Source organism: Pan paniscus, chromosome 14 (assembly GCF_029289425.2).
Source record: "Pan paniscus chromosome 14, NHGRI_mPanPan1-v2.0_pri, whole genome shotgun sequence".
In the NCBI taxonomy this organism is placed as follows: Eukaryota; Metazoa; Chordata; class Mammalia; order Primates; family Hominidae; genus Pan; species Pan paniscus.
In genome coordinates, this window is record NC_073263.2 from 18595418 (window position 1) to 18717313 (window position 121896).

A 121896-nucleotide genomic window follows, 5' to 3' on the forward strand; every position below is an offset into this window, starting at 1 on the left:
TACATTTAGAAAGTAATTTTGGAGATACTCTTAACATGAAGAGTGTTCAAAAGGGCTTCAACGATCATTTTGCAATCAGACAAGCTGCAGTGGGAAGATTTGACTGGAAGGACCTTAACGACAGTTCAAATGCCAGTGAGAGCTTTAAAACTGCCTTCAGATAGCGTTTTTTGACTCCTTATCTAACTCCCATCCTAATCTCTACACCCAGTGACTGCAAACTTATTTCCCTGAAATTTAATTCAATCTCACATATTTATTGAGCATATTTTATTTATGAGAAATAGTTCTAGGAACTTGGTATAAATCAGTGAGCAAACAGATAAAGCTGCCTTCCATTTTTGCCACTTAGATCCTTTGCTTGAATTCTCTCGCAAATGTATCCTATATTGTCTTGTGTATATTATTGATAATTTCATGAGATTTCTGTGCTCAACAGAATCTTACATCTAGACAAATTATTTTCTAGTTTATGTAAAGATTTAAATCTGTTTTGTGTGTGTGGACAGGTTAAACAAGATAATGTATGGGGTGCCTTGGATGATGACTAACATGTAGTAAGCATCATGCCTGTAATCCCAGCACTTTGGCAGGCTGAGGTGGGAAGATTGCTTGAGGCCAAGTGAGACCAGTGGCCAACATAGTGAGACTGCCTTTCTACATTAAAAAAAAGAAAAATTTTCCTTACCATGACTAGCATTGGTATTTTAGAGATTGCGGTAAAAGTACTGCATTTAAAATTATAAGTGCTCAGCCAGGCATGGTGGCTCACGGCTGTAATCCCAGCACTTTGGGAGGCCAAGGCGGGCAGATCACAAGGTCAGGGGTTCAAGCACAACATGGTGAAGCCTCATCTCTACTAAAAATGCAAAAATTAGCCAGGCGTGGTGATGTGTGTCTGTAATTCCTGCTACTCAGGAGGCTGAGGAGGATAATCGCTTGAACCTGGGAGGTGGAGGTTGCAGTGAGCCGAGATCGTGCCACTGCACTCCAGCCTGAGTGACAAAGTGAGACTCTGTCTCAAAAAAAAAAAAAAAAAAATTATAAGTGCTCAATGAAGTGTAAATATTTGTTTTACAATACTTTTGCATGGTACTTCCCTACTGAAAAGCTCCCTGGAGTCAAGGATTGTCTCTCTCATCCAATCTCTGTTTAATTTGTGTGATTTCCTATGTTGATGACACATCATTGACATTCAAAGTGTTATTTGCTATATTAAATTTAGTTAAAACACTATAATTTCATCTTAATTAATTTCTAGGTTTTTCTTTATTCTCAAAGTTTTCCAAAATATTTTTTAACACCTACCATTTTCGGTATAAAGAAAAAACCCCAAAGAACTAAATTATAAGATATTGTGAATCTAAATATTACTAGGTTTAGAAAATTGTCAAATTTCACTCTTCTATTAAGAAAGTTGCATTTGATTTTCTAATTATAATTGAGATTTACTTGGAGGATAGACAAATTATGATACATATTAAAGTTTTAGCTCTGCTTATTGAAATGAAATGTGGAGCATCTTATTGTCTAATCCTGGATTTTAATTGAAGGAGAGGCAAATCTGAGAAATGTACACATAAGAGGCCATGATGAGTAGGTTTTTTACAAACAATCTAGTTTGAGGACAGTGAAATTTAGCTTCCAACATTTCCATAGCCCAGATTTTTTATATTTGGTATGCTAATGAATAATCAGATCACAATCGGTATGCATTTTAAGCCACAATACAAGTACTGAACTTAATTTGGTGATGTAAATACATGATAATAATTACGGAAATTTTCTTGGGTGAAGGGTAGCAAATGTTAGTACAACTAATGTGGTCCTTATTTGTGAGGTTCTAACTGCCTCAATCTGTCAAAAGCTGCTAAGGAAGCTGCCATGCTGTCTTTATTTTTTCATTTTCATTGCTAAAAAACTGGAAAAGAACACTCTTTGTAAATGAGCTAACCTACTTTTACAAAGTCTTTTGCAGTCCTTTGCTATGTTTTTCTAGATAACTTTATGATAACTTTATAACTGTGGGCTCAGTCTGTCTTGCATCAGTACTTCTAGGACATCAATATGAATATTTAGAAGTGTCTTACATATGAATCATAAATCATTTTAATAAACAAAGAATCTGATGGCCACTGTTGCATATGACTATTCTTTAGGTTTGCTGCAACATGGTAATTGAGCTTTTCTTTTGAAAGTGTGAGATTAGTTTTTCAACACTAACTGATGACAATAGCCTGTCTCTGAAGGAGTTAAACCTAGCTGCTAAGGAAGGCAGTGTTTTATCTCTGTAAGAGCCATTTACTGCACTGTCTTCCACCTTGAATTAGAGGTGGGCAAGGTAATCTTATCAACAGTTCAAAGCAAATCCATTTTTGGATTTCGAATTATGAGATGGCACTATATATTGCAGAGTGGTCTCTTGCATTATTTCAAGTTATTTCCACAATTCTATAAAGTAGATTAGATGTTTGTTAGATGAGAATTGTTAGATGAGAAAACTGAGACATATATAGTTAAATCGCCTTAGTCATTTGCCTTAATAGACAAGCTCTCAAATTATTTTCATTTTTAGTCAGAAGGTTACATTATTTCCAAAGGATAATATTAACATGTACTCTAATATATAATGTATTACAAAGTTTAAGCATTAGAGTAACTACATAATACAGGAAGAGAAAGACCCACATAATCACCTTCCCCTTCCAATAACTGTTTTCAGTTCCCTTTCTTCCTTTTTCTACACATAATATCTATATATATTTTCATTTTTTACTATTTACAAAAATGCAATAATGGATTCTATTCTCTACATACTATCAAAAATTTGTTAGAATTTTTTTCTCCGCTTAGTAATAAGGGGAAAAATAATATTATTTCTCTGTGATTATATGTTTTTGTACATTTGGATTATTTTAAGTTTTTACTACTAATAAAAGTGTTGTAATAAGAATTCTTATAGTTTTTTGCTCTCAGGTAAACTTTTAATTTACAAAATGTAGTATGTATCAATAAGTAACATGTAGTTGAATAATTACATATGTATTTCATTCAATGCACTATGTGAAATAAATATATTATTTCATTCAATTCCTGACAATACACAGGAATTATTGACTAAATGTCAGAAGATGATTTAAAAAATTAAGGTAACATTTTTCTAAATTTAATCTGTGAAAATACCTTTACAACTTTTTTGAAGGAAATTGGTCAATCTGTGTGTATTTAACTGTTTAGTAAACCAAGTAAAAACATATTTATCAGGTATTCACAATGGAAAACATGTAAACTACTCACTTGTGGAGGAAGGGAAGACAAGGAGAAATGAGTTATTTAATCTCTGTTATGCTCCAATCATTGTGTGAGACTTTTTTTTACTGCCATTCTGTAATCTACAAACCATTATGTACATTATGAATTACTATTAATTTTGTTATATAATCTGATGCTTCAAATGGTAAAATAAATGAATAAACACATAAATAAAACCCAAGTTTACAAAGTTTGTAAGTGGTAAAGTTGAGATTTGAACCGAATATTTGATCCTAAGGTTAAAACTATTCTTATTTCACCATATTGCATGTGATATGATGCAAAGATATGAAATGTTTTCTGAGTAAACAGTCTATTATCCACTTTGCTTATAAAGGGCATATCTATACAGAGAGATATAGATATGATATATTGTTCCTTATAATAGTGGGGTTTCATGAATTTAATTATACATTTTTTTCCTGTAAAAATAAATCTAATTCAGCTGATTGATTTTTTTCCATGGGTAACATTGAGATAAAATTGTCAATGTTGCAAACTTGGACAGAGACATCATTTTAGAACCCAAAAATTAAGTTTCTGTAAAAATGTAAAAGTAAAAATGTAATCTCTTTAATAAGTCTAGGTTCTAAGTCATTACTACTAACGTTGTGGAGAATGTCAACATGAACATTAATAAAACACTTTGCGGAGCAAAACAATTGAGGATTTGCCAAGAATTAGAGCAACATGATGAAGCATAACTTTAATTTTTGAAGACAAAAATTACTCGAGTTTATTTATTACAAATAGCTCAGAGTGGTTAAAGAGGACTCCTATCATATTCTGATAAATTTTAAATCATCAGTTCAGCTCCTCCATATTCAGTACAATCCCCTCTTTATTGTAAGTGCATCTGCCCTTACACAGTGGCTGCTTTTTCTACCACACTTTGAAATAGCCAGTAAATATCGAGAATTTATATTTACACAGAGAGATCTTCTGTGAAATCTTACATGTATTTATTTCATCTTAAGAAATAGTATAACAGTTGATCAAATGTTGCATAAACTCCTCCAGGACAGTAAACTGCACATTCCTATTAAGTGAAATAAACTATCCCAGATGCCAGAATCCCACTGGGGGAAGTTTTCTGTGAAAGCATGCATTCGTTGCAAAGACATGGACAACTTATTCCCCAGGAAATATTCATTTACTATGACATCAGGATTTTTATCATACACCTGAAAATTTATTAGAATAAAACAGTGTATTTAAAGAAACTTACCCTAGCAATCATAACGCAGAAGCAGTTAATGACAGGTATCTTTTTTAAAAAGGCATTGAATGTCATTCAACTAAAGCAAGTCACATGACTGTGATTGTGACTAAATTGTGTAGCCATCAGTAATCCTTTTCTTTCACAGTTTTAGGGACGTGCTATTATACATTGAAAGCAAAGGGGTCATTGCCTTGTAAAGTCTGCCTGAATCATCGTTTCTTAGGGGTTGCCGGAAAGGCATTGGCCTCTGCGGGAGAACCCCAGCCTCCTCCTGGGGCCTCGCCGCTTTTTTCCCCAGATGCCCCAACGTCCCCCTGCAAGCCTGGCGTCCTGTCCCTGTCCCATGGGGAACTTCTTGCCGCTTTGGGGTGCCGCCCGTGGGGGAGACACGCACCCTGGGTGCAAGTCAGGGACTCCACAACCCTCCTGGCCCTGCGCAGGGGCTTCCGGGAAGGCACTACCATCTGTGGGACAACGACAGCCGCCTCCTCGGCCTCGCTGTTGTTTTCCCTGGGCTGCCTCAACATACCCCGTGACCCGGGGGACTTCTTGCCGCTTTGGAGGGCCCCCGGTGGGGGGAGACACACACTCTGGGTGAAGCCGGGGACTCCACGACCCCCGGGGCCCCACGCAGGGGCTGCAGGGAAGGCACTGGCCTCTGAGGAATGATCCCAGCCTCCTCGGCCTCACCGCTTTTTCCCCCGGCTACCTCAACCTCCCCCTGCAAGCCTGGCGTCCTGTACCCGTGACCCAGGGGACTTCTTGCCACTTTGGGGTGCCGCCCATGTGGGAGACACGCACCCTGGGTGCTAGCCAGCCACTCCAGGACACGCCGGGCCGGGCGCAGGAGCTGCCGGAAAGGCAATGGCGTCCGCGGGATGACCCCTTCCTCCTCCTCGGCCTCGCCGCTTTTTTCCACCTGCTGCATCAACATCCACCTGCAAGCCTGGCATCCTATTCCCCTGCCCCGGGGGACTTCTTGCCGCTTTGCGGTGCCCACCGTGGTGTAGACACGCACCCTTGGTGCAAGCCAGGGACTCCACGACCCCCCGGGCCCGGCGCAGGGGCAGCCGGGAAGGCACTGGCCTCCGCCGGAAGATGCCAGCCTCCTCCTCAGCCTCCCCGCTTTTTTCCCTGGCCTGCCTCAACGTCCCCATGCAAGCCTTGTTTCCTGTCCCAGTGCCCCGGGGAACTTCTTGCTACTTTGGGGTGCCCCCCGTGGGGGAGACACGCACCCTGGGTGCAAGCCACGGACTCCACGACCCCCGCGTGCAGGTGCTGCCGGGAGGCACTGGCCTCAGAGGACCCCAGCCTCCTCCTCATCCTTACCCCTTTTGTCCCCGGGCTGTCTCAACGTCACTCTGCAAGCTCGGTGTTTGTTCCCATGCCCCGGGGGACTTCTTGCCCCATTGGGGTGCCCTCCGTGTCGGAGACCCCACCCTGGGTGCAAGCTGGGGACTCCACGATGCCTCTCCGGTGGCACAGGGGCTCCCGCGATGGCACTGGCCAACTCGTGATGACCACAGCCTCCTCCTAGGCCTTGCCGCTTGTTTCCCCAGCGTGCCTCAATGTCTCCCTGCAAGCCTGGCGTCCTGTCCCTGAGCCCCGGGGGGACTTTTTGCTGCTTTCAGGTGCCCCCCATGGGGAAGACAGGCACTCTGGGTGCAAGCCAGGGACTCCACGACCATCCCCCACCCAGCCAGGGCCAGTGCAGGAGTGGCCAGGAGGGCACTGGCCTATTCGGGATGACCACAGCCTCCCCCTCGGCCTCGCACTTGTTTCGCCGGGCTGCCTCGACGTCCCCCTGCAAGCCTGGCATCCTGTTCCCGTGCCCCGGGGCACTTTTTGCCACTTTCAGGTGCCCCCCCCCACCGTGTTGGAGACACACACCCTGGGTGCAAGCCAGGGACTCCACAACCCCCCTGGGCCCGTGGGAGGATCATTTGAGCCTGGGAGATCGAGGCTGCAGTGAGGTATGATCATGCCACTGAACTCCAGCCTAGGCAAGACAGCGAGACCTTACCTAAAAAAAAAAAAAAAAAAAAGGAAGAAAGATTGGTCATTTGTGATGGATATCTGTAGCTTTGCTTTCCCAAAATCTATTTTCCTTTCTTTGGGTCCCTGATTTGCCTGCAGGCACCACAACTGCAGCATTGTCTGTAACTCAGGAAGAACTGTCCTTACCATTGGCTACAGTAGTAAAGATAGCTGATCAGTATTTTGTTTTTGTTTTTTTTTTTAATCAGCCACTCTGGCCACAGTAACTATTAGAGAAAGTATGTGATCAAGCCTGACCAATTAAAGCCAAAAAGACTGAGGGGATTTTAATCGGGAGCTCGCAGGATAGAGATAACCTCATCACTAGGATCACTAAGAAGAGAGAATTGAACCTGAAGCTGCTGGGAAACACCTTCCTAAGAATGGTGCCCAACCTGGGAAAACAGCTCCTGCATTCTGCTTTGTCTAAGGCCAGCTCTAAAACACGTTATCCCAATCACTTCTCAGCCTTTTGGCTAAGATTAAGAGTAAAACACATCCCTAGGGCTTTCATTGTATTAATAAAACAAGTGAATAAATTGCCTTTTCCTTTATGAGTTTGTTTTCTTTCCTGTTCAATGTAAAAACCATGCTTTATACCCCATGTTGATTTTTTTTTTAATAATAAGAGTTGAGGCCCCCATTCGGTAAAGGGATTTGCCTAGGGTCTCAAATATACCCAACTGGATCCCATGGATTCTGACTCTTGCCTCGTGCTTCATCCACTAGTCTTTTAACAGAGTTTGTGTCTTTAAGACTTGGCTAAATATCTAAAATCAAATTCTTATATTCACTAGAAGAAAATATAATCTAAAGGAAGCTGGTGGTGGTTCCTTTCATGGTGTTTGTGATCCAGACTGTTGGCAACTCTTAGATATGCTCTACTGGAAACATGCATATATATCACATAGAAATGTGAATAACCCCTAAGGAAAAGAACTGGAGAATAACTTAGTAACGGCATTATTATTATGCTCAGAGGCTCAGTAAAATACATATACATAGAACTATAACTCAAATTTAAAGTTTACATGTATAAATGTATTACTGTAAATATACATCCACTGATACATGAAACAATCACAACAGTCTGATTATATTTTATAAGATCGTTACATACGTAACTACAGGATTTCTGCTTTATATTTATACTTACAAGTAGAATTTTCTTCTCCCCTTTTGGCAGGTAACCAAAGTTAAAAACATAAACTATTTAGAGAAATAAACTTGATACCAAGGGACAAAATAGATGCCAGAACCCTCATGTCATATTGCAAACTTGATTCAAATTCTGTTGCTGTAACCTTTGTGACATAACTTTATGTAAAAGGTTTACAGATTTTTTTTAAATTACTATATTATTTACTTGAGTAAATGAAATAATAAATGTTCTAGTCCATTTGGCCTGCTACAACATAAATACCATAAACTGGGTGGCTTAAACAACAAACATTTACTTATCACAGTTCTGGAGACTAGGGACTCCCAGATCTGGTGTCTTGTGCTCTTCCTCGTAGTGGCCCAGGTCCACGCTGTTCTTGGCAGCCCTCTTCAGCAGTTGCTTGCCTGAACTCTTGCCGCTGCCACCCCCATTCTTCTGGGCACCATGGGATGCCAGCGAGCTCCTCTTGGCCTGGCCAGTGCACCATGTGGTCTGCAGGCAGGAGTCGGAGGCCTGCAGGTTGGCCATGGACAGCATTCCCTGAATGGCTTCCTGCATGCTGGGACAGGCTGGGGGCTGGCTAGGGGCACGGAGAGACAGGCACTCAGCCCAGCAGTCTTAGCCTGCAGCCCAGACACTTAGACAACAGCCCATGGCCTGCACAAACTCCTGCACAAACTCCTGGCCTTGGTGGCAGGCAGTGGGCGTGGAGCAGAGAGGGTGGGAGTGAACTGATGACTTCTCCCTTGGAAGAGGCCAGCCACTCCCCCATCCAGCTCTGTTCACCCACCCATACTCCACAGGGAAGGCTGGAGGCCTGGGGAGAGAGATGGGCATGGAGAGGAGAATTGGGAAGACAGCAGATGGGAAGGAGGGTCCAGACCCTCACATGGTCACGGTTTGGTCTCTCCCACCTTAAAGCTGGCAAGCAGACTCAGCGACTTCCCTCCTGCACCCCAGCCACTCTGTGTACTCCTTCATTCCACCCTGTCCCTCTTTCCCAACTGCAGAACTAGCCCTGGGCATTCCTTACCCCACTTCGCAGGGAACCTTCCCACGTGTCACCCTGAGAAGGGGCAGCACAGCCCACTCCCTCCCATGGCACATGCTCTCCCCAGTGACCTGCAACTTTTCTCCACACCCACACCTGCACCCACACCTGCATCTACACACCTGTGGCTACCCCCCCACATCTACACCCCCAGCTGCATCTACACCTGTACCAACTCCACACTCACACCTGCATCTACACCTGTGCTACCCCCACATCTGCACCCCCAGCTGCATCTACACCTGCACCTAACCCCACACCTGCACCCACCTGCACATGGACCTGCAGCTACATGTGCACCTGAACAGGCACAGCTGCACCTCAGCTCAGCACAAGCTCACTCCCTTCTGGCAGGCTCCACAGACTCTCAGGCTTTCTCTTTGCGCCGCCCTCAGCTTCAGGTGGCCCCTCCCATAGTGCCCAGCCTCTCTCTCATCTACATCCTTGTCCTATGCTCCATACCTGTGCACACACCTCCTGTCTACACTGGCTCTCCTCCTTCTAGAAGAAGCTTCTGAAACACCCGATATGTGATCAGCCTGTCTAGACACACAAAGTGGTGAGATGGGGTGACCACTGTCATCCCAGAGAACCAGGGGCTTGGTGCTGCTGGATGGCAAGGACCCCCAAGGCCAAGTCCTGGGCTCTTTGGGTACCTCCCTGCTGGGCCCTCCCATGGGATCCAGCCCTGGCCTCTTCATGGGGCCCTGCCCCACCCCAGCCCAAACCTCCCTACAGCCAGGACCCTAACCTGTCTGTGCACCAGAACTACCTGGGCAGCTTTACAAATGTCAAGGCCCAGGCCCCACCCAAAAACTCTGAGTCAGGAGTCTGCCCTGGGCTCCAGATGCTGTGTGTAGCCAGGACAGGTGCCCCAGGCTTCCCCACCACTCACGTGGTTCAGCCCAGCAGGTACCCCCTGCAACGTCCCTTTCTAGTCCTCACCCCTGCCCACTTCCCTGTGGCCCAAACCTGGCCCCAGGACAAGGCAGCCCACCCCCCCTACAGGGGAGGCCCGGCCACATCTGTCACTGCATCTGGGCACTCCTGGGCCCATACTTGGGGCACATGGGGTGCCTGCTGTCCTCTCCCTCTGCTCCCTGGACCCACCCCTCCAGGACTCCTGCATCAGCATCACTGTCTCTCGAGCTGCCCATCCCCTCTCCACCACTTCCCAGAAGCACCAGAGGCACTTTCAGTAAAACCATTCAAATGAGAAAGGCTGGCAAACCTGTGGCTGTGAACACACCCCGGTGCTTTATGGGGTCTTGTGTACCAAGAACCCCTCACCAAGGACAGCACATGTGAGACAAGAAAGAGGACAACACAGTGGCAGGCGGGCCACCCAGCTCTGCATGCCTGTACCCATCTATGTCACCAGACACAGAGACTGAGGCACCTGGGGCAGTGGCCCATGAGGACAAGTCCCTGCTCAGAAGCAAGAGGGCTCCTAAGACTGAGGGTCTGCTGGAGCGCGACAGGGAGAGGAAGCTGCCGCAGGAAGCCCAGACACAGAGGGAGTCTAGGGCTAGTGAGGCAACTTGGACAAAAGCTGCCCATGCTGGACAGCGCTGAGGCCCAAACCCACTGCTCGCTGAGGGTCCAGTGGACTCAGGGGGTGCCCAGTGATGGGGGAGGCACCCTCGCTGCAGCCCTCACCAATGGCACCTCCCAGGCCCTGTCTCAGACACACTGGACTGCGGCGCGTTTCAGGTTTCACAGGAACTGAACAGGACTGAGGTTTGAAAGCCACACCAATGAGAAAATCAAGCACGGTCAGCCTCGAGCACTCCTCAGAAGGCACTGCCGGGAGCCGCCCCCACAGTGCCGGGACCACACCTCCCCTGCCACACAAGCTGCAGCTCTGAGGGCCCGCCTGAGCAAGGGTGGTCACTCCTGCTCTCACTGACATCTCCACAGGAACAGGCTCTTCCAGCCCCAGCTCAGGAGCCAGCCAGAACACACAGTTCACCCTGCAGCCTCTAGCAGGCCCAACCCTATCCCTCAACTGGCCTGCAAGGCCCAGAAAGACTGGAGGGCGGGGTCTGCACCCAGCCACAGTGGGGACGGGGGTGGCCAGGGACACCCACTGCGAGGGTTCATGCCGTGCCATCTCGGCAACCCAAAAGGATGAGGGCTGCATGCCCGGGCCCTGCAGGGTTGCTGGCGAATCAATGAGCAACGTCTAACTAGTTGGCATGAAAAATAATACATTAATCCCCCAATTATCATACCCAAATCCTCTCTTTTTCCCCCAGCTTTAAACACTGAACAAACTACCCACGGCAAATTAACATATTTTCCTCCATTTTCTTCAGCTGTTTTTTCCAAGCAGTCCATACTTAAAACAGAACAAATGGACCATCAAAAACTGATCTACGCTCCAAATGGGAGATTTTGGGAGAGGAACTGCCTGCAGCAGGCTGAGGGGGACCGGCGGTCTCAGTGGCCCCTGGCAGGCACATATGCACGTGCACACTCCCCGAAGGCATGGGTTCAGCAGGGGAAGCTCTGGATTTCTTGTTATCAGTGTGTCCACAGATGGGTTGCCCCACTCCTGGGCTCAGATTCACAGCCGGGAGCCCAGGACGCAGTGCCTCCTCACAGACTCAAGCACAAAACCCTCCCCACCTCTGTCCCCATCACCATGCCCCCTGCAAGTCCACAGGTGCCCACAACAAAGCACCTTGTGACCCCTGGGCTCTTGGCCCTGTCTGCCCTCATCTTGGGTGGCCTCAGACACCCCCTAACTCCACGGCTCCAGGGCCTCTCCAGGGACCTCGGGAGGGGCCTAGGGTGTTTAGAAGCCTCTCCCACCCCTGAGGCCAGTCACTGAGGTGTCGGCTAGTGCACACTCCTTCCCAGAGACGGGCATCCCTCAAAGAGCTGTGTGGAGCACCACAGCCTCTGATAGGGAGGAAGAGCTCATAGCCAGGCTTCACCCCCAGCCACAAGCACGTCTCTGCAGCAAGGAGCTTAACATGGACAGAAACCACCTAGTGCCAAGCAGGAAATCTGACCCCTAAGGCGCTATGGAAGCCTCCCATCATGCTTCACTCCCAATAATAAAAAAAAACCTTACAGCTGGCTTTCTGATCAATATTACATGAACATAATATTGCATGTAAAACAGTAATACATGAAATAAAATACAGCCAATTGATTTAGCAAAAGCTCTTTTCAATCAAGCCCTTAATCCACCTTGCCCAAGCCTCTCATCTGTCTAAAAGCAGGCCTGCCCTGCGGCCTCCACCTGCCCACTTAGCAAGCTCGGGGCTGTGGAGCAGGTGACAGGATAGCCCTGGGTTGCCCATGGATTCTGGAAACCACAGAGTCTCAGAGCAGATCTTGGGAACTGAGCAGGACCCAAGCATGGGCTCTGTCTTCCTCAAGCCAAGTCACTGCTGGACAAGGGACCCGCCACGCACACCCAGACATCACTGCCCAGCACTAGTCAACCCTCCAGGACTTCCAACCTCAAGTTCCAGAATCAGGCAGACGGAGATTCTGAGCCTGGCTCTGCCACTTCCTAGCAGTGTGGCCATGTGCAAGTGTAAGCCCTCAGAGTCTCAGTTTCCCCATCTGTGCAATGGGAATCTGCAGCTGTCATGAGGACCGGGAGGGCTGTGCTCCCCATGGCAGCTGTGGCACCTGCATGGGGCTAGGCTAGGGTCAGGCCAGCATTTCTCACCTCCATCCTCAACTGCCTAGCACCGTCTCAGAGTGAATGCCATTTAATAGCTTCCCAGGAACCTAGAAGCAGAGCTTCAGGGGCACCAGGGAGGGGGCTGCAGCTCTGCCCCCTGGGCTACCTGTCTGTAGTACATATGGAACAACCCATAACATTTCCACCTGAAAAAACAACAGTCTCGGCACTTAAAATTGAAAACTTGTGAGTTCTGAGAGAATTTACCAGGGACCATCACTAGAAAAGTAAGCCCTTGGTTGAAAGCAAAGCCCCAGTGAGACCAACCACTCCAGCATATGTACCCTGCAGTGTGCCCTCTGGCATTAGAGCAGCATCTGTACCCTGCAGTGTGCCCTCCTGCCCAGGCCCGGGGCGGCTCAGCACTGGCTCCACCTGTGCGTCCACCTCACAGGCTCCAAGCACCATGGCCGAGGGCCAGCCCTGGACCTGCCTGGTCCCCACTCTTGGGTGCTGCTGGGTGGTGGGGCCCACCTGCTGGGGTTGTATTTCCAGGGCATCGATCTCCTCGCTGGCCTGCAGCAGGTGCAAGATGTCGGCTGCCAAGCTCCCACTCTCCTTCTTGACTCTGGCATTGTGGCCGGGCTTGGTGTCCGTGTCGATGTGCAGCAAACCCTCGACCAAAGAGTCGTCACTGTGCCGCGTGAGAGACAGGGCACCGGTCAGGGGAGGGTCCAGCCACCGAAGTGGCCTGGGAGTTGGGAGGGGGATACTTTTTCCCTTCAGGGACTAAACTAGGTTTTTTAACGTTTTTAAAGAGCACTGCCTTTCTAATGAACACTGCTGGGGTCAGACAGAGGCCCCTGGAGCCAATGGGGCTGGATGGCCCACACATGGGCACACGGGGCAGATGTGGGTGCTGGAGATGTCTCAGGACCACAAAGGACCAAACTATCTTCACACTGTGTACCATATTCACAGAGAAACTGGTTCAACGGAACCCTTAACACGAGAGAGCCCCAGTGTGTAACACATATAAAGAGATGCCGTGATGACTGGGTGGAAAGGCAGGGGCAGGGCCTGCAGCCTCAGAGGGACCTCAACTTGCGGGAAAGCAGTTAACAGGCTCAAATCCGGATAAACTCCCCTGGCAGGGCGCTCACAGTGGGGACAGGCCCCTCGCACGCCCAGGCGGAGGTGACCACTGTGTCTTAGAGTTAGACGTGACCTTAGAACACTCACTCAAGGGTGGGGTGAGGGTAAGGGGCCCCTCCACCATCTCATGCAGAAACACCCTCAGAGACCACCCTGGAGTCACTCAAACCATGGCCTTGTGCAGACACGTCTGCACATTCCTTCACACACACAGGGCTTCATGGATTCACATCTCTGCTCACACTCACTGACCTGACATGCACGCACATGCATCTATGCACACGTGCATGTCTCACCTTGTAGTCTCACCTTGTACTTCCACTTGGCCTCCGACTTGCTCTTGGTTTGCTCTCGAATTTCCAGCCTCTCCACATCATTCTCTATGTGGACCACGTCCTTGTTGGGCACACTCAGGATGGTCTTTGTGGCCTAGAAAAAAGTGTTGCTGTGACCCAGAGGCAGACGCAGAGGGCCAGTGGACTCCCTTGTGCCACACAGATTCCCTGTCTCCTTCTAGCCCATGTGCTTGCAGCTCATGCCCCCATCCATCTACCCATCCATGCATCCATTCACCCACCTATCCATCTACCCGTCCATGCATCCATTCTCCCACCCATCCATCCATCCAACCATCCATCCATCGATTTATTCATCCATTCATTCATCCACCCATCCATCCATCCATTCACCCACCCATCCATCCATTCACCCACCCATCCACTCATTCATCCCATTCATTCATCCATCCATCCATCCATCCATTCACCCATTCATTCATTCATCCATCCGTCCATCCATCCACCCACCCATCTTCCCACCCATCTGCCCACCCATCCATCCATCCATGCATCCATTCGTTCTTCCCATTCATCCACCCACCCATCCATCCATTGACTCATCCATTTATCCATTTACCCATCCACCCATCCATTCATTCATCCTTGCATCCATCCATCCATCCATCCATCCATCCACCTATTCCTCCATTCATCCACCCATCCATCCTTTTATTCATTCATTCATTCATTCATTGATCCACCCATCCATCCATCTACCCATTCATCCATTCATTTATCCATCCATCGGTTCATTCACCCACCTATCCATCCATCCATTTGTTCATCCATTCATCTATTTGCTCACCCACTGATTCATTCATCCATCTATCCATCTATTCATTCCTCCATCCACACATCCATCAATCCATCCATTCGTTCATCCATTCATTCATCCATCCAACCATCCATCCATTTATGCATCCATCCAGGGTCATCCACCCATCCATCCAACCACCCACCCATTCATCCACTCACCATTTGTTCATTCATTCATCCACTCATCCATCCATTCATTTATTCACCCATCCATTTGTTCATTCATCCACCTTTCCATCCATTCATTCATCTAACCATCCATTTATTCATCCATCCATCCATCCATCGATTCCATCTATCCATTCCATCCACCCATCCATCATTTGTTCATTCATCCATCCATCCTATATTCATCAATCCATCCATCCACTCACGCACCCACCCAACCATCCATCCATTCTTTCATCCATCCACCCATCCATCCATTCATCCATCCATCTACCCATCCATCTACTCATCCATCCAGCCAGCCACTCATCCATCCATCCCTTCATTAATCCATTCATCCATCTACCCATTCACCATCCATTCATCCACCCATCCATTCATTTATTCATTCTTCCATGATCCATCCATCTACCCATTCACCCATCCACCCATTCATTTATTCATCCATCCATCCACCCACACATCAATTCGTTCATCTATCCATCCATTCATTCATCTATTCATCCATTCAACCATCCATCCAGTCATTCATCAATTCACTCATTCATCCATCCATCTATCTGTTCATGCATTCATCCATCCATTCGTCCATCTATTCATTCATTGACCCATTCATCCATCCAGTCATTTAGCCATCCATTCATTTGTTCATGCATTCATTCATGCTTGTCCTGAGAAAGGGAACACAAAAGTGTCCCACTACATCCCTGTGATGCTGGCCCTGAAATGTCCTGGCCCCCAGCAAGTGGATAACAACCTCCTCCTGGCAGAAGCTCACACTCAATGGTGCTTGATCTCAGGGGTTCATGGTCCCTGAAGCCCAGACCTAAGATCCTCTAGTTAGAGTGGGTCTTCAGGGCTAGGCCCATCTCTCTCACTGTCCACTGGGACTCCGACTATCAGGGCAACTCTGCTCCTGTCCTCATCCCTGAACACCCTCCCCTCCAATGGCATTCTCCGTGTTGTTTCTGCACAGACACCTCATCTACCTTCAGGCTTCAGCCTCAATGCCTTGGCCCCAAGGAGGATCCAGGGCTTCTTTGTCCCCTGGCAACTGCTCATCTGGCTAGGAACCTAGACATCCCATCCTGGAAAACCACCGTGCCTCCCCCACCAGGTGGCCCTCCTGAGTGCCACCGCTGCCACAGCACACACACACTGTGCTGCCTTCCTCCATGAGGGCCCCTCTCCAGGCCCACTGCTCTGTGGCTTGCTGGGGCAGAGCCTGTCCACCCTGAAGGGTCTGGGCCAGGATATTGCAGGATTGGGTCACGACCAGGCAGGGAAGTGCATCTTCTAGGCAGACTGACCTCACAGAAGAGCCCAAACCCCCACATCCTCCCAGGGGCCCCTGGAGAACAAGGACAATGGGCCCTAGTTATATCTATGGGCCTGGCCCCCAAGAGATATTGCAGCGCCTCTGGTGATGAGGTGGGGAGTCAGGGTGAGGGGGCCCTACCTTGCCCTTCTTGGGCGGCTCCATCTTGGTCAGTGCCTCTTTGGTGTGGGCTTTGAGCAGGTCCAGGTTGGGGATATTAGGCAAGGCTGACTCTCAGGACTTCTTCCCTTTCTTCTTGCCTCCATCTTTGAGATTCAGCATTTTGTGGAGCCCTGGGGGCTTAGGGGGTTTTGGGGGCTTGGGGATTTTGGATGGCTTGGTCATCTTCACAGTTTTGGGAGTCTTTTTTTTTTTGGACACTTTCTCCAGGAGGGATTGAGGCGGAGTGGCCTCAATTGGAGGTGGGGTGGCCTCAATTGGAGGCAGGGGCTCCTCCTTCTCCCAGTCCCCATCACAGACATCATCTGACGAGGCGACAGTATTCACTTCCAGTCAGGTGGCTTTGGAGGCATTCTGGGATACAGAAAGGAAAGGGTTACTTGCTGCTTCTGCCAAACTGTGGCCCAGGAGGGTCCACACACTGGGATGCTGGAGACCCTCACTGCTAGCCTGGTGGGGAGCTGTTAGCCCAGAAAGGCTCAGCTACCCCACTCAATCAGGTGACATGCTCACACCCACCCCACGCTGCTGTGTGACACTCTCACACCTGCCATATACCATCAGTCACTTGCTCTCCCCAAGGCTCTTCTGTTCTACCCTGAGCACAGTGACTGGGGGCTCATCCAGGATCACACATGCTGGGACTCCAGGGGCTGAGGCAGGGGCTCCTCCCAGAGAGTGCCCTCCTCATGGGAGCTTCAGAGTGGCCAGTGCCATCTCTCAGTCCCTACACACTCACACCAGGACACAGACCCAGCCAGAGACCTGGACCCTGAGCCCTCACAAAGGCAAGCTTGCCCAGGAGAGTGCAGAGAGTACTGTCTGGAGCCGGCAGCTCTGTGTCAGGCTGGCCCCCAGGCCCAGAGAGAGACAGGCAGGCCCTCCCCCATCCCCAGGAGTCCAGCCCAGTACCTGGGCACAACCCCCACCTCATTGAGCCAGATCTCTTTGGCCAGGTCTTTGATGAGCTGTGAAGGTTTGAAGTGCTCCAGGAGCTTGTCCTCATGCTCTGCCAAAGCATAAAGGGCAACAGGGCCCAGGGTCAGCGCCAAACATGACCCATGGCCTTGATCTATTCCTGCATCCTTCCAGGCTGTCCCGATTGCTGAGACACCCAGATGAGCATGAGGAGAGGGGCTCCCCAGCCAAATTCTGCCCCAGCAAGAGGTCTCTGCTGTGACCCCCATCAATAGGTGGACAAACTGAGAACCAGAGGGAACAAGCATGCCTGAGGCCACCACCAGCAGGCTATGGAGTAAACATGGACCCCATCCCTTCTTCCTGGTCAGAGGCCACTCCACTGGGCCACACGGCTGAGGTGAGGTGGGAGGGGCACCCTGGACTGCCCTGGGCCTTGAGGCCTGAGGGAGGTAGTGGCTGCAGGATGGCCCTGGGAGTGTACTGGCTGCCTCTCCTACATGGCCCACCCATGAGAGAGGCAGGCTGCACATGGTGTTACCTGAAGCCTGGCCTCCCCCTCCTGAAGGCTTCCTGCAAACCTCCACTGGCCCTCTCTGGCCTGGGAGAGGGTCCTTCTCCCTCAGGAGTGGGCAAAGAGCCTCTGCAAAATGAGAGCCCCAGCAGGAAACACTGTCCCAGAGGGTGCTCGAGGCTAAGCCAGACCTTCCCCTCCCTTCTGTAGCCAAAACCAAGGGAAGATGCTAAGGAACACAGGAAGAACTTCTGTGGGGGTGTGCACAGGAGAGTCATGAGGGAGGGTCACAGGGAGGGGATGCCTGGGTCACAGAGCAAGGTGGCTGGGCTGCTGCACCCACATCAGGCAGCTTAGCTTCTGAACTGATGCCAGGGCCAGCCAGGAGGAGCCAAAAGGGCATCCCCAGCACTCCCTGTCCTGGGGCCAGCCACTCCCCCAGTCCTTCTCTGCCCCCACCAGGTTCCAGGCCTTTCTGTGCTCACACAGTGTCATCCCACCATGAGCCATCTGTCCTCTACCCGCAGACCCACTTTCCTCCCAGGACACATGGGCACCTGCCCACCCTCCTCCCACCAACTTGTGAGCCCCTGGTGGAGAGTGCTCTGCACCTACATCTGTCCTCCCCCAGCTCTCAAGTGGCCCAGTCAGTGGACAGCAGGGGACAGACCCATGGGGCGTCTGGGGCAAAGTCACACCCTGGGCCAAGCCAGGCAGGAGAGCACCACCGACCCTGCCAGGCCGGATCTTACTGAAGCAGGACAAGCCCTGGACATTGCTGCTGGGTCTCCGGGGAGGTGCTCCCACCTGTCACCGCTTTCCTGCCTTAGGGCATTTGTGACATGATTCCTACCTGCTTCTTCGTCCACAGTTGGAAAGCATCATTGAGAATTTTAGCTCCTTGGACTAGATGAGGGGGCAGCTGCTTGCCAGACTTGTGAGAGCCCAGGAAAGAGACACTGGGTGAGGTGGGTGGGTGCCCACTGCCCACAGGTGCCTTCAAGCCCAGCCACACAGCCAGACTGGGGGACGCCAGGTCCAGCCTTCCAGAGGTCTCCCTTCACCCACGGCCACCATCCCAAATGCCAACGGTTCCCTCTTGGAACCTGGGGGCACCCATCCTCCTGGTGGCCTGCCCTGTGAGAGAAAAGATTGGCCCTCCTACTGTGCTCCCACTGTCTCATCCTCCAGGCCCCTAACACAGGCTGCCTGGCTCTGCTCACTCTGCCCAATATCCCAGCCCTGACTGAGCAAGAGGCCACAGTCATGCCAGGAGCCGGGCCACAGGCTGTCGCTGGGCATACACCAGACATCCCCAGGCACCTCTTCCCACCTCATGGCGCCCCTTGGCACAGGGGAGGGACAAACCACAGCTCAGCTGAGAGATGTGCTCCTGCTGTGGGCCTCCATTGGAGAGGGCTCCAGGGCTCTGACTCACCAGGGCCATGACAGCTCCCTGGGTTTTCTCAGTCCTGGGGGCCAACTGAACTGTCATCCCCTCAGAGAGGAGGACCCAGGCAGAGAGGACATGGCCACGGTGGCGTAGTTGGCCAGTAATCAGGCTGGCCTTGTAGGAGGGCTTCCCGGGTGCTACCCTGATCCCCTCCTTGCTGGCAAGAGTCCCCTGAGGGCAGGGCTAAACTCCCATCCCGGGCACTTCTCGCTGCCAGAGTCAAGCTCAGGGCTTCACATTTAGGGAGCAATGGAAAAATCTTACTGAAACCTGGCCAGCCATGACTATGGACCATTTTTCCTTCTCAAACTAGGGCTAGAGTGCAAAGGGTTCTGGGTAAAAGAGCTCTTGGCTGCTATCAGAACCAAAAAAAAGAGCAACTAAGAGCAACTTCTGGTGAAGGGCACACTGAGAAAGCAAATCATACATAAATGCAAACCCTCCTGGAGGCTCCCTCATGCTGCTGGGCAGACTCTGGAAACCTGAACAGGGTGGTGGCTGCCAGGAGCCACCTGCTCTCATTTCTGAGGGTGTAACCAGGCAGGACCTGGAACAGAAGGGGCAGCCCAGGGATGCCACAGTGTGTCCACAGAGGGCCAGGACCGAGCCGCAAGCCTGCCTCATGGTCCAGCTGCCATGGCCCTGAGGGATCCTAAGGGGACCCAGAGCCCACTCACACCCACTCCTAAGCTCGTGACAGAACCAGGGCCCCACCTTCCCAATGGAGGCAAGTGTGGAGTGTGGAGCAGGTGTGACTGATACCTGCACAGAGGCCATGCACACTTGCCCCTCTCAACCCACAGCCCAGTGTTCATTCTAAAACAAGGCACAGTCTAATCAGAAGGAGAGACCCAGCCTGTTCAATCTGGTCCTGCATTATACAGATGAGGAAACTGAGGGCCAGGAGGCTGAGTCCCAAGGGGACTTGCTCAGGCCACAGGAAGGTGGCACTCACACCCTGACAGCCCTGACCCAGGTCTGGCCGCCCCCACAGCCAAGAGCCTCAGGCTTGGATGCCCACCCTGGAGTGACCAGTACATTTGAATGCCTCCAGCAGGTGCTTTGCCAGGTACCAGAAGGCAGTATAGAAGTTGGGAAACTGAGTCAGGCTGCACAGTTGCAACCTTCTTTCCACTTCATATGCTCTGGAAACCACCAAAGAGCCGTTCTCAGTGCACTGACCATCAAGCAGGCGACGACGGGGGTGGATCCAGGCCCCAGACACACCAGCTCAGGCTTCCCCTCTGGGCCCTGCATAGCTGAGGTGGACCAGCGGACAATCGCCCTGGGTGGCTGCAGGCCTTGATGCCCATGAGAGCTCTGTTGGTGCCTGAGAAGAGAAGGAGCAGCCTTTTAAGCAGTCCCAACCTCACCAAGGGCGACTATGAACGTCCAGCAGCCAGGTCCCTAGAGAGGCCGGCCTGCACGATACCAGAGCCCACCTCCTCCTTCCTTCCACATCAAGAAGAGGCCCACCGAGGCCGATGGTCATGTCCAAGTCACCCACAGGCAGGCTGAGCCAGTGCTCGGCCCAAGGCATCTGGCACCGACCCCGCTAGAGAGAGGACGCTGCTCTGCGGAGCCTGAGGGCAGACAGTGCGGCAGGCACTACCTCCTCTGCATCTCCACTCAGGCTGCGGAGGAAATGTCCCGTAAGGGCCAGGCAGTCCACAGGGGTGAGTGTGGCGTAGATCCAGCCTGAGAGAGAGACAGGAGTGTTTGGTGCCCCACCTCGCTCCCATGAACGGGCTTCTCATGGCTCCAGATCAGGGACTGGCAGAGACCAGCACAGGCCTTCCCCGGCCCAGCCCAGGCTCCAGCTCCTGCCCGCCTGTGCCTTGGTGCCCTGTCCACCTCTGCAGCTTCACCAGCAGCCTGGGGCCTCCCTGGGAGAAGCTCTCTGGCCCTGGCACCACCCCAGCCTCCATGGAAGGGGGTTGGGGTAGAGGCTGCATCTGAGGCGGCACAGACTAGTCAGTCCAGCCCTGCACCACACAGACAGGGAAACCGAGGCCCAGAGCTGAGGAGACTCTCTCGGGCCACGTGAGCGCAGTACTCAGAGACAGGAAGCCCCAGCCTGTGTCCAGCCACCCGGCCTCCCAACCACACACAGGGGCAGGAGACAAGGCCGGGGTAGCTGCATCGCCCCCAGAGCTGGGACTGGACCCCGGGTTATCCTCGGAGACGGAGCCTGGGCCAGATCCTGGGAAATCCACAGCTCCTTCCTAAATAGCTGTGACTGTGAGGAAGCCGACGGAGAGAGGAGGGACCCAGAGATTACAGAAGATTCTGAGGCTTATAAATCAGTAAAATGTGAAGGCCTCAGTTGATACTTTTTTTAAATGAAAAAAAAAAACCCTATAAAACGATTCAAAACTCTGAACACAACTTAGCTATTTGAGGATACTAGGGAATTGTTGTTAATTGTTCATTTTTTGAGATGTGAGAACAGTATTGTAGCTGTGTTACTTTAGAAGGAAAGGAAGCCCTTCAGAAATAGTGGAATATTTAATGAAACAGCAGGATGTCTGGGATTTGTTCTTACATCATCTAGGGGCACACAGCGGCTCATGATGGGCTTTCTCCTTCAGCACAGACTCAAAATGTCCCCTAATATTGCCTTAATTAGGAGCTAGTGCCCTCCTCCCTCACTGGCTCTGATGCCGTGGCAGCTGTCCCCACACAAGGCTCTCTGAGCTGGGTCTCCAGCCATGGGCTCAGTCACAGTGAGCCCAGCCAGTCTGTGAAAGGGGCTGACTGGCTGTGCAGCTCCAAGGTGGCCTCAGTGGTGAGGAGTGCCCATGCTGACCAGACAGCACAAGCTCCATTGCTGGCCCCTCTGCAGGGACTGGGCTGGGGTGGCGTTAAGCTCCGGACAAGGGAGTAGGCATGCCAGGGATGCAGACAGACCCCGTGGTGGGGACACAGCCCGAGGGAGAGGGGCGTAACCTTGATGAGGGCCGGCAAGCCCTAGGACATGATCCCCAAAGCTGCCTGCACTCACCTGAGGGGATGAAGAGGGTCTGGCCCTGCTCGACGATGCACTTGCAGCATTTGTGGACCTGGTCAGCAAAGAACATCTCGCTGTGGTTAAAGGCAGACCGCCAGAGCTCATCCAGGGAGATGTTGGCCAAGGTCAGCCTGATGAGATAGAAGGTCTGCTCCCCCTGCCAAGAGAGCCTGTTGGCAAAGCTGCTCATGTGGAACACGGGGGTGGGGGGTGCAAGTGTTAAGTCTTAATGTGAGAAGTATCCCATCCAGTTCCACAAATCCTGCCTGCAACACTGAGAGCACAGGTGCTTTGCAATTCAGAAGTGTGCATGTTAGGAAGGTTCTGGGTATCAGGCACAGTCAAGAACTAAAGCCCGTAAATCCCACATTACATAGTTTTGAGGCACTACAAATGGTGTGGGTGCCCAGGTTGCAAATAAAGCTGCAACTGGCTGTCAGAAGCATTCCAGGTAGCTCCACTCTTGAGAGCCACTTGGATCCCAGGCTGGGTCAAATGATGCTACTGTGTCCCAAGCAGTCTCATGCCAGGCCCCAGGAGGGGTTCTGCACTGGGAGCAGCGAGACCCCTGTCCTACTGCAGCAAAGCCAAGGCAGGTTCCGAGGATGCCCCAGTGACTTGCTCAAGGCCTCCCAGAGGTGGGATCAGCACATGCACCTGCCCCCAGCTCCAGCTCCAGCGGGTCTGGAGAAGCTCAATGAGCAGCTGGGGGAGCCCACAGCTTAGGGTTTCCTTTGTTTCTGTTGCTATTTATGGCTCATTTTTCTTCTGGCTTCCCTCTCTCGGCCTTGATGATGAGATTCCTAGCCTTCCCTGCCTGCTCAAGATGCCCCTATCCTACCTGCTGGCTCCTGTGCGGGGCTCTGGCTACTGTTGGCCCCTTCCAGGATGTCTTCACAACACCCCCCTCCCCCCACTTTCTCCTCTAAGTGCACGGTCACCCAGCAGCCTCACCCAATTATTGAGCCTGAATCCCATTAGAAAAAGGAGACACTCGTGCAGTTCTCTGATCCCACATGCACCCCTGCCCCTCCACCCACACATGCACCCCTGCCCCTCCACCCAGCAATGTCTCCATGGCCTCCTGTCCCAAGGATGGATGGTCGGGGGCCCACTGGGGAGTGGCATCTTGTCCACAGTCAGGGCTCCCGGGGACTGCAGACCATCTTGCAGATGGGTCATGGCCACGGCAAAGCCGAAGTCCCCCAAGGGGTGTGGCTCACCTTGAGCACGTGGTACCAGGCGGAGGCGCCCCCACAGTCGACGTGGAAGTCGGTGTAGCTGTCCTTCATGCAGATCAGGCAGGACTTGGTCACCTTGGGCTTGGCCAGCAATGCATCATCTGGCCAGGAGTTTTCTACCCAGAACAGTTTCTTCATGGTGTCAGGTGGCTCCACGAAGCTGGACATTCTGGGGGTGGGACAGGAAGGTGGTGAGGGAACGTGGGACTCCCTTTTTGACGTCCCCTGGAGCGGGAAACATGCTCTGTGAGGCACGTCCCACACTGTCTCACCACCTGCGGGCCAGAGGTCACAGTTCCCATTTCACAGAGGAGCACACAGGATCACAGAGGGCAGAACGAGCCCAGGCGCTGGCTGTGGCCCTGGCAGAAGACTGGATCTGATGCTGGCCTCCACCCCCAGAAGATGATGAGAAGACCCCAAAACCATCCACCCCTGAAACTCCTGGGAACTGGAAAGCGAGTCTTTCTCGATTGGCCACGTGCATATGGCTGTGGTGCACCGGGCTGGAGCATAGATATCATTTCTCACACTCAGCCCAGGTGCCTCTGGTGTCACCTGGACAACAGCCACTGCTCTTCAGAGCTGACAACAGGGCACCCGCGACACCTGGACACATCAGGTCACTGTCAAATCCAGCCAACTCATATCCAGCGAAGATAGGGAAATGCAAAGGCAGCCTTCGAGTCAATGAAATGTCACCGTCCTGGATAAAATGCACTACATTTCATCAAAAACGTCAAACTAGACCAGGCACGGTGGCTCACGTCCATAATGTCAGCATTAAAAATTTATATGTAAAACACACATAATATACATAATCCATCCATTTTTTCTTTTTCTTACTCAAAGAACTCATACTGAAACACACTCTTCTCCACTGTTCTTTACTTGAAAATACATCCCAGAGATGTTTCTCTACCAGTTTGTTAAGACCTATCTCCCTCTTCTTAAAGGCTATGCAGTATTCCATCACAAGATATTCCATACTTTTTTTTAAACCAATCCATTTGCCAGATATTTAATGTCCTTTGTTTAGAAATAACGCTTTAGTAAGTGTCTCCGTGTAGATATTTTGTGGTATTTTTGAGGCATATCTGCGAATTCCTACAGGTGAAATGCTATGTAAAAGAATATATGTATTTAAATGTTTCATACTTATTACCAAATTCCCTTCCAAAAAGTTCCACAAATTTGTATTCCATGAAGAATGGTGGTATAATTCTTTGCCAGGGATTTGTGTTCTCAAACTTGCATTTTTGCCAAATTGATAGTTGACTTTTAATAGGACACTGATGTTTTACATTGCTTATTTTCCTATTTGTTCAGGTTTTCTTTATGGGTTTGTACATAGTCAACCTTACTAATCTTTTCCTTTATGGCTTCTGGTCTTCATCTTTGTTTTAGAAAGTTTGCCCACTTTGGTATACTAAGTTCACTAATGTTCTCTTCTATAACTTCTATGCTTTTGTTACTTTGCAGTCTTTGATCCATGTGGAATTTATTTAGGTTTATTGATGTCACTTTATTTTTTTCCCAACTGTTTAGCCAGGTGTTCTACACTATTTATGAAGGCAGTCATCTATTCTTTCCTGACTCGATACACTATCTTTATGTTTACATCTATTTCTGGATTCTTTCTGGATTCTCCCCATCTCTCTAGTTCTTGAAATACCAAATCGCTTTAATTATTATTGCTTCTTAATCTATTTTGATAATCTGATAGGCACAATGTATTCCATTACTCTTCCCTATATCCTCCTTGTAACTTCCTACATATTTCATATTTATGTTAGAATAATTACCAGTATTATTTTCTTAATTTTCTCTATCAAAAGGAAATGACTCTGATGGAATGCTCTAAGTATTCTGTATGCTGTATGCTCTATATTTTTAATAGATACCCCTTATTGGTTTCAGAAACTGTAGTTCCCTACAAAGCTGAATCTCCAGGCAGTAAGCAAGCAGGACTTTTTATTTCCTCTTCTAAAATTTGCTTTAGCCTTTGGATTCAAGCAGAGATGTACAGAGCCTACTAATCTCCCACCTTTTACAGAGCACATTTAGTCTGTATCACTCACTGCACAGTAGCCCAATTCCAAGTTGCCACTCCCTGTTTCTGCACAGATTCTGGCAGGTCTGTGGCTTGTCACGTGTGACTTTGTTTTTCTGTTCCATTTCTGGTCCATAGGGAAACCTGTGATGCTTTTGAGTCCAATTTACCACGCCTTCTTGACAGTCCGTGTGTGTCTATTTCCCTCTTAGGTTTTTAAAAGGAGATTCTCAGAATCTAAAAGTGTAATTATCATTTAATGAAGCTTTGGGTGGTCATGATCACTGGGGCTCGGGGACAAATTCATATGGTCATCTTTCACTAGGAGACTTTTCGGAGGTTTGTTTTTATATCTGGAAACTCCGATATGTTAAAATCCCCTTGCATAGCCAAGACTTCCACTATATTCCTTCAGAGATATTCTGAGTTCGATTCCAGGCTGCCTCAATAAAGTGAGTAGCACAATAAAGTGAGTAGCACAATAAAGGGAGTAGCACAATAAAGTGAGTCAAATTTTTTGGTTTTCCACTGCCTATAAAAGTTACGTTTACACTATACTTCAGTCTATTGAGTGTGCAATATCATTATGTTTAAAAACCTAATTTAAAATACTTTATTGCTAACAAATGCTGACACAGAGACATGAAATGAGCACATACTGTTGGAAAAAACGGCGCCAATACACGTGCTTGATGCAGGTTTGCCACAGATCTTCAATCTGTAAAAAATGCACTATCTGTAAAGTGCTGTAGAGTGAAGCACAATAAAAGAAGGTATCCTGGTATATGTTTTTGCTTAGCAATACAGTGAGACTTTTGGGCATTAGTCTATAGGCAATATCCTTTGCTTCACACCTAACTCTAAAGTTAGGGGCAAAGAGTGATGAGTGGGGATAGGAAAAGATGACATTGGGAACTTATTAGATGATGAAGTGTCCATGCTCAATTTTAAAAACTCTTATCATTTTTCCTAGACAGCAGATTGTATAGTATGAATTCTCTGATCTAGTTGGTTGTGCTGTTTGATTTAGAAAATTGGGCATTGGAGGGGTAACTGTCTATCAATGGCAGCTTTTTTGTTTGTTTGTTTGTTTGACAGAGTCTAGCTCTGTCACCCAGGCTGGAATGTAGTGCTGCGATCTTGGCTTTCTGAAACCCCCACCTCCTGGTCTCAAGCGATTATCATGCCTCAGCATTCCAAGTAGCTGGGGTTATGGGCATGCTCCACCATGGCTGGCTAATTTGGTGTTGTTTTTTTTGTTTTTGTTTTTGTTTTTTGAGATGTGGTTTTGTCATTTTGCCCAGGGTGGTCTCGAACTCCTGGCTTCAAGTGATCTACATATTTTTGACAGATACCCTTTCTTGGTTTAAGCATATTTTGGCTTCCCAAAGTGCTGGGATTACAGGCGTGAGCCAACGCACCCAGCCTCAGTGGCTGTATTTCTTACATTATTGTTACATGGTACAGGTTTTCATAATATCAAAAACAATAAAATGTAAAAATAAATATAATCCCCGATTTCTTTGGTTCTTTTAAAAATATTTTCTTTTTTAGTATATGTGTTTAAAGTGTAGAAGACAGTGTTTTTAATATATACAGTGAAATGGTGTTTGGGGTCTTAAATGTGAAGTAATCTTTTCATATTTCTGTGTGGTTATTTTCTTACTTTTTTCAAAGGTAGAAAATACTTTCATATTCTCACAGGGGAACCACTTAAGAAAAATGTCAAATTTTCCATGAATGTGAGAAATCTTCAATTACATGAGGGGAAAGGATGCTTTTGGGATGGGACGAACACCATACGGGCTAAGTCAAGGCCATTTCAGAAACTGTGACGTCCTTTATTCTCTGCCATGTTCCTTTCTACCTTCCAAGGTTTAGGAGGAATTTCTGCCCATTAGAACAGGTCAGAGATTTACAAAGTGCCAAGTTTTCTAAAGGAGAGATTCTATAGAGACTGAGAAACTGGTTAACTTACGTAACGCATTTTTGGGTATGCTGAATTATTTTCATTAAATGTACTGGTAAGATTCTTAAGATGAGGAATTATGCGTCACACTTTTAAAAATGTTCTCAAAAGAACTTGCTAAGGGCTTGACAAACACTTGCTACGTTAACTTACAAAACACTGTTGGCACCATCTCAGCATTTTAATCATGACAAATCTCAGGACTGACAAACTGCATGTTAATGTCCTTGTTTTCTATCGAATGAAAATATTTAATTTTTGGAATGAATTGAAAGTCAACCCGGATTTACTGAATACCAACCTTGCCTAAGATGACAAATCATTCTTGAGAGCAGCACTGTGTCTCCAGAACCCCAGAACATGGACAGGCTCTCTGAATTTTAGCTCTAGGTGTCCTCCCATTTGTCTTTCTTACCGGGTAAATGAAATCTTTATTAAAATCCAAAAGTATAAGACAATACTGTTTATTCTTAGAAGCTACCACTTACAGAGGAGAATAATGCCCTAAATTATAGATAAATTGAATTCTAATGACCTTGTTCGCTTTCTAGTTGTCACCCAATGTAAGCATTTCTGTCTGCAGGTCACCAATATGCCTAATAAAGCATGAAAAGCCATCACTGATGATTTTCTGATTCACTCATCTTTGAATTCATCTGCCTTGCTTAGAGTGGAAAGGAAAATGTCTCTATATTAGTCCATTCTTGCACTGCTATAAAGAAATACCTGAGACTGAGCAATTTATAAAGAAAAGAGGTTTAATTGGCTCATGGCTCTGCAGGCTGTACAGGAAGTAGAGAGGCTTTGGCTTCTGCAAAGGCCTCAGGAAGCTTCCAATCATGGCGGAAGGCAAAGTGGGAAGCAAGGCCTCTTACATGTCAGGAGCAGCAGAAAGAGAGCGAGGGGAGGTGCTGCACACTTTTAAACAACCAGATTTCTCAAGAATTCACTTACTATTGCAATGACATTACTGGAGGGATTATCTGCCCCCATGACCCAATCACCTCTCACCAGGCCTCACCTCGAAAACTGGGGATTAAAATTTGACATGAGATTTGGTGGGGACATAGATCCAAACCGTATCAGTCTCTTTAAATTTCTGTGTCCAAAAGGGAACATTCTTGGGTACTTTATTCTATTCCATTAATTTGGTAAATGATTATTTAAACCCAAGGAAGAAGCTTCTTGAATGAAATAATTATAAAAATACGGATCTTGATACTCTACTAGGTTAAAGCAAGGTTTTTGTTATTGTTGTTGTAGCAAATCTCTTATTAAGCAACTTTAGCATTATAGTCTCAGTAAAAAATAGTGAGTCCATCCCAGCATGCATGTTTTTGGTAAAGTGATCGTAACAGTGGAGTAAGTAAGTTGTGATTGCTTTCTTAGAGGACACCTTCAAATAACTGTCACCTGTCTTCTGTTTTATTCTACCACTAAGTGGGAGCATCCCCATACTTCTCAGTTGAATGTAATACAAATTCCTTTACCATCTTCAACTTCCTGTCTATGCATTCCTTTCATAATCTTTACAAATTATGATGTTAATCATCTTACAGATTTTTTCACTCACCTTAGAGTTATCATAATTCCTCTTGCACAAATTTTAAGGACAGAAGTTTTGACCCCAATGATCCCATCAAGATGTTGGGTTTTCCCTCCAAGAAGTTTTCAGAAAACTGACTCCTAGATAGTGATCAGGTTTTTGTTAAAAAGTATCCAAAAGATGAATATATGTGTCTTAAATAAGCTTATTGGGTATTTTATTTTACTAGGAGTCAGAAGTATAAAATGTTTTTACATTTTATCACATATTAGGGATCTGAAAGTGATATACTCTCTTATGGTTATAAAGAAAAAAAGAATGAGCTCACATTCAATGAAAGATTGTGTCTTTTATATTGAGAAAATAATTTGAAGACAAAGGTAATGAGGAACCCAGTGCAAACTGCTAATGGACTCTCAAAGGTGTCAGTACTGAGTGATTCTTATTTTTCTTCTCTTTTTTTGAGACAGTCTCACTCTGTCGCCCAGGCTGGAGTGCACTGGCACAGCCTTAACTCACTGCAACGTCTGCCTCCTAGTGTTCAAGCAATTCTCGTGCCTCAGCCCCCTGAAAAGCTGGGATTAAAGGCAAGCACCACCATGCCAAGCTAATCATTTATTTACTTATGTATGTATGTATTTATTTATTTTTATTTTATTTGAAATAGAGTCTCACTCTGTCACCCGGGCTGGAGTGCAATGGTGCTATCTCGGCTCATTGCAACCTCTGCCTCCCAGGTTCAAGGGATTCTCCTGCCTCAGCCTTCAGAGTAGCTGGGATTACAGGCATGCATCACTGCGCCCAGCTAGTTTTTGTATTTTTAGTAGAGACGGTTTCACCATGTTGGCCAAGCTGCTTGTGAACTCCTGACCTCAAGTGATCTGGCCCTCTCAGCCTCCCAGAGTGCTAGGATTACAGGCCTGAGCCACCGTGCACAGCCCAGTTTTTGTATTTTTTTTTTAAACAGAGATGGGGTTTCACCATGTTGATGAGGCTGGTCTCGAATTCCTGACCCCAAGTGATCCGCCCACCTGGGACTCCTGAAGTGCTGGGATTACAGGCATGAGCCAATGCACCCACCCCTGAATGATTGTTTTGTCTGTACATTTCTCATGTCTTATATGGCATTGTAAAGGCAATCAAATCTTTTCATTCATGTGGTTTTGGACCTTTTCAATAATGGTATTATTCTTTGTACTTAGAAGCTTGGCAAGCACTAGAACCCATCTCTCAAGCAAAACAGGCTGAAGACATCAGGACATATAGCAGCTGCAGCTTGAGGGAGGTTGCATGAAATATTAATCCTGCTTCTCTCAGAACAGAGTCCTGCAGCAGAGCCAATGAAGCAATCACTAGCTCCACAAGTAAGACACTGCAATAAATTTAAAAATACCTAAGATGTTTTTGTAGTCTGTGATAACAACTATGCATGGTAGAAAGGCTAGTGAAAAACAGCTACATAGACCAATGTAACACAATAGAGAGCCCAGAAATTAACCCATCATATATGGTCAACTAAATTTCAATAAGGATACCAAGAATACACAGTGGGAAAATGACAGTCTCTTCAATAAATGATGTTGGGAAAACTGGATATCCACACACAAAAGAATGAAATTGGACAGCTGTTGTACACCATACCCAAAAATCAACTCAAAATGGATTAAAAACTTAAATGTAAGACTTGAAACCATAAAACTCTTAGAAGGGAACATAGGGGAAAAGATCCTTGATACTGGATACAACACCAAGCAAAAATAAACAAGTGGGACTATATCAAACTACAATGCTTCTGCACAGTAAACAATCAATAAAATGAAAAGATAACCTATAGAATGGGAGAAAATATTTGCAAACCATATTATCTGGTAAGAGTTTAATATCCAAAATTCCTAAAAGACTCATACAACTGAACAGCAGAAAAACCCACAAATAACCTGAATGAGAAAATGGGCAAAGGACCTAAATAGACATTTCTCCAAAGGAGACATACAAATGACTGACAGACATAGGAAAATGTGCTTACCATCACTAATCATCTGGGAAATGCAAATCAAATCCACAATGAGGGTGGCTCATATTTTTTAAAAAAGATAACTGTTGGTGACGATGTGGAAAAAAGGAAAACTTTGTATATTACTGGTGGGAATATAAATTGTTACAGCCATTATAGAAAGTAGTACACAAGTTCCTCAAAAAATTAAACATAAAACTGCCATGTGGTCCAGCAATCCCACTATTGGGTACATATCCAAAGGAAACGAAATCAGTATGCTGAGGAGATATTCGTACTCTCATGTTTACTGCAGCATTCTCAGCAGCCAACATATGGAAACAACCTACGTGTTGATTGATAAATGAACGAATGAAGAAACTGTGGTGTATACACACAATGGAATATTATTCAGCCCCCAAAAAAGGGAAACCCTGCCATTTGTGACAACATGGATGAACCCAAAGGACATTATGTTAAGTGAAATAAGCCAGATACAGGTAGACAAACACTGTATGATTTTACATATATGTGAAGTCTAAAACAGTGAAGCAGAGAGTAGCATGGTGGTTGTCAGGGGCTGGGGGAAGGGGGAGATTGGAAAGTGATGGTTACAGGGTACAAAGTTTCATCATAGTGCCTATAGCTAACCATACTGTACTGTGTACTTAAAATTGCTAAGAGGGTAGATCTTCTGTTAAGTCCTCTTATCAAAACAACAACAATCATAATAAAAGGGGTGGGAGGAAACTTTGAGATGTGACAGGTATGTTTATAACCTTGATGGTGGTGATGGTTTCATGGATGTTTATCCCCAAACTGATCAAGATGTATACATTAAATATGTACAACTTTTTAGATGTCAATCATACCTTAATTAAGTGGTTTAAGAAAAACAACAGCAACAAAAGGCTTGTGGAATACACTAATCAGAGAATATAAACATCATCAGGGAGTTGCAGAAGCAGCATACCTGATTACTTGGCCTGATTTGGGGCCAGACATGGGGAAGCCAACTTCAGGAACAACCAAATGAGAATCCATTGGACTCACAGCACAAAGCTACCTCAAAGCAATCTGGCAGATATGCCAAAATGACACATTACATGAAAAAAAGTAAAAACGAATTACAATTCTAAAGAAAACTTCTGAAGTCCGCAGATTGTGTGTGCGTGTCCATTTGTGTGCATTGTTTTTTCCAGATCTTTTCTTGCAAAATTAAAAAACTTTTCCTTTCATATTTTCCCATCATTCCACAGTTGCTTTTCTTTTACCAAGTCCTAAGTAGCCTTTACTCCCTTGTCCACCAGTAAACATTGGTTTCACAAAGCCAAGAGGTTATCTAATCTTCATCCTAAAAAGACGGTGATCCTTTGCTGGTGATTTGCATTTTCTGCCTAGAAATCTAAACAATTTTTCTTTGTTTTCAAGGTTAAAAAATTTAACCAGAATATAGCTTAAGGTTAGTGTTTCTCTATGAATCTATCACTAATTATGTATAATGTTGTTATCTCATATCTTTTGGCTATTCTATCTTTAACAAGTTTCTTCATTGGTGGGTTCTCTACTTCAGGAACATCAATTGTCTTTATGTTGATCACTTTTTGACTGTCCTCCATTACTGATTACGTGGTCTCTTATTGCTTTGTCTTTTATTCTCTGCACTCAACATGATTAAATTAAGCCTTTATATCAGAATTTTAGTTTAGCTAATCATATTTCAATCATTACTGTTCTAATTTATCTGTCAGTTCCATGGTGGTTTTGTTTTAGCCCTCAGTTTCTTTCTTTTGCTTTGAAATCTTTCTTCTCATTTCACTGTTTTATAATCTTTGATTTCCTTTAAAAATATATATGTTCTTTCATTCCTTAGCAACATGGTGCAGTTGCATAAAATTGTCTTCCTTTCCTTGGCTTCTGTTTTCTTAAGTTATCATTAAGTTCTTCACTTGTCATTTTTGTATTCAGTTTTATTCATTCAATATTGATTTACTGAGTGCCTAACATGTGTCAGGCACTATTCTTAATACTAAGGAAAGGCCTGCTAGGGACACCATGTTTCTGCCCTCATGGATATTACATTTCAGACACAGAAGTCAGACAACAAATACATAGTTCTATAATAAAACATCAAGAGAGTCTATACTGAGGGTTTGTGAGCTCCTGGCTCAACTCTCAATTCCTCAATTGCTGCTATCATGCAAAAGCAGCCACAGACAATCAGTAACCTAATATGTGTTACTGTGTTCCAATAAAACTTTGCTGACACCTGCTTTCAGGCAACTATTTGCATTTATCAATGTTATTCTCATCCTCTTTCTGGTATTGTTTTCTGAGGTCATTCCACTTACTGATATGATGACAATCAGGTATAAGGTCCTGGGTGGGCCAGTAGAGAAAAAAGAGGATGATGACCATTCCCAAGGACACGCATTGAGCCCTTTCCTTCACTTACAATTACTTCAAGACCAAGAGGAAAGGGCCATTTTGTTCTCTTCTGGCCGTTACCCATTTCTGGTTGTCTGTATAAAAGAACAAAAAGGTTGGAATCTGATACCAGCTTCGTCCTGCAACTCTCCAGGCCCGCTACTGGGGTGACTACCAACTAACGGGGCACCCAGAGAATGAGAAAACATGGACATCCACCAGTGAAATTTCCCTAAAGGAGTAAGAGATCACAGGAAAGTTGTAATGATACCTGCTGACTTAGTATTTTCTTCTACTGCCTGATTTCTTTTATGCACATGGTAGACTTAAACATTTAATTGTCAGCTTATTTTCCTAGGACACTAAAATACTTTAAAAACACATTTTAAAATTCTTATTACCAGCCTTGGCATCATAGTGAGAACTTGTCTCTACTAAAAGTAACAACAAACAAACAAACAAAAACTACCCAGGCATGGTATTGCATGCCTGTAGTCCTAGCTACTTAAAGGCCAGAGGCAGGAGACTCATTTGAGCCCAGGAATTTGAGTTTACAGTGAGCTATGATTGTGCCACTGCACTCCAGCCTGGACAACACAATGAGACCCTTTCTCAAAGAAAACCCCTCTAATTTAAAAGAAAACAAAAGTTTTTATTCACTGCAGAAACAAATGCAAATAGGCAAAGAAAATAAATATGATCCTGAATCCCCTCTCCCAAGAGAACAAATGTTAACATTTCTAGACATATTCTTCCAAATATAAACCTATATAAAACTAATATATATGAAATGTATTATATACTAAAACATTAAACTCATATTGAATATGCAGCACTTTGCAGCCTTCCGTAAGTAATACACAATAGCAATAACAAACATAAGAGAATATAAAGTACTCTCAAATTGGCCTGACTTATAACCGCTTTTTGTACTTACTAATGTATCATGAAACCCTTTCTAAGTCTCTAAATGTTTTCTTTTTTTTTTTCAGTGGTTGCATAGTATTCCACTGCACAGATGTACCATAACTCATTTAAAGAATCTCTCCTTTTTGGGAATTTAATTTGCTTCTATTTTTTCAATATTATGACCAACACTTAAACAAATATCCTTTCACCTAAATATAGGCATATATTCTTTTTTTCCAGTATCTGTTATTTTTGTTTTTGTTTTGTTTTGAAGACAGGGTCTCTGTTGCTCAGGCTGGAGTGCACTGGTGTGATCAGCTCACTGTAACCTCAAACCCCTGTGCTCAAGGGATCCTCCTGTCTCCGCCTCCCAAGGAGCTGAGACTACAGGCATGCACCAGTGCACCTGGCTAATTTTTTAAATTTTTCTTCTTGTAGAGATGGGGTCTCACTTTGTTGCCCAGGCTGTACTACGTACTTTGTAATAGAATTCTTCTTTATAAATATACTTTACCTCATCTGGGCACTGGTCTCATTTTTATGTTGAAAACTTGGTGGCAACACTTGAGAAATGCTGGTTCTCTTTGCTAGTTTTGGTGGGGTGGCAGGAGAGGTAGACAACCCCTGGGTTAAGGGTTAGAATATTGATGCTCTGTGAGGCAGTACCTATGAGGTGATGAGGCCCATGTAACTACTTGAAGAGATTAAGGGATCCAGTAGAGGGTAACTGTGAGTCAGAAATCCCACTGTGACCATTACTACCTATACCAGGAGAGTGCCGTTAAACCACTCAATACTAAAAGTGGGCAAGAAAAAAATCCAAAGGGTATCACCAGCTGAAAAAGGGCAGAAAATTTATACTCTAGGTTGACATTTAGGCCTTAACACACCATGACAGCATGAGGCTCCATGGGGTGTGTCAGCATGGGGGATCTGAGGAAGCCCTCCCCTCTCTTGCAGTCTGTGGCTCTGCCTCATGAATATTATTACAGAAACCTCTGCGTGAAGACCATAAAGTGCATACTTTTTGACATCTGAAGCCTCAGCTTGTTGGGAACAGGCCTCCCAAAATCTGGCCATAAACTGGCCCCAAAACTGGCCATAAACAAAATCTCTGCAGCACTGTGACATATTCGTGATGGCCATGACATCCACGCTGGAAGGTTGTGGGTTTACCGGAATGAGGGCAAGGAACACCTGGCCCACCCAGGGCAGAAAACCACTTAAAGGTGTTCTTAAACCACAAACAACAGCATAAGCCATCTGTGCCTTAAGCACATGCTCCTGCTGCAGATAACTAGCCCAACCCATCCCTTTATTTCCGCCCCCATCCCTTTGTTTCCCATAAGGGATACTTTTAGTTAATCTAAAATCTATAGAAACAATGCTAACGACTGGCTTGTTGTTAATAAATATGTGGGTAAATCTCTGTTCGAGGCTCTCAGCTCTGAGGGCTGTGAGATCCCTGATTTCCCACTTCGCTCCTCTATATTTTTGTGTATGTGTCTTTAATTCCTCTAACGCAGCTGGATTAGGGTCTCCCCCACCGAGCTGGTCTGGGAAACATATCCTGAGATGGGTGGAGCTTTCACGTCTTATTCATATTTATACTTTCTTCCTTTCTTTTCTTTTTTTTTTTTGAGATGAAGCCCCCTTGTTATTTGCCTGGGAGTCTAGGATACAGCAGGCTCTGGGTAAATACATACTGTAAAGTTGGCAGGTAGAAGGGGTTTTTGGCTGTTGTTTTTCAAACAGATTATGAATATGTTGACATTATTAAAAACACATGCACATCCACATCACCATTGCCCCGGAAGCCTCTCCAGCTCACGAGTGTCAAGCCCAGTGATTTATAAGATTGCTTGCACATATTATATTTTAAAGCACATATTGCTTTTGTGAAATGTGTATTTATTATACATTTTGGAATTGATAATGTATGCCGAAAAGCAGCCTCTGCCTTGCTGGATCTGAGACAGTCTATCATGTAAACACATTTCTGGAAGGGACTTGATACAAATGCTTTAGACGGGGTCAACCAGCTTCCATGGTCTCTCTCTCTCTGTCACACACACACACACACACACACACACACACACACAGGCCCCTTCTCCTCCCCCGACCATGTCACACCCATATAAATAGATAATAAAAACAGTAATGGAACAACAGCCCCAGAGGAAAGCTCTGTTAGGAATAAATCTGATTTTCAAAGCTGCACAAAACCCATCCAGCGAAGTAACCTTGTAAAAAGCAACAATTTATAACTCTACAGATCGGGCTGCCCCAAATTAGGGAAATGGCTCTGTGAGCCCCCAACAAGTGTGTTCTTCAAATACCCTCAGCTGTGGCTCCAAGTACAAGAGTTGATAGGAAATCCAATTTGCAGTCAGTCTCTAAGGAGAGTGTTCCAGACTCTGATCACCTTGGTAAGGCCATGTGGGTCAGTGTATGGCTGTGTGGGTGTGGGGGGCTGTGTGGGTGTGGGGGGCTGTGTAGGTATGTGGGTCTGTGTGTTGCTGTGTGGGTTGGTGTGTGGCTCTGTGGGTCTGTGTGCGGTCACCCTGTGTAATGTGCATTCACACCCCACTCTGGCAGCCTAATCTTTTCCTCCCCAGCATCCATTAGCATAATCAACTGGAGGCCTGCCCAGAACCTGCCAAGCTTGTATTAATGTTGGCTCAGGGGGAGATTTATTCCTTCCTAGCACAGCACAGGCTATACCTGGCTCAGCTAGGACTCTCCCACCTTTATACGCCTCACTACACTACACATACACACACACATCCATGCACACATACAGGCGCATGCACTTGCACATGAACACACACATACACGAGTGCCAGGTGGAACTAGTTCTGATTAGTGTTTGGAAGTGGAAGCTCCTTGGCCTCTGCCAAATATAGTCAATCACCCCGAGATTTTCAGAGCCGCTGCATCAAGGGCCACAAGCACATTATAAATGCAATCTCACTTAGAGGCTTAAGTGCCAACCTGGGGTCAAACAGCTGTGTCATCTGAAATGAGTAATTTACCTCTCTGCTCATCAGTTTGCTCATTCATAAAATGGGAATAATATTAGCAGGATGACATCATGAGGTTCCTCATTAAGGTATCATTTTTAAAATGAACAACAGTCCCTGCCCAGTGGGAGAGGCATCAGATAAGAATGTCTACTCCCACCTCAGTCCAGGATGGAATTAATCTCAGCCTCTTACCCCTGCTAAGTCCAATCACACAAACCCTGCAGGGAGAAAGAGAGCATCTGCCATAGAGTCAGGCTGCCACCCTGTTCACCTGCTTCTGTCCTTGACACCTGCCCCTGAGCTCCAGACACACAGAATTCTTCACTGATCCCAGGACACACCCCCTTTGCACATGCTGTGTCCTCTGCCTGGATTTCCCTTCCACCTATTCTCTGCCTAGAAAACTTACATCACCTTTCAAAGCTCAGATCTAAAACCACCATTCATTGCAGTCTTCTCTGCTCCCTCCTCTTCTCCCTCAGCCTCAAGCAGAGATAATTTCTTGGGTAGCCATGGAATCTCATGAAAAGTTCTATTTGAACACTTTCTATACTTGCAACACCAGGACATGACGTGGTTCTTCCACCAAATGGTGAACCCCTTGAGGAGAGGAGTTATGTTTATCTTCGATTCCCTAATACTTAACCCAGTGTCAAGTACGTACTAGTAGACTTAATCCATGTTTGAATGGATTATTCTTTGTGTCCTCAAAGTTTAACTCCAAGACTGGGGCATACTAATTACCTAATCAGTGTTTGTGGAAGTGACCAATTAATTGTTATGAATCTATCTCTACAGCCCCACAGCCTAGTAGAGTTAAGTGTTTGAATGAGTGAACTGTGCCTCATATTCTGGCCACTCACTATGCTGCCTGGACCATAGTAGGTGCCAAAAAAAGGTTTGCATGAATGTCCATTCCCTCTGCACCTGGTATAGAGTTTATCTCACTGTTGCAATTGACAACCCCCATGCTTCTTCAACTCAATTAGTGCAGGTTTACCTTACTTACCTGATGATGCAATGCAGGTTCAGGGCAGCAGAGGATGGGCGAGGGAAGGAGGGGCTCTGCTCCACTGGTTCATTCAAGAGAACCCAGGCTCCTGATGGCTCTGCCAGTTTCAACAAGTGGCCTTCCAGGGTCATCCTTGGTGTTGAAACCTCACTGGAAAGTTGTGGAAAAAACAGGAATATTTTATGGCCAGGCCAGGAACTAGCCCACATCACTTCTGCTCACATTCTTTTGGCTGGTACTCAGTCACTTGGTCAAACCTCACTGCAGGGAAGGCTGGAAAATGTAGCTTTACTGTGTGCTCAAGTAAAAGTGGAAATGGGTTTGATGAGCAGTACTAAGTCCAAAAAACTTGTCAGTCATCCACAGATATTTGATGAATAATATGAATAATGAGTTTTTCTATACCTGGATGCTAGGTATAGGTATGTTTCCACATAGCATATGCTCAATGAATAGTTGAAATAATTCCTCTCTGTATTCTGAAAAGCCTTACATATTGTCTGATGCAGAGATGGTACTCAGTAAATAAATGGATGAAAAGGAGGGAGAGAGGGAGGGAGGAAGGAAGGAAGGAAAGGAAGGAAGGAAGGAAGGAAGGAAGGAAAGGTTTAATAACAAAGGGTAGATAATGTATCGATGAATGGATGGATGGATGAAAGAAATCAAGTATGGGTGGGAGAAAAGTAGGAAGAAAAGATTTAATAACAGATGAGTGAATGATGTATAGATGAATGGATGGGTGAAATCAATCAAGGATGCAAGGGAGGAAAAGAAGAAAGGAAGGAAGGAAGGAACAAACGAAGGAAGGAGAAAAGGAAGGAAAATGCTAAGAGTAATAATGGATGGATGATGGATAGATGAATGGATGAAAGAAAGAAAGGATGAGTGAGAGAAAGGAAGGGAGATGGGAGGAAGGTATATATATACATATACTACATACATATATACATATACATAGTTTTGTTAATATGTAACAAGAATTAGGAGATTATATACATATACACACACACACACACACACACACACGCTTGGGAAATGAATTACTTGGGAAATTGTTACCGTCATAAACTAGGGCAATGGGTTACCCCTGAGAACTCAGGTCTTCCTGTTAGCCCCAACTGCTCAGTCCCCACTTGGTCCTGATCCCTTGGTGCACCCCTCATTACACCCTACACAGGGACTTGACCACCTTCCAGCTTCCAAGTAGGAGTGAGCTTACATCCAGGTTTCCTGGGTGTGGTGGCTACAGCTTCAAGTGAGAGCCATGGAAAACAGGGGGTGGGAAGACAGAGCAAGGTTTTAGATTCAAAATCTGCACTCTGCTTGAGTGATCAACATCATTTCCATACTATAATTACATTTAATTACATTGCCCAATTCTCCCCTGATTGTACTGCTATCTTGTAGGCTGTCCTGGTTGGAAGTAATCTAAAACTATGAGACGTCAGATTCTGTGAAACAATGACTTCCCAAGGAAATATGGTCCTAGACAGTAACTGATAAATCCCATTAGGCCTCTTATCCCCTATTTGGTCTCTTCTGAGATGACATTGTTGATTTGTCTAATGAAAACTGTGTACCCAGTATTGCTGAAGGAGAAAAATTCGCCCAGCTTTGGAGGATGAGGGCTCAGGGAGTCTAAGCCAGGGAGCAGAAGGAGGATGGGATTGAGGTATGGTAGGTGGCTACAGCAGATACATCTTGACGGATTTTTCTCCATGTTCTGCCTGATTATTCTGGTCCAGAGAACTCCTACAAAGAGAGTTTGCTACTATAGTGTTTTAAGTCAGGGGCCACAGGATCTGTTCTTGTGAAACTTGGTTAGGATAAAAGAAAAAGGGGGCGCATTTGGCTCAGAACTCAGAGGTGCTCCACAAGGGATGCCCCAGAACTCTGCAGATGGCCCAAGAGGAGAACACATCTCTGCAAAGCACCCCTGCCTCTCCAATCCTGATATCCTCATTCCCCAGCTTCTGTACCCTAAACCCAGAACTTTGCTGAGCTAGAGTGTGTTAAAATAATTGTGTTTATCTTGTGCTCTTGTAAAATTTAGGGCTCGTTTGCTTAAGACATGCCCCCACCCACCCAATTTCTTCCTTCCCCTGTCTTTTCTGGGTCCAGGGATCAGAGAGGAAAGACTTTTGTTAAAGAGGAAAGCAAGCTGAAGTGAAAAGGAAAGAGCACTAAACTAGGAGTCAGGCAATGAAATTACAATCCCTATCTTGTGGCAAAGTTGCTGAGCTGCTTTGAGCAAGTCTCGTCCCCTTTCTGGCCTGGCCTGCAACTCCCCATCTTAAGATAAGGGGTTAGTCTAGAACATTTTAAAATTAGCTGCTAATATTAAAATCTAGAGATCCCACACAAAAGAGGTTTTTAACTCCTCCCATGAATTCCAATTGTAAACACCAGTCTCACACTCCCACTTGGCCTCAAACAGCTGAAACTGAGTGGTAGCTTCTCGCTTTAGGTGGGAGATGCACTCTCAGGTTAACCACAATCCCCACTACTCCCTATTGCTTTATAACTTGCTTCACTTGCTTATGTTATCAACTGGCCCTTGTAAGCTTATGTTTATAATTTCTAGATATCTACTCCCACTCCAGCTTCGTCAATCCAAAATAAACTCACTCTCGCACAGAAGCCAAAGGTAAGAACCATCACCTGTGACTGCTACTTGTCAACACTAATTAGGCCTGCATGGTCCCAATTCAGCACCCTGGACAAATTATTGAGAGCTATTTGAGGCAAGTAAGTCCTCCCAGATCCCACCAAGTCCTGTCTAATGGGCAGCCACGCCCTTGCCCAGCCTGAGAATATGCTGATATCTGGTAGGCTGGAACTTCATCTTGTTATTATCACCAAAGCCCTGAATCTCTGCTGAATCTGCCCCGTGTTTGATTTCTTTGTAATTCTGCCACTCCTTGGGATCAGGTTGGGGATGTGTAATTCTTCTCTGTCAAGACATGTCTAAACTGCCTATCTTCTAGATGCAACTGCTGCTTCCCAAAGGCCAACGTCCATGTTGTATAAAGAATGATGGATTTGATATCGTATATTACCACTGTGCATTTTCATTTTCCATGTCTGATTTTCCTCCCCCAAATTGCTGAGTGATCGAGAGGCTAGGGTTGTTTTTATGAGAGGTGTCATAAGACCATCTTCATGCACAACATGGCCAGGCAAGGTGGATCAGAGATAAGGAAAAATTGTCAGGTACCTCCGAGTTGTTTCTTGCTGGTATCTCTTTGCAAGTTCCCTCCAAGGCGTCTCTCCAGGAGTCCATGGCTGTCAGGAGGATATCAGTTGGTTAATCTGGTTTCAACTCCTTAAAATTACTTAGCCCACCAATCAAAATCCACCATAATTTGGGACCCACTGAGTGCCCACTCTGTGCCAGGCACTGTGCTAGGTCTAGGACATAAGAGATAAAAAGTGTATCTCTGTTCTTCTGAAGCTCCTATTCCAGTGAGTAAGACAGACAATTAAAGCAAAGCTATAGTGTGATGCAGTGGGTCACACCCATAATCCCAGCACTTTCGGAGGCTGAGGCGGGTGGATCATTTGAGGTCAGGAGCTCAAGACCAGCCTGGCCAAAATAGAGAAACCCCATCTCTACTGAAAATACAAAAATTGGGCTGAATAGGAACAGCTCCAGTCTACAGCTCCCAGCATGAGCGATGCAGAAGATGGGTGATTTCTGCATTTCCAACTGAGGTACTGGGTTCATCTCACCGGGGCTTGTTGGACAGTGGGTGCAGCCCATGGAGTGTGAGCCCAAGCAGGGCGGGGCATCGCCTCACCCAGTAAGTGCAAGGGGTCAGGGAATTCCCTCTCCTAGCCAAGAGAAGCCGTGACAGATGGTACCTGGAAAATTAGCACACTCCTACCCTAATACTGTGCTTTTCCAATGGTCTTAGCAAACGGCACACCAGGAGATTGTATCCCGCACCTGGCTCGGAGGGTCCTATGCCCACAGAGCCTCACTCACTGCTAGCACAGCAGTCTGAGATCGAACTGCAAGGTGGCAATGAGGCTGGAGGAGGGGTGTCCACCATTGCTGAGGTTGAGTAGGTAAACAAAACAGCTGGGAAGCTCGAACTGGGTGGAGCCCACCGCAGTTCAAAGAGGCCTGCCTGCCTCTGTAGACTCCACCTCTGGGGGTAGGGCATAGCTGAACAAAAGGCAACAGAAACTTCAGAAACTTCTGCAGACTTAAACGTCCTTGTCTGACAGCTTTGAAGCGAGTAGTGGTTCTCCCAGCACGGAGTTTGAGATCTGAGAACAGACAGACTGCCTCCTCAAGTGGATCCCTGACCCCCGAGTAGCATAACTGGGAGATAATTCCCAGTAGGGGCAGACTGACACCTCCTACAGCCGAATTCCCCTCTGAGACAAAGCTTTCAGAGGAAGGATCAGGCAGCAACATTTGCCGTTCTGCAATATTTGCTGTTCTGCATCCTCCGCTGCTGATACCCAGGCAAACAGGGTCTGGAGTGGACCTCCAGCAAACTCCAACAGACCTGCAGCTGAGGGTCCTAACTGTTGGAAGGAAAACTAACAAACAGAAAGGACATCCACACCAAAACCCCATCTGTACATCACCATCATTAAAGACCAAAGGTAGATAAAACCACAAAGACAGGGAGAAACCAGAGCAGAAAAGCTCAAAATTCTAAAAATCAGAGTGCCTCTTCTCCTCCAAAGGAACGCAGCTCCTCGCCAGCAATGGAACAAAGCTGGATGAAAAATGACTTTGACGAGTTGACAGAAGCAGGCTTCAGACCACTGGTAATAACAAACATCTCCGAGCTAAAGGACGATGTTTGAACCCATCGCAAAGAAGCTAAAAACTTTGAAAAAAGACTAGATGAAAGGCTAACTAGAATAAACAGTGTAGAGAAGTCCTTAAATGACCTGATGGAGCTGAAAACCATGGCACAAGAACTACGTGACACATGCACAAGCTTCAGTAGCCGATTCGATCAAGTGGAAGAAAGGGTATCAGTGATTGAAAATCAAATGAATGAAATGAAATGAGAAGAGAAGTTTAGAGAAAAAAGAGTAAAAAGAAATGAACAAAGCCTCAAAGAAATATGGGACTATGTGAAAAGACCAAATCTGAGTCTCATTGGTGTACCCGAAAGTGACAGGGAGAATGGAATCAAGTTGGAAAACACTCTGCAGGATATTATCCAGGAGAACTTCCCCAACCTAGCGAGGCAGGCCAACATTCAAATTCAGAAAATACAGAGAATGCCACAAAGATACTCCTCAAGAAGAGCAACTCCAAGAAACATAATTGTTACATTCACCAAAGTTGAAATGAAGGAAAAAATGTTAAGGGCAGCCAGAGAGAAAGGTTGGGTTATCCACAAAGGGAAGCCCATCAGACTAACAGCTGATCTCTGAGCACAAACTCTACAAGCCAGAAGAGAGTGGGGGTCAATATTCAACATTCTTAAAGAAAATAATTTTCAACCCAGAATTTCATATCCAGCCAAACTAAGCTTCATAAGTGAAGGAGAAATAAAATCCTTTACAGACAAGCAAATGCTGAGAGATTTTGTCATCACCAGGCCTGCCTTACAAGAGCTCCTGAAGGAAGCACTAAACATGGAAAGGAACAACTGGTACCAGCCACTGCAAAAACATGCCAAATTGTAACCATCATCGATGCTAGGAAGAAACTGCATCAACTAACATGCAAAATAACCAGCTAACATCATAATGACAGGATCAAATTCACACGTAACAATATTAACCTTAAATATAAATGGGCTAAATGCTACAATTAAAAAACACAGACTGGCAAATTGGATAAAGAGTCAAGACCCATCAGTGTGCTGTATTCAGGAGACCCATCTCATGTGCAGAGACACACATACGTTCAAAATAAATGGATGGAGGAAGATCTATCAAGAAAAGGAAAACAAAAAAAGCAGGGGTTGCAATCATAGTCTCTGATAAAACAGACTTTAAACCAACAAAGATCAAAAGAGACAAAGAAGGCCATTACATAATGGTAAAGTGATCAATTCAACAAGAAGAGCTAACTATCCTAAATATATATGCACCCAATACAGGAGCACCCAGATTCATAAAGCAAGTCCTTAGCGACCTACAGAGAGACTTAGACTCCCATACAATAATAATGGGAGACTTTTAACATCGCACTGTCAACACTAGACAGGTAAACGAGACAGAAAGTTAACAAGGGTATCCAGGACTTGAACTCAGCTCTGCACCAAGCGGACTTAATGGACATCTACAGAACTCTCCACCCCAAATCAACAGAATATACATTCTTCTCAGCACCACATCACACTTATTCAAAAATTGACCACATAGTTGGAAGTAATGCACTCCTCAGCAAATGGAAAAGCACAGAAATTATAACAAACTGTCTCTCAGACCACAGTGCAATCAAATTAGAACTCAGGATTAAGAAACTCTCCCAAAACACTCAACTACATGGAAACTGAAACTGCTCCTGAATGACTACTGGGTACATAATGAAATGCAGGCAGAAATAAAGATGTTCTTTGAAACCAATGAGAACAAAGACACAATATACCAGAATCTCTTGGACACATTTAAAGCAGTGTGTAGAGGGAAATTTATAGCACTAAATGCCCACAAGAGAAAGCAGGAAAGATCTAAAATTGACACCCTAACATCACAATTAAAAGAACTAGAGAAGCAAGAGCAAACACATTCAAAAGCTAGCAGAAGGCAAGAAATAACTAAGATCAGAGCAGAATTGAAGGAGGTAGAGACACAAAAATCCCTTCAAAAAAATCAATGAATCCAGGAGCTGGTTTTTTGAAAAGATCAACAAAATTGATAGACCACTAGCAAGACTAACACAAAAGAAAAGAGAGCAGAATCAAATAGATGCAATAAAAAATGATAAAGGGGATGTCATCAGCAATCCCACAGAGATACAAACTACCATCAGAGAATACTATAAACACCTCTATGCAAATAAACTAGAAAATCTAGAAGAAATGGATAAATTCCTGGATACATACACCCTCCCAAGACTAAACCAGGAAGAAGATGAACCCCTGAACAGACCAATAACAGGCTCTAAAATTGAGGCAAAAAATTACAGCCTACCAACCAAAAAAAGTCCACAAGACAGATTCACAGCCGAATTCTACCTGAGGTACAAAGAGGAGCTGGTACCAGTCCTTCTGAAACTATTCCAGTCAACAGAAAAAGAGGGAATCCTCCCTCACTCATTTTATGAGGCCAGCATCATCCTGATATCAAAGCCTGGCAGAGACACGACAAAAAAAAATTTTTAGACCAATATCCCTGATGAAAATCGATGCAAAAATCCTCAATAACATATGGGCAAACAGAATCCAGCAGCACATCAAAAAGCGCATCCACCATGATCAAGTTTGCATCATCCCTGGGATGCAAGTCTGGTTCAAGATACACAAATAAATATATGTAATCCGTCACATAAACAGAGCCAAAGACAAAATACACATGATTATCTCAATAGATGCAGAAAAGGCCTTCAACAAAATTCAACAGCCTTCATGCTTAAAATTTTCAATAAACAAGTATTGATGGGACATATCTCAAAATAATAAGAGCTATTTATGACAAATTCACAGCCAGTATCATACTGAATGGGCAAAAACTGGAAGCATTCCCTTTGAAAACTGGCACAAGACAGGGATGCCCTCTCTCACCACTCCTATTCAACATGTGTTGGAAGTTCTGACCAGGTCAGTCAGGCAAGAGAAAGAAATAAAGGGTACTCAATTAGGAAAAGAGGAAGTCAAATTGTCCCTATTTGCAGATGACATGATTATATATTTAGAAAACCCCATTGTCTCGGCCCAAAATCTCTTTAAGCTGATAAGCAACTTCAGCAAAGTCTCAGGATACAAAATCAATGTGCAAAAATCACAAGCATTCTTAAACACCAAGAACAGACAGAGAGCCAAATCATGAGTGAACTCCCATTCACAATTGCTTCAAAGAGAATAAAATACCTAAGGAATCCAACATACAAAGGAAATGAAGGACCACTTCAAGGAGAACTACAAACCACTGCTCAATGAAATAAAGGAGGACACAAACAAATGGAAAAACAATTCATGCTCATGGATAGGAAGAATCAAATATTGTGAAAACGGCCATACTGCCCAAGGTAATTTATAGATTCAGCGCCATCCTCATCAAGCTACCAATGACTTTCTTTACAGAATTGGAAAAAAAACTACTTTAAAGTTCATATGGAACCAAAAAAGAGCCCTCATTGCCAAGATAATCCTAGGCCAAAAGAACGAAGCTGGAGGCATGACGCTACCTGACTTCAAACTATAGTACAAGGCTACAGTAACGAAAACAGCACGGTACTGGTACCAAAACAGAGATATAGACCAATAGAACAGAACAGAGCCGTCAGAAATAATACCACACATCTACAACCATCTGATCTTTGACAAACCTGACAAAAACAAGAAATGGGGAAACAATTCCCTATTTAATAAATGGTACTGGGAAAACTGGCTAGCCATATGTAGAAAGCTGAAACTGGATCCCTTCCTTACACCTTACACAAAAATTAATTCAAGATGGATTAAAGACTTAAATGTTAGACCTAAAACCATAAAAACCCTAGAAGAAAACCTAGATAATACCATTCAGGACATAGGCAGGGGCAAGTACTTCATGATTAGAACACCAAAAGCAATGGCAACAAAAGCCAGTATAGACAAATGGGATCTAATTAAACTAAAGAGCTTCTGCACAGCAAAAGAAACTACCATCAGAGTGAACAGGCAACCTACAGAATGGGAGAAAATTTTCACAATCTACCCATCTGACAAAGGGCTAATATCCAGAATCTACAAAGAACTTAAACAAATTTACAAGAAAAAATAAAACAACCCCATCAAAAAGTGAACAAAGGATATGAACAGACAGTTCTCAAAAGAAGACATTTATGCAGCCAACAGACACATGAAAAAATGCTCATCATCACTGGCCATCAGAGAAATGCAAATCAAAACCACAATGAGATATCATCTCACACCAGTTAGAATGACGATCATTAAAAAGTCAGGAAACAACAGGTGCTGGAGAGGATGTGGAGAAACAGGAACACTTTAACACTGTTGGTGGGTCTGTAAACTAGTTCAACTATTGTGGAAGACAGTGTGGTGATTCATCAAGGATCTAGAACTAGAAATACCATTTGACCTAGCCATCCCATTACTGGGTATATCCCCAAAGGATTATAAATCATGCTGCTTTAAAAACACATGCACTCATATGTTTATTGCAGCACTATTCACAATAGCAAAGACTTGGAACCTACCCAAATGTCCATCAATGACGACTGGATTAAGAAAATGTGGCACATATACACCATGGAATACTATGCAGCCATAAAAAAAGATGAGTTCATGTCCTTTGTAGGGACACAGATGAAACTGGAAACCATCATTCTGAGCAAACTATTGCAAGGACAAAAAACCAAACACCGCATATTCTCACTCATAGGTGGGAAATGAACAACGAGAACACTTGGACACAGGGTGGGGAACATCACACACTGGGGCCAGTGGTGGGGTGGGGGTAGGGAGGAGGGAAAGCATTAGGAGATATACCTAATGTAAATGATGACTTAATGGGTGCAGCACACCAACATGGCACATGTATACGTATGTAACAAACCTGCACATTGTGCACATGTAACCTAGAACTTAAAGTATAATAAAAATAAATAAATAAATAAATAAATAAATAAGCTGTGCATGGTGGCACTCACCTATAATCTCAGCTACTCAGGAGGCTGAGGCAGGAGGGTTACTTGAACTGGGGAGATGGAGGCTGCAGTGAGCCAAGAAAATGCCACTGCACTCCAGCCTGGGTGTAAATAAATAAATAAATAAATAAATGCTATCTACTAGCCAGCAGTGACAAACACTGGGAAGAAAACCATCTGAGTAAAGACAGGATGATGGTGATGGATATTGTAGGTTAGAGCCATCAGGGAAGACTTCTCCCCAAGGTGGCTTCTATGCAGACCTCTAGATGAATTGGATGCTCAGGCTGTGAGGAAGAGCTTTCCCGGTGAAGGGAACAAATGCCAAGGTCTGGCAGCTACAACATGCTTGGAATGTTTGAAGACTAGAAAGAGGGTTTTTGTAGCTACAGCAGAATAAGAGAGAGAAACTACGGAAGACACTAAGGTCAGAGAGCTGGTCCTCATTGTCCGCTGCTCCCACTGGCTTTGGCTTTAAGTACTCATTTGCAGTCTGTAGAGAAACAGGACCAACAAGATATGCAGACAGAGATATGGATGCACACTTAGAGATACAGATGGAGACAGAGATGATAGAGATGGTGATGAAGATGGAGGTAGCGATGGAGATAAAGAGGTAGAAGTAGAGGTAGAGGGAGAGAGAGAGACAGACATAGAGACAGAAATAAAAAAAGGCTTACTTTAAGGTATCTGCTCATGGAATTGTGGGGTTGGCAAATTCTGAAATCTTCAGGGCAGGTCAGCAGGCTGCAAGTGCTCAGGCAGAAGCTGATGATGCTGCAGTCTTGGGGAAGAATTTTTTCTTCCTCAGAGGAACCTCAATTCCACTCTTTAGGCCTTTAACTGATCAAATGGGGCCTATTCAAATTATTGAAGACAATCTCCTTATCTTAAGTCAACTGATAGTAGATGTTAGCCCAATCTACAAAATCCCTTCAGAGCAACACTTAGGTTAGTGTTGGATTGAGTAACTGGGTGCTACATCCTAGCCAGGTGGACACATACAACTCCCCACCACAGGCTCTTTGAGCTTCTGCATTATTCTCCATCACATGCCTCTGCTTTTGGCATCCTCTCTGTGCACAGCTTCAAGTGTGTCTCCTACCATAATGACCAGTATGGTGTATGACCTAAGGATACAGTAGAGATGTTATTGTTATTATTTTGTTAGTCACCTTAAATATTTTTAGAAGAGTGAAAATATATCTCAAAATAAAATGTATGATTTCCATATCCCTATCTGGGTTTTGGGATGTTTAGATTTCAGCGAGAGGAGTTTGGCAGGCTTGCCCCATCTCCTCCAATGCTCTCAGAGTGCTGGTGGATGAAGGATTGCCCTATGAACCTCTGACTCATCTGCTTGTTCTATGAGCTTTTAATAAGAGCAGAAAGACAGCTCTAGACTGAGTCAGGCTAGAGAGGGCTGTGGCATTATCCTTAAAAGATACATCATCCAGGAATGCGTCTCCACACCCCATCCCCAGGCTATAACCCTTTGGGGAGAAAGAATGCTAAGCCCTGTCTCTGAGGCTGCCCCAAGTCTTTCCAGGCTGGGCTCTCTCTGACTCCACTTCACCCCATCAGGCATTTGCTGTTGAATTAATATTCCTAACCCCAGCTCTGGTCTTGACAGCCCTTGCTCAAAACTTCAGCTCTCTGTGGACTTCAGGAAGGAAGACCAACTCCACAGCATGGCTTTAGAAAGCCTCCATGATTATCCCACCCAAAACTCCTGTAGCCTCCCCACCATTTCCAGATTCTTACATATCCTTGACAGTCAGGTGACACCTGTGTCCTCCAAGGTCCTGACATTCCCACCTCCCTCTGCTCAAACCCCTTCATCCACTAGAAAATGCTGCTTTCTTCTTTTAAATATCCTTGGGAAAATTCTATTCTGTTGAGAGAAAAAAAGAGATAAAATGTATCATATTACAAATGAGAATATCTGTCCAACAAATATCACCCTTAGGAGAATCACAGAGCGACCCACAGAATAGAGAAGATATTAGCAATAGTATCTTCAATCAAGAACTAATATCCAGAATATATAAAGAACACCTACTAACCAGTAAGAAAAGTGTAGAGTGCCCAATGGAAAAAAAAGAAAGGCAAAAGACCTGAACAGGTACTGCACCAAAAGAAAGAGCAGGAAGGCCAGGCCAGAAGGCCAGAATGTTAGGAGGCAGAAGGCCAGGCCAGAAGGCAGAACACCAAAAAGACAGAAGGCCAGAGAGAGGGCCAGAAGGAAAAAAAAATAGAAGGCCTAAAGGGAGAAGGCCAGAGGACAGAAGGCAGAAGGCTAGAAGGCAGAAGGCAAGGAGAGAAGACAGAAGGCAAAAGACAGAAAGGCAGATGGCCAGAGGGACAGAAGACAGAGGCCAGAAGAGAAAGACCAGGATGGAAAGCCAGAATACAGAAGCCCAAGATAGAAGGCCAGAAGGTAGAGGGACAGAAGGCCAAAAGGCAGAAGGCCCGAAGGGAGAAGACAAGGCCAAAATACAGCAGACCAGAAACCCAGAAGGGCAGGCCAGAGGCCAGAAGGTAGAAGGCCAGGCCAGAAGGGAGAAGGCCAGAAGTCCAGAAGGAAGAAAGCCAGAAAGGCAGAGGCAAAAAAGGCAGAAAGCCAAAGGGAGAAAAAGCAATGACCAGAAGGCAAGGCCAGAAAGCAGAAGGTAAGGCTAGAAAGTGGGGTGAAGTGGAGTCAGAGAGCCCAGCCTGGAAAGACTTGGGGCAGCCTCATAGAGAGGGCTTAACATTCTTTCTCCCCAAAGGGATATATAGCCTGGGTTGGGGTGTGGCGACATATTCATGGATGATGTATCTTTAAAGGTAATGCCACAGCCCTCTCTAGCCCTGACTCAGTTTAGAAAGGTCAGAAAGGCGGCCAGAGGCCAGAAGGGCAGAAAAAAAAGAACAGAAGGACAGAAGGCAGAAGGCCAGACCAGAAGGCAGAATACCAGAAAAAAAGGAGGCCAGGCCAGAGCACCAGAAAGCCAGAAGGCCAGAGGGATAAGCCAGAATGCAGAAGGCCAAAAGACAGAAGGCCAGCAGGAAAGAAGGCAGAAGACCAGGCCAGAGGACAGAAGGCAGCAAGTGCAGAAGGCCAGATGGCAGAAGACGAGAACAGAAGGCAGAAGGCCAGATGGCAGAAAGCCATGCTAGAAGGCAGAATGCTAGGCCAGATGGCCAGAAGGCACAAGGCTAGGCCAGAAGGCTTGGCAAGAAGGCCAGAAGGCAGAAAGCCAGGAGGCCAGGCCAGAAGGAACATGGCCAGAAAACAATAGGTCAGACCAGAAGGCCAGAATGCCAGAAGGCCAAAGCAGAAGCCAGAAGGCCAGAAGACCGGCAAGCAGAAGGACAGGAAGGAAGGAAGGAAGTGAAAAGGCCAAAAGCCTGGCTAGATAGCCGGAAAAATGAAGGCAGAAGGCCAGATGGCCAGAAGGCAGAAGACCAGCACAGAACGCCAGAAAGCAGAAGGCCAAGCCAGAAGGCAAGAGGACAGAAGGCCATGCCACATGGCCATAAGGCCAGAAGACAGCGGGCCAGAAGGCCAGAAAACAGAAGGCAAGGCAAGAAAGCAGAAAGTCAGGCCAGAACAGAAAGCAGAAAGAGGACAGAACACCAAACAAAAGAAGGCCTGGAGTTCCAGAAAGCCAGGAGGCCAGAAGGCAGAAGGCCAGAAGAAAGAAGGCCAGGCCAGAGAACCAGAAAGGCAAAGGCAAGAAGATAGAAGTCCAGAAGGCAAAAGTCAGAAGGCCAGAGGGCAGAAACCCAGGCCAGAGAAACAGGCCAGAAGGCAGGTGGCCAGATGACCAGCAAGGAGAGACCAGGAAGAAGGAAGGAAATGAGAAGGCCAATGGCCCGGCCGGATAGCCAGAAGTCAGAAGGCCAGATAGCCAGAGGCAGAAGACCAGAGAAGAACACCAGAAGGCCAGAAAACAGAAGGCCAAGCAAGAAGGGTGAAAGCCAGGCCAGAAAACAAAAAGCTGAAAGGAGGAAGGCCAAGCTGGAGTGCCAGAAAGCCTGAAGGCCAGAAGTAAGAAGGACAGAAGAACAAAAGGAAGCAGGCCAGAAGGCCAGAAAACAGAGGGCCAGGCCAGAAAACAGAAGGCCAGAAAACAGCAGGCCAGATGATCAGAAAGCAAAAGACAAGGCAAGAAGGCAGAAGAACAAGAGGAGGAGGCCAGGCCAGAGCACCATTAAGCCAGAGGCCAAAAAGAAGAAGGCAGAAGGCCAGGAGGCAGAAGGTCAGGCCAGATGGCCGGAAAGCAGAAGGCCAGACAGAAGAAAGCCAAAGCCAGAAGAAAGCCAAAGCCAGAAGGCCAGAAGGCAGAAGGCCAGGCCACATGAGCAGAAGGCCAGAAGCCAGAAGGCCAGAGGCCAGGCCAGAGAGAAGAGGACCAGAACAAAAGGCCAAAGGCCAGGAGGCAGAAAGCCAGAAGGCAAGAAGGCAGAAGGCCAGGCCAAAAGGCCAGAAGGCAGAAGGCCAAGAAGGCAGAAAAGGGCAAGAAGGCAGAAGACCAGGAGAGAAGACAGAGGCCAGAATGGCAGATGGCAGAAAGCCATGCTAGAAGACAGAATGCCAGGCCAGATGGCCAGAAGGCAGAAAGCCAGAAGGCCAGGCCAGAAAGAAGAGGTCCAGAAAAGGAAAGGCCATGCCAGAAGGCCAGAAAGTAGAAAGCTAGAAGACCAGCAAGCAGAAGGGCAGAAAGGAAGCAAGAAGGTGAGCAGGCTGGAGGCCTGGCCAGATAGCCAGAAGGCAAAATATCAGGCCAAAAGGCCAGAAGGCAGAAGGCCAGGTAAGAATGCTAGAAGGTCAGTAGGCAGCAGGCCAGAAGGCCAGAAAACAGAACACCAGGAACGAATGCAGAAGGCCAGGGAGGAAGGCCAGAAAAAAGTAGACAAGGGAAGAAAGCCAGAAAACAGAAAGTGAGGCAAGAAGGCAGAAGACCAGACCACAAGAGAGAACACCAAAAGGAAGAAGGCCAAGCCGGAGTGCCAAGAAACCAGAAGTCCAGAAGTTTAGAAGGAGGAAAGCCAGAAGGTTAGAAGGAGGAAAGCCAGAAGAAAGAAGGACAGAAGGCCGAAGACCAAGCCAGAGGAGCAGAAGGCTAGAGGCAGAAAGCCAGAGGCCAGGCCAGAGAGATGGAGGCCAGAAAACAAAAGACCAGGCCACAAGGCCAGAATGTCAGAAGGCGGAAGGCCAAGCCAGAAGACAGAACACTGAAAGGAAGAGGGCCATGCCGGAGCACCAAGAAGCAAGAAGGCCAGAAGGCAGAAGGTCAGAAGACCAGCAAGCAGAAGGCCAGGAAGAAAGCAAGAAGGTGAGACAGCCAAAGGCCTGGTCAGACTTCCAGAGGGCAGAAAACCAAGACAGAATATAAGATGGCAAAAGGCCAGGCCAGAAGGCCAGAGGGTAGAAGGCTAGGCCACGTGGTCAGAAGGCCAGCAGGCAGAAAGCCAGGGAAGAAGTCTAGAAGGTCAGTAGGTAGCAGGCCAGAAGGCCAGAAAACAGAAGGCCAGGGCAGAAGGCAGAAGACCAAAAGGCCAGGGAAAAAAGCCAGAAGCAAGAAGACAAGGGAAGAAATCCAGAAAGCCAAGAGAGAAGGTCAGAAGGTCAGAAGACAGCAGGTCAGAGGCCAGAGAACAAAAGACAAGTCAAGAAAGCAAAAGGCCAGGCCAGATGGGCAGAAGGCCAAAAGGCAGAAGGCCAGAGGCCAGGCCAGAGAGAAGATGGCCAGAAACCATAAGGCCAGTCCCAAAGGTCAGAATTCCTGAAGGCACAAGGCCAGAAGGCCAGCAAACAAAGGCCAGGCAAGAAGGCAGAGGCCCAAGCCAGATGGACAGAGGTGAGCAGGCTGAAAGCCAGAAGGCTAGAATGGCAGAACGCAGAATGCCAAGCTAGAGAAAAGAGAGCCAGGAAAGAAAAAGCCAGGCCAGAAAAGGCCAGAAGGCAGAAAGAAGGCAAGACCAGAAAAACAGGCTAGAGGGCAGAAGGCCAGGAAGGAAACAAGAAGGTGAGAAGGCCAAAGGCACAGCCAGATATCCAGAAGGAAGAAGGCCAGATCTCAGAAGGCAAAGACCAGGACAGAAGGCCAAAAGGCAGAAGGCCAGGCCACAGGGTCAGAAGGCAAAAGGCCAGATAGCCAGGGATGAAGGCCAGAAGGTCAGTAGGCAGCAACAAAATACAGAAAACCAGGCAAGAATACAGAAGACGAGGCAAGAAGCCAGAACACCAACAGAAAGACAGTAGATGGTCAGGCCGGAGCGCCAGAAAGCCAGAAGGCCAGGCCAGATGAGCGGAAGGCAGAAGGCCGGCAAGCCAGGCCAGACCAGAAGGCAGAAGGCTACAAGGCCCAAAAAAAGAAGACCAGAGGGCAGAAGGCCATAAACCTGGAGGCCAGAATGCAAAAGGCCAGGTCAGGTGCAGAAGGGTAAATGACAAGAAAGCAGAAGGGCAGAAGGACAAAAGCCAGAAGGCCAGAAGGCAGAGGGCCAGAAGGCAAAAGGACAGAAGGCAGAAGGACAGAAAACAGAAGGTCAGGCAAGAAAGCAGAAGACTAGAAGGAAGAAGGCCAGGTCAGAAGACCAGAGGGCAGAAGGCCAGGCCACATGGCCAGAAGGTAGAAGACCAGGGAACAAGGCCAGAAGGTCAGTAGGCCAGAAAACAGAACTCCAGGCAAAAATGCAGAAGGCCAGGCCAGAGGGCTGAACACCAAAAGGAGGAACACAGGAAAGGGGGATGGCCAAGCTGGAGTGCCAGAAAGCAAGGCCAGGAAGTTAGAAAGAAGGACAGGAAGACAGGAGGACAGAAGGCCAACAGCCAGGCCAGATGGGCAGAAAGCCAGAAAGCAGAAAACCAGAGGCCAGGCCAGAGAGAAGACAGCCAGAAAACAAAAGGCCAGGCCAGAGGGCCAGAATGCCGGAAGGCAGGAGTCCAGGCCAGAAGACAGAACACCAAAAGGAAGACATCATGCCAGAGCTCCAGAAAGCTAGAAGGCAAGAATGTAGAAGGCCAGGCCAGATGGCGGTGGGCCACATGGTCAGAAAGCAGAAGGCCAGAGGCCAGAAGGCAGAAGGCCAGAATGACCAGAGGCCAGAATGCAGAAGGCCAGGCCAGAAGGCAGAAAGCCAGATCAGATCATCAGAAGGCAGAAGACCAGAAGGCACAAAACCAGAAGGCAGAAGGCCAAGTCAGATGGTCAGAATGCAGAAGTAAAGAAAACCAGAAGGCCAAATGCAGAAGGTGTGAAGGCAAGAAGGCAAGGCCAGAAGGCAGAAGGCCAGGCCAGATGGCAGCAGCCAGAAAGGAACCAAGTACGTCAGAAGGCCAGAAAGGCTGGAAGGCAAAAGGCCGGAAGCCCAGAAAGGAGTAAGGCAGAGTCAGAAGACAAGAAGGCAGCAAGTGAGGCCAGAAGGCAGAAAAATGAAGGCCAGGCCAGAAGGACAGAAGTTTGGGTTGTATGTGAAATCTTCCCCAGGCTCATTACATTAAAAAAGCTCCTCTCTGGTAAGAAATCTCTGCTCTTGGCATGGAAGGAAGAGGCTGTGGGAGGCTTGCTGACATACATTCCTTCATTCATTCCTTTACATATTACTTCTGAGTTGGCCCTTCAGGGATCCTCTCCAGCTTAAGTCCCCTGAGTCAGTTATATTCAAATAGAGTGTTACTTTCTTACATTCGCATAGAGTTTCTAAACTTCAGCCCATCACCTGCATTGCTTTCTGGTTAAGTTTTAGGTCTTGTTTATGTTCCACATGCTATGTATGTGAGGTATGATCAAGCAGCCTCCATTTCATAGAAAATCAGATTAAAGTTTGACTTTAGGCCAATTTCATTCCAAAATTCAAATTATGCAAAATTTGCTGCTAGGGCAGTGCCTATGTTCATCTCTATTTTCAGGCAGGTGGTTGTGCCGGGTTTCTAACGCATCCCATTCCCAGGTCCCTTAGGTGGACAGGCAGGGTCATTCCCTGAGACTTAACAACTGAAGCACGGATGAATGGGAATTTCCTGAAGATATCCTGTGTGACTATCATTTCATGCTTTTTAAGTTCACTTTCCATACCTGAGAAGATGTGAAAAGATGTTTCTTTGAGAAAAGAAACAGCTACAGTGGCATTAGGGGAATGAAAATTTTATAAAAGCAAGCAAGACACGTGTGGGTATGTTTCAAATACTGATCTTTAACAAAGAGTAAAGACGTGAAATAAAGGAATATATCAGCCATCAGAAGAACATTATAGGACATCAACAATTAGAGAATATTACTAAGACTAAAATGAGAGGGAAAATTAAAAGATGGATGTTGGGGAGATTAAGACAGGGAAAATCAACAGAGGGAGGGCCAGAAACAAAGGGCACTGTGTAAAGTTTAACTCCAGTCATAGAAGAAAGATGCCTCCCTCTGAGGCCAAGGAACGTGCTGAAGGTTAGATGAAGAGGGAGGGAAATGTTTGAAGAATTATGACACTACTGGACAGGCATTTTCACATTGGCCTCAATACCACATTGGAAAAGCCACTCCCTCAAGGACACCTGAGGTTGACATGGCCCCGGTCCTGTCCCTCCTGGGCAGCTCTTCACACCAGCTCATAGGACCTGGAGCTCACCTGCACTCGGGATTGGGTTGGCCTCCTCCTTCCCTCCGCTTCTCCTCTCCTGGCTCTGAGCACTCACATCTGATTTGGAGAGCTGATAACCTGTTTGCGGAAAACACATACCTGAATGTTTCATTCTGTGCTGAGATCTGTGCCTGATCTTCAAGGGCAGGAACACAGCACTCATGAAAGGGCAATGCCAGGAAGAGCGCCCTAAATACCAGAGACATGGGAGGCCCCGCCCAGAGCAGGAAGGGCACCTGGCCTTGAGCTCAGAGACTGGAGGGCTGTTTGCTGATGCCCATGCCCAGGGCTAAAGACAGACTGCATGGCCAGGCATGGTGGCCCCTGCCTGTAACTGCAGCACTTTGGGAGATTGTGACTTGAGGCCAGGAGTTCAAGGCCTGTCTGGGCAACATACAGACCTTGTCTCTAAAAGAATAGAAAATTAGTTAGGCGTAGTGGTGTATGTCTGTAGTCCCAGCTACTCAGGAAGCTGAGGCAGGAGGATCACCTGAGCCCAGAAATTTGAGGCTGCAGTGAGCTGATTGTGCCACTGCCCTCCAGCCTGGGTGGCGGAATGGGACACTGTCTCTGACAGGCTGCTAAACCTTCTCTTTTTTACAACCAGGATGGGATTGTTTCCACAGTAGATTGGATCTTATTTTCAAAAGATGTCCAATAGGCATAAGCTCAATCAGAACCCTGAGAGGTCTCTTTTAGAGGAACAGTCTCTATGTTTACTACTGGGGTGTTAAACTCCACCATGGTTCACAGAGCAGAACGCTTGTTAGTAAATACTTAACACAGTTTTTCCTCCTTTTAACAAATATCCATTGAGTGTCCAGCATGGTTCTGGGTGTTAGATATGGAGTGGCAAAAAAACCCCATAAATTCTTGGTCAGGAAGTGGGCATTCTCATGAGGTGACAGACTACACATAAGTAAATAAATAAGCAAATTCTGTCCAGTTAGCTCTAAGTGCTATAGGGGTGCAAAGCGGTCCTCCCTCAGCTGAGGTTTCGCTTTTGCGGCTTCAGTTACCTGTGGTCAACTGTGGTCTGAAAATTAAGTATCACGCAATAAGATATTTTAAGAGACCACATTTACATAACTTTTATTACAGGGTATTTTTATATTATTTGATGTTATTATTAATTTTTATTGTTAATCTCTTGCGTGTGCCTAATTTAACCCTTATCATGGGTATGAATGTACAGGAAAAAACAGCATAGAAAAGGTTCGATACTCTCATTTCAGGCATCCACTGAGGATCTGGGAACATATTTAAAGCAGATGAGGTGGGGACTACTGCAGAGGAGCCAGGGCAGAGATGGAGTGGAATGTGGGGAAGCTATTCTGGGTAGCATTTGATGAAGTAAATGAATGTTGACAGATTCAGCCACAGATGCCACAGGACTCAAGATCTCCAGCATCATGTCTCTGTGCTTCCTCAGGGCTGTGTCCAGTAGTGCCCGCTCCTCCCTGGTGATGTTCACAGCCAGGTCCTTGAAGGGCACCGACTTTTTGAAGGACACCGTGGTTCAGACTGTGCTACTCCCCAACAGCATCGATGGGCTGCACAGTCAAGGATGACATCCCTGAGAAAGCATGTATGAAAAGCTCAAACTGACTGGGCGCAGTGGCTCACGCCTATAATCCTCAAACTTTGGGAGGCTGAGGAGAGTGAATCGCTTGAGCTCAGAAGTTCAAATCTAGCCTGGGCAACATAGTGAAATCCCTATCTCTACTAAAAATACAAAAAAAAAAAAATAGCTTGGTGTGGTGGCAGGCATCTGTAGTCCCAGCTACTCAGGAGGCTGAGGTGGGAGGATGGCTTGAGCCTGGGAGGCAGAGGTTGCAGTGAGCCGTGATTGCACCACTGCACTCCAGCCTAGGTGACAGAACCAGACTTGAGGAACAGCAACAGGGACGGGGAGAGGCAAGAGGGAGAGGAGGAAAAAAATAAAAGGAAAGAGATAAGAGGAGATGAGATGAGAAGAGAAAATGTCGAACCCCGTTCAGAGACCGGGCCGTGGTTTGGTTCCTCTGGGCTGACTCGGCAGAGGTCTTTTTGATACATCCAGAGATACACTCTTATAAGTAACAACTTATTATAAGGTCATGCCACAGGAGGTGCAGTGTGCAATACGCTGGCAACTCCACAATAAAGTACCAATTCTACTTCAGAGTGATCATAAAATTTGTACTAGGAAGTTTATAAATAAATTCTACTCCCCTCCAATGTTAATGAAATCTACAGGCTAATCAATAGAAGGAACACCCATGTTCTGCCACTTATCCACTGTGGTGATGGGCAAATTATCCCCTGATATGAATCTTTCAATTCTCATCAGTGAAATGGTTTAACAACTTGTATTAGTCTGTTCTCATGCTGCTAATAAAGACACACCTGAGCCTGGGTAATTTATAAAGAAAAAGAGGTTTAACGGACTCACATTTCCACATGGCTTGGAAGGCCTCACAATCATGGTGGAAGGTGAAAGGCACTTCTCTTTTTTTTTTCTTTTTTTTTTTTTTTTTGAGATGAAGCCTCGCTCTGTCACCCAGGCTGGAGTGCAGTGATGCGATCTCGGCTCACTGCAAGCTCCGCCTCCCGGGTTCACGCCATTCTCCTGCCTCAGCCTCCCAAGTAGCTGGGACAACAGGCTCCCACCACCACGCCTGGCTAATTTTTTGTAATTTTTTATTAGAGACAGGGTTTCACCATGTTAGCCAGGATGGTCTCAATCTCCTGACCTCATGATCCACCCACCTCGGCCTCCCAAAGTGCTGACATTACAGGCGTGAGCCACAACACCCAGCCGTGAAAGGCACTTCTTACATGGCAGCAGGCAAGAGAGCATGGGAGCAAAGCAAAAGGGGAAACAGCTTATAAAACCACTGATCTCATGAGACTTATTTACTACCAGGAGAACAGTATGGGAAAAACCACCCCATGATTCAATTAACTCCCACCGGGTCACTCCCACAACACATGGGAATCATGGAAGCTACAATTCAAGGTGACATTTGGGTGGGGACACAGCCAAACCATATCATTTCACCCCTGGCCCTTCCCAAATATCATGTCCTCACATGTCAAAACTAATCATGCCTTGCCAACAGTCCCCCAAAATCTTAACTCATTTTAGCATTAACTCAAATGTCCACAGTCCAAAGTCTTATCTGAGACAAGGCAAGTCCCTTCCACCTATGCGCCTGTAAAATCAAAAGCAAGTTAGTTACTTCTTAGATACAATGGGGGTATAGGCATTGGGAAAATATCCCCATTCCAAAATGGGAGAAATTGGCCAAAACAAGGGGCTCCAGGCCCCATGCAAGTCTAAAATCCAGTGGGGCATTCAAATCTTCAAGATTCAAAATGATATCCTTTGACTGCATGTATCACATCCAGGTCACACTGATGCAAGATTTGCCAGGGTCTTGGGAAGCTCTGCCCCTGTGGCTTTGCAGGGTACAACCTCCCTCCCAGCTGCTTTTATGGGTTGGTGTTGAGTGTCTGCAGCTTTTCCAGGTGCGCAGGGCATGCTGTTGGGAGATCTACCATGCTGGGCTCTGGAGGATGGTGGCCTCCTTCTCACAGCTCCACTAAGCAGTGCCCCAGTGGGGACTATTTGTGGGTGCTTCAATCCCATATTTCCCTTCCACACTGCCCTAGCAGAGGTTCTCAATGAGGGCCCTGCCCCGGCAGCAAACCTCTGCCTAGACAACCAGGCGTTTCCATACATCTTCTAAAACCTAGGGGGAGGTTCCCAAACCTCAATTCTTGACTCCAGCCTGGGTCACAAAGTGAGACCCTGTCTCAAAAACACAAAAATGTTCAGTGAGTTGGAGGTCCCAGTGAAGCGAGAGCAGTTAAGTGATTATACTCTAAGGACATGAGGTGAGGGTCAGAGAAGAGCATGTCTGCATCAGTGATTTCAGAAGTGGGATAATTCTTGAGGAATGAAAGGGACTTGAATGTAGGTGATGAATTTTGGTGACAAAACACAAACTATGCATATAACAAAGAGGAATAATGCTCCGAATATATGAGAAAAACTTCACAATAACTCAAAGAAAAGACTTTATGTTTTCACTACAAGGAAATGCTGTTGTTTCCTGACTTTTTAATGATCGTTATTCTAACTAGTGTGAGATGGTATCTCATTGTGGTTTTGATTTGCATTTCTCTAATGACCAGTGATGATGAGCTTTTTTTCATGTTTGTTGGCCACATAAATGTCTTCTTTTGAGAAGTATCCGTTGATATCCTTCACTCACTTTTTGATTGTTTTTTTCTTGTAAATTCGTTTAAGTTCCTTGTAGATTCTGGATACTAGGCCTTTGTCAGATAGGGAGATTGCAAAAAATTTTCCCCCATTCTGTAGGCTGTCTGTTCACTCTGATGATAGTTTCTTTTGCTGTACAGAAGTTCATTAGTTTAATTAGATCCCATTTGCCAATTTTGGCTTTTGTTGCAGTTGCTTTTGGTGTTTTAGTCATGAAGTCTTTGCCCATACCTATGCCCTGAATGGTATTGCCTAGGTTTTCCTCTAGGGTTTTTGTTTTTTGTTTTTTTTTTTTTTTGGTTTTGGATCTTACTTTTAAGTCTTTAATCCATCTTGAGTTAATTTCTGTATAAGGTTTAAGGAAGTGGCCCAGTTTCTGTTTTCTGCCTATGGCTAACCAGTTTTTCCACCACCACTTATTAAATAGGGAATTCCTTCCACATTGCTTCTTTTTGTCAGATTTGTTGAAGATCAGATGGTTATAGATGTGTGGTGTTATTTCTGAGGTCTCTGTTTTGTTCCATTGGTTGATGTATCTGTTTTGGTACCAGTACCATGCTGCTTTAGTTACTGTAGCCTTGTAGTATAGTTTGAAGTCAGGTAGTGCAATGCCTTCAGCTTTGTTCTTTTTGCTTAGGACTGTCTTGGCTATATGAGCTCTTTCTTGGTTCCATATGAAATTTAAAGTCGTTTTTTTCTAATTCTTCAAAGAAAGTCAAAGGTAGCTTAATGGCAAAAGCACTGAATTTATAAACTACTTTAGGCAGTATGGCCATTTTCACGATATTGATTCTTCCTATCCATGAACATGGAATGTTTTTCCATTTGTTTATGTCCTCTTTTATTTACTTGAGCAGTTGTTTGTAGTTCTCTTTGAAGAGGTGCTTCATTTCCCTTGTAAGTTGTATTCCTAGGTATTCTATTCTCTTTGTACCAATTGCGAATGGGAGTTCACTCATAATTTGGCTCTCTGCTTGTCTATTATTGGGGCATAGGAATGCTTGAGATTTTTGCAAATTGATTTTGTTAGACTTTGCTGAAGTTGCTTATCAGCTTAAGGAGTTTTGGGGCTGAGATGATGAAGTTTTCTAAATATATAATCATGTCATCTGCAAACAGAGACAATTTGACTTCCTTTCCTCCTATTTCAATACCCTTTATTTCCTTCTCTTGCCTGACTGCCCTGCCCAGAACTTCCTATTCTATGGTGAATAGGGGTGATGAGAGAGGGCATCCTTGTCTTGTGCCAGTTTTCAAAGGGAATGCTTCCAGCGTTTGCCCATTCTGTGTGATATTGGCTATGGGTTTGCTTTAAATAGCTCTTGTTATTTTGAGTTATGTTTCATCAATACCTAGTTTACTGAGAGTTTTTAACATGAGGGAATGTTGAATTTTATCAAAGGCCTCTTCTGCATCTGTTGAGATAATCATGTGGTTTTTATCATTGGTTCTGTTTATGTGATGGATTACATTTATTGATTTGCGTATATTGAACCAGCCTTGCATCCCAGGTATGAAGCCAACTTCATCATGGTGGATAAGCTTTTTGATGTGCTGCTGGATTCATTTTGGCAGTATTTCATTGAGAATTTTTGCATCAGTGTTCATCAGGGATATCTGCCTGAGATTTTCTTTTTTTGTTGTGTCTCTGACAGATTTTGGTATCAGGATGATGCTGGCCCCATAAAATGAGTTGGGGAGGAGTCCTTCTTTTTCTATTGTTTGGAATAGTTTCACAAGGAATGGTACCAGCTCCTCTTTGTACGTCTGGTAGAATTTGGCTATAAATCCGACTGGTACTGGGCTTTTTTTTCATTTCTAGGCTATTAATTACAGTCTCACTTTCAAAACTTGTTATTGGTCTATTCAGGGATTCGACTTCTCCCTGGTTATGTCTTGGGAGCGTGTATGTGTACAGGAATTTATCCATTTCTTCTAGATTTTCTAGTTTATTTGCATTGAGGTGTTTATAGTACTCTCTGATGGTAGCTTGTATTTCTGTGGGATCGGTGGTGATATCCCCTTTATCATTTTTTCTTGTGTCTATTTGATTGATCTCTCTTTTCTTATTAGTCTAGCCAGGAGTCCGTCTATTTTGTTAATCTTTTCAACATACCAGTTCCTGGATTCATAGATTTTTTTTTGAAGGGTTTTTTGTGTTTCTGTCTCCTTCAGTTCTGCTCTGATCTTAGTTATTTCTTGTCTTCTGCTAGCTTTTGAATTTGCTTCTCCAGTTCTTTTAATTGTAATGTCAGGGTGTTGATATCAGATCTTTCCAGCTTTCTGATTTCCCTCTTAACACTGCTTTAGTTGTGTCCCAGAGATTCTGGTACGTTGTCTGTTCTCACTGGTTTCAAATAACTTCTTTATTTCTGCCTTAATTTTGTTATTTACCCAGTAGTCATTCAGGAGCAGGTTGTTGTTTTGAGTGAGTTTCTTAACCCTGAGTTCTAATTTGATTGCACTTTGGCCTGAAAGACTGTGTATGATTTCCGTTCATTTGCTGAAGAGTGTTTTACTTCCAATTATGTGGTCAATTTTAGAATAAGTCTATGCGGCACTGGGAAGAATGTATATTCTGTTGATTTGGGGTGGAGTTCTGTAGACGTCTATTAGGTCTGCTTGGTTCAGAGCTGAGTTCAAGTCCTGAGTATCCTTGTTAATATTCTGTCTCCTTGATCTGCCTAATATTGACAGTGGGGTGTTAAAGCCTCCCACTGTTATTGTGTGGGAGTCCAAGTCTCTTTGTAGATCTCTAAGAACTTCTTTTATGAAGCTGAGTGCTCCCATATTGGGCGGGTGCATATACATTTAGGATAGTTACCTCTTCTTGTTTCATTCATCTCTTTACAAAAATTATGTAATGACCTTGTCTTTTTTGATCTTTGTTGGTTTAAAGTCTGTTTTAGCAGAGACTAGGATTGCAACTCCTGCTTTTTTTTTTTGCTTTCCATTTGCTTGGTAAATATTCCCTGATCCCTTTCTTTTGAGCCTACGTGTGTCTTTGTACGTGAGATGGTCTCCTGAATGAATACAACACACCGATGGGTCTTGACCCTTTACCCAATTTGCCAGTCTGTATCTTTTAATTGGGGCATTTAGCACATTTACATTTAAGGTTAATATTGTCATGTGTGAATCTGATCCTGTCATCATGATGCTAGCTGGTTATTTTGAACATTAGTTGATGCAGTTTCTTCATAGTTTCCTTGGTCTTTATATTTTGGTGTGTTTTTGCAGTGGCTGCTACCGGTTTTTCCTTTCTATATTTAGTGCTTCCTTCAGAAGTTCTTGTAAGGCAGGTCTGGTGGCGACAAAATCCCTCAGCATTTGCTTGTTTAAAAAGGATTTTATTTCTCCTTTCCTTATGAAGCTTAGTTTGGCTGGATATGAAATTCTGGGATGAAAATTCTTTTCTTTAAGAATGTTGAATATTGGCCCCCATTCTCTTCTGGCTTGTAGGGTTTCTGCAGAGAAATCTGCTGTTAGTCTGATGGACTTCCCTTTGTAGGTAATCTGATCTTTCTCTCTGGCTGCCCTTAACATTTTTTCCTTCATTTCAACTTTGGAGAATCTGACAATTATGTGACTTGGGGTTGCTCTTCTCGAGGGAGTATCTTAATAGTGGTTCTATTTCCTGAGTTTAAATGTTAGCCCGTCTGGCTAAGTTGGGGAAGTTCTCCAGTATAATATCCTGAAGTGTGTTTTCCAACTTGGTTCCATTCTCCCCATCACTTTCAGGTACACCAATCAATCGTAGGTTTGGCCTTTTCACATAGTCCCATACTTCTTGGAGGCTTTGTTCATTCCTTTTCATTCTTTTTTCTCTAATCTTGTCTTCATGCCTTATTTCAGTAAGGTGATATTCAATCGCTGATATCCTTTCTTCCACTTGATAGATTCGGCTATTGGTACTTGTGTATGCTTCACGAAGTTCCTGTGCTGGTTTTTTTCAGTTCCATCCCGTCATTTATGTTCCTCTATAAACTGGTTATTCTAGATTGCAGTTCCTGTAACCTTTTATCAAGGTTCTTAGCTTCCTTGCATTTGGTTAGTACACGCCCCTTTAGCACAGAGGAGTTTGTTATTTCCCACCTTCTGAAGCCTACTTTAGTCAATTAGTCAATCTCATTCTCTGTCCAGTTTTGTGCCTTTGCTGGAGAGGAACTGTGATCATTTGAGGAGAAGAGGCATTCTGGTTTTGGAATTTTCGGCGTTTTGTGCTGTTTTATCTTCATCTTCATAGATTTATCTACCTTTGATCTTTGATGCTGATGGTCTTTGGATGAGGTTTCTGTGTGGGTTTTTTGTTGTTGTTGTTGTTGATGTTGATATTGTTGCTTTCTGTTTCTTAGTTTTTCTTCTAACAGGCCCCTCTTCTGCAGGTCTGCTGCAGTTTGCTGGAGGTCCACTCCAGACCCTACCCACCTGGGTATCAACAGTGGAGGCTGAAGAACAGCAAAGATTGCTGCCTGCTCCTTCCTCTGGATGCTTCATCTCAGAGGGGCACTGGCCTGATGCCAGCCAGAGCTCTCCTGTATGAGGTGTCTGTCGACCACTGTTGGGAGGTCTCTCCCAGTCAGGACGCTTGGGGGTCAGGGACCCACTTGAGGCAGTCTGTCCCATAGCAGAGCTGGTGCGCTGTGCTGAGAGAATCCCATTTGTCAGGATCAGCTGCTGTCTTCAGAGCTGGCAGGCAGGAAAGTTTAAATCCACTGAAGCTGCGCCCACAGCTGCTCCTTCCCCCAGGTGCTCTGTCCTAGGAAGATGAGTTTTATCCCTAAGCCCCTGACTGGGGCCTTTCCTTCAGGGATGCCCTGTCCAGTGAGGAGGAATCTAGAGAAGTAGTCTGGCCACAGCCACTTTGCCATACTGGGGTGAATTCTATCCAGTCCAGACCTCCCAGCCTCCTTAGAACTATGTTTATGGTTCCCACTAAGAGTAAGGCATAAAACCACAGTGGCACAGGGATCAAGAGGTTACTACGAAAAGTAAAGCTGTGCTCTGAAGCACCCCCTGCAGGTAGGATCCTGTCTAGAGAGCCAGGAGGAAGGGAGGCCACTGGTCAGCATTCTGGGCTATTTTTGGCTGCCTCCCACCTGCCCCTCCTTTTGGCCCAAGTTCTAGTCCCACTTGCTTTGTCACCCACTGCCTGTTTATGGCAGCTTCCTCTCTGGTCTTCAGTGTCCTCATTGAGCCAATGAATACAGCATCGCTCCTCTAATCACATATATTCATGCAGCAGTATAAATGATGTGAAAGTGCTTTGAAAATCATAGTAAGTGAAAGACTGGGGCACTGACTTCTTCCCATTTTCCCAAGTCCTGCTTCAGAACCACTCTCCTAGGCCCCCAGCCCCTAACTCCATCTTGGCCCTTTGATCAAACTTTGCCTACTGAGGGGCATAACTACATGGTATCCCCAGAAAAGGAACAAATATTACAGCCCCTATTTCTTCTATTTGCTATTTCCCATGATCACTCTTACATCTAGAAACTGGGACCCTTTCTCTGGTTGGTGGGGCCCTCTCCCTAGACCAAAAGACAGGGGCACACAGGCATCATAATGGGCATTCAGACATGGTATGATGCAAGGGGTGGGCATGTTATAAGTGCTGGGGTAGGTCTGGGCACCTCCCAGTTCCTCATCTGGACTCACTGGGAGAAGTGATTCACTAGAATTCTCATTGGAAGAAATGACAGGAAAGCTCCCTCCAATATCTCAATTTCCACCCCACTCAGTACCTGGTTTTATGATTCCACACCCTCCTAATCCATCCTGCCCTCCTAATACATCCCACTCTCGTAAGCCATCCCACTCTCGTAAGCCATCCCTCTCTCGTGCCCGCGAATCCCTCCCTCTTCTTCCATCTGCCAAGCCCCTTCCTCCTCTCCAGAAGTATGTGGATTTTTCAGTTTTCTGCCCTAACTGTTATCCCACTGTGGCTCATACCTGCCCTCCCCACTACCCTACCCTAATACTCTACCTGCCCTGCCCTTCTGCTATTCATTACAAACCATCCATTTGTCAATGCTCTAGTCCCAGAACTCTTTCTGGTAACTCCCTTATCGATCACCCAAGCCCTCCTTCTAGCCCTACTGGTCAACGCTTGGGTCCCAGAACTCTTCCCTGTGATTCCCTTATCCGTTCCCCTGTTCCTCCTCCTAGCCCTCCTTGCCAACGCTCTGGTCCCAGAACTCTTTTCTGTGACTACCCTGTCTGTCCCCCTACTCCTCCTCCCAGCCCTACTTGCAAATGCTGTCGTCCCAGAGCTGTTTCCTGGGACTCCTCTACCTATGCCTCTACCCCTCCTCCTTAGCCCTACTTCTTTCTAGTACCCTGTACTCTAGTCCCCAGCCCCCAGCCCTGCCATCCCCAACCAGACCTGATGGTTCACAAGTCTCATCTTGGAGATGGTTTCCCTGCTCCCGGGGCAGTTCTGGAACAGTTCAGGATGGCCAGGACTGTGGATTCCCAGCAGTCTGACCTGGTGGACAAAGGAAATGCAAGACGATGGCAAACCAGCATTCAGCCTCAGTAAGTCACAAGAGCCCTTTTCCATGGCCAGGTCCTGGTCACCCTACTGTCATCTGTATTTTGCCTTTATTCCCATCCTGTTAATCCTCTTCAGAGTACAGAGATACCTCTAACAATTTTCTCTCTCTAAACAGTCTGCTCCTTTCCTCCCCTGCCTCATCAGCCAGCCTGCATGAGCCTCTACATCTGTTCCTGGCTTCTCCATGGAACTCGGTCTACAGCCACAAAGCAAACCACAGGGCCAGTGACAGAGAAGGCAGAGGGGAGTGTGGAGTGGGAAGCACCTAACCTGTTCTCAAGGAGGGTAAGTCCTGCCCTGGGTTCAAGTGAGTGCAAGAACAATGACTCCTTGAGAGCTTACAGGGCACAAGGCCCCCACTACCGGTGGAAACTCAGTTATGGTTTTGTTTATGTTTTTGCTGCCTGGCTAATCCCAGAATTTATTTGTATTCACCCTAGGATTCTAGAACCATGGTAGGGACATTCTGTCTTTGAGAAATGTCTGCTGCAGTAGTGGGTGGGGCTCTCCACTGTGCTCTTATCACAGCACTAAGGGCTGAGCCTCTTTCATCAGCTGCTTCTACCTCACAATGGGGAGGGAAGCAGAGTCTGAAAGCAAGAGCACGTCCGGATCCCACTCAGGTGCCTGCAGCACATGAACTGATGATGCTTTAAAAAGGCCCTTCTTCCATTTGGTTATCTAGATTCAACATCTAGAATCTCAATCAAAATTCCACTATATTTTTGAGAACTTAACAACTGAAATCTATATGGAAATGAAAAAAGCCAAGGTTAGCCAACACTCCCCTAAAAAGACATTTTTCCCTACCAGATAATCAGAACTTATCATGAAAATTATAGTAATTAAGATAGCATAGGAGTGGTGAAAGCATAGACAAGTAGACAAATGGCACAGAATTGAGACCAGAAAGAGACTCACACACATGTGGACACTTTCTTTAAGACTCCTGCAGCAGACAGAACAGTGGGGACAGGACTGTCTTTTCAAGCAATTGGTGCTGGGTCCGTTGGATACTCATTTGGAAAAAAAAAAAAAAATCAAGTGAGATTCCCACTTCACACTACACTCAAAAATCAGGTAGAACACAGGTCTAATATGAAACAGTAAAAGCAATAAATATTCCACGATTGCTCTGCCCATGCATGGTTACTGAACACTTGAGATGTGCCAATAAGCGGAAAACTTGCATTGGAATGTTAAACAGCAGGAAAAACCAATGCTACATATCTCAATACTTTTTATATTCAAAGTTTGAAATAATAATAATTTGTATATACTGAGTTAAATAAAACATTATTAAACTTAGCTTTATTGGATTCCCTTTTCTCTCTCAATGTGGATACTAGATAATACTTAGTCTAGATAATATGTGTCTCACTTCATAATTTTTCTTAGACGGCAGTAATCTAGAAGGTAACACAGAAATATATCTTCAGGACATCAAATTAGGAAAAGATGTCATGAATGGCATTTATGAAACAATAAACGTAAAGGGAAAGACTAATACATTAGACCGCACTTAAATTTTTGGTCTCAAAAAGACAGCATTAAGAGACTAAAAAGGCAAGCCACAAAGAGAGAAAAGATGTAGCACACACAATTCCCAAAATAATAAACTCCAACAAACTAATAGAGAATAGACACCCAATCAATAGTAAAACACATTCAACACTGTCTCCCAGACACCCAAACGCATCCTGAAGCACCCTGTGTCCCAAATGAATGAATGAACACATGGTGGGGAAGAGCACAGGCTTTACAGTCAGTGTTTAGGTGCTCGCTAAATCCAGGGGGTGGCTAATTTCTCAATGCTAGGCATACTTTTGGTTCTTTTAAAGTAAACTGTATTACATTAAGCATCTAGAAGAGTCATTCATAGGAACAAAAGGTAAAATGGTGGCTGCCAGGTGCTGGAGAGACAGGGAAATGGAGAGTTGTTCAATGTGTGTGAAAGAAAACGTTCTGGAGACTGGTTTCACACAATGTGAATACACTTAACACTATTGTACTATATACTTAAGAATGCCTAAGAAGGTACATTTTATGTGTAGTTTACAACAAACATTCAAAAAACTCTAAAGTCACTATGTTACTTAGAATGGGAAAGAGCTATTCCATCTATATTATCACATTGGTGATATCTGCCACATAGGCCAGAATCTTCTCTGATATAGAAAACCTCCAGTTTTCTGAGACACACACAGAGTTTGGATTCTGGACATCTGCTTTTAAGTGGGGAGAGGTTTCTGACCCCTTACAAAATCTCTTTTAGGGAATGATTGGCCAAGATGAGCTTCAATCGTATGTCCACTACCTCCTGGCCTGCCACTTGGCTGTGAGTCCTTTCTGGGCGGTGTCCAGGGGCGGTTCCAGTGACCAGGCAGGTGCTGAGAAGCACAGGCAGGTGAGTTAAGCACTGGAAGGAGGTGGGTGTGAAATAAGATCCTGAGAGGTGGGAGGGGACTGGGCAGGGTGGGTGGCGGTAGGGGAATGGGTGACAACACCAAGATCTACTCCAGCAGGATGAGGGGACACTTGCCAGGAGACAGCATGGGATGCCATTGCCTAGAGTTGGCAGAAGGACCAGGAGCAGGCAGGCAGCGAGAGGGCACCCAGAGTGCTCCTGATCGGACCAAGCTGCATGGAGGCCACAGTGGGACACCTGAGGGAAAAGGTGACCCCAGATGAGGTCCATCGGAACCAGATATTGTGGGAACTGTCAAACCAGACCAAGAAGTATGGAGGCCACAGAGGGACACCCCAGGGAGGTGACCCTGGATGAGGTTCATCAGAACTAGATCTTGTGAGAACTACCTGACCAGACCAAGCAGCACAGAGGCCACGGTGAGACACCTGAGGGAGAAGGCGAACCCAGATAAGGCTCATCAGGTTCAGATCTTGTGAGAACTGCAGAAGGCGACCACAGATGAGGCTCATCAGAACTAGATCTTGTGAGAACTGCCTGAGCAGACCAAGCAGCACAGAGGCCACAGTGAGACACATGAGGGAGAAGGTGAACCCAGATGAGGCTCATCAGGAACAGATCTTGTGGGAACCAGAGAGGACAACCCCGGATGACGTCCATCAGAACCAGATCTTGTGGGAACTGCACTTCAAAGTGCTACAGACCCACAAACACTACATGCAGCATCACATGAATGCCCTCTGCAAGGGTGAGGGGCCTGGCAGGATGGAGGAAATACCAGAGAGGGGGGATGCGCCCTGAAAAAAAGGAGAGCCCTGGGGACTGCGGAAGGTGGGGTGTGTGGCTCATTAAAGGAGAAGATACCTTCTCACACCCTAACTCCTTTTATAGACTTTAGGAGCAATGTCTTTGGAGGGGGCCTCACCTACATCACATCAGATGCATTAAATATATTAAAAAGCATTCACATCTCATGAAACATTTTCACTGTAGAAATGAGAGGTTGAGTAGCATTTTCTAATTTTGCTTTTGAAATATAACTGTATTTTGCAGGATTGTTGTGTTATGGTTTTGTTGGTATTTTGGTTTCTTTCTAACAAGCTAAAGGTTTCTACTCAGGCTTCTGATCTCATACACCTTTGGAAAGCTCAGGGTTTTAGAAGCCTCTGGGCCCATGGTGTTCCCCTGATGAGGCAGCCCTGTCCTCCTTTCCCATTACTGCACATGCTCCATGGGCAGTCATATCTGGGCCTGTCACATCAGCTCCTTAAATGAAGCTTCAGAACCACGCACAAAACCACCTCCCATATCCCTTCCCTGGACAACCCGCACTAGGTGGAAAGCCAGGTTACCCTGTACCTTCTTCTGCACCCTCTGCTACTCTAGAAGGTCTTGTGTCTCAGCACAAGGCACCACAGTCATCCTCTTGTGGGCGGCAAGCCACCCAGGTGCCAAGGCAAGAGACCGAGGGCACGAGCTGTTCCAGTATAATAAAGAAAATATATAAAATAAGAATAGCTATACTAGATGTAGATCATAGATATGATTATATGTGAGTATCATTAATGATTAGTTTGTAGCAATTAGTCTTTATTCCAATATTATAACAATCTTCACTCTACAATCATAACCTAGGAAAAACCAGGCCATACAGAGATAGGAGCTGAAGGGACATGGTGAGAAGTGACCAGAAGACAAGAGCGTGAGCCTTCTGTTATGCCCAGACGGGGCCATCAGAGGGATCCTTGGTCTAGCAGTAACGTCAACGTCTGGGAAGGTGCCCATTACCTAGCAGACTGTGATCTAGTGGTAGCATCAGTGCCAAGGAAAAGCACCCACTACTTAGCAGACCGGGAAAGGGAGTCTCCCTTTCCCTGGAAGAGTTAGAGAAGACTCTGCTCCACCACCTCTTGTGGAGGGCTTGACATCAGTCAGGCCCACCCACAGTTATCCGGAGGCCTAACCATCTCCCTGTGATGCTGTGCTTCAGCGGTCACCCTCCTGTTTCACTTTCATGTTCCACTCCATACACCTGGCTCTGCTCTCTAGATAGCAGTAGCAAAATTAGTGAAAGTATTAAAGTCTTTGATCTTTCTGAGAAGAGCATAAAGAAATAATGACGTAAGCTGTCCTCTCTCTCCGCCTCAGCTACCTAATAGGGAAGGGCCCCCTGTCCAGTGGAGACGTGATTCACATGACCTTATCAATCATTGGACATGGCTCACACTCTTTACCCTGCCCCTTTTACTTTGTATCCAATAAATGACAGCGCAGCCAGGCATTCAGGGCCACTACCGGTCTCCACATCTTGGTGGTAGTGGTCCCAGGCCCAGCTGTCTTTTCTTCTATCTCTTTGTCTTGTGTCTTTATTTCAACAATCTCTCATCTCTGCACACAGGGAGAAAGACCCACAGACACTGTAGGGCTATTCCCTACATCCTCTCTCCCACATTAGAAGCCCAGGAGTCATCCCCAAGGTCTCTCCCTCACTCCACACATGCAGGAAGGCACAAGTCCTGTTCATTCCTTCACATTTCTCTCACCTGCTCCTCCCTCAGTGTAAGACTCCACTATGCACGTGGAAGCATCTGCACCTCCATCCACACGGTTTCACATCATTTCACCCTAACCTGCCTCTCTCTCCATCCTCACTCCCAGAGCCTCAGCAAGGCCCTGCTCTATCCTCCCTGGATTAGTCTGATGGGCTTTTCAACTATTCTCTTTCCCTCCTGCCCATCCCCTCCACCCCTGCTAGTTAGGGCTATGTTAGTAAGTCAACTAGATCACATCAATCCCCATGTAAGGTCTTTCCATGGCCCTCACAGCTCCTGAGCTTAAATCAATCAGCACACATGGCACCTTTAGGTCTGGCTCTGGTTTCTGCCTGCATTCACTCCATACTCTCCTCTATCTTTCCACTCGCATCTCTGTTTATTTATCCAAATTATTTTTGAGATGAGGTGTCACTCTGTCACTCAGGCTGGATTGCAGTGGTGTGATCACAGCTCACTGCATCCTTGAACTCCTGCCCACCTAAGCCTCTGGAGTAGCTGGCACTATAGGCACACACCACCAAAACTGGCTATTTTTGTTCCCAACTCCATCTCCAACTCCTGGCCTCTAGCAGTCCTTCCACCTCAACTTCAGCCTCCCAAAGTGGTGGGATTACAGGTGTGAGCCACTGCACTCAGCCATATATATATATATGTATGTATGTGTATATATATATGTATGCATGTGTATATATGTATGTATGTGTACATGTATATACACACACATACATATATACACATACATACATACATATATACATATACATATATATGTACATATATATATATATATATATATTCATTCCTTCCTTCTTGCTTTTGAGCTTTTGTTTAGTTAGTGTATAAAGTCTAGACTGGGTGTATAGTTCCGAATTTAAATGCATGCTCTATGACACTAGCTGTTCACTTCTTTTCTGAACTGCAGTTTTTCCATCTGAAAAATGGAAATAACAACCCACCACTCCGTGAGTCTTTTAAGAATTGAAGATTTGCTTAAAGCATGTAGCTCAGAGGAGGTATACAATAAGTAATGTCTATCATCACCCTATTAGTCATTACCTAATGATCATGAGCGTTCACTTGTTCTTCTCGCCAGGTAAGTTAATTTCATCAATGTATTTCCTTACTGCCTACTCCCCATGCCTCTGTTTATCGGTGTCATCTCACATCACACAGCAGCTCTGTGATGGTGCTGGCCAATGTTGAGTGTGTATTCACATCTGCGTCCTTAGCACTCCATGGCACTAGCTCTACAGCTATCTCTACAGCCTATAACTAATCCAGAAAAAGACCTGCGGGAGTGCCTGGATCTACCAGGTACACTCTGACATCTACCTGAATTCTCCACTTTAGAATTTTTCACATGATTCTTACCTGGTATATTCCAACAGGCATTTTTTCCAAATTGTCCCTTCTTCTTGCCTTTTAAAATCAGCTTGGTTAGAACAGATATCCAGGCATTATTAGGCCCATGGGACCGAGGAGATGACTGACACAAAATTGCTGGTGAAGATGGAGCTGACTAGACAGGATTAGAAAACTTTGTCTAGCAGAAAGTGGCTATTGCTTTAGTAGTAAACTTGCCAAACTCACATGAACAGGGTATTAGACTTAAATTGTTTGATCATGATACAATGTGTATGTGTATCAAAACATCAAACTGTACCTCAAGTATATAGAATTATAATGTTTTCATTAAATAATTAAAAAGTTAGTATCTTTCAATTAGTTTGGAGAACTGAGTGACATTATAAAAAATTAAAAATTTGCAAGACAAATTTTAACTTAACTGGCATATGGGATTTAAAACTGAGTGCCGTAACTTAGGAAGCAGGAAAATAAATTCTTCCTACATGTAACTATGAGGTATCTTTTCCAGTCATTACGACCATTCAAGAGCAGTGAAATAAACTCATTTTAGAGCCACACATTCAAAGTCTTATAATAATTATTGAACAAAGTTTTCAAACTTAATAAACCAGACTTAAACATAGTTTCACCTGAAAAAGTAAATTATATACTTTCCTGATTCAATATATTAAAAGGCAAATTCACTGACCACAGTGTCTTTAAAAAGTAACAACATTCTGAGAATGTTGACATAGTGCTATGTTTTGGACATGAAGTGTCATTCAATAAATGATGCCAATAAGTTTAAAAGAACCTCCAGAGTAAACTTTTTTAAAATCTCAATTCTAGAAGGAATTAACTTATGTGCATGTTTCTAAATACAAAGTAAGTTATTGCCAAGAAAATAAGGACCAGGAAGCAGTAATAAAGAAAAGTGATTTATTTTAATTTTAGACTTATTTTAGGAATTTCTATCTAGCTTAGCTAATTATCTTCAAATCCCAAATACTATATTCTCAAATATCACACTAACACCAACTAAATCACAGCGCAAGTTTATGGTATGAAATAATAAATCTTCACTAATCCAAAGGGAAAACAGCTGGGAACTGCATCAAGCAAACTTCCTCCCAATTTATTACTAAATAAGATGGCTACAAAGATAAGGAAGCTACATACCTCCCTCACCATTTGCCCTTAGGGAATTTCCTTGTGGGCAAAGGATGAACAGAACACAATGCCATCTCTCTGCTCACCTGAGACAAATGCACATCTCATTGCTTCTTCTGCTCTATCATTTCACTAAGCCAGACTAAGGCATAAGTGAAGATTCTTTTACCCTCCTCTCACATGTAAATTGTGTATTCAGAAAAAGGCTAATCAGAGACTCAAGAGAATGCAACCATTTGTCTTAATCTACTTATGACCTGGAAGCCCCCCGCCATGCTTTGAGTTGTCCCACCTTTCTGGACAAAACCAATGTACATCTTAAACATATTGACTGATGTCTCACAACTCCCAACAATGTATAAAAGCAAGCTGTACCCCAGCCATCTTGGGAACATGTCCTCAGGACCTCCATAGGCTGTATCACGTCCGTAACCTTGGCAAAATAAACTTTCCAAACATTGAGACCTGTCTCAGATATTTTGTATTCACAATTGAAAAGAAACTTACAGAGAGAAGTCCTCAGCTTCCTGCTGTACAAAGCTGACTCGAGTCTTCTTTGGTGATCCCTGGCATTCTCATCAGACACCCCTGGTGGAAGAGCATGCGGGCATTATATCATTGACGTACACAGGTGTATGTGTTTGCTTTACAACACAGCATTAAGAAGTCTAATGAAGAAGGTTTTCTTGTCTTGACAATCTAAAACAAAGGGTCCATGAATCCAGCAAGCAACTACTCTGTAAATGTGTTAAATGCAAAGTGTAAGTAAAATGAGGGTCTTTGTAGGTTACTGCAGTGGAAGGTAGGGGACCTCAGTTCTGGCAATAAAATCAATCCCTCATTTGGAGGTTGATATTAGGGTGAATTCTGGCAAGGATACTTTATTTAACCCTTAAAAATTAGCACTGAATGCATGACTACAGTGGCATAATACAGAACTCTAATATAGTAAATCTAATACAGGCAGAAATTTCTAAATGCCCCTAGAATATCTCAAAATTATTTGCTAAGAAATGCTAAGATCTCTGCAAAACGGCTTTCAAATATCTAACTGTGGTTGGGTTTTTTGATGTACTTTCCCTGATACATTTTTTTTTTTGTCCTGGGAGTGGGGGGATTGGAGGTAAAGACTGCTTTGCCACACGAACGAAAATGGTGTTAAAAGTACAGGTGCTAAAAATATGTTCTCTAATTAATTATGCTCCTATATAAGTCAAAAGGACATTTGAAAATTTTAGTGGACAACCACTGAAACTATTTTTAAGGTTAGATTTCTTTATTAGTGTCTCTTTGATAATCATTTCATCCCCTTCCAGTATACCTCCCCGCCCCCACCTACTCATGGTTCTATAGCTACGGCAGCACTAGAAAAAGTCTATTCCATTTTTAATTTAAAGAATCCTACTTCCAATTTTGTAGAAAACTAAATTAAAAACCAAAACTAATGGAAACTATCCATTTGTATACCCTTACCTTGATCATAAATTTTTGGTCTATATTCTTCACCAAAGCATTCACACTCCAGGATCTCATTATTTAGGTTGAATTCTTCTGTCATTGTGTCATTTACTTTATACCACTTTCCTTTTCCACAACCCCTAGAACTCAGAGATCAGACAAACACATTAGGGTTAAAAACAAACACCCTCGTCCCCAGCATTTATCTCTGTGCAATGTCTACAAATAAAGCAAGTGACCACAATCTTAAACATCTAAGAAAAATGTGGCAATAATTATTTCCATTTCTAAAATAACTTTTCAAATTGAAGGGGTAAAACCAGTTACATCAAGCTTTAAAAATTCAGAATGAAATGAGGTCAAAGAACAAAGCCAACATGTCCTGCACCATGAAGGTGAGTGTGGATGATAAGGGAGGCAAAGAGAGCAGGGGAGAGACTGGCAGCCAGTGAGCGAGCACCACCAGAGACCCTCCCAACCTGTCTTTCATAAAGGAATAGCAGGGGCCTGTGTGTGCTGCCCATTGTATATGATGACACTAAGTGCACAGTCTTCCGTGAGGACACTTTTTTTTTTTTTGTGGGGACCCTCCACCTTCCTGGATCTATACTTCACCCATCTTCACCAATTCCCAAAGAGAAATTCTGCCAAGCCATTCTAGAAACTGTAAGGCTCCATGTTCAGCATCCAGGGAAACTATGTTAATGGAAAAAGACCATATTAATGTGGATTAGTAACACAGCAGGACTCAATTAAGTTAGACAGAATTCAGAGGATGTGATTTCCTAGTTTAAGCCCAGAGTAACTGCCTCTTCAATTTAATTACAAAATCTAAGAAAGGGCAATTCTGGGAAAGCCTAAGTAGCCCCTGATTTGAGCATTAGGCATTTTCCTTCACAGCAATGACAAGACTGCTCTCTAGAAATGAGTGCTCCTGTACAGAGATCTGCCTGTTCCATGAGCAGCAGCTGCTTCAGACAAGGGGCTCCTCATAACACTGGGGCCACAGCCTTTCACATGGTGAACGAAACATGAAAACTGAAAAAATTATTGAGTGAGGAAAGTGTTTTTAGAAATTTCAGAAGGAGAAAAGTTACCTTTATTTGTTTACCATATTTAGTGGAGCAGCCAAATCCAAATCTCATTAGGTCAATTACTAAGATACTAGGTCAAAACTTAATACTGGTCCTTTCCACCGAAACAGAATTCACAAACACAAGCAAATACAAAGAAAAGATAAATCTAACTATGAATAAAATCCAGCTTGCTACAAAGTAGTTATCCAATTTTCTTTTCTGTTTTTTCCCTATAATTTAAAATTGACCCACCTGATAGAAACTTGGGGTTAGTGACTGGAGTCTAGTGAATCAGCTGGGCTAAGCAACAGTCAAGGTGTGGGAACGAATAGTTGGGAAATCTGATCTCTAGTCTTGGCTCGCTACTCATCACAGTGTTTCCCCCCCAAAAAAAGAATAAAATATTTAGGAATTAATTTGACCAAGGAGGTGAAAGACTTGTATAATGAACACTATAAAGAAGACATGAGTAAATGGAGACATAACCCACATTCACGGATTGGAAGACAATATGGTTACGATGTTAATACTATCCAAAGCAATCTACAGATTTACAAAATTCCCATCAAAATCACAATGATTTTTTGCAGAAATAGAAATATCTATTCTAAAATTCATAAGGGATCTCAAGGAACCCCAAATAACCACAACGATCTTGCAAAAAAAAAAAAAAACAAAGCTGGAAGATTCACATTTCCTGATTTCAAAACTTAATACAGAGTTATAATAATCAAAACAGTGTGATACTGGCATAAAGACAGACATATAGACCAATGAAATAGAACAGAAAGCCCAGAAATGTATACTTACATATATGGTCAAATGACTCTCAACAAGAATGCCAAGACCATATAATAGGGAAAAAGTCATTTGTCAACATATGGCATTGGGAAAACTAAATATCAACATGAAAAAGAATAAAATTGGATCTTTACCTAATACCACATACAAAGTTAAAATGGATCAAAGACTTAAATGTAAAACCTATAAGTATGAAACTCCTAGAAGAAAAGATAAGGCAAAAACTTCACAACATTGCATTTGGCAATGATTTCTTGAATATGACACCAAAAACACAGGCAACAAAATTTTTAAAATAGACAAACTGGACTTCATGAAAATTACAAATTTTGTGCATCTAAATACATTATCAACAAAGTAAAAATGCAACCCACAGAATGGGAGAAAATATTTGCAAATAAAGTGATTAATATCCAGAATATATAAAGAACTTCTAAAACTCAACAACAAACAACAATTTAATACAAAAATAAGCAAAAGTCTTAAAGGAACATTTCTTCAGAGAAGATAGAAAATGGCCAATAAGGACGAGAAGATACTCATTATCACTAGTCATTAGGGAAATGTAAATCAAAACTGCATTGAGATACCACTCCACACCCATTAGGATGGTATCTATAAAATAAAATAAAAATAGAAAATAACAAGTGTTGGCAAGGATGTGGAGAAATTGGAACGCTTCTGCATGGTTAGTGGGAATGTAAAATGGTACAGCTACTGTAGAAAACAGTACGTTGTTTCCTGAATAAATTAAAAATAGAATTACCATGTGATCCAGCAATTGCACTTCTCAGTATATACTCAAAAGAATTGAAAACAGGGTCTTCTAGAGATTATTTGTACACCCTCATTTATAGCTGTATTACTCCCAATATCTAAAATGTGGAAGCAATCCAAGCGTCCATGGACAGATGAATGGATAAGCAAAATGTGGTCTACACAGACAAAAGAAAGAAAACCCCATCACATCTACAACATGGATGAAACTTGAGGACATTGTGCTGAGTAAAAGAAGCCAATCACTAAAAACAAATGCTTTATGATTCCATTTATATTAGATACTTAAAACATTAGTCAAAATCAGAGACAGAAAGTAAAATGGTGGTTACCAGGGGCTGGGGGAGAAGGGAATGGAAAGTTATTGTTGAATGGGTACAGAGTTTCAGTTTTGCAAAATGAAAAGAGATATGGAGATAGATGGTGGTGATGGCTTTGCAACATTATACATGTATTTATTGCCACTGAATGGTAAACTAAAAATGGCTAAGATAATACATTTTATGTTATATCTATTTTTACCACAATTAAAATGGACACAGTCTTCACTCTTCTAACAGGAAAAAAAAACAAAAAACAAAAACAAAACTCCTGTTTGTTGAATATTTTTCTCCTCCGATTATATTTTTTCGCAGAAAATGAGAACATATACTTTTACTTTTCAAAATAACTAACACCGTGTCACTCATTTCCATAAGCCCCTTACAATTTTTAACCAGAATACAATATCTTCTCTCCACCTAAGATGCCAAGTTGCTCTGCTCTTTTATAATTAATCACTTAAAATTTACAGGAAATGCTTAAGCTTGCTTACTAAACTCTGAGAGCCAAGCTTCTATGCAATGTTTGTATCTGGTAGCTAATTCCACTCACATTAGCAAGGAAGCTTTTGGTGATGACCTAGCAAGACTTGCTTTAAATGGTGTTTTTTGTTTTGTTTTTTTTTGGGGGGGTGGGGGGACAAAGCCTTGAAACAAAGATAAACAGTATATTCTCCACATCTAAGTTTAACACCTGAACAGAGATGACCTCACACTTAACACTTTGCAGTAGTTGGGTTTAAATCTGAAAGTAGTCTGTTGCTAAAAGGGTAATATTTCCCTCTTTAATGTGCTTTGATTTACTGTTCTACTGCATTTCAGACAAAACTCTTAGTAGATGATGTTTATCAACGGAGAGGAAGATAAGCAGGGGTTTACCTTGCTTGCTGTCTACTCTATTAGGAATATCATTAGTTTCCATTAAGTTTGATTCTCTCAGCTACAGCCTAGGACTGAATTTAGCACTTTGGGAAATTAAATTTACTCTTGCAAGCAACTAAGGCACTATTTAGTCAATTACTAATCCAAAGCAATAATGTTAGCTCATAATCGTTTCCAAAATTCATCAGAACAATGAAGTTCTACCCAAGTTGAAATCTGCACAGATACACCTCTCATTTATCACCACAGGTGTCCCCTTATTCCCATCATCATCCTGTGATAGCTTGTATTCTAAACTAAGAGAGAAACAACCTCGAAATCTAACATCTACTAAATTCTGAGCACTTAATCATAACCTGACACATAGAAAGCTCAGAAAACAAAATGTCAGGCCAGGTGCGGTGGTTCATGCCTGTAATCCTAGCACTTTGGGAGGCCAAGGCAGTGGATCACTAGGTTGGTACAAGACCAACCTAGCCAACATGGTGAAGGCTTGTCTATACTAAAAATACAAAAATTAGCCAGGCATGGTGAGGTGCACCTGTAACCTCAGCCACTCAGGAGGCTGAAGCAGGAGAATCACTTGAAACCAGGAGGTGGAGGCTGCAGTGAACTGAAATTATGCCACTGAACTCCAGCCTGGGCGACGCAGACTCCATCTCAAAAGAAAAGAAAACAGAAAAGGAGGGGAGGAAAGGAGAGGGCAGGGAGGGGGAAGGAGGAGGGAAAGAGAGGAGAGGAGGGGAGGGGAGGGGAGGGGAGTAAAGGAGAAGAGAAAAAAAGAAAGTGTCAAATGAATTAGTACAAGTTACTGTCCCAGACACAGCAAAAGAGGAGGCTGGAGGCAAAGGCAGGAATGTTGGAGACAAAAAGCATTAAATTGGGTCTCTGCTCTCAAGGAGCTTGTAATCTGATTCAGATAACGAATCATACATGTAAAAATTAATTAATTTGTGCCACATTTTCTCTATAATCCTCCTCTAGTCCCAAAGAAGGAAAAGAGCCTCACATGTTTAGAAAACAGAAAGAAAATCACTGAGCCTGGCTACAACATAGTGCGGAAGCCGAGGGTAGGAGATGGAGCCAATGAAGGGCCACAGATGGCAAGGAGCCTATTCATTCTGACAGTCAGAATCCCCTGATAGGATTTAGGAGGCAAATGAAAGCTTGAAAAGTCACTGTAGTTGCCAGTGCAATAATGACAGGAATGGGTGAAAGAGGAAGCAGAGACACCCTTGAGGAAGCTATTGCCTCACACCAGATTAAAAAAAAGCAAAAGGCAATCTGGTCTACAATAACAAAAACGGAGAAAGCCAATGCAAAGGTGATCTATGTTGGAGATGAAGCCCCGACTGCATTTTCAGATTAATCGGATGGTCAAAGTAAGGTAAATACATCAAGTTAAGGGTGTTCTGTAAATGTTTAGATGGTAACTTGTCACCTCTCTACTTGAACCCCAAATGGCACTTCAGGAAAATGGCACCCAGGAACTTCATTTGGACAAATCAATTTTGAGAAGCTTGTTCACTCAAGTGGTGTTTTCAAGTAAGTAGCTGGACATATGAGTCAAAATTCAGTTCAGTGGTCAGGACTGGAATTAGTAGCATCCAGGAGATTTTCACAGCAATGGAACAATTTAAAGAATAAATGAAGATAGAGATGAAGTGAGATCTCAAGTCAAAGGCTGGGACACCCCAACCTTTCTGATGCAGGCAGTTTAGGAGAAGCCTACAAAGAGGACTGAGGAGAAGAGGGCAGAGAAGTAGCAGGAAACCCTACTGGAAGCCCAGACTGAGAAGACTTTCAAGGAAGGAACTATGTCAGATGCTGCTAAGCTGCCACAGAAGAGGAAGAATAAAATGTCAGCTTTGGAAAGATTGAGGTTGTGGATAAATTTGACGAGTGGTTTCTATGCAGTGACAGAAACAGAAGCTAGATGGCAATGTTTGTAATAGAATTCCAAATCCTACACCACAGCCTGCATGAAAGTGTGACATCCTCTCTCTCACGCAAATTTTTTTAAATCATCAATCCATTAGGGACTTATATTGAGACTATGTAAAAAACTCTTATGACTCAATAATAAAAAGACAAACCCAATTTTAGAATGGGAAGAGGATCTAAATAGACATTACTCCAAAAAATATATGTAAATATGTAAATGACCAATATGCACATTGAAAGATAACACAAACCTGTAATCCAAGCACTTTGGGAAGCCTAGGCAGGTGGATTGCTTGAGCCCAGGAGTTTGACACCAGCCTGGGCAATGTGAGGAAACCCCATCTCTACAAAAAAAAAATTCAAAAATTAGCCAGGTATGATGGCACACACCTGTAGTCCCAGCTACTCAAGACCTGAGGGAGGAGGATCACCTGAGCCGGGAAGATTGAGGTTGCACTGAGCCCAGATCGTGCCACTGGACTCTAACCTGAGTGACAGAGTAAGACTCTGTCTCAAAAAAAAAAAAAAAAAGTAAAAGCTAACACAAGTCACTAGAGAAATATATATATATAAAAAAAAAACCACTTCACACCTATTACAATGGCTAACATCAAGAAGACAGTAAGTTGGCAGCAATGTGGAGAATCTGAACCCTCATAATGTGCTGCTGGAATATACAATGGTACAGCTACTTGGGAAAACAACTGGTCAGTTTCTTAAAAGTTCAGTGTAAATGTACCCTATTCCTAGTAATTATACTCCTAGGTATATATACAATGTATGAGATATTAAGGTGTATGTCCAGACAAAAACTTGCTCAAGTATGGTCACTGTAGCATTATTCGTAACAGCAAAAAATGAAAACCACAGAATCATCAAGTGATGATTAAACAGGCGGTATGTTCATAGAATACTTAATGCTCAGCAATAAAAAGGAGCTACTGATACACGCAACAAGCCCACTGAGCCTGAGGTGAATTATGCTCAGTGAAAAAAAACTAATTTCAATAGGAAATACACTATATATTCAATTTCTAAATCATAATTCAGAGATAAGGGTAATAAAAGCATCCTAAAATTAGATTGTGATGATGGTTATGAAATCATTTTTAAAAATTTAAGACTGTAAATTTACTATCAGTGAGTTAAATACTTCAGACAGGTGAATTTTATGGTGCATCAATTATACCTCAGTAAAGCTGCTAAAATTAATCTTTTCACTACAATGAGAATAAAACAAAGGTTAACAGAAAACAAAACGTGTGTGTTCATGTACATATTATTTTCCCTTTTATCCCTACATTGTGAAGAGTATTCCAACGATATAGGTTATTTCCTTTCTAAAGTCTAAAAAAAAAAATTGGCTCCAATGGGTATCACTCTTTATCATTTTTTCTCTTCAAATGAAATGGCTAAACTTCCCTAAAGGAAGGTGAAATCCTTCTCATTCTCCAAGGGCTCATGTAAATGCCCTCTCCCTCATGAAATTCTTCCTGAACTATAAAGGAATCCAACCCCTAATGAACATTCGCAGCACTTTCTCTGAACCAGTCTTACAGCAGGGATGTGAGGCTCTTGCCATGGTCATTTTACAAACTTTTCTCTCTTCCACGAGACTCCGAGCCCTCCAAAGCCATAATGCTTATACACAGTTGTGCATCCCCTCCCCACCCAAAGCTGTGCCCAAAAATGCCAGGCCTATTCAGTGACATTAGGTCATTAATCCTACTCATGATGCTTGGAAGTGGGGGCAGATCTATGATCTTACACAGAAAACAAGTAGCTGATCTGAAAACAAAAAAACAAGTCTCTACTTTTTCAGCTCAATCAACTTTTCTGAGATTATATAAATATCTAAGCAGCCCATAGGAAAATGTCTTACATCATATTCTCAAAGAAAATAAAAGAGAAACCATTAAAGTGTATTAAAATCTAGCAAAACGGGATTAGGAAGCCAGCCAGCTATCAAGGAAGCAAAGCAATCACTAACCTAGATGCTTCTTTGGCTCTAAGAAAGATCTGCAATAAAACAAAACTAATAAAACTACACATGAATACATAAAATTAATGACAGCATAAATTTAAATGAATTGTGTTAACCAAGAATTTTTAAAACATATTAACATAAGCTGAATATTCAAATTTATATGAATAACCCATTGATGGGCACAAAGGGAGAAAGCACCTCACCTCTTAATAATAAATGAAATCCCAGCTGTGTTCTCCAAAATCCATTTCAGGGTTGCAAGATCATAGTTTTCAGGGTGTTTAAAGGCAACATCTTCTGGAAGCCCCTGTACTATCAAAGCTGACTGGTCTTGTAGCATCTTCTCATATGGTACAGGTACCTCTGTGGGTTTCTGTAAAGCTTTCCCTGGGGGAGATGAAAAGCAGATAAATGTCATTAAATTGTAAGACTAAAGAACAAAATCATCACCACCTTATTGTGGCTTAATAAAGGCATACATGATCTTTTGTAATATGTGGTTTTAAAATTACTTAATACTACAGCATCTTATTCACATATAAGGAGTTCTACACCTGACACCGATCCAAAGGGCCAAAATGAAAAGTATATTAAATATATGACTTTAAAAACTACACAAAAAGACAGAGAAATGTCTGATTTCTTGCATTATTGTCTTTCAGATGGTCCTACCCTGACGTATTTCTTGGTTTCCTTCTAAATGGAAGTGGAAAGTAAGGTTATTCTTCATCCATTCAGCTTGTGAAAATGTGTGTTATAATGCTGTTAAGTCAATGGCATAACATTGTCTACCCTTTAGAAAACTCTTTGTATCATTGTATCTTTTATAAAATTTAAGTGTATTGCTTTTAAGATAGCAAAAGCAGAAATAGTCCTCAACTGTTTTTCCGAGTGTTGCCACTTCTACAGCATCTACACTCATCTGATTCACCTGGGTTGTAGATTTCATTTTATGCATCTCTGCAACCTTTTCTCTTCTTCAACACCTGTAAAAAATAATAAAAACATGCATATCTATTATCTTAATATTTATTTGGCTTTTAGTAAAAATAGTTTTTCCTGTATCCCAATATTTGTGATTTGTTATACAAACAAAAGAAGGTCAAGTGAGGTGGCTGACACTTATAATCCCACCACTTTGGGAGGCTGAGGCAGAATTGCTTGAGCCCAGGATTTCAAGACCAGCTTGAGCAACATAGAATCAACCCATCCCTACAAAAAAAGGTAAATAAAATTAGGTGTGGTGGTGCGTATCTGTAGTCCTAGCTACTCTGGAGGCTGAAGCAAGAGGATTGCTTGAGTCCAGGAATTTAAGGTTACGAAGAGCTATAATTATACTACTACACTCCAGTCTGGGTCACAGAAAGTGATCCTGTCTCTTAAAAAAAAAAAAAAGTGGAGGAAGAATTTTTAAAGGGAGCTTTTAAAATAAAAACCTAAAATAAGAATAATTTATCGGCTACAAACTTAAATATGGGAAGATTATCATCAGGAAACAAATTCTAGGCTTACAAAGTCCAGCGCAATAACAACTAGGCATACGTGACACTTGCAATGTGGCCAGTCCAAATTCAGAGGTGCTGTAGGTGAACAATACACATTGACTTTTGAAAACTCAGCACAAAAAGTATTCCAAATATCCCATTAATAATTCCTACACTGATTACACATTGAAATATTTTAAAGTATTGCCACTAAAATGATTTTCACTTGTTTCCCTGTATTTTTTAATGTTATAACTAGAAAGTTTTAAATCATGTGAATGACTCGCATTGTATTTAGTTCTATTTAATAGCACTTCACTAAATCCCAGAAAAGGGCTCAGAATTCTCCTGAAGAAATTCTACAACTTCCTCATGAAACTATTGATTATGTTTCAGAAGAACACTACTGCAAACAAATAAAAGGTACTTGAGAATTAGGTACAAAAACCATTCTCCATGGTATCAAATTAGTAGCAATGTAAACAAACTACAAATACCAATAGGCAGGGACTACAACTTGCCACTGAGGACAACTCCCCTAATGCTTAGTTCAAATCACTGGAGAACCACGTAAGCCATGGAACACAGGAAGGGGAGAATAAACACAGCTGCCCGCGAGATTGTGGTATTTGTGGGTCAGAGGGCAGGTGATACACACACAATCAAAACAGCATTATTAGTATAAAGAAACATACAATCAAGGACTTAACATTTCTCAAAATTATAATATTGGCAAAATTTAAAAAATAGGTTACTACCATAAAGCTTGGAAGATTATAACACAGGTGGTGAGGGGAGGGATACAGTGGCGAGGATAGTTTTTTAAAGAAACTAGAAATACTACTTGGAATACGAATTAGTGAATTAGCAAAATTTTTAATTCACTAGTAATCTGCTCGATTTATGATGAATTGAATCTAACCTGACAACAGAAATTTAAGTTTAAAGCTTAGTGGCATACAGACATCTGTGGGAGATACTGTAGGTTCAATTCCAGACCCCCATAATCATGGAAGCATAAAGTGAAGTTACACAAATATCTTCGTTTCCCAATGCATTTAAAAGTTAGTTGAATCTTTCTTTCACAAAAGATCTCTGGGAGGTATGATGCCATTGGATAGCATTTTACACACAGTGGAACTTCTTTCCAAATCGGAATCAATCCTCTGAAAGCCTGCCATTGCTTTATGAAGTAAATTTATGGAATATTCTAAATCTTTTGTCATTTCAACAATATTCACGACATCTTCACCAGGAGTAGATTCCATTTCAGAGACCCCTTTCTTTGCTCATTGTAAGAAGCAACTCCTTATCCGTTCACGTTTGATCATGAAATTGCAGCAGTTCAGTCCCATCTGCAGGCTCCACTTCTTTTTTTTGTTTGTTTGAGACAGAGTTTCACTGTTGTTGCCCAGGCTGGGGTGCAATGACAGGATCTCCACTCACTGCAACCTCTGCCCCCTGGGTTCAAGTAATTCTCCTGCCCCAGCCTCACAAGTAGCTGGGATTACAGGCGTGCACCACCATGCCTGGCTAATTTTGTATTTTTAGTAGAGATGGGCTTTCTCCATGTTGGTCAGGCTGGTATCAAACTCCCGACCTCAGGTGATCCACCTGCCTTGGCCTCTCAAAGTGCTGGGATCATAGGCATACAGTGACGAGGGTAGTTTTTTTAAGAAACTAAAAATACTACTCGGGATAGGAATGAGAGCTGCTGTGCCCAGCCAGCAGGCTCCACTTCTAATTCAAGTTCACTTGCTATTTCCACTACATCTGCAGTTCATTCCTCCACTAAAATCTTGAACCCCTTAAAGTTACCTATGAGAAATGTAATCAACTTCTTCCACAGTCCTGTAAATATTTTGTTCTCTTCCCATTAATCACAAATGTTAATGGCACCTACAACAGTAAATCTTTTCCAGAAGGTTTTTAATTTACTTTGCCCAGATCCATCAGAGGAATCACTATCTCTGGCAGCTATGGCCTTACAAAATGTTATTTCTTTCTTTTTTGAGATGGAGTCTTGCTCTGTTGCCAGGCTGAAGTGCAGTGGTGCGATCTCAGCTCACTGGAACATCCGACTCCCTGGTTCAAGAGATTCTCCTGCCTCAGACACCCAAGTAGCTGGGATTACAGGCACACACCACCATGCCCAGCTAATTTTTGTGTCTTTAGTAGAGACAGGGTTTCACCATGTTTACCAGGCCGGTCTCGATCTCCTGACCTCGTGATCTGCCTGCCTCAGCCTCCTAAATTGGTGGGATTACAGGTCAAAAGACACCACGCCTGGCCTACAAAATATATTTCTTAAAGAATAAAACTTGAAGGCTGAGTGCAGTGGCTCACACCTGTAATCCCAAGCACTGAAGAAGACCGAGGTGGGCAGATTGCTTGAGCCCAGAACTTTGAAACCAGCCTAGGCAACATGGAAACAAAACACCTCTATAAAAAACCCCACAAAAATTAGCCGGGCATGCTGGTGCACCACCTGTGGTCCCAGCTATTCAGCAGGCTGAAGTGGGAGGATCACCTGAGCCTAAGAAGACTGAGGCTGCAGTGAGCTGTGATTGTGCCATTACACTCAAACCTGAGCAACAGTGAGATGACCTTCTCAAAAGAGAAAAAAATAATAATCATAAGACTTGAAATTACTCCTAGATCCATGGGCTGCAGAATGGATGTTGCATTAGCAGGCATGAAAACAACATTCATCTCCTTGGGCACCTCCATCAGGGCTCTCAGAGGGACTGGGTGCAGTGTTAATGAGCAGTAATATTTTGAATGGAACTTTTTTTTCTGGGCAGTTGGTCTCAAAAGTAGGCTTAAAATTTTCAGTGAACAATGCTATAAAGAGATGTGCTGTGATCCAGGCTTTATTGTTCCATTGATAAGAGCACTTGTAGAGCAGATTTAGCATAGCTCTTCAGGGCCCTAGAATTTTTGGAATGGTAAATGAGCACTGGCTTCAGTTAAAGTCATCAGCTGCCTTAGCCCCTAACAAGAGTCTCAGTCTGTCCTTTGAAGCCAGTAATGGAATTCTCTGTAGCTAGCAAAGTCCTAGATGGCATTTTCCAATATAAGGCTGTTTTGTCTACATTAAAAATCTGTTTTTTGAACGTAGCCATCTTCATGAATTATCTCAGCGAGATCTTCTGAAGAACTCGCAGTACTTACATCAAGCATTTGCTGCTTCACCTTGCACTTTTGTATTATACAGACTGTCTTTCTTTAAACCTCATGAGCCAACCTCTGCTATCTTTCAACTTTTCTTTTGCAGCTTACTCACCTCCTCTCAGCCATCACAGAATTGAAGAGAGTTAGGGCCTTGTTGTGGATTAAGCTTTGATTTACAGGAATGTTGTGGCTGGTTTGATCTTCTATCCAGACCACTCAAAGTTTCTCCATATCAGCAATAAGGCTGTTTTGCTTTTTTATCATTTGTGGGTTCACTGGAGCAGCACTTCTCATTTCCTTCGATAACTTTTCCTGTGCATTCACCACCTGGCAAACTGTTTGGCCTAGCTTTCAGCTGCCAACATGTCTTCCTCACTAAGCTTCATCATTTTTAACTTTTGATTTAAAGTGAGCAGGCTGCAACTCTTTCTTTTACATGAACACTTAGAGGCCACTGTAGGACTATTAACTGGCCTCATTTCACTACTGTGTCTCAGGGACTAGGGAGGCCTTAGGAGAGGAAGCGATGGGAAACCACCTGATTGGTGGATCAGTCAGAGCACACAGCATTTCCCAATAAGGTTTGCCATCTTATACTGGTGCGTTCATGGAGTTCAAAACAATTACAGCAGTAACATCAAAGCTCACTGATCTCAGGTCACCACAGCACATACAACAATCATGAAAAAGTTTGAAATATTCTAAGAGTAATCAAATGTGACACAGAGAACCAAAGAGAGCACATGCTGTTGGAAAAATGGCACAACAGACTTGCCTGACACAAGATTGCCACAGATCTTCCATTTGTAAAAACTGCAGTATCTGCAGGGTTCATAAAAATGAGTTATGCCTGTATGTATTCTGTGCCTATAGACGCCCTGCCTTTTTTTGTTCCCTTTCAGTGTTTCACTCAGTTAACATGAAACCTATCGATAGTGTTAGGTTACACACAGATATGAAAATTGCCATACTGTGAAAGGCCATAAGTATTAACATCCTATAGTAAATTTGAATACTGTGTTCCAATGTCAAGTAACCTCACTGCTCTAAATGAGGATTGCAAAACCCACTGAAGATTCAGATAAGCTGATTCCACTGAGCGAGTTGAGAACTGTTTAATTCTGCATCATGCTTAAACAAACTCTTCTTCTTTTCAGTTCAACATCTTTATCTAGAACTCCTTATCTGAGTAAGAACTTTTCATCTATTCAAAATTTCTCTCCATTACCTTATCTCTAATGTGTCTCATTAATCCAGAGTGAAGGCAAGCAAGGAGCTCCGTGCAATAAACACTTGCCATTTTTCTTAACTCTTCAGTATCTACCCCGACATATTATCACTTCGGTGATTCCTTTTGAACATTTTGAAATGTCTTCATAAACATTTCAGAAAATCATTCGTAGTTTAGGCCATGCACAGTGGCTCACACCTGTAATCCTAGCACTTTGGGAGGCCGAGGTGAGTGGATCATTTGAAGTCAGGAGTTCAACACCAGCTTGACCAACATGGTGAAACCCCAGCTCTACTAAAAAATACAAAAAAAAAAAAAAAAATAGCTAGGTGTGGTGCCACGTGCCTGTAATCCCAGATACTCAAGAGGCTGAGGCAGGGGATTTGCTTGAACTCGGGAAGCAGAGGTGGCAGTGAGCCGAGACCTCACCACTGCACTCCAGCCTAGACAACAGAATGAGACTCCAACTCAAAAACGAAAATTTTTTTTTATACTTTAAACCTCATTCTGCTTTAGAAGAAAATATGACTAGTTTTATCTATAAATATTTAGGTTTAAAATCAATGAAATAAAAATGATAATACGATGCTTACAATATTTTACAAAATCTGTTTGAAAATCCTTTCTGGTACTGAAAAAAACTGTGTCCTCTGTCCTTCAGTTCTGAAGGCAAAGAGATCTGCTTTATACTCTGTGATGCAGGCCACTTTGGCCTTAAACTTGGCCAGTTCTTTAAACTATAATAAGAAAAGCAAATATTATGTTAAACGCAGACATTTAAAAGCACCATTTCTGCTAGATGAATTAAAAAATCTAACACAAGGCTGGGCACAGCACCTCACGCCTGTAGTTCCAGCACTTTGGGAGGCTGAGGCGGGCGGATCACGAGGTCAGGAGTTTGAGACCAGGCTGGCCAACATAGTGAAACCCCGTCTCTACTAAAAATGCAACTAATAATCATAATAATGATAATAAATAAATAAAAGGCTGGGTGTGGTGGCTCACGCCTGTAATCCCAGCTACTTGGGAGGCTGAGGCAGGAGAATCACTTGAACCTGGGAGGCAGAGGTTGCAGTGAGTTGAGATCATGCCAATGCACTCCAGACTGGGCAACAGTGCAAGACTCTGTCTCAAAAAAAAAAAGAAAGAAACTAACACCATTTTTTAAAGTTACTACTCTTTCTAAATAGATTTTTGCCTGATTTTAAGCAAAAGACAACACAAAATTTATAAGAAAAAAATGCAGAAATCCCTTGTAATCTATTATAGGTCAGATTCTCCAAGAAAGAGACTGATATTTCACACAGGCTTGCTGGGGAGCACTGTCAATAACAGCACCCAGGAGGTGGGAGGCAGGCATGGCTGAACAGGCAAAGTGCTGAACAGGGATGCAGCTGCACCAAGAGCTCAGAAGCCAGTGTGGCCCTCCCCAGGGAAAAGGTGGACAAGGTGACTCGAACACTCGCAGCAGCTGGGGAAATTAGTGCCATCAGAATTGAAAGAAGGGACTGAAACCCACACTACAGTATTCAGTACATAATCCCCTCCTCCAGAAGTATTACCCCATCTACACATAGCCAGAATCACATTTAGGTGATTACTTACTGACTTTCACTAAGTATATTTCTATGAGAGTCAAATTCTTTAAAAACGTTATAGAGTACACAGTATTCCATTTTATGGATACAACATAATTCATTTAGTGCTAACATCATTTCAAAGGTCAGTGATTCCAATTTTTCCTCCTAAAAATAACAGTACTGTAATAACCTCGGAAGAAAATATTTATGTACATCTTCAATGAGTTTCTCAAAAAAGACACGAGAGTCAAGAAAAATAACCAGTGAGAGTCAATACTCTAAATACTCAAAATCTACTGAAATTTGCTTTCTAATAAGGTTCATAATATCCTAGCAAATGTTACCATGTGACTTTTCCAGAAACCTTGAAAAACGGTATCTTAGTGTCATAAACATACTCCACTGATTGGTGTTTAAATTAAAGAGTATCATAGCATAATTCTCCGTGCTTTACCATATCCTTTGTCTATTTATCAAATGTGTTAGTGTATCTCCGACTAACCCATAAAAGTACATCACTTATTTTAGGCATAGAAAAGCCATTTATGGAATTGAATAATTATATAATAATTACATATATTTTATTTTGGTTTTAAAATTTGTCTTAGTATAACTATCTTTGCTCATCTAGAATTTAACTCATCACATGATGAAGACTATACGTTGAAGCTTGTTTTTACCAAAATTTTTACTTTTTACCAAATAGCCTATTTTCTCAGTATCATTTGTTGAAAACTAAGCTTTCCAGTATTTGTTTTTGATTTGTACAATAAATGCCCTCTAATTTCTTAAATGGAGATTATTTCCGCATAATATTGCTTTAAAATGTTATCTTCAGTAACTAATTTAGCAGCTAGTGAGGTGATCAGAAATCTTTTGAGCTATAATAAAGCCATGGTAGAGAACTTCTGAGCTGGAGGTGGGCCGACAGCTGCCCCAGCGTGAAGAATGATGGGCCTCGGTAATTTCCTTCCAGTGCACTTACATGACATGTGCTGTGGCTATTCTCCTGTCAGGAACTATTATTTACTTACCTTGCAGTAAATGAGGGTACATTTTTGCTTCACTATCCACACTCTAAAACAATCCTGTCAACAAAGGCAATGTTTATGAAAGAGTAAGCAAGATTCATGTACTATCCATAGATTAGATAAAAGAAGTCTACCAGCCAAGGAACGGATAAAGTCAGCCTGGATCTGCTTAGCACTCTGACAAGCCAGTGAAGAACTCAGCAGTTCCTACAACTTTAATCCTACAGTGTCATATACAACTAGGAAAAGAAGGAGAAATGTCTTACTAATGCTGGGAAGGAAGACATAAAGGCTGAGAATAGTGAAATGACTGTGGCAAAGATGAGGGAACTGTAAAGAAACTCTAAGGAAGTGAATGGGTCTTACGTGGCCTTATGGTACTCTTTGCAGAGATCAATATTTTAAAAAATTATTTTATTATGAACAGAACGGCATTTCATCTCTAAATTTTTATTTAACAGTCCCAAATTTTGGCTGGTTTTATGATCACAAGGCAAAAACAAGTCATTCATAAAATAACAATATATAACCACCAACCATTCTAAAATATCTTTAAGGAGATAATTTTATAAAGTTCTTAAAACATTTTTTTAAATGCCCTAATAAGAAAACAAAAAAGATGGCTAAGCACAGTTGCTCAAGCCTATAATCTGAGCTCTTTGGGAGGCTGAGGCAGGAAGGTCACTTGAAACCAAGAGGTCAAGGGTGCACTGAGCTATGATCATGCCACTGCCCTCCATCCTAAAAGAGTCAGATCCTGTCTCAAAAAAAAAAAAAAATTCACAAACTATGTCACACAGAGTTCTGTGAGGTTAAGCACTACCTAATACTTTTCAACCACTTAACGGGAGGAAAATGCATAGCTCTTCCTGCTTAAAATATTTAAATTTCATATGTCAGAAAACACCTAAGGCCATGCATGGTGGCTCATACTTGTAATTCCAACACTTTGGGAAGCCAAGGCAGGACAATTGCTTGAGCCCAGGAGTTGGAGACAAACCTGGGCAACATAAAGAAACCCTGTCTCTACAAAAAAGCTTAAAAATTAGCTAGGCCAGGAACAGTGGCTCACGCCTGTAATCTCAGGACTTTGAAAGGCAGAGACAGAACTGATTAAGCTCAAGAATTAGAGACCAGCCTGGGCAATATATTAAGACCTCATCTCCACTAAAAAGCGAAACAAAGTAGCCAGATGTGGTAGCACATGGCTACAGTCCCAGCTACTCTGAGGTTGAGGCAGGAAGACCACTTGAACCCAGGATGTCCAGGCTGCAGTGAGCCATGATTACACCACTGCATTCTAATCTGGACAACTGAGTAAGACCCTTTCTCAAAAAAAAAAAGGTTAAAAAAAAAAAGAAAATACCTAAGCTTGATACTTTTTTTGAGATGGAGTCTTGCTCTGTCACCCAGGTTGGAGTGCAGTGGTGCAATCTGGGCTCACTGCAAGCTCCAACTTCTGAGTTCATGCCATTCTCCTGCCTTAGCCTACTGAGTAGCTGGGACTACAGGCACCCACCACCACACCACGCTAATTTTTTTTATTTTTAGTAAAGACGGGGTTTCACCATGTTAGCCAGGATGGTCTCAATCTCCTGACCTCGTGATCTGCCTGCCTTGGCCTCGCAAAGTGCTGGGATTACAAGTGTGAGCCACCACGCCTGGCCGCCTGATACTTTTTATAATAAATACTATTTTCAGCTACTTACCCATAAAAATATAAATTGTGTAACTACCATGATAGTAATATAAAAATACAAAACTACATAATCAGTACTCAATATTTCACTGTAATTATGCATATGATAGGCTTTTTTTTTTTTTTAAGTAGAGAGCTGGTCAGGTGTGGTGGCTCTCAGCTGCAATCCCAGCAATTTGGGAAGCCAAGGCAGACAGATCACTTGAGCTCAGGAGTTTAAGACAAGCCTCGCCAACATTGTGAAACCCTATCTTTAGCAAAAATACAAAAATTAGCTGAGTGTGGTGGCACACATCTGCAGTCCCAGCTACTAGAAAGGCCGCAACCTCCGCCTTCCAGGTTCAAGTGATTCTCCTGCCTCAGCCTCCCGAGTAGCTGGGATCACAGGCATGGGCCACCATGCCCAGCTAATTTTCTATTTTTAGTAGTGACAGGGTTTCTACATGTTGGTCAGGCTGGTCTCAAACTCCCGACCTCAGCTGATCGGCCCGCCTTGGCCTCTCCCAAAATGCTGGGATTACAGGTGTGAGCCACTGTGACCGGCCATCTCCTATATTCTTGGAATTAATCCACAGAGTTCTCTATAAAGTAAAACTGTGACTAAACATAGAAAAATATCATGACTATTGCTGAAAAATGTACTTCTGATATTAATCAAATAGGTTTAAGAACTTTCTAGCATCACTTTCTATGTGAACACGAGCTTACATGTGTGTTCACGTGTATGTTTCTGTAGATTTAGAAGTACATAAACCAAAACTGTATCTTAATCCCTTACATGGATTTTTAAGATTTTTAAAAACGATTCAGAAGTTTGGATGTTTGCATATACAGGAGGTAGATTTGGTCCGATCATGAAAATCAAAAGGATTTTTATCCTTTTCCTGTGTTTAGCAGAGTCCCTTTAGTATTTCAGTTTTGAGCGCACAAATTGCTTTATTTAGAGAATATTCAATTCTGTTTTTGCAAGTCACTCTTCCAGGTTGCAGGCAGCCCTTCATCAATAGAAAGATTCTATTCCTTTCAGTAAGGGATTCTTATTTCCTCTGTAACTTTCTCCAATCCCCTTCTCCCCCACAATGACTTACTCAAAATTTGGCAATGAAAACCAGTACCAATGGGAGTTTACTTAAAGATGTCATTTTTCATAGAAGCTAGTTTTACTTCTGTTGAAATATAATAAGATCAGTCAGTTCTATTCATTCGTGAATTTTCACCAAATGTTTTCGCTATATGTAGTTGACAATACTGAATCAAAATTGATATTATTTTTTAGGTAGAAACATTTGTTGATGTTTGAATTCATTTTTTTCATGTTGTATGTACTTTTTTGTCTAATTTTTATTCTAGGGTTGATGATTAAAATTAATGATATTTTAACATGTATATGTGATAATAAAATTAAAGAACTTTAGTTTAACCCGAATGCAATAGCAGACGGAGGAGAAAGGGCTTTTTAAAATTATTTATACATAAAAATCAATTTTGAAAATAGTTATAATTTTGAACTGTTTTATCTTTGTAAAACATAATTTTATCTATTTTATGATATTATGTAAAGAGAGTACTTCATAAAACATTTTAATATATTTAGCATGAGAACATACTTATTAGCATGGGAACAGGTGTGAATTTTATTATAGATTTTAATTCATTGCAATTCAATGTCCAGTGACCCAGTTAGTTAGTTATTTTAAATGAGCATTTCCCCTAGGTATCATTCAGAATTAGCAAGACCAATGAAATGTAAAATACTATTTATATTTCATAAAGACTCTTTGATTACCACCTCCCCATCAGTTAACACTAACTGGGTCTTGCAGTTCTTGAAAAACTGAAGAAGACGGGGGCAACTTCTGTGGTTTAGAGTGAGTCATCTTTGCTAGATTCTCTTTAGGGATTATTTGGCATCAGTAATATCATGCCTTTTGTTTTTTACAATGAAAACTAAACATTTTATAAAGAGTTATTTATAGATACAATGTTAGTTTTTAAACTATTATATGTACACAAACACATTTGTATAGAACAAGGTTTGCATGTATGCCAGGCACGGGGCCCCATGCCTGTAATCCCAGCACTTTGGGAGGCCGAGCGGATCACTTGAGGTTAGGAGTTTGAAACCAGCCTGGCCAACATGGTGAAACCCCATGTGTACTAAAAATATAAAAATGAGCCAGGCGTGGCAGCACGCACCTGTAGTCCCAACTACTCAAGAGGCTGAGGCAGGAGAATCGCTTGAACCAGGGAGATGAATGTTGCAGTGAGCCAAGATCACGCCACTGCACTCTAGCCTGGGCAACAGAGAGAAACTCTGTTTCAAAATAAATAAATAAATAAATAAATAAAATAAGGTAACACGTATATAGGAAGAACATTTAAATATTGATATATTCCTTCTCCCAGTTAAATAGGACTTTACATTCTGCCCTTTGAGATCAGTATAAAGAGGGTCCATGCAATATGGAGAAAGATTTATCACTGCATGCTAAAACATCAACACTGAACTTTCTTTTAATGATATCTCAGTACATGGTTGGAAAAATTATCATGAAACAAGTTTGGATCATTCCATGTGTTAAAGATATCACTTTCTGCTCATGCCTGTAGTCCCAGCAATTTGGGAGGCTGAGGCGGGAGGATCACCTTAGGTCAGGAGTTCTTTGTATATGAAGAGTCACTTGTCTTCTGGCTTTGAATATTCTGTCTTTCAAAAGTTTTGTTAGAATATGTCTTGATGTGAGAATATTTTAGTTTATCATACTTGGAGCTACTGAGCTCCTTGGATCTTTATATTCATAATTTTCAATAAATGTGAAAATCTGGGGTCATTATTTCTTTAAATATTCTTTCTGTCCTCTTCTATCATCTCATCTGCGACTCTCACAATGCATATATTGCTCTGCTTTATGGTTTCCCACAAATCGATCAAATTTTGTTCACTTATCCTCCATCTTTCTTCTTTCTATTCCTCAGACTCAATAATTTTCATTGTCCTCTCTTCTAGTTTCCTGATTCTTTATTCTGTCTACTCAAGTCTGCTTTTAAAATCTTCTAATATTTTTATTCCAGTTACTGTACTTTTTAGCTTCAAAATACTTTTTTTTGTATTTTTAGGATTCTATCATTTTATTTTATTTTGTTTATACATTGCTTTCTTGATTTTCTCCATGTCTTTACTTCTCTGAGCATCTTTAAAACAATTGTTTTAAAATCTTTGTCTAATGAATCTCCTACCAAAACGTTTTCAAGAACAGTTTATTTGTACTTTTGAATAGGCCATTTATTTGTTTCTTTGCATCCCTTGAGATCTTTCTTGAACATTGAACACTTGAAAGTAACAATAGGAAACTCTGGAAATTGATTCCCCTGCTTCCTCAGGGCTTACTGATTCTGTTTTCATTTTTATTATTTTTTTATTCTTTTATCTTTTAGTGGATTAGTCAGAGGTGTAAACAATGTTTTCTGAAGTCACTTCTGAACCTGTGACTTCTCCTGGGCATGCATGGTTACTTTCGAAATGATAGCCTTTATTACCTGGCTTCTGAAAGCTTAAAAAAGAGAAAAATAAGAGGGGTGGGGCACTGGCCCTTTTAATTCCATAAAACTCACTTCAGCCAGTGGTGAGGAGCTTTCAACAATGGGGGCTAGTGTTTCTACCAAAAAATAAAATAGTATCAATTTTAATCCAGCATTGTCAACTACATAGGTTTGAGTGAAAATATTTAGTGAAAATTCACAAATGAATAGAACTGACTGATCTTTTTATATTTCAACGGAAGTAAAAATAGCTTCTATGAAAAATAGTATCTTTAAGTAATCTCCCATTGGTACTGGTTTTCATTGCCAAATTTTGAGTAAGTCCTTCCTGGGGAAGAGGGCATTGGGGAAAGTTACAGAGAAAATAAGAAGTCCCTTGTTGTAAGGAACAGAATCTTTCTATTCATAACGGGCTGCCTGCAACCTGGAAGAGTGACTTGCAACAACACAATTGAACATTCTCTAAATAAACAAACCAACTTTTGCACTCAAAACTGAAGTACTAATGATACTCTGCTAAACACCTGAAAAATAAAATCCTTTTGATTTGCATGATCATACCAAATCTACCTCCTGCATATGCAAACATCCAAACTTCTGAATCAGTTTTAAAAATCTAAAAAAATCATGTAGATGATTAAGATGCAGTTTTGGTCTATGCAGTTCTAAATCTCCAGAAACATACACACACATACACAAGAACATACACAGAAGCTCGTATGTTCACAGAGAAACTGATGCTAGAAATTAGTTTTTAAACCTATTTGATTAATATCGGAAGTACATTTTGCAGCAACAGTCATCGAAATTATTCCTCAATGTTTAGTCATGGTTTTACTTTATAGAGAGCTCTAAGAATTAATTTCAAAAATAAAAAAGATAAATTATGCTAGGTAGCACTTTATAAAAATTAAAACGTGTCCATTAAAATGTTTTTTAAATGACTTTTCTAAATTACATATTGCAAAAATTATCCCCCAAAGAACTTTGAAAATATACTCAGAAATTAAAATACTTATATTTACTGTTAGATTTTGACAATTATTTGTCAAATTATTTGATAAAACCTTTTATTACATCCAAATGATTTTAACCACCAAAGACATATTAGATTTTTTTTAAGTCACAGACAGCTTTAATCTTGCAAGTGCATTATTCCAAAATGTGAGTTAAATGTGAAAAGGCCAAATCTGCTGTCATGAAAGCCATTCTTTGGATGTCCTTTATAGTTGAAGCAGCCAAAAGTCTATACTGAATGCCAGAAGAATGAAGTATACAGATACATATTTTTTCTCTGTCTAACCTAGCATCAAACTGGGATTTATTCAATGAGTTATTTTGTTGTTGTTTTACAAAATTGAGTATTTCAAACCATACAAGTAGATTCTGATACAGCTCTAAACATTATAACACAAACTGAAAAGTTTAATATTTAATATAGTATTAAAAAGCAAAAGAATTATATTGCAATGAGTCTAATGAAGATGTATTTTTTTTGCTTTTTTATTCCATGTATCTTTCAATGTCTAAATATTATCACCTTCTGTAAGTGCTATGTTTTTCAATTCATGATTAAAGAATTGTCGGATTTCTGCCAGGATACAATTAAAGAAACTAATAAGTAACTGCAAACATAATTTTTTATATCATAGTAACAAACATTATTAAATGTAAAAAGGGTTTTAACAAATGTCGCTTCTCTTGTCATTTAAACAACTGAGCCATGCATGATTCTTTTTAATTCCAGGGATTGTTACTAAAAGAAAGTAAAATGCACATGATTCAAAATATTACTGATTAAATTTTCATTTTCAGTTTACAATAAAGCTAATATTTTAACTTGTTTTATGTCTTTACTGGTTGGATTTTATTTACAAGACAAATCTGTGCTATAAATTGTTGGAGATGAAACCAAATTTCTATCCAAATCTCTCATAATCTTATAAGGAGGATCTTACAGCTAGGGAATAAAATAATCAGAAATAATTTAAAATTAAGGAATTACATGGAAAGTTCCTGAGGTGATACATGCACAACAAGCATTATATTAGTTTAAATGGTACAATGTTGAATATACATCATTCAACATATTATGTTGAATTATATCATGGTTAATTTTTTTAAATTCAGAGAGTCTCTCTGTCACCCAGGCTGGAGTGCAGTGGTGTCATCACAGCTCACTGTCACCTCAAACTCCTGAACTCAAGATATCCTCCCACTTCAGCCTCCTGAGTAGATGGGGCTACAGTTGTGTACCACCATGCCCAGTTGTGTGTGTGTTTGTTTTTTCTTTTTGGTAGAGACAGCATCTCATCATGTTGCCCTGGCTATTCTTTGCTCCTGGCCACAAGTAAGTCTTCTACTTTAGCCTTTCAAAGTGTTGGAATTACAGGTGTGAGCCTCTGTGCTGGCCTGAGGGTTAATTTCATGTGTCACCTTGACTGGGTTAAGGAGTGCCCAGATAGCTGGGGAAACAATCTTTCTGAGAGTGTCTGTGAAGATGTTTCCGTATTAGCATTTGAACCTGTAGTAAGCAATCAGGAGCAAAAGAGGTCCACTCTCACCATTGTTTGTGGGCATCATTCAATTCATTAGGGGCTGCTCCAATAGAACAAAAAGCAGAGGATGGGTTCTCCAGCTCACAGACAGCAGAATATTGGACTTGTGGGCCTCCACAATAATAAATGTGAGCTGATTCCCATCATGCGTCTCTCCTTATATATTTCTGTGTGTCCTATTGATTCTATTTCTCTGGAGAGCCCTGAATAATATATGTATGTATACATATATATGTATGTATACATATGTGTGTGTATATGTGTGTGTATATGTGTATATATACACACACTTATGTATATGTGTGCATATATACATAAGTATATAGTTTATTAAAATAAAATTTAAAATAACTTATTAAGTAAGTTAATAATTTTTAAAAGCCCACAATGATGCAGAATTTCTCTAACCCTTGAGAGAACATCCACTTATCTATGGCCGATGGTCAGAGTTTAATAAGATAGTATGTCTCATTTATTGAGCATTTTCTATATTTCAAACATTGCCCAAGTCCCATTATGTATGCTAATACACTGATTCTTACACCTTGGTGAAATAGTTATTAATATTCATACTTGCAGATGAGAGGATGAAGTTGCACAAGTTCAGTTAGCTGCTGGAGTCTTGTACAGTTAAATGATGAAATAAGAACGAAAATCCAGTACTATGACTTCTACATACATACTTTTTGCTTTGTGCTTGATTGTCTTGGAAAATCAGTTCCCAAACTCCTCTATGCACTTTTAGAAAGAGATAGACATTCATATGCTCTAAACCGAGCTACTACATTCCCCGTATTGTGCTTTCCAAAAGGTACACAAGCAGGCGGTAACCATTCTTACCATCCACACTGTATACCCATTTTGTTCCTGTTGGGAAATGTCTGAGGAACTCCTACTCGTTGCAAATATTTTTCATCTAATTTATGACTTAGGTAAATACTTATTCTACTTCCCTTAATATTTCCTTCCTTTCAAATCACCCTTTTTTAGATTTTCATTTTGGTGAATAATTTACAATAATAAATTATGAACGTTGATATGTAGCTCTATAAAATGTCTGTTTACAAAATTATTCATATGAATTTTCACTGGCCTCTTACTGTTATATTAATAAGAAGAAGGCTGCTGGCAAGAAGCAAAGCAAAACAAAACACACACAAAAAAATCCTTTAAATCTCTGAGATACTGAAGTACTTTGGTTTTAAGCATTTGATTGTATGAGCTCATTAATGAATGTTAATATTCTTCACTGAAATTTGCTACCTATACTTTCATGCTTCTTATCACAGTGGGTTTACCTACCAGTGATGTTTATTACCCTATTATTATTCTAAATTGAGTGTAGATAGTAGAAATGCCACAATTATCTTATTTTCTTGGATACTTCCTCAAAGTAGTTTTACACTATTTTATTTTCCTTCAGCATTTTATTATCTAATATATCTGTCTAAAGCAGTATGTACAAAAGGCTAATAAATGGCTCTGTTTAGCTAAGTCTACTCTAGTCTAATTACCATGAAAATGTTAGGTCTAAATTTCTAAACATTATAAACAACAATTTTTTGAACAGCTCTGATTTTCCCAAGAATACAATACTCCAGACTATCTTAAGTTTACACATGTGAAAGAGAAGGAAATATATATGAAAATATCATACCTCTTCTTTAGCTATAAGAATTTTTCAACTGAGGTTTTAAATCATCACCAATTTAGTATCACCCCTTTGCTCTGCAGTCTTTAGCTCTCAATATATGGTTAACACTTTCATTTTCTGGAGATTTCTGACTTTAAGGTACTCATTAAAGGATGTTTAAGAAATGAAGCAGGGGATGAAATGACGACTTTTATTTTAAAAGTTTAAGTGCAGAAAAATTATGAAGATGGAGCCTGATGAATAGGAAAGGCAGACAGCACCAAATGCTGGTGATGCTGGTAGGAATGCAAATGCTACGCCGCTTAGGAAGACAATTTGTCAGCTTTTTACAAAACGAAGCAAACTCTTCTCATATAATCTAGCAATCATGCTCCTTAGTATTTACACAAAGAAGGTGACAGCATGTCCACACAAAAACCTACACAAGAATGTTTATAGTAGCTTAATAATTGCCAAACTTGGGAGTAACCCAGGTATCCTTAATTAGGTAAATGGATAAACTAATATATCCAAATAATAAAATATTATTCAGCATTAAAAAGTAATGACCTGTCAAGCCATAAAAAGAAATAAAGGAATCTCAATTACGTGTTTCTATCTGAGTGAAGCCAATCAGAAAATGCTACATACTGTATGACTCCAGCTACATGACATTCTGGGAAAGGCAAAAGTATGAAGACAGTTAAAAAAAATCAATGGTTGCCAGGAGTAACTGGGGACAGAGGGATAAGCAGGTGGAGCACAAAGGAATTCTAGGGCAGTGAAACTCTTCTGTACAATACTGTAATTATGGATACTATGTTCAGATTTCTTAATAAATAAAACTAAAATTTAAAATAGAGTAAGAGGGAATCAGGTTGATTTGTTTCAACTGAAATTCATGATCACAAAGCTCATGTCTTTATATTTCCTAGAAAAAAATAATATTCCCTGCTCCATTCACTTTCATCCTTTCCCAGAGTAACACTTCATGTTTATTTTCTCTCCTTCCCATTTTCACTCTTTGCTGATGACTTTGTTTTCTATTTCACTTGTAAAAAAAGTGGTAATTTGCCAAGAACTTCAAAGTCTCCAGTCACTACATCTGCTCACCTTCATAAATCCATACCTACATTCTGTTCTCTCTCTTTTCCATATGGGTGAACTGTCTTTGCTTCTAAATAACGTCCACCCCTCTTACTATGACTAAGGCCTGCCTCTTGTTTTATTAGTCAGGATTCTCTAGAGGGACAGGACTAATAGGCAATGTATATATAAAAGGAGTTATTAAAGAGTATTAACTCACACAATCACAAGGTGAAGTCCCACGACAGGCCGTCTGCAAACTGAGGAGAAAGGAAGCCAGTCCAAGTCTCAAAACCTCAAAAGTAGGGAAGCCAAAAGTGCAGCCTTCAGTCTGTGGCCCAAGGTCCGAGAGCCCCTCGCAAACCACTGGTGTAGGTCCAAGAGTCCAAGAGCTGAAGAACTTGGAGTTTGATGTTTGAGGGCAGGAAACATCCAGCATGGGAGAAGGATGAAGGCCAAAAGACTTAGCCAGTCTAGCCCTTCCATGTTCCTCTGCCTGCTTTTATCCTAGCTGTGTTGGCAGCTGATTAGAGGGTGCCCGCCCAGACTGAGGGTGGGTCTACATCTCCCAGTTCACTGACTCAACTGTTAACCTCCTTTGGTGACACGCTCACAGACACATCCTGGAACAATACTTTGCATCCTTCAATCTAATCAAGGTGACAATATTAACCATCACACCTGTTATCTACTCATGCCTATCATTCCAGCAATGCTCTTCTTTTTCTGCATCTGAAATTTCTTAATTCCTCTACCAGTTTCTTCACATCAAAAAACAAGAAAATAAAGTTATTTCATTTAATGTGAAGAAATTTTTTCTTTTCTTCAGACACCATATTCTCTTAGTTTTCCTCCAGCCTCCCTAGATAATTATTCTTGTCCTACTTATCGTCCTTGCCTCCACCCAAAATTTGAAGTTTCCCAAATTTCTCTACTATTTGAATGTTTACCCTTTGCTGCACACCGATATTTCTTAAATCCAGTTTCATGATTTAGTTATGCTTATAACTGCCACACAATTCTTCATATTCAATTTGGATAGTTACTCAGTGTTTGTGTTGAATCATTCTCATCATCCTGGCTTAAATAACAGAGCTTGAGGCTTGAAATTTTTACCTTTAAAAAAGTTCTACTTATTTCACATAATACACAGAAATAAATTTCCTGAATATTAAAGACATTTTATTATAAAGAACATATTCTGTATAACAATGTCATGATTATATTCTTCTCTATCTCAAAACTGTTAAAGTTTCAAAGTTCGCGTATGTCTTTAATACTTACAATGAATTCCCATGATACAAGTTTAGCTCTCACTTTCTTGTTCTTTTGGAATTGTTCCTTGAGATTTATCGGGATATATAATTATCCAACTAAAAAAAACTGGGTTTCCTATCAGTCTATCATCCTATCTAGTTTAGGATTTTTCCCAGAATTTTTCACTTTTAACCACGTTATTAATGGTTGCATTAAGGTAGGCCTTGATGGTTTCCGCACTTCCAGACTCTCCCTTGATTTCCTCTCATAGCACATGAGACATCTGTGTGGGCACAGCAAGAAGGGTTCTCACTGTAACAGAAGCTTGTATCTGAACGACGTCCAGTAACATAACCAATCTCTCTATTCTTAATCCTCTCTGGATGCACACAACACAGCCAACAGTTTCCTTTCTGTGGCAGTAGGCATACAAATATAAGCTATTTTTAAAACTATTTTATAATTTGCTTTAGAACAATTTAGATCTACCGATACAATAAAAATAAATTATCAGCTAATAATTAATAAATATTTCAAAAAGTATATAAGTACGTTTAGCACTCCCCTTTTCCCCTCAAAGTTGCTCGGGTTTAGACAATAAATTCTATAGCCACACTACTATTTAGTCACAATTTTAAAGATCAGACTTGCCGGCACTTCCTCGCCTCTTTGAAGTTGCTTGGAAAATAACATCATTGTAGTTCCCATGGAACCAGGTACAGAGGCCATATGTTGAGCATGTATGGGAGTAAGAGCCACTGAATATGGGTGTCTGGGAGAAGACATGGAGCAGAGCTTCCCACCGGCCTGGATCCCTCAGCTGCACACTGTTACTGAACAGAGAAATAAAGTGCTTTTATTAAGACATTGTATTTTGGTGTCATATTGCTACAAGAGCTTAGTCTGTCTCCAAAGTAATATACTCCCTAAATAATAAAGATTAAAACTTACTTGCAGGGCTCCACATTTAGGCAGCAATGGGAGAATCTTACTGAAACCTGGCCAGCCATGACTAAGGACCATTTCTCCTTCTCAAACTAGGGCCAGAATGCAAAGGGTTATGGATGAAAGAGCTCTTGGCCGCTATCAGAACCAAAAAAGAGCAACTTCTGATGAAGGGCACAGTGAGAAAGAAAATCACACATAAATGCAAACCCTCCTGCAAGTTTCCTCATGCTGCTGGGCAGAGTCTGGAGACCTGAACAGGGTGGTGGCTGCAGGAAGCCACCTGCTCTCATGTCTGAGGGTGTGGCCAGGCAGGACCTGGGACAGAAGGGGCGGCCCAGGGATGCCACAGTGCCTCCACAGAAGGCCAGGACCGAGCCACAAGCCTGCCTCATGGTCCAGCTGTCACGGCCCTGAGGGGTCCTAGGTGGACCCAGAGCCCACTCACACCCATTCCTCAGCTGGTGACAGAGCCAGGGCCCCACATTCCCAATGGAGGCAAGTGTGAAGAGTGGAACAGGTGTGACTGATACCTGCACCGAGGCCTCGCACACTCACCCCTCTCAACCCGCAGCCCACTGTTCATTCTACAACAAGGGACAGTCCAATCAGAAAGAGAGGCTCAGCCTGTTCAATCCAGCCCTACGTTATACAGATGGGGAAACTCAGGGCCAGGAGGCTGAGTCCCAAGAGGAATTGTTCAGGCCACAGGAAGGTGGCACTCACACCCAGTCAGCCAGCCCTGAGCCAAGTCTGGCCTCCCCCATAACCAAGAGCCCCAGGCTTGGACGCCCACCCTGCAGCAACCAGTACCTTTGAACGCCTCTGCAGGTGCTTCCCCATGTACCAGCAGGCAGTTTTGAAGTTGGGAAACTGAGTCAGCCTGCCTAGTTTCAACCTCTTTTCAACTTCATATGCTCTGGAAGCCACCAAAGAGCCATTCTCAGTGCACTGACCATCAAGCAGGCGACGATGGGGGTGGGTCCAGGCCCCAGACACACCAGCTCAGGCTTCCCCACTGGGCTCTGCATAGCTGAGGTGGACCAGGGGACAACCGCCCTGTGAGGCTGTAGGGCTCAGGGCCCACGAGAGCTCTGTCAGTGCCTGAGAAGAGAAGAAAGCAGGATTTTAAGCAACCCCAACCCCACCAAGGGCGACTATGACTGTCCAGCAGCCAGGTCTCTAGAGGGGCCAGCCTGCACGACCCCAGAGCCCATCTCCTCCTTCCCTCCACATCACGAAGAGGCCCACCAAGACTGACGGTCATGTCCAGGTCACCCACAGGCAGGCTGAGTCAGTGCTCGGCCCAAGGTGTCCAGCACCGACCCCACTAGAGGGAGGACGCTGCCCCACAGAACCTGAGGGCAGACAGCAAGGCAGGCACTGCATCTGCATGCTCAGGATCTGCATGCTCCTCTGCATCTCCTCTGCATCTGCATGCTCAGGATCTGCATGCTCCTCTGCATCTGCATGCTCAGGCTGTGGAGATGTCCCACGAGGGCCAGGCAGTCCACAGGAGTGAGCATGGCACAGATCCAGTCTCAGAGAGAGGCAGGAGTGGCTGGCACCCGACCTCGCTCCCATGAACGGGCTTCTCATGGCTCCAGATCAGAGAGTGGCAGAGACCAGCACAGGCCTTCCCCAGCCCAGCCCAGGCTCCAGCTCCTGCCCGCCTGTGCCTTGGTGTCCTGTCCACCTCTGCAGCTTCACCAGCAGCCTGGGCCTCTCTGGCCCTGGCCCCACCCCAGGCTCCAAGGAAGGGGGTTGGCGGAAAGGCTGTGTCTGAGGCGGCACAGACTAGTCAGTCCAGCCCTGCACCACACAGACAGGGAAACCGAGGCCCAGAGCTGAGGAGACTCTCTCGAGCCACATGAGCGCAGTACTCAGAGAGAGGAAGCCCCAGCCTGTGTCCAGCCACCCGGCCTCCCAACCACACTCAGGGGCAGCAGACAAGGCCGGGGCAGCTGCATCGCCCCCAGAGCTGGGACTGGACCCCAGGTTATCCTCGGAGACGGAGCCTGGGCCAGATCCTGGGAAATTCACAGCTCTTTCCTAAATAGCTGTGACTGTGAGGAAGCCGACGGAGAGAGGAGGGACCCAGAGATTACAGAAGATTCTGAAGCTTATAAATCATTAAAACGTGAAGGCCTCTGTTTGATACTTATTCAAAATGAAGGGAAAAAACCCTATAAAACAATGTGAAAATCTAAACACCAATAGGCTATTTGACGATACTAGCGAATTGCTGTTAAATTGTTCATTTTTTGAGGTGTGAGAACAGTATTGTAGCTGTGTTACTTTAGAAGGAAGCCCTTCAGAAATAGTGGAATATTTAATGAAACAGCGGGATATCTAGGATTTGTTCTAACATCATCTAGGGGCACACAGCGGCTCATGATGGGCTTTCTCCTCCAGCACAGACTCAAAATGTCCCCTAATATTGCCTTAATTAGCAGCTAGTGCCCTCCTCCCTCACTGGCTCTGATGCCGTGGCTGCTGTCCCCACACAAGGCTCTCTGAGCTGGGTCTCCAGCCATGGGCTCAGTCACAGTGAGCCCAGCCAGGCTGTGAAAGAGGCTGACTGACTGTGCAGCTCCAAGGTGGCCTCGGTGGTGAGGAGTGCCCATGCTGACCAGACAGCTCCACTGCGGGCCCCTCTGCAGGGACTGGGCCGGGGTGGCGTTAAGCTCCGGACAAGGGAGCAGGCATGCCAGGGATGCAGACAGATCCCGTGGTGGGGACACGGCCCGAGGGACAGGGAAGTAACCTTGACGAGGGCCCGCAAGCCCTAGGACACGGTCCCCAAAGCTGCCTGCACTCACCTGAGGGCATGAAGAGGGTCTGGCCCTGCTTCACGATGCAATTGTAGCATTTGTTACCCTGGTCAGCAAAGAACATCTCGCTGTGGTTAAAGGCAGACCGCCAGCACTCATACAGGAGATGTCGACCGAGGCCAGCCTGATGAGATAGAAGGTCTTCTCCCCCTGCCAAGAGAGCCTGTTGGCAGAGCCACCCATGCCAGGACATAGGGTGGGAGTGCAAGTGATAGGCCCTAATGTGAAAAGTACCCTACCCAGGTCCATGACTCCTGCCTGCACCACTGAGGACAGAGGTGCTTTGCAATTCAGAAGTGTGCGTGTTAGGAAGGTTTTGGGTATCTGGGCCCCCAGCATAGTCAAGAGCTAAAGCCCATAATCCCACATTACATAGTTTTGAGGCACTACAAATGGTGTGGGTGCCCAGGTTGCAAATAAAGCTGTAACTGGCTGTCAGAAGCATTCCAGGTAGCTCCACTCTTCAGAGCCACTTGGATCCCAGGCTGGGTCAAATGATGCCACTGTGTCCCAAGCAGTCTTATGCCAGGCCCCAGGAGGGGTTCTGCACTGGGAGCAGCGAGACCCCTGTCCTACCACAGCAAAGCCAAGGCAGGTTCCGAGAATGCCCCAGTAACTTGCTCAAGGCCTCCCAGAGGTGGGATCAGCACGCGCACCCGCCCCCAGCTCCAGCTCCAGCGGGTCTGGAGAAGCTCAGTTAGCAGCTAGGGAAGCCCAAGCTTAGGGTTTCCTTTGTTTCTGTTGCTATTTACATCTTATTTTTCTTCTGGCTTCCCTCTCTTGGCCTTGATGATGAGGATCCTAGCCTTCCCTGTCCACTCAGATGCCCCCATCCTGCCCACTGGCTCCTGTGCAAGGCCTTGGCTATGGCTGGCCCCTCTTCCAGGATGTCTTCGCAACACCCACCTTTCTCCTCTTAAGTGCACGGTCACCCAGCACCCTCACCCAAATGTTATTGAGGCTGAATCCCATTAGAAAAAGGAGACACTCGTGCGGTTCTCTGATCCCACATGCACCCCTGCCCCTCCACCTAGCGATGTCTCCATGGCCTTCTGTTCCAGGGATGGATGGTCTGGGGCCCACTGGGGAGTGGCATCTTGGCCACAGTCAGGGCTCCCAGGGACTGCAGGCCATCTTGCAGATGGGTCATGGCCATGTCAAAGCCGAAGTCCCCCAAGGGGTGTGGCTCACCTTGAGCACGTGGTACCAGGCGGAGGCGCCCCCACAGTCGACGTGGAAGTCGGTGTAGCTGTCCTTCACGCAGAGCAGGCAGGACTTGCTCACTTTGGGCTTGGCCAGCAATGCATCATCTGGCCAGTTTTCTACCCGGAACAGTTTCTTCATGGTGTCAGGTGGCTCCACGAAGCTGGACATTCTGGGGGTGGGACAGGAAGGTGGTGAGGGAACCTGGGACTCCCTTTTTGATGTCCCCTGGAGCGGGAAACATGCTCTGTGAGGCATGTCCCACACTCTCTCACCACCTGCGGGCCACAGGTCACAGCTCCCATTTCACAGAGGAGCACACAGGATCACAGAGGGCAAAACGAGCCCAGGCGCTGGCTGTGGCCCTGGCGGGAGACTGGGTCTGATGCTGGCCTCCACCCCCAGAAGACAATGAGAAGGCCCCAAAATCATCCACCCGAGAGGGAAACTCCTTTCCCGGGAACTGGAAAGTCTTTCCAGATTGGCCACGTGCATGTGACTGTAACGTGCGGGGCTGGAGCATAGATATTATTTCTCACATTCAGCCCAGGTGCCTCTGGTGTCACCTGGGTAACAGCCACTGCTCTTCAGAGCTGACAACAGGGCACCCGCAACCCCTGAGGTCACTGTCAAATCCAGCCAACTCATATCCAGGGAAGATAAGGAAATGCAAAGGCAGCCTGCGATTCACAACAGCCACCCATACAGGATTTCGTGTGTGAGTGTAGGTGTCTACATGGGTGTGTGCAAGTGTCGGTAACTGTGCCAGGGATGAGGGTGTTGGGAGTGTGAGTGTGCCAGTGAGTGTCTCAGTGCGTCAAGGATGTGTGTCATAAGCATGTCATGAGTCTGAGTATGTCAGTCCTATGTATCAAGAGTGTGTCCACAGGTGTATCCGTGAATGTCCATGAGTGTATCACGTCCATGTCATGTGAGCAAGTGTGTCGGTGTGTTGTCACAAGTGTGTTGGCGAGTGTTTCCATGAATGTCAGTGTACCGTGTTGGTGAGTGCTGTGTGTCATGTGTGTGTTCATGTGTCCGCTACTGTGTCGTGTCTATGAATGTGGCATGAGTGTGTCCATGGGTGAGTGTTGTGAATGTGTCATGTCCTGGTGAGTGTGTCCATGAGTGTGAGCGCACCATGTGTCTGAGTAGGTATGAGTGTGTCATGACTGTGTGTGATGTATCTATGAGTGAGCATGTCATGTGTGTCCATGATTGAATGTGTCATGAATGTGTCATGTGTTGGAGTGTAGATGAGTCAGTGTGTCATGAGCGTGTCTACAAGTTGGTGTCATGAGTGGAGTGTGTTCATGAGTAAGCGTGGATGTTGTGTCCTAAGTGGGTGTGTGATAGATGTGTCTGCATCATGAGTGTGTGCATTCTGGGAAAAACCACACACCATTACCAATGGTTCTCTCCGAGGAGTGGGATGGGGGTGGCCAAGGTCAGAGGCAGCTTTGCCTTTTTGCTCCTTATTTTTGTTTGAATTGTTCACAATGTGTCACCTTCATACATTAAAAGAAAAACAGCTGCGGGCCAGTCTTTAAGAAAAAGGAAGAAAACAGGAAAAAAATTTAAGAGAGAGAGAGAAACAGGAAAAATCAGTGTGTGCCGTGTGCAGTATTCCAGACTATGAGACCTTCGTCCTGTGCTTCTCAGGCGACTGCCAAGGACAGCACAGAGCCCCTGCCCCAACCCCATCCCCCACACCCCCATGGTGTCGGCGCTCACTGGGTGTCGAAGAACTCAAGGTTGGTGATGTTGAGGACCCGCTTGCTGTTGGTGATGTAGTCACAGTCCACAAACTCCTGCAGCTTCCTCTTGCAGTCCTTCTGCTTGGTGACATCTGTCCCAGCCACACTGCGCTCCAGCCATGGGGCGGTGGCGGGCGGAGCCTGAGCACCCTGGGAAGGTGGTACAGCCTCCCGGAGGCCAGGATGTGTACAATGGGCACACACCCTTGGCTGCCCTCACACACGGCAGGAGCTGCCAGTGGGCACACACCCTTGGCTGCCCTCACACACGGCAGGAGCTGCCAGTGGGCACACACCCTTGGCTGCCCTCACACACGGCAGGGGCTGCATGCTGAGGCTCTGGGTGCGCACGTCCAGCTTCACCCACCTGCTTTTCTCTTGGCTCAATGAAGTGCCCCGACCACTCTTCCTCTGACCTGGTGATGCTGCGAGGTGGCCAGGTGACAGGCCTCAGCGAGGGTGGCCAGATTAGCAAATGAAAACACAGGACGCCTGGCCTGCCTGAATTTCAGATGAACAACAGATACATTTTAGTGTATGTTCCAAGTAGTTCATGAGACCTACCTACATTTTAAGAATTAAGCTATCAAAACCCCTTCATTTGTAGGGCACCAATTCATTACTCTGATAATTGGCAAACTGATAAATAAAGGGAAAATCCTTTTCTGTAGTTGACAAAGAAAAGTTCAGGATAACCACATGAGCTGAGGAGGAAAATTTCTTTATAAAGACTCATGACTGATAGAGGGAGAAGGAAGGACAGAACTGCCAATCACCCTTTGCAATAGTTCTCCACGGCTGCGCTGACCACAAAGCGCAAGGTCATGGGATTAGTGTGAACAGATGAGGTGGGTGCCAGGGCCACTGCCATTGTCTGCATCACTGCAAGTGTGTGGCCAGGTATGACGGGCCTCCCCACGGGTGGAAGCACACCCACCCAGAGGGAGTCCTGTCACAAACCTGAAGGCAAGTCAAGTAAGCCTCTAACCACGAGTTTAGAGCAGGTCCCGGGACAGAGGGACCTGCTCAATGACACCACTGGGGATGCTGGCAACCAAATCCTGGATGTGGGACATTCTGCAGGGCCAACATGGCCTTCTCCCCAACAAACTAACAGGATGGAAGGAAATGGCACTGTCAGAAAAAAAGATACTTCAGAGACATAAAAACCAAATGCAATTGGAGGTCTCATTTGGATTCCACAGCCAAATGTAGAAAGGCATTTTTGAGGCAATTGAGAAGAACTAAACTGTGTCTTACACGCCACCGAGGAATTATTGTTAATATTATCAAGTGCGATGATGGAACTGTAATTACATATTTTTTAAATTGTCTGCTAGAGCTATGTAATGGAATTTTTATGGGTGAAATGATGTATGTAAAAAGATTTTTTGTTGTTGTTTTTTGAGATGCACTCTTGTTCTGTCACCCAGGCTGGAGTGCAGTGCTGCGATCTCGGCTCACTGCAACCTCCACCTCCCAGGTTCAAGTGATTCTCCTGCCTCAGCCTCCCGAGGAGTCAGGACTACAGGTGCCACCACTATACCCGGTTAATTTCTGTATTTTGAGAAGAGACAGTGTCTTGCCATGTTGGCCAGGCTGGTCTTGAACTCCTGGCCTCAAGATATCCACCCACCTCAGCCTTCTAAAGTGCTGGAATTAAAGGCATGAGCTACCATGCCTGGCCAGAATTTCTTTTAAAATACTACAAGAGAACAAACGTAGGGAGGCAGAAAATCGGCTGAAAGCTGGTGGTTTTTATTTCCAGTGTTGGGTGTATGAGGGCTTACCGTTCCTTTAATTTTGTGTGTGTTTAAAAAGTTCCATCACAAAAAAAAAGTTAAGAGGAAAAAGAAAGACATAGAAGCAATACAAACTGTGAACCATCTCCCTGCTTCTTCAGGGACAGCTGCGGAGGGAACAGGGCCAGGGGACAAACCAGGCCCTGTCCGCATAATTAGATGACCTCAGGGCCTTGGTGGCAGAGCTGGCCCCACCTCTCAGAGATGTGGGAGGGAGGAAATTAGCTCCCACATCAGAAGAGCTTAGAAAAATGCCTCACACTGAGCAGGCCCTCACCTGTATTAGCTGTTATCCTGCGTGCACCATGCCTGGGTCTGGGAAGGTGACAAAAAGCACTGGTCCAGCGAGTGTGAACATTACGGCTGTGGTACACAAGGCTGCCAGACCAGCATCGTGCAGTAAGCCCACCAGATGGCCACGGCCCCCTCTCTACTCAGGCAAACCTGCGGCAAAGCCGAGCACAGGCAAGACAAGGGGCTGGATCCTGGCTCAGGGCAGGGTCAGCCACAGAGCTATTGCCACAGCTCAAACCATGCCCAGCCTGCCCTCCTCCTCAGTGAGAACCCCACAGAATCAGCCCCTTTGCATGGACCCCCAACACCTCCACCCCAGGTACCGGGATGAGCCCTTTCTAGCCCCTCTTCCTGAAATGCCTGACAGCTCCCACAGTGCTCGCTCTTCCTCCTCACCACAAGTCTGGGAGCCCAGTCTCAGTGGCCCCAGGGTGGCCGTGTGGCTCGAGAGAAGAGACGTGGTCCCAGGCCCCTGCTGAAATTGAACTTGTTGGCCTCCTGATGCGTGCCCATATGTGCCCAAAGGCTTGTACAGATGACCTCATTTCATCTCCAGCACACACCTCACGAGCGGTGCCCAGAGAAAGAGAGAGAGGCTCAGAGTGGTGGGGGTAGTCATCTCGGAGCCCCAGCACCAAGAAGCCAGTGTGCCTGCTTGCCCAGCTCCTGTCCTGGGCATTTCCCTATTCAGTGTTTTCCCTCCCCGTGCCGGCCATCCATGCATCCTCCATGAGCACCTTGAAGCCCTGCAACCATGCACGGCCTCCATGCTTGGGCGTGTGGCCACTGGCCTATCATGGTCACTGCTAGATGTGCTGGCCTCTCCCTGCCACTGGCTCTCAAATAGCATCCCCACTGGTGCTTCTTGCACCCACAAGTGCCCGCCCCACCTGAGCCCAGTAGACCTGGAGCTGCAAGGGGACATACAATGGGCACTGCTGATGGCGATGGCACTGGCTAGAACCCAGATGGAATTCCAGACGAGGAGACTTCTGGTGCCATGGGGGCAGGTCAGTACAGATGAGGAAGGCCAGGCATCCGGCCAAGTGCCTGGCCAGGCAGCCAGGATGGGGACATGTGCCCCAACACCAGGGACTCCCGGGCGTGGTGGTGTCATGTAGCACCCACAGGAATGCAATTCATAGCTACCAGAATCAAAGGGTCTCCCAGACCAGCTCCCACTTTGCAGCCAGAGTATCTGGGAGGGCAAGGGACCTGCCAGGTCACATGTCATCTCAGTGGGACACAGGGTCTGATCTAAAAGCACTGGGAACAGAGTACAGTGAGCATTGAGCCTCCCCTGCTCATGGCACACATGGGACACAGCCAGGGCCAGGGAAACAGCACGCACAATGGTGGGTGCCCCAGCACTCCCAGTTCAAGCCCCAGAGCACTGTGAAGGGGACGGCACTTACCCACGTATTTCTCGACATTGCTTACATGGAATGTGGGGGCCGCGACAGCCAAGCCCAACCCGTCTTTCTTAGGGATGAGGATGGGCTCGGTGAAGCTGTGCTCCTCCATGTGGCCCAGCGTGAGCTGACTGTCCGGCACATGGGCCACTATGTCTTTAGCACTGCAGGAAAACACAGGTCAGAGACCACGTCAGGACTGAGGCCTCCTGCACCAGAAACAAGTGTGGACAGGGCCTCAGTGCTGGAGAGGCGAGCCTGGGTCTGGCCACCCACCTCCACCGTCACAGGAGGAGGCCTGGCTGCGGTGCCGCATCTGGGACCATAGGGCAGCCAGGGCAGATGCAGTGCTGAATCCAGAACCCCACGTGTCAGATGGAGACGTTGGGCCTGTCCACCCCACCTATTTCCTCACACTGCCCAGGTCACACCTTCTCCCAGGGCACCAGGTAAGGACATCTTGGACTTTTTACATGTGCATGTGAGCACATGTGCACACATCTCTAGTGGACTATGTGCCCATGCAACAATGCACGCACACACATGCATGCACACACATATGTACATACACGTGCACACACCCCTACTGGACTTCAAGTACCTGGGGGAGGGAAGCAATTTCCTCTCCACACTGCTATGTCCCTAGCTCCCAGCCTTGTATTCGACCAGGCAGAGAAGAGCAGCTGGGATAAGGGAGGCCACTGGGGCACGCAGATGCCTCCTTGGGGGCTGCTTCGCTGAGTCTGACACAGGCTGACCCTTGAGCATAAAGGGACTGAATTCAAGAGCAGAGCCAGGCAGGGCCCGTATGGTGCCCATCCTTCACAGACGAAGGCGGGGTCGGGGAGTGCAGAGGACATGGGCCTCAGAAGACCATGTCATCCTCCTGAGTCTCAGTGGTTGTGGGGACAAAGGGAGCTGACAACCACCTAGTGACAATGCCTGTCTCTGAGCAGGATCTGCTACCAACACGAAGGAGCAGGGCTGGGTGGAGCTGGGACCTTTTATTTGCAAAGAATCTTCGCATTGTGTTCAATCTTCCTGCCCGCAATTCAAGTGGACGTTATGGAAATTTGGCAAAATCCGACAGAGTCAAGGCCAGAAACCAGGACTTCTGAGGGAAGCATGGGGCACCACAGATGAGCAATAAAAAGAGTTCAAATCTGTCTTTCCCAATCCTCTTCTAGCTGTGTGACCTTGAGCAAATTACCTGACATCTCTGTACCTCATCTTTACTAGAAACGCTCGCACGGCCTTGTGGGGTGGCTGTGGGATGTAAGTTGGCACATGCACACTGTCTGCGCCAGACTCCTCTGGGCCTTTTCTCAGGGCAAAGCCACCTGGTGTGGCAGGTGCTTGTTCATGGGCCGAACATGCTCACAAGCTGGCTTGGTGCTCCTAACAGACCCTGGGCTCATCCCTGTGTGCCCCCCGCACCCAGTACTGGGCCCAGCACACAGTGGGCACACAGGAGGAGTGTCCGCGGGCAGATGAAGTCTCCCATCCTTGTCACACTGGCTGCTTGGCTTCAGAGCATCTTGGAAGAAGTGGATGCATCTGCCTTCGTAACTATCAACAGAGAAGGCCCAGTTCAGCCCATGCTCCTGCCCTCTTGCTGCCAGCCTGAGCCAGGCAATGCCAGGGCCACAGATAACTCCAAGCTGCCCTCCTGTTGCAGTTTGCAAGCACTCACTGAATAGCTTGGCTCCGTGCAAGGCTGGGGACGCTGGAGCAGGTGTCACCTAAGTGACAGATGCTTGGGAGTCCCTGCTTCTTAGGAGCTGAGATGGGCAGGGAGCCAAGGCAGGCCCTAGAAGTGTGTGTGTTGAGATGTTTGGCCCAGAGGGTAAAGGAGTTGGAAAAAAGACACCCCCAATGACAGCCCAGACCCTCCTGACCCCCGCAACAATCCTAAGCCTTGGTGACTGTGAATACCATCACCCTCCTGCTGGGCCTGCTGCTACCCGGGGGAGTGGATATCCAGGGAGCGAGGGGCTTCAGAGTTCACAAAGTGCCTTCCCTGCCTCGGAGGGCCTCGTGGAAATGGAGGCAGTTACGTGCACTGCGTGGGTGAGCCAAGTAGGACCCAGAGAGGAAACTTCCAGAGCTGAGCTTTCTGCACCAAGCAGAGCTCCCTGCCTGCCCTCAGGTCATCACCGGCGAGGAGCACCAAGTGTGGGCAGGGCTCCAAGGAGGGGCTGCAATGAAGGCCCAGGACGGTGGCAACTCAGGCAGGGGCATGAGGCAGCCCTGAGGTCATGCAGCAGAAGTGACACTGCAGCTGGGAGAGGCCTCAGTGCTGGCTGAAGAGACCAAGGAAAAGGAGGCAGCCCACAGGCACAGGGTGCCACGGAGGGGAGCCCGCAGGGGCCCAGCACGGCCGGCAGGGTGGGGGCGTCCTCCCCGTCACCTGTGTGCATGGTCACTATGTCATCAATCGCACTCCTGTCCGAGGACGCTCACTGAGGCCAGGGTCCCCCGGCTACACCTGTGTTCCTCTTCTCTCGTGGGGCGGGGTCCTCACTTCACGGATGAAGCAACTGAGGCCAGAGACGTGGGGCTGTGCCAAGGTCGCCAGCAAAGGTACACAGGAGCAAGGAGGCCGAATGCCCTTCCTGCTACACTGGCACAGGGCACCCTGTCCCAGAGCCACATGGGGAGCATGATGACAGCGTCCCTGTAATGGCATACCCACGGAGATGGCCGCTGAGCAGTCACCCCAACTCCACAGAGCGGGACGGGATGAGAAAAGTCAGTTCAATAAGATGAGTGACTGTGTATACGTCAGAAGCTGCAGCTCAGGGCTGCTTCTAACTGCTATGAGGCTTCCTCATCAGATGGGGACGCCTTCCCGAGTTCCTGGCCAGGTACCCTGGGCCACCCTGTACCAAATCAGTGTCAGTCAGGTAAACCTATGGGCCTATGGCCCCTGCCACAGGCCATGGCCAAAATCAGCTCAAGGGACATGTTGGAACAGCACAGGGAGGGACCCTGCAATCCTCACCACCGTGGCTTTCAAAAAGAGGGGTGAAGCTTGAGAACCAGGCCTCAGGCACAGCTAACTCTGGGAACCCTGAGCAGCCCCCATCCCCACCCGCAGGCCAGGGTGGCAGGGGCAGGACAGGTGGAGGCAGGCTCAAGGCCTCCAGAGGTTCCCAGTGCTGGCTCAGAGCTTCTCCAGGGACACGGAGAGGCCCTCTTGTCCCCAGGGTGCCTTGGCGTGCAAGGCGTGGCTGCAGTCAACGCAAACACCAAATGGGGCATCACAGACAGGCTCTGGGCACAGTGCACATTCACTTCAAATCTCAACATGCACACTGGTGGAAGGTGCTAGAACCGTGTACCTTTGTCCCCGATGGAACACATAGCCCTCAATAACGACTAAAAATCTGCCTCACGGAATTTATATAACACACTCAGCACGTAGACATGTGCATGCAGATACACGTGCATGCACACACATACACACATACACACGCACACAGCTGAGAACTGAATATCTGTCCCGCCAAAATTTATCTGTTGAAATCATGATCCCTAAGGTGACGGTTTTAGGAGGTGGGGCGTTTGGGAGGTAATGAGGTCCTGAAGGTGAAGTCTTCATGAATGGAATTAGTGTCCTTATAAAAGAGACCCCAAAGAGCTGCCTCCTTCCACCATTGTGAGGACACGGCAAGAAGGCATTGTCTATGAACCAGAAGCAGGCCCTCACCACACACTGAATCAGCCAGCACCTTGATCTTGGACTTCCAGCCTCCAGAACTGTGAGCAATAAATTTTCTATTACTTAAGCCCTCCAGTCTGTAGTATTTTGTTATGGCAGCCTGAACAGAATGCGACATATGCACGCACATACACATGCACAAATATGTAAGCACACGCACATGTGTACAGCCAGGCAGGGGCTGGGGGTCCCACCGCCTGCAACCTCAGCACTGTCTGCTGGTCTAGAATGTCTCTCCCTCCCTGGGCGGTTGGCTATAGAAGACAGAAAGGGGAGCCCGCACTGGGGTTTTAGCTGCATTCGAGGGCAGGCTGGGACACCACACCCCTGCCTAAACTCCCCACAGGCCCAGGGGCAGGGACTGGGTGAGGCAGGCACACAGGACTCCCATGGTAGGTGGGCTGTTTCTGGGGATGCCTGGAGACATTAGACAACTCGAAACTGAGTGCTCACCAAGGTGCAAAACCTGCCTGACCCCAGCACTACACCACTGCTCTACCCCATTCCCAGCTCATGCAAGAGACGCCAAGCAAGGAGCCCTTGAAACCTATGCTGACTATGAGAAGAGGCCCCTGGCCCAGGAGTTTCCTACACTTTCTTCCCTATCAGTGTGAAAGCCTCTTCCCAAGTGACGCGCACGTGTACCTGCTGCGTGAACCACACAAGAGCAGCGCCACCCCAGCATCCTCCCAAGACCCCACTCGGGGGCCCTGAGCGGGACCTGCCCCCCAGGAAAGCACCTCCTGAGGTGTCCTGGCTCCAACCCTGCTCTGCCCTGACACCCACCCCCAAGCCAACAGGGGCAGCCCCAGGTCCCCACTGGAAGCTCAGCCCTGCTTATGTCATTCCTGTCATAAAGACAGCGCAGCCCTGAGCTTTTTGGGTAGGCTCAGTAAGGTGGCAGCAGCACGAGGATGCCCCACCCGGCTGGGCTGATCCTTCCTACCAAAAGGAAGGATCATCTGTTTTCAAGCAGTAACCAGATGATGGGTTAATGAGCTTGCCACAGGCAGATGCTTTCTGAGCATAAATGCAGCCAACTACTGGGGACCAGGGGTAAGAAGGCAATTTAGGAATCCCTGAATCTCCCCACAGGCAAGCCATCAGCCTGTAAGTTCAGGAAGAGCTACTAGCTTCTCCTCATCACCCTCTTGCATATTTCATGGTGTCTGCCCGCATGTTGAGGCTGTGCTGGGGATCAGGTCGAGATCTGTTCTCGACACATGAAGCCCCCACCATTGTCCAGCAATGGACCGGCATGAAGCGTTCAGGCCTTGGGAGAGGCCAAGAAAGAGCAGCCAGGTCTCCAGAGTAGTGGGACCCCAACCTGCCCCAGACCCCAGCACCACCAGCTGCCAGGCTAGGCCTCCAAGGCTCCCTCGACCCAGCCTCAGCCCACAGAACAGGGGTGCTGGGGCCCCTTCCACCCATTGCCTGCATCCTCCCTCCATCCCCACTGGTTCCACAAGACCCATCCCACAGGGATCCAGGAGTCTGGTGCTTCAGCTTGCAGCTTAGCACTGGGAGGGGGCTCCCTTTGAAGGAGAGTGACTCAGACTGGCTGTGATCTGGAGCCAGATGCATTCCCTGCCCCACTTTGTCCAGGGCTCAGGTCAGCAGGAATGTGATCAGCTGACCCAGCCACAGCCCACGTCCAGCCTGCAGCTTCTGTGAGCACCCAAGACCCTCCAACGAAGGGGAACCCAGAGGCCACATTAACACACACACACACCCACAACCATGTCATCTGTCCTGTCTACAGGCCACACCCCTCCCAAGTCCTTGAAGACCACCACACAACTCCCCCTCCACAACCAGGGCTGAGGTTTGGAGCTCAAGGCTCATGTAACCTCCAGCTCACCTGGATGAACCTGCATAGTGTGAGGCAAGCCTACACCCCAGAACCCACCACACCTGAGAGGACCGAGAAGAATACGGAGCTTCAGCCCTTAGGATATGCAAACAGCAGGTTGTGTGGGAAAGACACAGGCCCTCCAAGCTTCTCTGCAGAGGAGGAGGTGGGTGAGATGAGGCGGGGCTGAAAGGGAGGAAAGGACAGAGCCCACCCACAATGCACGTGCCCAGAAAACACAGACAGGCTGGGCCCCCAGTGTGGCAGTGGCTGGCTGGGCCGGGCTAGCCTGGGGACCCCTGGAAAACCCCCACATCACCATTTATCCAGGTCCCCAAGTCTGTGTCCCCCTAACTCAGGCTGGCTTGGCCTCTCCCCTGGCCTCAGAAGGAAGGCCCTTTGGGTCTTGGCGCAGCTGCCTCTGCCAGCGGGAGCTGATCAGGAGGGGCTACAGTGGGCTTAGTGAGGCTACAGGGGACAGTAAGCTAGGCTGGAAGGGCCCCCAGGCCTGGACACTACTCAGGGCGTTTTGCCCCCAGCAACCCAGGGCCCAGGCCCAGCAGAGACCTCACCCTCTATGCAGCCCAGGCAGGGTGGATGCTGCTCTCTTCAGCAAGAGGTGGCCGCTTGGGCTGCGGTACTTACAGGTGGACTTCACATGGGTTTTCTCATAGTTTGGGCAGTGGTATATGCCGATGTTGGGGGCCTCCTCCTCTTCCACTCCCAACACAGCTGAAACAAGATGAAACAGACCATTACCTAGGCACTCAGCACCCCCTCAAACACTTTCCATCTGCCAAGCTCTAGGGAGAATCCCTGCTCAACATCTGGGAACCTAGGCCAGATGGAGCACAGCTGTGTAGGGAATGTGGTCCACCAGGAAAGCAGGGAGGAGGAAAACAGCTAGAGAGATGTCACCCTGGAAAGGCATCTGCAGCCTGGACCCAGATGCAGCATCTGGATATGCCCCACTATGAGAACCCAATGAATGGGCCATCCGGCAGGCCTGCCAGGGTGAGGGTCACCAATGCCCTGTCACCCAGAGGACAGGGAAGGAAGAGAGAGTCTCAGAGCCAGGCTGTCCCCATCACTTCACCAGGGGTAGCCTGAGAGGGCAGAAAACACCAGAGGCAGCTTGAAGCCCCCTCCTGCAGGCCACACCATAGCCACCAATCCAGCTTATCCTCATGGGGGCCATGAAGAGGCCCAGACACAGGCCTAGCAGCCTGGTCTTGGGACATGCCCAAGACTTCAGACACCATGACCACTCTTTCCTCATTCCCTCCCTGGAGTTCCTCCAGATCCCTTGTAAACCTGCTTGGAGATTTAGAA

The 121896-nt window shown here is 44.8% G+C and overlaps 3 protein-coding genes across 6 annotated transcripts; 1 reads left to right on the forward strand and 2 right to left on the reverse strand.

The window, feature by feature from the left end:
- Positions 1-8060: 8060 nt before the first annotated feature.
- Positions 8061-121561, reverse strand: LOC100986553 (lysine-specific demethylase PHF2-like; the record flags this gene model as incomplete). Its single annotated transcript, XM_063596036.1, is given in 19 exon segments — positions 8061-8313; positions 12965-12978; positions 12980-13219; positions 13895-14014; positions 16367-16759; positions 17335-17424; positions 18691-18784; positions 20331-20435; positions 20903-20920; positions 20922-20988; positions 22295-22457; positions 23524-23710; positions 111458-111591; positions 113447-113454; positions 114992-115152; positions 116199-116328; positions 116433-116557; positions 121137-121296; positions 121483-121561. Coding segments are annotated over 19 exon segments (2541 nt in total), but the record flags the coding sequence as incomplete, so codon positions are not given.
- LOC129393751 (ubiquitin carboxyl-terminal hydrolase 24-like) lies at positions 49329-76815 on the reverse strand. The gene is made up of 5 exons (XM_055097220.1): positions 76697-76815; positions 75731-75811; positions 56886-56975; positions 50037-50166; positions 49329-49402 (listed from the first exon to the last, which is right to left on the reverse strand). Exons 1-4 carry the CDS (start codon positions 76779-76781, stop codon positions 50162-50164), a joined length of 261 nt encoding a protein of 86 aa, XP_054953195.1. The 5' UTR covers positions 76782-76815; the 3' UTR covers positions 49329-49402; positions 50037-50161.
- LOC100992527 (uncharacterized) lies at positions 66701-71205 on the forward strand. 4 transcript variants are annotated; one of them, XM_055097219.1, is made up of 4 exons: positions 66701-67704; positions 67839-68008; positions 69999-70130; positions 70249-71123. In XM_055097219.1, the coding sequence occupies exons 1-4, from the start codon at positions 67581-67583 to the stop codon at positions 70351-70353; spliced, it is 531 nt and encodes a 176-aa protein (XP_054953194.1). In that variant the 5' UTR covers positions 66701-67580; the 3' UTR covers positions 70354-71123. The 4 variants fall into 4 exon arrangements, 2 of the variants coding, with proteins under 2 accessions (XP_054953194.1, XP_054953193.1); XM_055097218.1 differs by having other exon boundaries at positions 66784-67704; positions 70246-71124; XR_008620800.2 differs by having other exon boundaries at positions 66806-67704; positions 70246-71200.
- Positions 121562-121896: the final 335 nt, after the last annotated feature.

Coding starts and splice junctions, on each gene's coding strand:
- LOC129393751 (XM_055097220.1), bottom strand. CDS start 76,781: ATGACAGAAGAATTCAACCTAAATAATGAGATCCTGGAGTGTGAATGC. Junction 75,812..76,696: donor ACCAAAAATTTATGATCAAG/GTAAGGGTATAC, acceptor CTCTTCCACCAG/GGGTGTCTGATGAGAATGCC. Junction 56,976..75,730: donor GAAGCTGAGGACTTCTCTCT/GTAAGTTTCTTT, acceptor TTCCGCAAACAG/GTTATCAGCTCTCCAAATCA.
- LOC100992527 (XM_055097218.1), top strand. CDS start 67,581: ATGGTTTCCCTGCTCCCGGGGCAGTTCTGGAACAGTTCAGGATGGCCA. Junction 68,009..69,998: donor CTAACCTGTTCTCAAGGAGG/GTAAGTCCTGCC, acceptor AATCTCTTTTAG/GGAATGATTGGCCAAGATGA. Junction 70,131..70,245: donor GTGCTGAGAAGCACAGGCAG/GTGAGTTAAGCA, acceptor GATCTACTCCAG/CAGGATGAGGGGACACTTGC.